General features: G+C 41.0%; 1 protein-coding gene across 2 annotated transcripts; it reads right to left on the bottom strand.

Annotated features, from left to right (window-relative positions):
* Positions 1–60,910: 60,910 nt before the first annotated feature.
* LOC136867391 (uncharacterized) lies at positions 60,911–136,631 on the bottom strand. Of its 2 annotated transcripts, XM_067144576.2 has the most exons (8): positions 136,496–136,631; positions 108,194–108,401; positions 90,760–91,063; positions 84,250–84,418; positions 79,111–79,380; positions 72,992–73,219; positions 67,541–67,706; positions 60,911–64,429 (listed from the first exon to the last, which is right to left on the bottom strand). In XM_067144576.2, exons 1-8 carry the CDS (start codon positions 136,610–136,612, stop codon positions 64,287–64,289), a joined length of 1,605 nt encoding a protein of 534 aa, XP_067000677.2. In that variant the 5' UTR covers positions 136,613–136,631; the 3' UTR covers positions 60,911–64,286. The 2 variants fall into 2 exon arrangements, with proteins under 2 accessions (XP_067000677.2, XP_067000678.2); XM_067144577.2 differs by lacking the exon at positions 72,992–73,219.
* Positions 136,632–144,179: the final 7,548 nt, after the last annotated feature.

Here is a 144,179-nt window from a genome sequence, read left to right as displayed (position 1 = left end):
GTACTATTCAGGATAAATTTCTGTCCAACAAGTTTCAACAAATTAATAACCGGATCATCAACCGAATGGACTTCTCTAGCACAAGGAGAATGTGGTCCCACAGACACTCAAACTTTAGTCATGGATGCATAGAAATACAGATGAACAACACAGTTAGTTTTCCAACATATTATCTATTTTCAGCTTCTGAGTAATTGTATTTGTTTCACTTAGCTCAACATATAAAACAGTTTTTTCCAAGGTAAGTACAAACAACAAAGCAGCTGCAGCTGAGAATTCTGCTTCTTCTCCAAACAGTTCTTCCAATGGAGCTGGCTAATTTGCTTATTGCTACTGAAAGGTAAGTTCTGGAATCAACAATGACAATCAGTTCTAGAAAATTGTCTCTGGTACTATAAGTAATTTATTCAGCATTAAGGAGTTGTAAGCTTTCTTGTATGGCAGGCCACCTTCAGTTTATGGGATAAAGTAGAACTGAATATATTATATGTCATATTAGACATGGATTGAGAAATTTATGATGTAAGGAAGCTATCAAATCTTATGAAAGCAGATTATAATAATAATAATGAGATGAGGAATAAGAACAACATAGAAGATATAAGCAAATCATAATCCAAAAAATTGTTGGATTGTTTGTAGCTCTTATAATTGATTTAATCCACCGTTGGTCGACGAATAATGGAGTCGCGCTATCAATCAACATGTGAGCACAGTACTTGCCCTCAAATTTATTAAATTTTTCAGCCTGATATTTTTATAATTTTATTTCAGCACACTTTGGCAACAATATGCCAGCCTATGGTATAGGAGTAGCATGCGTGCTTTGTGCCCAGAGGCCTCAGGTTCAATTCTCGACCAGGTCAGGGATTTTTACCTGGATCTGAGGGATGGTTCGAGGTTCACTCAGCCTACGTGATTACAATTGAGGAGCTGTCTGATGGTGAGATGGTGGCCCCGGTCTAGGAAGCCAAGAATGACAGCTGAGAGGATTCGTCTTGCTGACCACGACACTTCATAATCTGCAGGCATTCGGGCTGAGCAGCGGTTGCTTGGAACGCCATGGCCCTTCAGGGTTGGTGCACCATGGGGTTTAGTTGGTTTTTTGGGCAACAATACATAGCGATTTCATCTCCTCTGCCATATCACCTCCTTTTGTGATGTAGAATGTGTTAACACAAAATTTTGTCAAGTCACCTGAACTTTCGTCAATTTTATTTGGGTCATGCATGCGGAAGGTGATCAGGACATTTCTTGCCTTTTTGGGCACGTAGGATACTAACATGCAGTCTTCACTGAATGCAAATAAATTAGAGTGAAGTGGTCTTTGTTTTGTGTCACACGATTCAGGTGGTATCTCACATTTTTTTCGCTCAGGATGGCAAAAACGGTTAGATTGTGATCTCTAACAAGTTAATTAACTAGGTCTACTGATGAAAAACAATGATCCATTGTCACATCTTTCCCAAATTCTTGACGGGTTGTACTAGTCTTTTCCCGAAAATACTGCCCGTCTCTTTATTAACCTACATAAACCTCCATTGGTATATTCTTGCATCAACCATACATATCCTGGTATCTTCAACTGGACTTTCGGGCATGAATTGATTGAATAAACAATTGCTGTGAAAGAATTGTAGCATTTTGTTTATATAGTCCCATACTTCCATACACTATAGTATTTTTAACACGACATACAACAAATCCCTCAACAAAAAAAAAAAGAACTTCTAATAGGTGAAAGTTTATCCAGAGCTTTTTGTATTTCTCTGGTTGTCACATCACTGAACCTATGGGCTTTCATCATGATCTTTAGTAGAAACCCACATCCATTGCATGTGATGATCACTAGTGAGCCAGTACAACAGCTAGCACAGTTCAAATACTTTGGCCAGATCATAACAGAAAAGGGGAAAGTTGGAAATATAATACGTAATTTTGGTCTTGGCACAAGAAATGCATGGGATCAACGCCTTCTTGATATGTGCAAATAACCAATACTTGGTTTACAGCACCAGCAAGGCATAGATATACATGGAAGATGCCAGGGGACATCCATCGCTACTAAATAGATGACATTCTAGTTAAGCAACGATATAGAAATCAAGTCTTTGACATTTCCTGAAGCAGATGTAGCATCAGATCACTCTCTGGTAGTAAAGTGAGCCCAGTTGAAATTTAAAAGACCTTTTAGGGAAAAAATGAGGATGAAATGGAATATAGATGTATTTCGTGATGAAGGGATGAAAAAGGATTATAAAATGGCCACTGATAACGAAATATTAAGCGCAAACTTTCACCCAAGTGATGTTTTCAGAATCAACATCCTCATACTGTTCATTTCCCTGGCTTGGGGACTTGTTTTTAAAATGTCTTCACCATTCATTTTATCCTCATTAGATCACCCCCAAGCCTATACAGATGCCAGGCACCATTATTATTATTATTATTGTTATTATTATTATTATTATTATTATTATTATTATTATTATTATTATTATTATTATTATTATTATTATTATTATGTGCGTATGGACCCAATGGATCATCCAAAGCTCTAACGATTCTGTTTTCTGAGTTGCCAAACGGCTCTCACCCTTTCTCCGTGGATCCTTTTTCGTTCTTCTGTCCACTTTGCTCCAGTTTTCTTTTTCACTTCGTTCTCTGGTTGCACTTTCCATCCATTAATTTTTTTCCTGTAGAGGTTTCTGTCCGCTGTGTCAGTTGAGTTCATCTGGGCTTTTTCCAGATCCTTCTTCACTTCCAGTGCCCATGGAATATTTTTTTAGATGTTCTATGTAGGTGAGAATCTTTTGTGTGTCAGTCTACTTGCCGGCAGTCTGCGAACGTGCCCATAAAATTTCAGACGTCTTTTGCGGATGTCTGCTGCAATGTTGGAAAGCTCTTCTATCACTTTGCGTGACCTCAGTCTATATCTATCTTCTGTTTTTTGGGGGCCGAGATTTTTCCTCAGGATTTTTCTTTCTTCTTTTAAAATGTTTTCTAGGTCACCTTTCCCATTTAGTGTAAGGGTCTCGCTGGCATATAAGACTTCGGGCTTGATTACTGTATTATAGTGTCTGATCTTTGCATGGCGGGACAAGCACTTCTTATTGTGTATGTTGTGAACCCTACCATAGGCTTTCCGAAATTTTTGTAAGAGAATTTTCTGGGCAGCCTTCTCGCCTCCCGTTGGTTCAAGTATTTCTCCCAAGTACTTGAAGTGTGGTACTCGGTTGATTTGCCCATATGTCGTGTTCTAATTTTCGATGTCAAGTTTTGAACAGAAGAACTTGTTCTTTTCAAAGGAAATTTGTAGGCCAACCTCTCCAGCACATTCACTAAGGGTTTCAATTTGTTTAACGGCTGTGACTACATCGTCTGTCAGTATTGCAAGGTCATCTGCAAAAGCGAGGCATTATATCTCAATACCGTCTTTGGGTCGTCCTAGTCGTATGAGGTGCCAGTATTCCATGTCTTTCAATGCCTTCTCCCACTCGCGGATGACTTTGTCTAGGACGAGGTTGAAAAGAAGCGGAGATAAGCCGTCACCTTGTCGGAAGCCAGTTTTAATCGGGAATGGTTCAGAGATCTCCCCCATGAATTTAACTTTGGAGATAATGTCAGTGAGTGTTGCCTTGATGAGGTTGAGGGTCTTGGAATCAAGGCCCAGTTCCTCAAGAATAACAAAGAGAGACTGTCGATCAACCGAGTCGTACGCTTTCCTGAAGTCAACAAAAATGCAGATGACCGATTTGTTCCTCAATGCTTTGTATTTAAGTGTTGCCTTCACGTTGAATATTTGTTCTGCACATGAGCGACCAGGGCGGAAGCCTGCTTGACATTCGCCAATACTTTGTTCAAGTTGTTCTTGCGTTCTCTTCAAAAGGCAAGCTGAAGCAAGCTGAAAGAATTTTGTATGTCACTTGGAGAAGAGGAATGCCCCTGTAATTGTTCACGTCAGTCTTATCTCCCTTTTTGTGTAATGGGTGGATGAGGGCACACTTCCAGTCCTGAGGTAATTCTTCCGATTGCCAGATATCTGTAATGATTTGAGTGAGTTCCTTGAGGGAGTTAGGTCCAAGATTTTTCAGAAGTTCCGCAATGATGCCATCTTCTCCGGAGGTCCTACTGTTTTTAAGTCTGAGGATGTGACCACGGATTTCTTCCTCTGTCGGTGGTGGAGATTCTGGGAGAGTGTGCCTTGGGGGTCCTTGAGGGAATCTTGTGAGGGGCTCTGGACAGTTGAGGAGATCAGCGGAGTAAAGTGCTAGTTCTTCTTCTTCTTCTTCTTCTTCTTCTTCTTCTTATTATTATTATTACTACCACCGGTATATTAAATAAACATGTTGAATTTTACAGCGGTCGTACCCATCGTTCACTGGTTAATTAGCTTCCTGGAGGTCAGTGGTGGTGTTCGACCTATGATAACGGGTTCGATTGCAACCAACAAAAGAGAACACTAAACCTGAAATAATGCATTTCATTTTAGGAGATCTACCTATAAAAAGAAAACAATATTACTCCTGTAACAGCAGCCCTGCAGTGTTTTCCTACAAGGATGTAGAAGTAAAGGGGAGTGAAATACCAGCGCTCTGTTATGTACACTGACTGACAGAGCAAATGCAACACCAAGAAGGAGTGGTTCGAAAGGGATGAAAGTTGGGGAAAAAACAGAGACGGCACGGACGAATAATTGATGTTTATTTCAAACCGATATGCAGGTTACACAATGCGCACGGCATCGACTCAGTAGGATGTAGGACCACCGCGAGCGGCGATGCACGCAGAAACACGTCGAGGTACAGAGTCAATAAGAGTGCGGATGGTGTCCTGAGGGATGGTTCTCCATTCTCTGTCAACCGTTTGCCACAGTTGGTCGTCCGTACGAGGCTGGGGCAGAGTTTGCAAACGGCGTCCAATGAGATCCCACACGTGTTCGATTGGTGAGAGATCCGGAGAGTACGCTGGCCACGGAAGCATCTGTACACCTCGTAGAGCCTGTTGGGAGATGCGAGCAGTGTGTGGGCGGGCATTATCCTGCTGAAACAGAGCATTGGGCAGCCCCTGAAGGTACGGGAGTGCCACCGGCCGCAGCACATGCTGCACGTAGCGGTGGGCATTTAACGTGCCTTGAATACGCACTAGAGATGACGTGGAATCATACGCAATAGCGCCCCAAACCATGATGCCGCGTTGTCTAGCGGTAGGGCGCTCCACAGTTACTGCCGGATTTGACCTTTCTCCACGCCGACGCCACACTCGTCTGCGGTGACTATCACTGACAGAACAGAAGCGTGACTCATCGGAGAACACGACGTTCCGCCATTCCCTCATCCAAGTCGCTCTAGCCCGGCACCATGCCAGGCGTGCACGTCTATGCTGTGGAGTCAATGGTAGTCTTCTGAGCGGACGCCGGGAGTGCAGGCCTCCTTCAACCAATCGACGGGAAATTGTTCTGGTCGATGTTGGAACAGCCAGGGTGTCTTGCACATGCTGAAGAATGGCGGTTGACGTGGCGTGCGGGGCTGCCACCGCTTGGCGGCGGATGCGCCGATCCTCGCGTGCTGACGTCACTCGGGCTGCGCCTGGACCCCTCGCACGTGCCACATGTCCCTGCGCCAACCATCTTCGCCACAGGCGCTGCACCGTGGACACATCCCTATGGGTATCGGCTGCGATTTGACGAAGCGACCAACCTGCCCTTCTCAGCCCGATCACCATACCCCTCGTAAAGTCGTCTGTCTGCTGGAAATGCCTCCGTTGACGGCGGCCTGGCATTCTTAGCTATACACGTGTCCTGTGGCACACGACAACACGTTCTACAATGACTGTCGGCTGAGAAATCACGGTACGAAGTGGGCCATTCGCCAGCGCCGTGTCCCATTTACCGTTCGCTACGTGCGCAGCACAGCGGCGCATTTCACATCATGAGCATACCTCAGTGACGTCAGTCTACCCTGCAATTGGCATAAAGTTCTGACCACTCCTTCTTGGTGTTGCATTTGCTCTGTCAGTCAGTGTATATAATTACCGGTAAGGTGAGGAAGTATATACGATGAGTAACGCATGCTTGATAGCAGTGGCGATCTGACGGAATGAAACCTAGCGCAGCTATCACCCTGGTCCCAGCACCTATCGGACATGGGACGAGGGGAGAGGGACGAGAGTCTGGGCTGCAATATCAGTCTCCGATGCCTTGCTCTCAGAAATACGTGCGACGTTTTTCTCAGTGCTTTCAAGTTTTGTAAATGGAACAATATGTCAGATGCTTACATTATAATGTGCTTTACAATTCCATCCTCCTCAATTGATGTTTGGTCTTCACCGATAGCCTTGGTAGCCCTCAGTATACGCCACTGAGTAATATCATCAACTAGTGGCGGCGATAAGGACCCCGCTGACCCCGCGGGGCGGGGGGGGGGGGGGTGGCATGGCTTGTGAGGGGGCCATGACTGTTTCTTAATTCAGTAGCTTAAGATTGATTTTTATATATTGATAAAGCTACAGCACACGACACAGTATTATTTGTATTACAGGCGGTTATTCCAAATTTAAGCCGTCATAGTGCAGAGCTTCTCTCGTCAATAGGAGTACGGTAATTATTTTTGAAAAAAGGTAGGTTTCCCAATCTGTTCCAATAATAACCATCCCTTGCTGCCGCTCACAATAATCAACACGGCGTTTGAAGTAATTAGCCAGTTCTGAGAGCCCAGTAGTCAGTGAAGATGAGATAACAAAGACATACTCCTTATCTAAACTTTAAATACTGAAGTCAAATACACTGTAGACAATACTGGGCACTTCCGTATTCTCCCATACTAAACTGAGAGACATGTTGATAGTAGCGCGCCTGAAGCCTGACCTTAAACATCAGGCGTCAAATTTGAAACTACACGATTTGCATGTTAAAATTGATAGAAATAATGAAAGTAAATAATGAGTTTTGCTTTGTTCTACTACGAGAGTTGAATGTTAGTACTGATAAATAATGAAACTCAACAATGATTTCGTTTTGTCCGAATCCTTGGCTGAATGGTCAGCGTTGAGGCCTTCGGTTCAGAAGATTCCGGATTCGATTCACGGCTGGATCGGGGATTTTAATCTATCTAATTAATTCTCTGCTGTTGCCTGTAATGTTAGGGTTGTGAATCAGGGTTCGGCGTGAGCTTTTCGAAGTTCAGTCCTTCTTTGATGATGATGATGATGATGATGATGCTTGTTGTTTAAAGGGGCCTAACATCGAGGTCATCTGCCCCAGGCCTTCTTTTGGAGGATCACAGTTGAGGAAGTCTCGGAAGTAGTCAGCCAGAATTGTGCAGTTCTCTTTGGTGTTCGTTTCTAATATTCCATTTGCTCGACGGAAACATAAATATGGTGGTTGATAACTGCGTAAATTCTCATGGAAGGTCATGTAAACATTCCTAGTGTTGTTTTTGAGGAATTCTTGCTCGATTTCTATTAGTCTGTTTTTGTCATGCGCTCGTTTCTCCCAGCAGCTTATTTTTGAGGCAGTTTTCGGCACCTTTTAGAAAGCCTCCTATTTTTTAAGTTGTTTAATGTCCATTCCACTGATTCCACGATTTCATCCGGTCATCAATGGTTTTATCACAGGTCGTGTTTCACCATGCGTTTTCGTTTCCTAGGAGGCTGTCCTAACTTCAGGGCTGATGTTTGAAGTGTTTTACGTAGGTCTGGCCAGCCCTTGGGATCCTGCTCTCATATGTCTTGTAAAAAGGTGTTGATGTTCTGTTTAAGGCATTAAGGTGCCCGTACACTTGAGAGTAAATACTGGCGAGAACCTCTCGATAGCAGTTACTCGCCAATGGACACAGTGCCGAGAGCACCTAACGGAAATTCGCTCGCAACTCTCAGAGAGCTAACTTGTCTCAACGTGCTCGCTAGTCGACACGTACTCCCCGGCTCTCTCCCAGATTAGCTCTCCAGATACGAACTGTGTTCGAATTGTGGCGAAGCTATCGAGAGCTTGGTTCTATTTTCAATTTCAAGATGACTAAAAATTGGTCACTGGAGGAAACAAAACTGTTGATTGAAATGTATGAAAGTCGAGAAAATTTGTTCCGTGGCTTAGGCGGCAGCGCGCCGGCATCTCACCGCTTAGTTCCGTGGTTCAAATCCTGGTCATTCCATGTGAGATTTGTGCTGGACAAAGCGGAGGCGGGGCAGGTTTTACTCCGGGTACTCCGGTTTTCCCTGTCATATTTCATTCCAGCAACACTCTCCAATATCATTTCATCTGTCATTCATTAATCATTGCCCCAGAGGAGTGCGACAGGCTTCGGCAGCCGGCACAATTCCTATCCTTGCCGATAGATGGGGCTTCATTCATTATATCCCGACCGGTCAAATGACTTGAAACAGGCTGTGGATTTTCATTGTGAAATGTACCGATTACCGTGACTGAAGAAACATAAAAGCTTCAGAGGAAATAGGAGTGAAGTTTTCGTGTTCGGGAGCTGAAGTTCAAAGGAAACTTCAGAACTTAAGGAATCAAGTAACTTAAGTCTGTTTAATAAAGGTGAATTAAGGGTAAATTGTTAGTTTATATTTTATTATAATCACATCAATTTGCATGGAAATAAATATATTTTAATGAATGTAGCTTGGTTATTATTATAATAACAAGTATATAATATATATACAATATTTAACCTCTAATGTGGTGCTCTCTATTGTTCAAGGTATCTCAAGAATTGAACAAAAAAATGAAAAACAGAAAAAGCGGTAGCGGGACAGATGACAATTACCGAAGTAGATTTTTCTTTTTTTTACATAGAATAATCACAGCTGCTGCAACTTGTCAGTAGTAGTATACATTTCGACTACTCTCCACTCTCTACAGGTGCACAAGTGGACAGGGTGTGACGAGAACTCGTGAAAGCTATCTTGATTCCTTAAGTTCTGAACTTTCCTTTGAACTTCAGCTCCGGAACACGAAAACTTCACTCCTATTTCCTCTGAAGCTTTTATGTTTCTTCACTCAGTCACGGTAATCGGTACATTTCACAATGAAAATCCACAGCCTGTTTCAAGTCATTTGACCGGTCGGGATGGAATGAATGAAGCCCCATCTAGCGGCGAGGATAGGAATTGTGCCGGCTGATAGTTATTCGGGCCGAAATTAACTTTCAAATGGACAACAACCTGAGAGCGGATATCGAAAGTTACTCTCCAAGTTAATCTTAAATGGAAACCCACCCTTATGGGCCAACTCTCAGAGATCTATTGTGTTTAGGTCTTGGTCGGTTGGATTGGAATCTCCTTTTGATTTGTGATACATAGCTGTCCGAGTCGACAACTCCCGTACGTACTCTGACATTTTGGATCTCGCCCATATTCTTTCTGGAGATTGCAACGTGATCAATCTGGAATTCCTCTAATAATGCGTTCGGTGATTTCCACGTTCTCGTTTTGTGTGGAGGTCTCACAAAATACGTAGACACGAGTTTCAGAGCGAAAGTTCTACAAAAGTCTATGAGGCGTTCTCCGTTCTTATTCGTCCTCCGATCTTCCGAATAATGGCATACAATCAATTTGTGTTTCCTCTCTTCTGCTAACCAGTACGTTAAAATCACCTACTCAAATTTTCACGTATTTTTGGAATATTGCTAGTGGTTTCTTCCGAGAGTTCCCAGAAGGCTTCAACTTTCTGTGAGTTTTTCTTATTGTCAGTGTTTGTGGGAGCGTGGGCGTTGAACAAGGAGTAAGTTTTGTTGCTCGATTTCATGGCAAGTACTGAGATTCTTTCAGATCAGTAGCGGCGATTGGGTATTAATTGTGTGTGTGTGTGTGTGTGTGTGTGAGGGGGGAATATACAGACAACAAAAAGTTCATGGGTTAGTGGGATATAGCGGGCGTGGGGGGGGGGTGGAGGAAAACGGCGTGGTGTATGCATGTAAACTGAAAAAACCCTCAAGTGGAAATTATTTATGCTCTCTGAGCTAATTTCCACAGAGAGGTAAATGTTTTACCAACTTAAGTGTGGCAATAATTTGAGATTCTGATTCAGTAATAGACTATACAATAAAAATTTCACCAAAGGAACAATATATACATCTATTACAATTAAATAGAAGTACGGCGTGATTATGCAATTAAAATAATTTAGTATTTGACTAGGCCTATACACTAAGAAACTAATAGACAGTAAAGAGACTTCTAGACGGACGAATGTGCGCGGCAAGTCTTTGAATCATACCTCAGTGTCCATGTACTTGGCAAAAAATTTACACCCCTGGTACCCTTTCTCACAGCATATGTAAAGTCCCCACTACTTGCTGTGGCGCTATGCAAGTCAGTTAGCCGCGACGAGCAACATTTTGTGCGTATTTCCGCTAATAATTAACGAAAAGTAAAGAATTTCACCTGAAATTTTTTATTGTATAGTCTATTATTGAATCAGAATCTCAAATTATTGCCACACTTAAGTTGGTAAAACATTTACCTCTCTGTGGAAATTAGCTCAGAAAACAGGGCTTGTACAACGTGCTTTTATTAAAAAAAAAAACTCCTATATTCCTAGTTTCAGACGGCTAAAATGGAATAATTTTTTCTCCACAAAGTGTGTGTGTGTGTGTGTGGGGGGGGGGAACTGCACCCCCCCCCCTCGCCCTCCTTTGTTGCCGCTACTGTTTCAGATAGGGATATAATGTCAAGTACTGAATTGATGACTGTTTTTCGTACCGGTACCGCGGAGGCTATCCCTAGTTATGATAGGTTCCCGTGGATTCTTATGGCAGGTATACCTTTAAATATCCTGTACTATTCAGTCGAAATTATTATTATTATTAATAATAATCTATATATTAAGAAATTGATGAAAACTGAAGTCAGTCAGTACGGCCATTCTATCCGGTCGATTTCCTTCATTTTTTAAAACTGAAAGGTATTCATGCACAGATTTGTCATCAGGCACTATAAATCACTTAACTTTCGCCTTCCTCAAATTATTTGATTTTTTCAATTTTTTGTCTCTTTGAAGCTATTATATCTTTGGCTCTAATTGAGGTACGGAGTTCGTTTTGACCTAAGAACACTCAGTGGATCAAGATCTTTCATTTCAGCTCTTAACTATTCAAATTAGTTGATTCTGAGGAAAGTAATGAGTGCACATTAAATTTGACGTCCCATTTCTTCAACATTTTTTTTTTTTTATCATTGAAGCAATTAAATCTTTCGTTCTAATTGAGGTGCGCAGTTCGTTTTGGTCTAAAAACACTCAGTGGATCAAGTGCCTTCTTTTGAGGTAATAACTACTTAAATTGGTATATTCTGAGAAAAGTTATGAGTACATTTGTCTGCATGACGAAGATCATTCAAGGACTTTTCAACAATTCAGCGACCGGGCGAGTTGGCCGTGCGCGTAGAGGCGCGCGGCTGTGAGCTTGCATCCGGGAGATAGTAGGTTCGAATCCCACTATCGGCAGCCCTGAAAATGGTTTTCCGTGGTTTCCCATTTTCACACCAGGCAAATGCTGGGGCTGTACCTTAATTAAGGCCACGGCCGCTTCCTTCCAACTCCTAGGCCTTTCCTATCCCATCGTCGCCATAAGACCTATCTGTGTCGGTGCGACGTAAAGCCCCTAGCAAAAAAAAAAAAAAAAAAAAAACCAATTCAGCGCGTAGTGTTGTTCCAAGGAGCGTTTAATTCAATTTCTTTGTGTGATGTATTTTCAAGTGTTTTGTTGACATAATATTACATTCTATTACCGCAGCAGATCATGTGCTTTATTTCATTAAGTCGGAACTTTGCAAATACATCCGTGAGGATAGTAACGAACAACACCATACATTGTACATTGCGGACGGAGCCAGCGCGAAACTGCTAATAATAATAATAATAATAATAATAATAATAATAATAATAATAATAATAATAATATTTGCTTTACGTCTCACTAACTACTTTTACGTCATCGGAGACGCCATGTTGCCGGGATTTAGTCCCACCGCAGTTCTTTTACGTGCCGGTAAATGTACCGACACGAGGCTGACGTACACGAGCACCTTCAAATACCACCGGACTGAGCCAGGATCGACCCTGCCAAGTCGGGGTCAGAAGGCCAGCGCCTCAACCGTCTGAACCACTCGGCCCAGCGAAAGGAAAATAAAAAATATGAATGATATGAAAAAAAAAGTGTAAAACCTATACTTTAATTCCATTGAGGGTTTACAGTGTAACTAAATTTCAACATTTACTTTTTACTTGTCTTCCTTAGTTACTGACTCATTTAGTTAGGAGCTTGTACATGGCTCACTTTCAAAATAGATCACGGCGGGGGGGGGGAGGGGAAGAATATGTTTGCACATGCTTGGGCCAGATATCTTCCTACGTTGAGGCATCGCCCTCTACTATGACTGGGCTAATACGCCTTCTCATTCCCCCAGTCACACATGTAAACGAGCGAACACTGCGTAGTTACAAGTTCAGGCGCTTGGAGCGCTGAGAAGCTGACCTTAGTCTGCTTGACGAGACACGCTCAGTGATCATTGCTAATAGTGCTGGTGTAGTTTGAGCCAGTGTTTACCTTATTTGGCTTGTTTCGTTGGTCGTGAACCGTTTTAATGTTTATGTACATAATATTATTTACAAGTGTGTGCCTTGATGTGAGATGGAAAGCAGATCGGCAAGTGGGATTTGATTTCATGAATTTACTTTCAATGAATAACGTCATAAATGGTTAAATGTTACTTCAGAACAGAATTTCTCGTCGAATTTCAATTCAAGATCATCGAAACGATACGTTTGCCACACTGAATAAATCTACACTTTCAGGCTATGGAGGAGATATAAACTGCGGGACTGGAATACCACTCTTAGTAAAGGAGCGCCTCTTAGCAGAAAGTCAGTGCCTAAATGAAGAAGAGAGATTGTGCTTATTGGTAGTCCATAAAACAGCAGTTGTTAGACTATATGACAAGAAACTCGACACCTTATTTCAACAGTAAGACGCTTCATTCCATGTTGAGCGAATAAATAATACTCAAGATGATTGTCGTGCAAGCGAAAGTAGAAATCGAATTGCCCTTGTCAATAACATTTTCTGTTTTATAATTTCTGCTGTGACTACAAAATAAAGGTTACAGCAGCATTTTTCTTGTTTAAGAGGCTTTTAGGTATAGATCTACATACTTTAACGCTCAAAACAATACAGGAATTCGAAGCTTGCGGTTTTTTCGTGTTGCGCATTGTGAGTGACAATCATAAGACACTTAAACAGAAAAGTGTGTGAATATACAGTATTTACTACCTACCGTTAACATTATTTTGCACAGCTTTTCCGCTGCGGAGGGGTACGTTCTTCACTGAATTTCTTTATTAAGGTGTAAGGTGTGATTCAAATATGTGATTGGCTGTATATATTTGAACAGAAATATACTAAACACTTAACGTGTGCTTTAATGAACAATCGTGTTTCAATGCCAGCGAAGCAGTGCTCGGTGGTAGAAATGGGAACTAGGCCCATATCGCTCATATTGCTCTACTGGGAAGGTGTATTAGCGTAGTCATAGTAGAGGGCGATGTTTGAGGCCACTGTATACCGATGCTTACAGCCACAAATTTGCGCTCCTGTAAAGTTCTTTCGGGCAGGTTTTAATGTTTTTCTGGATTTCCGAAAAGTTTTAGCACATTAAACGGATAAATGTAAGTCATTTCGATAGATTTAACCTTCCTCTGTCTAAATATGATGCACATTTTATTATGTTACCATTCCTCGCCGAGTGATTCCCCCCTCCCCCGATTTTGACCCAATTTACCGAATGACTTGGGGTAACTTTGGGACAAATCATTTTCCAGGCTAAAACAATGGAGGAAAAAGAATTGCCCCAATGTTTCATTAGTAACACAACCTGTGTTGGCTCAACTACAATGATATGCAGTAATAGTAAAACAGACATTATGGAAAAATTAAAAGATTAAACGCATTAAAGAAATTTACAAACGCATGAATAACCTCAACACTGGTTTCATATAAAACAAATAAATAGACATACAATCACGAAAAAATGCAAAATAAGTAAAAATAAATGCATGTGATAAAATTCAGTCCCGTGCATATAGTCTGAACTTCTTAACATACAAAAAGCGCCTCCATGACCAATTTGCTCGGGTAGACAGACAGACTGATGATGTGTATGACACTACAGCAAATTTAGCACATCTTCCTCGGGCCACTTCCACTTGTTTCCGGATTTTGCCAAGGAAGAGACCATGGCGCCCTTCACTGTTGTTTTTGTGATCCATCCCGGATACAGTTCATCTTCGTATGTAACAAGTACATACCTCTAGTGATGGGAAACGCTCTCGCTCGAGACTCTCGCGAGAATCTCGAGGCCAATTCTCCTGTGCTGCGACCTGTGCGACGTTGCAGTAACTACGAGTGTAAGCTTGATAGTATATCAGCAGTTATTGCGTGAAATAACATTATCATAATATGAAAACGCGTGTGCCAATAAATTTTGTCAAAAGCCTGGAAAATTACAGCATATTCAACTATGAACCCCACGAACCTACTACGCAGGCGTAGTAGGGGGGAGGTGATATTCCCACGTGGCGGATACCAGGTGGCGGATAGGGGGTCCTAACCGGCTTGCCGGTGGACTTGAGCGAAATAAAATAACTCTCGAGGACCAAACACAAAACCCTCTGTGGGGGGGGGGCAGACGAAGAATACACCCACGGTATCCCCTGCCTGTCGTAAGAGGCGACTAAAAGGGGCGACCAAGGGACGATTGAACTAGAACCATGAAACTACTTGTGATTAGTACCATCACGCGGGGAACACCATGGATCGGCTCTACTTGCGAGTAGAACCACTATGTTACATACACAATAGATTTGTGTTTAGTAGCAGCAGAGAGCGGTTCACTGTGGGTTTACAGTACCTGTGATTAGTACCACTATATGCGGAACACCATGAGCTTACGTTGCCTGTGATTAGTACCATTATGTGAGAACTACCACCAGTCTGGGCGTTGCCTGTGTTTAGTACCGCTATATGAGTGACGCTGTGGGTCTGCGTTGGTGATTAGAACACATTATATAAAATACCCCACGGGAATACTGGCGCTTGTGATTATTACACCTATGTGGGGAACATCATGGGTTTGCGTTGCCTATGAGTGGTGCCATTATGTGATAAACACCATAGGCCTACGTTACCTGTGTGACTTAAAATACTTGTGAGTAGTACCATAATGTGTGGAACACCGTGAGTCTACGTTACTTGTGATTAGTACCGCAACATGTGAAATACTATGGTTCTACTTTACTAGCGATAAGTACCATTATGAGAGGCCGTTGACCTGAATTTTGGCCCCCTGTAGACAACAAGCATCATTGATTCAGGATTGTGCTTTGGGAGCAGTCCCTTGGTAAGTAATATTATTGCTCTAAAATAGTTTCTGGGAAGGTGGGGTTTTGCGGGTCGGACCCATTGATTGTTTTAAGTTGACTGAATTCTAGTCAGCGGATAGATTTTGGAATTATTTTTAACTTTCAGTATTGTGAGTTGGATCCGATGATTATTTTAAATTCATATTCATCCGTTCATTTTTCATCTTCATGTTTTGAATTCTGATCAGTGGATGAATTTTAGTTTTTTAAATTTTCATTTCATTTCGTCTCATTTCTTACCATTAGGGGCCGACGAACTTTATGTTAGACCCCTTTACACAACAAGCATTATCATCGTCATTATCATCATCATCATCATCACCAACTAATAACCCCTTAATACCATTAACGAAAGTGAAAACACAATGTCAGTATCTTAAACTGTTCACGACTTATTTGAGGTGGACATCTTATGCGAATTACCCTGCATAATTTGTAACTGTAGATAGGATGTACACCTACCTGGATACCTCGCAATTGTTTTCGATAGTATACCTTCTTGTGATGCAGGCCTGGCTGAAGGTGTTCTCTGTGACGATTCCCCTTCAGCGATATTATGTGCTTATAAGTGCTGGATCATCCCGAAGTATTTCTGCTGACGTATTTTACTTTTTTGAATAAAGAACACAGTGGACTGTGCTATGTGGCATCTCTTCAAAATAACCTACACCCACGATTTATGTTGCATTTCAGACATCGTCTTAAAGTTGTTGTGTACAATTAGACAGAATTACACATTGCACCATCATATACCGGAATACCTTATTATGACGCGAGTACCCTATAACATTGTAAGGAGCCATTTCCTTCGTCACTAAATATCGGTAAACACAACCAGTGGTCATATGATATTGAATATGGGGTCTGATAACAATGTACACCTACCTGTCGAAAGAACTAGAAAAAAAACCTCGGGCATTTTAGATTACACGTTTCATTCATGCGCAGTAGTGGTTGTGTATACAGCAAGGCGCATCTTGCCCCGTCTCGAGTTTGAATAATGCACGCCTCTAGTATTCAGGTAGATATACCTACAGTAGCAGTCAGTTTCTGTACTTAATCTACTCATTCGTGTACTTACAACTGCACACAATGCCAGAATTCATATCCTTTATAATTATGTTATACTGCGTCAAAATAGATCTATCTATGTAGAATTCTTTTGGCGTGTGGCCTCCGGAGAGGCCTGATGCAGGTCTTTTGAGTTGACGCTGTATAGGCGAACTGCGTGTCTGTGAGGATGGGCCTTACCTATAATGAATTTTAATGATGAAGACACACACAGCCCCCGAGCGATTGGAGTTAACCAATGAAGGTTAAAATTCTCGACCCGGCCGGAAATCGAACCCGAGACCTTCTGGACCAAAGGCCAGCACGCTAACCATTTAGCCATAGAGCCGGACTATGTAGAAATGAAAGAAATGAACGCCCTGGTCGCTTGTTGACACGTATTTACGGAGTGGAGGAGGCCCATGAATGGCTATTCGCATACACTGCACAAACAACATTCAGTTCCGTCTACCTGTAGGCCTACGACACATTTGCACCACACAATGCGGGGACAACGCTCTCGAGATCCCGTGTATCTGATAGTAATATACCGAGAAATAGAACTTATGATTAGAGAAACCTACATTTGGTTTAATCTTTCACAAGCAAGAACAGAACAAGAAAATTTATGAGACAGTTAATTGTGGAGTGAAGCCTCTGCGCATACTACAAACTAGTGCAAAAGTCATGAAGGAATGATCTTAGACCACCGGAAAGAGTTAAAATTACACTTTTCATAAGATCACTATTACACTGCTGAATGTTGTATTCCATGTACTGTGATAAATGAAATAGAATTTATCTTATACTAGCTGATGTACACGTGCTTCGCAATGGAATTCTACATTGCATACATATTTCTAAATAAAGTAGTGTACAGGTTGTGAATAAGATATGATTAAATTACATAACTCTTAGCGTTACTAGAGAAACATGACAGCAATGTCATCATACGTCGTTTCTCATTTGAAGACCGTTTTATGGAGTTTACGTTGTTTTGGCAGGCCCACTTGCCTATTGCTAGTCACAATGAAGTTGGGGAGTTTTCACTATGATGGCAGGTCCCCTTCCCTACTGCCATTCACAATTGAGTTGGGCATTTTTTATTATAATGGCATACAGATAATTATTAGAGAGTCGACGAAATCGAAGGAGAAAACGAAATAAGACAATGCACCAAGACAAATTCCAACTAAAATAAAATAATGACGTCAGTATTCTTGTTAAAATACAGTATTAACAGATTGGAATGTCGTGGTTAAAAGCAATGCTTTCGTACGAAATGCTCGATCAAATTCAAAACAGCACAGTTTCTCATTTTTCACCAAGTACTGTGCTAGGCTGCCGTTCAAACCATGCCAAGTTCCACAGCTGGAATGACCCAGCCACAAATAGCGCTTAACACTGCTCTGCGGCTGTCCGTTAAGTGAGCAACCTCCCCATTCCTATAACAATAACATTATAAAATGTCAGGGACAGAATAGCTGGAAACTGTGATGAGCCAGTGTGTCGCATACCAGTAGTTATCAGACCATGTATGAACCAGAGAAATGGCATGCTAAAAAAGAAAAAAAAGAAAATGACTTACCTCCCCCGTTACTTCCCACCAATATTTACGCAGGCTATTCTATTAGAGTAGTTAACTCCCTTAGCTCACGCGGCACTCAACAATAATGCATCTGTCCGATGTGAGCGGCAGCAGGAGAGACAAAGCACATCACAACAAACAATAGCCAATGCAGTGTTATCGTTGATTAGTTTTATGGGCTTCCAATATTGTAGGCCTTCACATTTAGTATTCTTCCGACTCTCTGAAATTAGAGCACCCAATATAAAAAAGAGTCTTTCTCCTTATTTTTCAAGTGATCATTCCTTCATGATTTTTTCATTTTAATAGAGTCATCTTCATAATTATTCTTGTCGATGTGGGCTTATGATCACGCGTTTTTTAACCTAAAGAAACTACCACCATCGCCAGTTAACACGACTGAACAACATCTCTATGTTAACTGTGTTCAGTGTTGATATGGACTAAGCAACAAAAATCTAAGTTAAGCTGAGAATTGGAGGACAGGCCTTCACCTGAACTACCATTTCACCCTATAGTGCCTTATTTCCGAGTTTACATACCGATTTTCATTAAATTTTCTCGTAGCTCTGGGTTGGTGTAGACAACGTAACAAAAGTGTAAATCATGAATATCTCGGTTACTATAGCCGGTACGGCAAAAATGTATAGGATGTAAATGATCTAAAATTGTATTTTATATAACTTTGGTTACAGGTATGCAATATTTATCGATAGAACCACTATTTCCAGCCTAGTTAAAACCTTTTTTCCCTACCTTTCCAACTGCCATCTTTGTTCTTGCTTCTCGTCACTCTCTCGTTCTCTCCTTCTACCTCCCTTGCATCATTCTTTGACGTTTTATTGTCATCCTTCCTTACCTTATCTTCTAAACCTTTATTTATTTTTCCCCACAGGTCCTTCAGGCTTTTGCTTCTCTCCTTGATCATAGAGTCTCTCTCTTTCTATTCCTCCTCAGGTCAACAATCACTGTATCCGTTTTTTCTTTAAGAACACTATCTGCTAGCACTTCCTGAACCTCCGAACCTGATTTTTCACTCATACTACACTACACTGCACTGATTTCTTGCCTCGACGCCTCAGCCAGCGTAACCACGTTTCCTCCCTCATCTTGAGCGTTCTCCTGTCTGTCTCTTGGCCGCTTCGTCCGTTCCTCCTTCTGTTTGAGCTCTTCCTCCATACCTTTTAGTTTTGTCACAGACCAAACTCTCCACCAGACACCATTTGATACCACCAGCCTTTGATCCTTAATAAATGTTCTAAGACCTTGATGTCTAGCTCTACCTAGATTAAAAAAGAAAATGATTTTTCATGTTCTCGATCCCTTTCCTTTCTAAGTCTTTGTTTACCCAAATCATTTCACCTTGTAAGTTCTTTGGGTTTTTAGCACTATTTCTACCATTCTGGTTGAGATTAACTTCACTTTAATTGGTCTCCTACCCTTCACTTTCCCTACTCCTTCAACATCGTCTATATCAACTTCACTGAAGTTTATTTTCAGTTTATCTTGGACAAGGTCCACCACTTTATATATAAGGTTCACTTTAGTTTCAATCCGTTCTTCCTGTAACCCATAAATATATACAGGGTGAACCGAAATTCGCGCACTTGGGCGTCGCAGCGCGACTCCTCACATGCAAGCAATAAAAAAATGTCTCTCACTAAAGTTCGTCCTGCGAGTATATCCGGCAGAAAAGAGGACGTTGAAGAGTGGCAATCTGGGAACACTGTAATCACATGTAGGGTAACTACCTCTGTCAGCCCGAGCGCGCCAATTTCGGTTCATCCTGTATATATTTCTTCATCCTTTCTTGGTTAACGTTACTTAACTTCTTCTTTAGAGAAACCACTTCCTTTTCCAGATTTTTCACCTGCTCCCTAAGCACTCCAGTTGCACTCTCATTATTTTCTATTTTTTCCATGACTCCGTACTGTTCCTTGAACCATGCCTTCATATCTTCAAATCCCTTTGCTTGTTCCTTTCTCATTTCCTTTACCAGTTCATCTCCAGCATTTGTTTTAACAGCGTTCCCTATCAGCTCCTTAATTCTCTCCCAGTCCTCCCAGCTCATGTCAGGGCCCGGATTCATCTCCACGCCTCCTATGATTAGTAGCATGGTTATCACCGCCATCTTCCCCAGCTCTCCCTTGTTCGCCGCATATCCTGCCGTCTTCTTCTGCCTTCGCTGCCAGCTCCCGATCGCCCGCCGATATTGCTCAATGCCTATCAAGTGACACAGCACTCACCATTCGACACGTCCAGCATGGTTGCTTGCTCAAGTTGTACTGGATAGGGCCACTAATAACATAGATATTCGAGAATTACATGTTAGGTTTCCTCTAAACTACCATTTCACCCAGAGTGATTAAAATTATTTATAGCCTAGATTGTAGTGCCTTATTCTCGGAGTTTCCATACCGATTTTCATTAAATTCTGTCCAGCTATTTTCTCGTAATGCGCGTAGATACATACATACATACATACATACATACAGAAATGTCAGAAAATTAAAAATTGCTTTTCCTTCTTACTGTGGACACGACCGATACAGAAATACCATTCTTGTTTAATTCTGAGCAATGTACAGGCAAAACTCTACGTTAAGTGAAGTTCAACACGCTGTTAAGGTGTTTGAATGAGAACTAAGTGACCTCACCAAACTCTTGGAAATTCTCACAAACCTCTTAATAACAGAATATTGTTCCTATCTGTAAGAAATTATATTTTGTCTGATGACATAGAAAAACACCCTGATCCTTCACAATACCTCGCATACTCATTCGAAAAAGGATTATTTGAATCATCTCTTACATTAAAAGACCACCAATGCTTGAAGGTGAGGTGTGAATATTTGTACGGAATTATGACAAAGAATTCCGTACAATTTTAAAGTAATTGAAAAAATGCGTGTGATGAGTGTACGAGAAATACTTCATGAACGTAAATCCACGGAAATTGCTGAAACAGCAGAGGGGTTGTTGGGCTTTGAAAAAACAGAGATCGATCAAGTTGTTCACCAATGGCGCAACACAACCAAATAAAATGGGATAATACGGAAGAAACAGTAGGCATTTGGTGAAGTCAGACAATATCCCGGTGCCGCATATAGAAATAAATCTGGGCCGATGACCTTCGATGTTAGGCCCCTTAAAACAACAAGCATCATCATCAGCAGCATATAAATAAATTTAGCAGTCTGTGTGATTTTCGGTCACGTTGCTATACCTACCGCATTCCAATGTCGAAGTGGTGCGACTTTTCTAGTTACATGAACATTGTTAAAACAAAGTTACGCAATCATCTCAATCTAGATACTTCAAATACGATTTTGACACTTCGAAGTGTTCGAAGATTGTTTGGTAAATGTTGCCATTCCTATGAACTCTCAAAAGAGGTACCAATATTATTTGGAAATATGGCAACTTTTTCGGCTGCGTCCTCCTCCCCACAACCATATGTTTCAACCTGTGCATAATTTTCAGACGCAGAATTTGTAAGTTCAATTCGGGATTTATTATATAGTGTAAAAACCAATATAGGATATTTAAATTTAGCGGCATTTCTAGCGACTTTTAACGTTTTGCTTAGTGACTGTCTAGCGACTTTTTTCATTAAGTTAGCCACTGAATCTAGTTATGAGTAGGTACAACTGATAAGCTTGGATACTGGGTTTCTATGCCAACAAAGGTAAATTTGGAATACTATGAAGGATTCGGTGTTTGGCCGTTGTGAAGTGCACACGCATCTACCCGGTCACTGGTGAAGGGGAATTGGTTTTTCGTCTGTAGATATTTAGAGTGTTTTGTCTGTGTGTGTAGTTTTGTAGTTATTCCCTTGTACTTGTATAGCATAATAGTGTAATCATATCTCTAGATAATGGAGAAGGTAATTTAGGGATATCTCCCGATACGGTATTAGGAAATTATACAAATAATGAGGACTTTTTAATGGACGATCATACTAAGTAAGTTATGACAACATATTTAAATATTTTAAGTAATCCAAAGATAGCTAAAGAAAATTCTAGTACTTCAGTAGTAAGATTGATCAATGAGGTTGCATTTACGTCCCAAAGACCCAACCTACAGGGACACAATTATGATCAGGGTGTATATACTTCCGTACCTATCTTCTCTGCGGAGGTGATAAAGTTTAGTAAAAATGTTAATTCAAATGAAAAATGTAAAACCATCTCTAATAAATTTGAGTTACTAACGGGGCAAATGGGGCAGAATATTCAATGGAAATACTTCTTAAAGTCCCTACATGACGAGGTTTTTCTTTTATTGGGAAATCACACCATCTCAAATTTTAAAATTGCAGTTATTGCAATGGAACTGTCGAAGAATTCTGAAAAAGAAACACGAATTAGTGAGTCTGTTAAAATATTTCGATCTACAACTGCTCTTATTGAGGGAAACTTGATTGAAACACCATTTTCATATGGAAAGTTTTTCTTCGATACGGCATGATGCAAAAATATCCGGAGGAACTTTCATTTTAATTAAGCAAGATATATATTTTCAAGAAATTCCATTATATTATACCGGGAATTCAAGCCATCGCTATTCATATTAAATACTTGTACATTGTGTCTATATACTGCCCACCGTGGATAAAGGGAAATAATACTCAATGGGACATATTTCCTTTCGCAGTTTTCAAAAGCAGCCATTATAAGTGCAGATTTTAATGCCCACAACCCATTTGGGGGAGCATATCCAGTTGCCCAAAAGGGAAGGACGTAGAAAAATTATTATAAAAACGAACTGGTCATCTTAAATGATGGCTCTCCTACCAGCTAACAGCACCAAACATTAATAAAAGCGCTGTAGATTTAGCGATTTGCACAATTGATCTACCACATAAAATAAATTGGAGTTTTTTACAAGACACACACCAAAGCGACCATTTCCAATACTACGAGTAATAGATCTAGGAATACAAGTTTATAGGAATATCTCCTGTTTTAACACCTGCCTACTATGGTGTTTAAAATGTTATTTTATACTTACAAACTCTCAATTTGGTTTTATAAAAGACAGAAGTACGGCGGGCGCCCTCATCATATCATTCACCGACTTACTACTTGTTAGGAGTCCCGACGACTGTTTAACAGCTCTGTTTCTCGATATCAAAGGTGCATATGATAATGTAGACATCGGTGTACTCCTCACCAATTTATATACTTGGCATTTTCCTATACAGTTTGTTAATATAATAAGACACCTTTTAACATAACAAGGCATTTTCTGAAAGAACAATGGCCGAATACTTGATACTAGAGACACTTTCAAAGGTCTGCCACAAGGCGATATTTTAAGACCGATTTTGTATCTTTTATTTACATTACAATTAGAACAGGTGTTCACTTAACAAGCGAGGATAATTCAATACGCCAACGACATAGTAATCTATTGTTGGTAGCGTGTGATTATCTATAGTTGATCAACAGTAGTAATGCACGTCAGTAATGGTAATGTACATACGATAGTGATATAATATAGTATAGAATTAGTAAATATGTATAGCTTAAGTAAAAAGGTCGTAGAAAAAGAGGCACAGATAATAATAATAATAATTGAACGATGGAAACGCGCAGTAAGAAGGAGCTAGGCCAAGAAATGAAAGAATATAGGAACAAAGGAAAACCAAAGATTAACAATATAAATAAGATATATTTAACAATAAACAAGTAAATAATGAAACATTTTGCAACAGAATAATAAATCGAAGATAAAGTTTGATAGATAGTGAATTATATAGAGGAAACCTGAGAAGATAAGAAAAATGTGCCACATTTACAATATAGATTATAAGAAACGTATCCAAAAACCGTACGAACAATATAAAGCGTACAATGACGAATATGAAAGCGGAATTAAAAAAGGAAACAAACCTGAAAGAAAAGAAATGCGAAAGGAAGGGAAAGGGGAGGTGGGGTAAGGATCGAACTGGAGAAAGGATTTTCTTCGCCGGGTGTGTCTATGCTGCGGGATCTGTTATTATGATATTTATAATACAAATAAGCATACGTCCTAGGAGGCGGATGATGAGATTACAATTCTTACATTGTCCGTAGCACAGTTCGGGATGAAAGGTTTTGCAGAAATAGTCTTGCTTATGGGACTTGAAGATACAATTTTAAGTCGGCGGAAGAAAAGTTCAGCTGTGGCAGATGGCCCAATAGAAAATTTAATGTCCAAATAACATAATGATAAGTCTTGCTCACCAAATTACTTGAAGAAATAACAGTCTAGATGGAAGTGACATTATACAACGTAGCACAGTTATTTTGGTGCTCCACCACTCCGAGACGAAGGCAGACTCCATTTTTGGAGCAGCGGAGTGGGAATATATAGCAGTACAGAAAGATCGAGAAAATTAAAGAGGCTGAAAGCCAGCATGTTCCAGAAGCGTCATAATCACGTGTCCAATAGGTAAGCACCAGCACACACACGACGGAGAAGGCGAAGCGTGGAGAGGATGACGTCAGAGTCACGTGATGAATGGAGTAGCCAGACCACAGGTGAGCGGAGTAGTAGAATGCGTGAAGCAGCGACGACATGATCGGAGAAAAAGCAGCATGCAAGGTAGGGAATATACGTAGTATAAGCGGAGATCGTAACACTATTCAATTAAAGAATCAGTGGTAGAACCACGAACTACTATTGAAAATACATTAGAGATTCTACATAGATGGCTCAGAAATCATTGTTTAAAACAGAATATAAAATATACACATCAATGATATTTACGAGATAACGCAACTATGATCTTACGTCAATAAAATAAGTCAGTCATGGGATAAATGTAAAAAAATTCCACAAACTATTTAGGAATTTAAATTGACAATACATTACTATGGAAGGAGCATATAAATGATATCATCTCCACATTAGAAATTAAATCTAATATTAGTACATCTCTCACAAAAAGAACATGGGGATATGATCTGCACCGGTAATTGCCGGTGGTAACCAAAGAAGGTGCGAGCCAAAGGATCAGAGCATTTTACCAGTAGGGTAACGAACATAATAGGAAAATTAGCGCAGACCAGGGGTAATTGCTATGCCAAATATTTATTAATTCGAACAAACCAAACATATTGCAGCGATAAGTAAAATACACTCGGTTACAATAGCCAGAGATACTGACTCCATTTAGGTACATAGTCTCTCAAAGGGGGACCAGCCCCATATCCAAGCAACAGGTTTTCCAAAATTCGCTTAACTCATTAGTAAAGTTGAGTAAGAACATGAATGACAATAAGTATTACATAAACATTCTCCCTCTGAAGGAAGGCACGCTAAAACGCATAACTCTGAAGGTCGAACCCAGGAAGCAGAAGGCTTCCTGTCAAGGAAAGTTAACAGACTTCAACCACGACATTCTATAAATTCCCAGTCCTTTACAACCTTCGTGTATACCAAGCACTTAAAATATTTAGGTAGATTACTTCACTTCGAAGAGGGTGAAATCACATACTATGCCCAATCTCTGTACAAACTTAAGTTCGAACATACCAAACGGGGGCTCAGCCACCCAGCAAACCTTATAAAATTACTAGAACAAACTAGAAATGACCCAGTTAAAGCTGACACACACAATGATAGTTTTCAACCGAGTGCTTAATTTGAAAGAGTTTTGCCCATAGGCAACCCAAGATATCATTTCAATGTGACATTACAACTTATAAATGCCAGATTCCTGGAATTCGTCATGCTTATAAGCTGTAAGCTAACATGTACTCAGTGTAAAAAAGCTTACGTGGGACAATCGGGAAGGAACTTCTTAGTTAGATATCAAGAACACGTCAATGCAGAAAAATACAGAAGATTCTCTGCCATGGGAACTCATATGAAAGAGACTAACCATAAATTCACTAATATCAGACAGGACCTTCAAATCATCTGTATGGTCAATACAGGAAGTCTAATGAACAACCTGGAAAACATCCACATCGTTCTTGATAAATTAGAAAACGGTGAACAGAATCTTAACGAAAACAACGAGCAAGAAAACATCTTATACGAGCATATTAGTAAATACTTGGAATGGGTAGACAGGAAACAGACAAGACGGACAAGAGATATAATCAAACACGACATCGCAGAAGCACAGCCTAATCTTCCTCCTCCCTCACTTGATATATTAGATGACGGCAGAACTCTACTTCCCTTCTCTCCAGAGTATTGCACGAACTGTCAGACTGTGTCATATCGCTACTACACAAGGTCGCGCTCAAAGACAGACCATCTGGACAGCGCAGAATAAACATATTTTCCAAATAAGAACGAGAGACAAGATGTCCTAATCAGATGACCGCCATTTTATAACTAAGGAGTCACCAAATAACTTTTACCAAACAGTCAACACAGCAATTTTTTTCATTATAACCTAAGAGTATCACTTGTGCTTATTATCCTTATGCTTATTTTTTCATCTTAGTTTTTTCTTTATACAGCTGAAGATGACCACTTAGTGGTCGAAACATGTTCTGTAAGTGTTAATATATATTCAATTTTGCCTGAGGCAAAAAAATAAAGTATCGATTAGGTAGTTCTTTATATTAACTTCTTGATTATACTCATCGATACGGTCATGGAATGGACGACTTGTAACACATTGTTCCATTACAAAACTTGAAAGCTGTGAGAAAAAACGTCGCACGTATTTATGAGAGCAAGGCATCGGAGACTAATATTGCAGCCCAGACTCTCGTCCCTCTCCCCACGACCCACGTCCGATAGGTGCTGGGACCGTGGTGATAACTGTGCTAGGCTTCATTCCACCAGATCGCCACTGCTAACTATCAACCATGCGTTACTCATCGTGTACACTTCCTCACATCATACTTCTGAGTTACAAGGGGGCATTCTCTACTCATCACCACCGATTTAGCTCAAATTTATGGAACATGCAGGGCTTGGCTAGAAATGAAAGTACCTGAAGTGGGAACTCCAGATGGCCAATCGTATAAACAATAAATCAAAATTTTGACGCGGCTCCCGCACCGTATAAGCCACTTACGTTAGCGCACACACTGAGCAGTAGTTGGCGTAGCGGTAAGAGCTCGGACAGGTAATTCGATGGTCGTGGGTTCGACTCGCCGTGTGGAGACTGTTTTTTCTGTCAACTTTCATATTATTCATGTTCCAATTAAGCAAAGAGGTGAATAATTCATTTTATCTATTTATACACAAAAGGCATAGAAAAGGTAAAAAAATTGGGATTTCACTGTCAGACTTTTTTCTTCCTGCGCCAAGCATCTATTGTTTGTGTACAGCCGCCAGGAGCAACCTTCACTTGTCAGGTGAAAACGAATCTTACAGCGAAACGACTATTCACGTTTGTGGCACATTCCCCAAAGAGGGGAGATAGCCAATAAAGAAGAAAAAAGAATTTCTGTTTAAACACTTCGGGGAAGTTCGCAACTCCAAATTTTCTACAATTGTGCGCTCATTAAAAAAATGACGCGTTAACGTAAGTGGCTTATACGGTGCAAGAGCCTCGTCAACATTTTTTTTGCTAGTTGCTTTACGTCGCACCGACACAGATAGGTCTGATGGCGACGATGGGACATGAAAGGGCTAGGAGTGGGAAGGAAGCGGCCGCGGCCTTAATTAAGGTACAGCCCCAGCATTTGCCTGGTATGAAAATGTGAAACCCACGGAAAACCATTTTCAGGGCTGCCGACAGTGGGGTTCGAACCTACTATCTCCTGAAAACTGGATACTGGCCGCACTTAAGCGACTGCAGCTATCGAGCTCCATGATTTTTTTTTCTATGCGCTTGGCTATCTGGAGTTTCCACTTTGGGTACTTTCATTTCTAGCCAAGCCCTGCATGTTCTATAAATTTGAGCGAAATCGGTGGTGACGAGTAGGGAATGCCCCCTTCATAGTAATATATATATATATATTCAACCCTCTATCCTTCCTGCCTTTGAAATGTGGCACCGGCTTGAGTCATCACAGGGTCGCTGACTGGGTACTACCCACAGAAACCTCTTTGAATATTATAAAACTAATCTTAAATTAATTACACAGGAAGGATAAAAAGAGAAGAAAAAAGAAATGATTAAATAAAATCTGAATGAGAACCTTTACGAACACAAAATTTATTAAACTAGACTTTGGCAAAGCAAAATATTTCTGTACAAATCAATAAACTCTTCGGACCAAATATTGTTTATAACCTTTTGTCAACTCCGACAATAAATTTTAACATCATGACTCATAAATTTTCAATCCTCTTCCAAATGACATTATTCAAATTTGATTACTATTTCCTTTTATCTTATTTACCAACTCTACTCTAAGGCCTCAAAATTTAACTCAATTCCATTCTGCTCACATTTGGTTATCACCATATTTCAAATTTTCAATAATAAAACAAATAATCATTATAATAATTTACCATCGTATTTTCGTGAATTCGTCAGAGTGACCTTTGAAATATTACTATACAACCAGACTTCTTCATTTACTCTCTGAGTAAACAAATTCAATTACTCTCTCTCTCGACCTTCAAATTACAACATCACTACTATAAACCTTGTAATTGCAATTACTAATTACCAAATTATCTACTTGATTATAGCCTTCCATTTAAAAATGCATGAGGTTATGTAAATTCATTAAGCACAACATCCGCCGTGTAATCCATGAACTTGTCATTTGAATTAATTAAATTCATTAAATTCATTTTTATTCACTAAATTCGTGACCATCACGTCAGTAGAATTTATTACCTCTAAAATCAAAATTTTATCCAGTTACGTTTGTAAGATTTGTTAAATTAATCAATATTTTGATATATCATAAAATTATTCATCACAAAAATTTATATAAAACAATCCCTATTATTATTTGAGTCCGAAACTATTTACTTATTCTTTCTCAATACCATCCTCCACTCATATGAATGCCGATAATATGGAACGTACGCACGAAATCGATAGTAACCCTGACATAACTAAATTAAGTTAATTCACCGATTCATCTAAAATTAAAAATATCTCGCATATGCTTAATTAGCTGTTTATTAACACAAAAACATATCCTACCCTGTAGCAAGACCTACACTACAATGATAATGCACCTTAACCTACACTGAATTTACAGACAAGGGTTAGAACCTCACTGTCACAAGTGCATACAACCTCATGAACTGAATTCAACATCAAAAAAAATATATTGCAACTGCAAAACAGAATTTACATTGCTCATACACTGAAGAACATATAACATAACAAGCACAACATAATTCAATCATATAGTCACAGGGGAAATCCTTATCCACTGACTCGGCCGGGCAACGAACTCCGACCCTCAACATGGCATCATTACAGTGACCTATCACTACACTCGCCGCAATGATCTGTCACGAAGTCTAGCTATCATTATTTAATCTAATTGTGCTGTCCTGAGTTCCACAAACAGAATTTTTCTTACGGATGAATGCGATATTTTGTTACTTATAAGACCCTACCAACGTTACAAGGCTCCCTCTAATACACAACGCGCCGACCCGGTCTGTAGCCTTATCTCACGCCCCGGCTCATTTCGTTAACACGGCATTTAACTTGTCCGCACCCACTTAAATTCTCTCTCTCTCTACTCTAAATGAAGCCATATGTTCCTCCACAATATCATGCGTCTGTGCGAACAGTTACTAATTATATATAACACTCTCAATATGTTTTATTCATTTCATATTTCACGTATTATTCTACATTTTTCACTCCATTATCAAGAACACGTATATCATTATGCCGGTATTTACACATATATGGCGCTACACAATCATTGGTTCGACTCTTGCGGTTGGCATTTTGTGTCTTAGAGGCCCCTACTTCAACACTAGCTAACTACCTCTCGGATAAATTTTAGGATGACATTTATTCCCTACAGCACAAATTTTACTCATTGATTAACGGTACACGTTACTTACTGATGACATATATTTTCCAAAATCCCACTGTAATGTGCCATAAATCCCGGGTTCGAATCTTGGGTCAGTGAAAATTTTCTTGACGAACATCATGCGACATGCCAATTAAACTATCTACTCCCTCTGACTAATATCTTACTGATGCCTCCTAACTTACGTTAAATATTTACACACACACACGCACGTTAATATTTATTAGAAGATCGCGCACTAAGGAAACTCATTATTTCACACACGTAACAGAAGATCATTATTTACACACATTATTTCCTCACTCGCGAAGACCATTTCAACACACGCTGTAATATCACAAGATTTATTCCCCCCTAGGCATCAGTATAAATTTACCTAAAATCTAACTATCCTTGCTACAGTACTAAAAAGGAAATAAACGAATAATCATGCATTAATATATTTACACATTAACAGCTAATCATGCACATGCCAGATATAATGAATCAGGGTACTTATCGACTCGGCGACGCTCCATACTCAGCTCCACGGCCTCATGGTTTCAGGTCGGCCCCATGATGTGCTTAAGCCATCATTCTAACGGCCTGAATACCTGAACTAATACCATTCTTCATCACCATGGTCTTCATTTGTAACTTAAATGACTTTACACAACTTCACTTCTGAATACACTAAAACACATATGAAAAAAAACACAGATATAATTAAATTATTCTAACACACAAACACTTATTCACAATTGTAGTAAACACTTTATCTCTGCTCTGTTCCGCGAGTTTCACGTGGCACTGAAAAGCGTCCTCGCATCGACCTCGCTCCGATCCTATTTTCGGTTAATATCGTAAAAATCACTTTCTTGAGTTTTACCAGATTTTGGTCGTTATTGAATTAACAACGTAGTCTATTTTACCCGTAGTATGCTATCGACTACCAATTAGCGGCCTAAAGAATGCTCCAGATTAGGGTTCCTCATGAACCACATATACGATGCGTCCGACCCGTTCAAATTTCCGTAGCAGAGTGACTCTTCTTAGCGGCACGCGTCCTCTTCAGGCACGCCGGATCCTAGATAGGGAGCTCGGGGAACCCCATCAACAATGATGTAACGTCCCGTCACATATGCCTGCAATTATTTATTCCAATAAGTTGTTACAAATATGCCGTCTTTAATTATTATTCTCAAAATAGTTCAATATTGTTTTCACCTTATCCCCTGGTGGATTTAATTATTTTTAAAGTTCATTTAGACAGCATCCATCTTTAATTTACCCCCATCATTCCAAAACTTGCTATGCTGCTATTCGCTGCCTGAAAGTGTTGCCAACTTAAAATTTGTGACCTTGGTCACACGTCTCATGGAATATTCCAGTACTTCCCATTTCATTATCAACTGACCCTGACACGTGGAACTTGTCTTTAAACTTGTGTAAGCGAAATGGCGCCACACATCCGGCCTATAATGTAACTGTGTTTCATTTCCTTGTATGCCATATAAAATTATAATATTCTAAAGACAATGCTATGAGCCAATTGGGCTCAATATATATAACAGAGCGCTGGTATTTTACTCCCGTTTACTTCTGCATCCTTGTAGGAAGACACTGCAGGGCTGCGTTTTATAGGAGTAATATAGTTTTCTTTTTATAGGTAGATCTGCTAAAATGAAATTAATTCTTTCAGGTTTAGTGTTCTCTTTTGTTGGTTGGAATCGAACCCGTGATCATGGGCCGAACACCACCACTGATCTCTCGAGGAAGCCAATTAACCAGTGAACGATGGGTACGACCGCTATAAAATTCAACATGTTTATTTAATATAATAATAATAATAATAATAATAATAATAATAATAATAATAATAATAATAATAATAATAATAATAATAATAGTGCATGGCATCTGTATAGGCTAATAGGGACAAAATGAATGGTGAAGACATTAACCCCCAGTCCCCAAGCCAGGGGAATTAACAGTGTGTGTAGGTTGATTTTGAAAATTGAACCGGGGCTGTCGGACCAAAGGCAAGCATTCTATCCATTTAGTCACAAAGCCGGACTTTTATTTGCTAAACCTTAGGCTACCATCTTCACTGATGAGATGTTGAGTATTGGCAGTGGCAGAGGTCAGGGCAGTAGCTTGTGAAGCAGCCTTGACAACACAGCAGACTTCTCCATTGGCTATTGGCTGCAACTCAAAACGCTGAGGGATTCACGTTCACTAAACCAACTATCGAAAAGAGGTAACCTAAGTCTAGTGGTAGACCACGTCTTGATCCTAGCATAAGCCACTGATATATAAAAATGAATGTTTGTTCGTCTCGAATGGACTCAAAAACTACTGGACCGATTTCGCTGAAAATATTACAGTTAGTTCTTATTACTCCTGAAAGGGTATAGAAAATGGTTTGAACGAAATCCATTGGGCGGATTTTTTATGTTGAGTAATTTTATGTGCCGTAATTGACTTAATTACACAGCCATACCAAGATTGAATCGATTTGATGGACAGACTGTCACTAGGTGTCAGTGACTTACTCTGCGTCATAATAGTCCGGTAAGAAATGCTGTATATGGGAGGATGGGGGACAAGCCATGATGTTTTATGAAGTACCTTCCTACATTTCCTCCTAAACCACTGGAACTATTTCAACCAAACTTAGTCCACTTATGACTTACTATCTAAATACATACATAAAAGCATAGGTGCAAGATGGCGGATCCAAATTCAGTCGTGTGTGTGTGGCTTATGCAACACAAACATAAAATCAGAAGATGATTACATAATATGTGACGGAAAATGTCGTAGAAGGCATCATAGAGTGTGAGTAAAATCAATAAGAAAGATTTCAAGAAATTGATGATCAGGCGAAAAAAAAAAATGGTAATGTGGTAGGTGTGATGGATGATACGGCATGCCTTAGAAATGAGACTGAGGATGTGCCTAACTTTAGTGATAGGCTATAGATCACGTGCTTAGAGATATTCATATGAGACTTTCAAAACTTGAGGCAGTATAATCGGAGCAGGGCGAGATTCAAAAGGCAGTGTCACTTTGTGCGGACTCGTTCGATGAGGTAAAAGATTCTCTTCGTAAAATTAGAGAAGACTTCAAGATGGCGCTGTCCGAAATTGCAATGTTAAAATGCAAAGTGAATGATCTTGAGAAAGAACATGAAATAATACAAGAAGAGGTGGTAAAATTAAAGACAGAAATCAGGAATTGCAACAAATGTTCGAAGAAATGATTTGGAAATCCACGGTCTGCTTCGAATTCAGAATGAAAATCCACTTTCATTAGTGACGTGCCTTGGTAAATCACTCGGTGTCGAAGTGGCCGATTGTGATATTACGACCGACTGGATCCCTCGCTGCGCTCCTTATACCGGCCTTGACAATCGCTTGTGAAGCCCAGCATTAAGCTGTAATCACCGCCGTCTCGATCCTCCTATACTGCCTGCTCTATGCGAGCCTTTTTGCGACTACGCTGCGACAACATTTCTCCGCTAGATGGCAGACATAGACGCACAATGTTCTAAACTTATTCTAATGACGACAGCCTACAAAACACTATGCAGTATGGTAATATGTTCACCGAAGCTCGTAAATTACATCAATAATATTAAATATCGGCAATATTACATGTATGAAGTCGCAGTTGGCCTCTTCATGCACAATTTAAAGATTTGCCTGGACGAAGGCTTGGCGTGGTACCGAACTTTTTGTGTTCTTGCCAACGCAATATCAAATAACAGAGGTCTTACGAACTTGGTTAGGATAATATCACTAACAGTTTGCTGATGTTATTTGACTTCACACTGTAACAAAACACATTCTGAAAGTTTTTTTTTGTTGCTATTTGTTTTACGTCGCACCGACACGGACAGGTATTACGGCGATGATGGGATAGAAAAAGCCTAGGAATTGGAAGGAAGCGGCCGTGGCCTTAATTAAGGTACAGCCCGAGCATTTGCCTGGTGTGAAAATGGGGTACCACGGAAAACCATCATCAGGGCTGCTGACAGTGGGGTTCGAACGCACTATCTCCCGGATGAAAACCCACAGCTGCGCGCTCCTAACCGCACGGCCAATTCACCCGGTATTCTGAAAGGGAAGACGTTGCAAGTCCTCGTATTACGCTCGTACGTTTGAAGGACTTCGACAATAGAGCACAGCAGCTTAAACGAACTCCTGCAGATGCTTCACCAGAGCAACAAAATAAGGTTTCGGGTATCGAATTCCTCCTCTGTCCTGATGCATAATCAGTTCCATTTAGCGGTGTCGAAGCTCTAGGCAGTGAGATGTTGCTGACACAAATGTCACAATTCATCCTCTCTTCAACAACACGAACCTAGTACCGGCAAATTAGGATTCGATTTCCTGTTTTTAGTTTGATTGGAATATTATCGTTTGGATATCTGAGGTTGCCCAAAATGTCTAAACATGAATACGTTTGTTTTGTGATTGTCCGTCACAATTCTTATCACAAGGAATCCACTATCCTCCACGGCTTTAATCACTTTCTGAAAAAAATCCGCAGCCTGTTCTGTCATTCGACCGGGTCAGGAATGGAATGAATGAAGCCCCCATCTAGCAGCGAGGATAGGAATTGTGCCGGCTACCGAATCCTGTCGCACTCCTCCGGGGAAATGATTAATGAATGACGGATGAAATGAAATGATATTCGAGAGTGTTCCTGGAATGAAATATGACAGGAAAAACCGGAGTATCCGGAGAAAAGCCTGTCCCGCCTTCGCTTTGTCCAGCACAAATCTCACATGGAGTGATCGGGTTTGAACCACAGAACCCATCTGTGAGAGGCCGGCGCGCTGCCGCCTGAGCCGCTGAGGCTCCATCACCTTCCGAAATAAGGTGTAAAGGCACAGATACGAGCGTAATCTGAAGATATCCAATTACTTCCTTTATTAGGTCCTTGCCTGGATAAAGCCAACAGCCGCTTTTCTCTTAATTCCCTTCTAGACGGTATTTCATTGAGTCTTATCTTTTCTGGCTGCGAACCACCTTGCCGAGATTGGTAAAATGGTACTCAACAATTGAATATTTCGGGGAAAGAATCTGAAGTTTTAGTTCTGCGAAAAACATACCTTGCACAAACGGAAAGAAACAAGTACCAACACCTTAAAATCACTTTTGAAATATCTGTAAGCATAACATGATTAATTCATTTCACAGTTCTATAAAAAATAGCTCTTGTACGAACGGAAGTGACCAGACACGTTTACTTATTGTACGAAATAACCAGGTTTTCATACACATTCATGCACCAATAACACAGTACTACACCCACACTGATAGCGAAGATTGTGCGTCTACTGCTGCAGTCTTACGGCGACTTGGAGAAATATTGGTAGTCGCGCCTTCCTGTGTTAAACTAGTGGCATAGAACAGGCAGTATAGGAGGATCGAGACGGCGGTGGCTGTAATAGGAAAGTTGCACCATGATGCCGCTGAAGCGCTGGTCTCCTAGTCACTGACAGGAAGCTGTATGCCGTAATTTGCCGCATTTCCAGTTTGATTAATATCGTTTTGCTGTCGTGTTCGCAATTAGGTGCTTGTTGGCTTGGTATTGGGAACCGATAGTTATGCGATAATGAGTTAATTATTATATTGTGTAGTGTGGTGATTATATTTTTTTAATTGTGTTTACAAATCTTGGAATTTGTGGCATTATTGTGCTCCTTTTTGTACTTCGAACAGAAATTTTCTGCAAACAAGAACAAATGTAATGAGTGGCTCAAAGTGATTTCTCGCTGTAACTTCGTCCTAAACAAGAATTTTAATTTACGCGCTAATTCGTTTTTTTAATGGTGTAGTGATTTGCTTTTCTTTAACTGGATTTCGAAATATTCGAATATGTATTGCTGTGTTCCTGTTTGTATTTCGAACAGGAAAAAGAACAAGAGCAAAGGGACACTATCACTTAACGAATTCTCTGTAGACCAGAACAAAACTACGGAGTGGCTCAAAGCAGTTAGAACTTTCATATTAGTTTTCCGTTTCTATTTCAGGTATTTATCATCTTTATTCCTTTCTTTCTTTCTTTCTTTTTTTTCTTTCTTTCTTTCTTTCTTTCTTTCTTTCTTTCTTTCTTAACGTGTTTACCCCTCCAGGGTTGGCTTTTCCCTCGGACTCAGCGGGGATGGATCCTCAAGGGTAGTGTCCTGGGACGTGAGACTTTGGGTCAGGGGATACAACTGGGAAGGATGACCAGTACCTCGCCCAGGCGGCCGCAACTGCTATGCTGAACAGGGGCCTTGTATTGGGGATGGGAAGATTGGAAGGGATAGACAAGGGAGAGGGAAGGAAACGGCCGTGACCTTAAAATAGGTACCATCCCCGCATTTGCCTGGAGGAGAAGTGGGAAAGTGTGAGGTTGGCTGAGGTGGGAATCGATCCCCCCTCTACTCAGTTGACTTCCCAAGGCTGAGTGGACCTCGTTCCAGCCCTTGTACCACTTTTGAAGTTTCGTGGCACGGCCAGGAATTGAACCCGGACCTCCGGGAGTGGCAGCTAATCACGCTAAATGGGTATTTTTTACGCCTAAATTTTCTTTCATTGAATAATCCTTTAGGCGGAGTCGTATTTGCCATATGACAGCAACACAACACATTTTTATCCCAGATAATCTGAACTTTAACGTTTAAACACTGACAAGTAAGAACCATTACTGTTATGACAATAAGCCCAATGTATGAAGTGTTGTTACCTGAGCAATGAACAGTTTACAATGTACAGGGTTATTCAAAAAGAAGGAACAGATTTCAAACATTTATTTCTTCCAAACTACAAAATATAGAAACATGATTCTAACGTTCCCGGAAAGAGAAAGAGTTCAATTTTCACTTTTGTAAGGATTCCATATGAACACAATGTGTTGCACGACAAATATCAAAACGGTGGCTCATTTCTTGCCACACACAAATAAGGTGGTGTCTGGTTATCGAATTCACAGCTTCAACAATTTCATGTCACAAACTTTCAAGAGTGTCAGGCACACGGGGTGGGTGGTGGGGGTGGGGGGGTAAACACACGGTCTTTTATGTAACCCCACAAATAAAAATCACAAGGAGTGAGGTCTGGAGACCTGAGAGGCCACAGGCGATGAAGGTTATCTTCTCATCCTCCTCTTCCAATCCAACATCCTGGAATGGTGTCATTTAGGTAACGTCATACGTGCTAAGAGAAATGAGACAGGCTACCATCTTGCATGAAGATGAAGTCATCTGAATCATCTTCCATTTGAGGAAACAACCAGTTCTTAAACATGTCTGGATAGGTTAGTCCTGTCACAGTTTTGTCCATGAAGAAGAAATGAGGACACATTAAATTTTCCTTTGTAAAGTGAAAAACCGTCAATAACGAATGATTTTAATATCTTATAATGATAAGCACCAATGTGCCGCGCGCAATTCGGCCAGGCACGACAAGCAGCAGAGCCAATGCGGCCGGGATTGGAACATGCAACAGCGGCGCTTCTACAGGGATTGTTCAAATTTTAAACCTTTGTCTGTCCAGGAACGTTGGAATTGTGGTTCTACGTTTTGTAATTTGGAAGAAATAAATGTTTAAAATCTGTTCCTTCTTTTTGAATAACCCTGTATTTACTCAAAATACTTTTCTCTCACTGAATTTTTATTTAAAATTCTTCTTCGTTTTTGCGATTTGTTTTACGTTGTACCGACACAGATAGGTCTTACGGCGATGGTGGGAAGGAAAGGGCTAGGAGTGGGAAGGAATCGGTCGTGGCCTTAATCGAGGTACAGCCTGATGTGAAAATGGGAAACCATGGAAAACCATCTTCAGGGCTGCCGACAGTGGGGTTCGAACCCACTATATCCCTGATGCAAGCTCACAGCTGCGTGCCCCTAACCGTACGGCCAACTCGCCCGGTATTTAAAAGTCTAGTGCAAGGTATGAATGAAATGTAATCTGAAACCAGGGCGAACAGAAATGCAACTATATATATTGAAACTATATATATATATATATATTGAAATTAAAATTTGAACATGTTTGAGTCAAAATATTTATGTTATCCACACAACGAACGTAGAAAAAAGTAAGACTTTTATGTTTTGTCCAGCCCCCTTCCTGAGAGCAGCACTTGAAGAATTTTAAAACTCTTTTATGTATGCATGCATGCCTTTGCTGGCGAGATGTAGTGTTTACAGTGCACTATGTCTTCTAGTATGGGCTATATCAAATTTGTTACTTTCATTGACCTGTCACAGTCTCATCCTTGGCTTTGACAATATGAAAGTGACTGAGGTATGAGTGATGCTAGTAATACCATTCCTTACGCAGCCAGTCCCTGTTATGAATGGTGTGAAAATATTGCTCATAGGGTCAGTTGGTGCATACATTTCAGTGGGCTTGGCAGACTGATATGTAAGAGCAACTGCTGGCTCAGTGAGGAAAGCAACGGGAAACTACCTCACTCCTCGTTTCCCTAGTACGCCTCTTCAGTGACGCCTAGGCTATTTATGACAGCTGTTGGCGAAGCTGCAGAGGATCAAACCAGCCTTCGGGCTGATTACCCAACATACATACATGTATGCATGCAAAAATGGGTTAATCATCATTTTCTTAAATTGGAGGAAGTTTCTCACTGATGGAAAAAATACATTTTTGGAGGATAAAATTAACATATTTTTTGTTTTCATCTGAAAGAAGACTGTATTTTAACATTGCCAAACAAAATGTACATTAATATTATCCCCCAAAAATGTATTTTTTCCATCAGTGAGGAACATCCTCCAATTTAGGAAAATGATAGTTAGCCCGTTTTTGCGTGCATTCATTGTATGACTCATAATCTCAAGATTAACATCAGAAGTAAGTTCTGCTATGTATCTAAATGCCAAGATAATATAAGCAATTACTATTATTCCTCACAGTCAAGGAATGTCAGTTAGACTACTCCATCTCTCCGCAGTTTCATTTCACGATGTTATTTTGGCACACGGGCCCTATCAATGAAAGTAGCCTTTAGAATTAATCGTTTTAACAGTAGGCGTATTAGCCAATGTAACATATTCATTTATTCCCTAAATTAAGATAAATCGGCAATATCAGAACATCAGCTGGACTACTCCGTCTCTTTGCAATTTCATTTCACAACATTATTTTGGCAAATAATCAACAAAAGTAACCTTTAGGATTAATCATTTTCACAGCATTGACCTATGTAACATTCTCCATAACTCTGAATTACGATAAATCGGCAATCAAAGTCAATATATTTTCCATAAAGAAGTATGCATTTCTACCGCAAATAGTTAGGCCGCCAGCGCCACGTGTCAAGCTGTGTAACTACTTCGATTACAGTGCATGGACCTGATTGTCAGGGCCGGTAAGGAGCTAGGTTGAGCTTCGCATCAAGTCAGCTGTGGTGATATCGATGGATGTCATAGACTGCCCTCCAGAACAAAGAGGACCAGTCAGAAAGCCTAAATTCCCACTTCCTCTCTTTGTGAAATTTTGTAGCCGCCTCAAGAAAGAAGAATTTCTTTCAGCCAAGAAGATGAAAAACATCAAGTCGAGTGATGTAGGCATTCAAGCTGCCCCTAGAACTATCTACATAAACGAACACCTGACACCTACCAATAAATACCTATATAAACTGGCGAGAGACCTGATGGGACATGGTTATAAGTTTGTATGGACTAAAGACTGCAAAATATACTTATGAAAATTGGAGAATCACCGATCAATCCACATTCATAACACCAAGGGTATTAAACGCCTTCAAGGGGAAGATATTACCAAGTCTATGCCACCCAGGCACATTGTTCAACTTCGAAATGCTTAGTGATAGGACTACTTTAAATAAAATCTTATAACAGGATAACAGAAATTTCCTCTAGGTTGCTATGAAGCTAAATTTGACTGTTTGGATGATTTTATTCAGCAGAAATCCTTGGATATTACAGTAAACTCATGTCATAGTTCAAGTTCAGTTAAATTACTTGGTGACGTTAGTATTTTGTACCTTAACACCGGAAGTCTCAGAAATAAGCTTGACGATATTGAGTTGAACCCACTCTATCCTTGGGCAATGGAGCAAAAGCTGGTGCTGTAGGACCTGCCTTGTACCTTTTACATTTGACACATCTTGCAATAACTCGTTTTGCCAATTTCCTAACCCCAAGAATCCAGAATTTTTCCCTGAGTCTAGCTAACAGCGTCAGTAGCCCTGCATGCTGTGAATGATGATGTTCATCCCAAATTAATCTGGTCACAACGGTGTGGTTTAATGGCAACAAGATGGGTTTCGTGAATGCTTCACTTTCTTCCCCTAAGGTAAGTTTTGTTTCAACCCTCAGAACTCCCTTTTCGTCCTCGAATACCCTGACTTTCTTCTCAAGTTCCGGCTTGTGATCTCGAAAGCATTCCTGCTGTACAACTCTCAACAAGGTGTTCTCAGCCTGTTGCATTTTTTCACCAATGAGTTCACCTCACCTCTTCTTGCTTGTTTTGCCTTAGTAAGGTTTCAAAAAATCTAATGATCCAACCAACCATTCTGATTATCTTGACATAATTTGAGAAATACAAGGGGCTCAAACAAAAGTCAGGAGTACTACACGCCACACTTAATATAACTGTCTTCCATTTCTCAATGTTGACTTCTTCTTCAGGTGCGGCAACTTCATAAAATGGCCACTGCTCTGGATTATCTCTTAGCCACCGCGGTCCCTCCCACCACTTGTTCTCAAAGAGTGCCTTTGGACTGCAGCCCCTAGATGGAAGATCTGCTGCACTCAGAGTCCCCTATAGGTGGTGCCAATCATCAGTATTAGTGTACTCTCGTATTTCTTGACAACGGTTACTCACGAATGTACTCCAGTTGTCTGCCCGCTTTATCCGAGTGAAGGCTACTGACGAGCCGCTCCAAAAGAATGTTCCTCACTGTTGTAGTCCCAATGCCTCTTTCACTTGTGTAGGAAATTCTGGTTCCAATGACTATTGCCCATGGTTCCAAACGTGGTAGAGTGACATGTTTTACAGGAGCAATCCCTGCCTTAGCCTGGTCCAACTGGACCGATACCTCTGCGCCTTTCCTTGCCCTCAAGAATACACAAGCTGCATAAGCAAGTTTACTCGCATCACAAAATACATTAAGACTGATATCTTCTGCTCCCCAGTCCACTTTTACCATTCTCCCTGGAAGGCGACATCATGCTAACCACTGCATCTGCTCCATCCAGGTCTTGAATTTACTTGTAATGCTATCCAGAAGCTCTTCATCCCATCGAAATTTGTGTTTCCATGTTTCTTGCAGCATTAGCTTTAGTAGTAAGGTAGACGGACTTGTGAAGCCAATTGGGTCGAAAACACACTGAGCCACAGACAGCAGATTCCTCTTGGTAACTGGACAAGTGGTCATCGCAATGGTTTTTACATCACATGTCTGTAATGACATCCCATAAAAGACCCAGGACCGGAACAACTCCATGTTGCATTACAGCTCTGTCTTCTTGATGAATAGGGCTGCTGATCCATCTGCAAAGTTTGAATTGCGCTATCCCCCGTGGGTGGGGGACACAGACGAAGAACACTCACAGCATCCCCTACCTGTTGTAAAAGGCAACTAAAAGGGATGACCAAAAGCTGATTGAATTAGAACCATGAGACTACTTGTAATTAGTACCACCACGTGGGGGACACCATGGGTTGCTTTTACTTGCGCATAGTACCATTATGTTAGGTAAGAAATAAGTTTGTGATTAGTAGCAACAGAGTGCGTGGTCAGCTTTTACAGTACGGTACCTATGATTAGTACCACTATATGAGCCATGGGTCTGGCTTGCCTATGATTAGTACCCACTATATGAGGAACACTGCAGGATTAGTATGAGTCCCTGTGGTTAGTACACTTATGTGAGGAACATCATAGCTTTGCGTTACCTGTAAATGGTGCCGCAATGTGCCAAATATCATAGGTCTGTGTTACATGTGTGAATTTCATTACCTGTGAGTAGTACATTAATGTGTGGAATACCATGAGTGTACGCTACTTTTGATTAGTACCACAACATGACAAATACCATGGTTCTACTTTCCTAGTGATAAGTACCATTATGAGGGGCTGATGACTTGACTTTTGGACTTCTTTAGACTATAAGTATCATCGATTCAGTATTGTGCTACAGAAGCAGTCACTTGTTCAGTAACACTATTGTTTATGTCAGTTTCTGTGAATGTGAGGCATTGCGGGTTGGATCCACTGATTGTTTTAAATTCATATCCATCCATTCATCCCTTGTCCTCGTGTTTTGAATACTGGACAGTGGAGGATTTTGGACTTATAATTTGTCATTACATTTCGTCTCATTTTGTACCATTAGGGGCCGATGACCTAGATGTTAGGCCCCTTTAAACGTCAAGCATCATCATCATCATCATCAAATTGTGCTCTAGACATCAGTGCGATAGCTTCTCTCACAAATTTCTGTCCTATCACCAAATAAATCTTAAAAATCCTTGTCACCTTGGGCTAGCTTGATTTGTAGAAATGCCTTTCTGATGTCGGCTATCACTCCAATGATATAGATGTTGATTCCCATAGGGAATCTGAAATATTTGTTCCGAATGAGTAAATTTATAATACCAATATAAATGGTCCGTTATTGGACATTATAAATTTTCCAGCTAACTCATTCCTGGTTGTCAGTGTTTCGCCCCCGTGTGCTAGGCTGGGCTCATCAGTTGGTACCTAGCACACCTACCAAGATGCATACCCTGGAGGCCACTGCGTAGGCTAATTGTAGCCACCGGCAGTGCCAATGCACTATGAGAGACTTTGTCTCATTACCAAAAATTGATGCCTGCTTGGCTATCAGATGATATAGATGTTGATTCCCATAGGGAATCTGAAATATTTGTTCCGAATGAGTAAATTTATAATACCAATATAAATGGTCCGTTATTGGACATTATAAAATTTCCAGCTAACTCATTCCTGGTTGTCAGCGTTTCGCCCCCGTGTGCTAGGCTGGGCTCATCAGTTGGTACCTAGCACACCTACCAAGACGCTGACTAGTGCATACCCTGGAGGCCACTGCGTAGGTTAATTGTAGCCACCGGCAGTGCCAATGCACTATGAGAGACTTTGTCTCATTACCAAAAATTGATGCCTGCTTGGCTATCAGATGATACAGATGTTGATTCCCATAGGGAATCTGAAATATTTGTTCCGAATGAGTAAATTTATAATACCAATATAAATGGTCCGTTATTGGACATTATAAATTTTCCAGCTAACTCATTCCTGGTTGTCAGCGTTTCGCCCCCGTGTGCTAGGCTGCGCTAATCAGTTGGTACCTAGCACACCTACCAAGACGCTGACTAGTGCATACCCTGGAGGCCACTGCGTAGGCTAATTGTAGCCACCGGCAGTGCCAATGCACTATGAGAGACTTTGTCTCATTACCAAAAATTGATACCTGCTTGGCTATCAGATGATATAGATGTTGATTCCCATAGGGAATCTGAAATATTTGTTCCGAATGAGTAAATTTATAATACCAATATAAATGGTCCATTATTGGACATTATAAATTAGAAAATTAGAAAAAATACTTGGTCAAATTAGAAAATTTATAATGTCCAATAATGGACCATTTATATTGGTATTATAAATTTACTCATTCGGAACAAATATTTCAGATTCCCTATGGGAATCAACATCTATATCATCTGATAGCCAAGCAGGTATCAATTTTTGGTAATGAGACAAAGTCTCTCATAGTGCATTGGCACTGCCGGTGGCTACAATTAGCCTACGCAGTGGCCTCCAGGGTATGCACTAGTCAGCGTCTTGGTAGGTGTGCTAGGTACCAACTGATGAGCCCAGCCTAGCACACGGGGGTGAAACGCTGACAACCAGGAATGAGTTAGCTGGAAAATTTATAATGTCCAATAACGGACCATTTATATTGGTATTATCACTCCAATAGCATGTTTTATGAACTGTATCGACAGCTTGGGTATTAATTCCACCAAATTGGGCCCTTTTTCCAGACAGTTGTTAACTGAGTTGCCTCTTTTATCTTGGGCCAAGGCATCGAATATAGGCCTAATTTTGGTGGTCATACTAGATTCCTTTAATACTAGCTAGTGAGGGAGGTAGTGACCATCATTCTTGCTAGCAGAGGGTATCATTTCCACTATGCCCTCCTGCAGTCATTCACAAAAGATTTCATCATACTCCTCCAACTTGCCAATGGTTTCTAGTCTTTTGCTAACACTCAACAATCTCTTTTCCACAAGGTCATAGTTGTCCCTCAGCTGCGGGTGCCCCTCCTTCCTACTTGGTCAACTTTCGATTGTCTTCTCAAGGAATTCAAGTGTCTCTGCTTTCAGAACTTCTTTGGTTTTGACATCTGCTGGGTTGCTAATGCCTATGGCTTCCAGATGCCACAAATCAGCTACATTAAAATCTGCCATACAAAAGAGGTCAGTTACTGTATTGCAATTGCTGAGTATTCTACCCTGCCCCATCACTGTCTTAGTTTCGATAGCAATCATTGTGTCATCTAAAACTAATCTGCAGCCTGTTAGCAGTTGCCCAATTACGTCTGCCCCAAGTAATATCCTTACCTCAGGAACATCATAGCCTACATCTGATAATTTAAATCTAAGAATTTCATTTTTGTCCGTATTGAACTGAGAATGGAAGATAGGAAACTTAAAAGGGTCCACCTTTGTATTGAAAAGGTGGACCTTTTTAAGTTTACATCTGATAAGGTTATGTTGTGGTTTCAAAGCACTGGGTAATACTGCTGGGTCTCAAGCCAGCGTACAAAATCACAAATTTTCTGTTGATCCAACATAGGAATGGTGCACTCAAATTTTTCATCTAAACTTCTAAGAGTAACCTCATAAATACCATGCACTTCTTGCCCTGTCTCTCCTCCACCAGACAGATTATGTATTAATGCCTCTTCCCCTATCTTCTTCAGCCCAAGCTTGTGATTACTGTCCTTCATGATGTATGATCTTTGAGATCCCAAGTCTAGTAATATTCTTGCCAACTTAACAACCTTGTTTACTGACACTTTAACTACCAAAGTTTGCAAATATGTCTGACCCGTTTGATGAGACAGTAAGTTTTCTGTTCTACCTGGAATATATTATTCATTGTACATTTCCTCTGTATGAGCCTTTGGCTTGTTGGAATAAATTATTGCAATAAATATCTATATATCTATCTAATTGTGGGGGTAAGTCATCCCTAGCACACCTAGGGGTGGGAGTGGGAGGGGGTGGCATATAATCATAACTAATGTCAATTCCATAGTTTTGAGGTCACTGAGGTGAACAGTGACACTCTAGATGCTGTTTAAGTTGAAGTTCAACCCCCATCGGATTAGGGGTTGAGAAGCAAATGTCCAAAAATGACAGAGTTTATGGATGTATTTGTGTATGTTCCAGCATAGCTCTCAACTCAGATTGGTACAAAAATTACTTACTATCTGGGGAAAAAAAGAAATACTGTGGGGGCAAGACACCCCTAGCACACTAAGGGGAGGGGTAAAATGTAAAAGAATCAAAAATGACCGATATTTGCATCGAATCCATAGTTTTCAGGGTTGGTAAGATGAAATGTGACATTCTGGATGCCGTGCAAGTCAAAGAGGAAGGGAGTTAGAAGGGATGAAAAAGAAAATGTCCAAAATTTCTGAGTACATATATTATGACTTACTATCTGAAAAATTTACTGTGGGGGTAAGACACTCCTGGCACCCCTAATGGAGGGGGTGAAATATAAAAACAATCAAATACGACCGATATCAGGGTCGAATCCACAGTTTTTGAGGCTGTTGAGATGAACTGTGATACTCTGGATGCCTTTTAAGTCATAGTTCAGCTCCCGTCGAAATGGAGGTTGAGAAGAGTTGAAAGAGAATGTCCAAAATGACCGAGATTATGGATGTTTGTACGTGTGTATGTTCCAATATGCCTTTTAACTGAACTTGGTACACGTATGATATACAATCTGGAAAACAATAATGTGGAGTCACACACCCCTAGCATCCCGCGGGTTGGGTGTGGAGCAGGGATGATGTGTAAAATCAATCTGCAATGACCAATGTTAAAGTCGAATCCACAGTTTTCTGGGTTGCTGAGATGATTAGCTACACTCTGGATGCCGTTTGAGTTTGAGTTTAGTCCCGATCGGCATGAGGGTTGGAAAGAGATGAAACGTATATCCAAAATGGCTGAGATTATAGATATATGTATGTTTGTTCCAGTATAGCTCTTAACCAAATTTAGTACACAGATGACTCACTAACTGGGGAAAAATACTGTAGGGGTAAGACACCACTAGCAGCCCTAGGTGGTCAGGGTTGAAATATAAAATGAATAGAAAACTAGCAATATAAATATGTAGTCCATAGTTTTTGGGGTCGCTGAGATGAATAGTGATACTCTGGATGCTGTTTAAGTCCAAGTTCACCCACCGTCGGCGTGAGGGGTTGAGAAGGGGTGGAAGAGAAAATATCCAAAATGATTGATATCTGTGTTGAGTCTGCAGTTTTTGTCATCTCTAACCTGATTGGTGCCAGTCTCAGTGACCATTGGAATCATGTAGATCATATCTATTGCGCGAGGTATAAGTACATACAGTTATAACTTACTCTTATTATTTGTTTGAAAGGATCAGTTACTTCCCTGACAATCTGGGCTGCCACAAGGAAATAGTTTAACGTGAAATTATAATCTCAACAAAAGCTTAAAATTAAACACATAACAATAACTCTAAATTTACAAAAGGTATCATAAAATATCAGTTAACATCACAATGAAGAAAACCCACTTCAAACAGTTAATAAAAATCTTAAAATTAAACATTCAAAAAATTGCCCGAGCATAGCCAAGTACTACAGCTAGTTGTATATAAAATACTCCAGAATCCTAAAAGCCTTAATATGTATAGATTCTGTAAGCACAATTATGGCCTTAGAAAACCCTGAAAATACAAACAAGTGGTATATTCGGAATCTACGAAAGTTAAGCTATGATTTATTCCTCGGAAATTTTAAGCTGATATGCACGTGGGTATCAGGGCATTCTGGCATCCTGGCAGGGACGGCTGTACCTTATGAGCTGAAGTGCTGCAGCACCTTGTCTTTTTGAAAAATGAACTACTTTAATATTATTATTTACAATCAAATACAGTGCAATGAAAAAGACGTCAGCCAAAGAATAGGAAATCGTTCAACTCCCCTCACAACCAGGTAACTAGTCATGCGCTCCACGCCGGGTGCTCTGCAGATCACAGCTCAACGAGAATTTCTAAGCTTTTTGCCAGAGAGCAGGAACTCTGCCTTTTGCGCACATGTACCAACTTTTCTGATGTGCTGTGGAAACAACAGCCAAGCCATCACTTCACAGCGATTCATTCGAGCACAGAGAGGTAACACTGTCACACTTATATTTCGACCGAAATGAAAACGTGGCAGGTGGCATCCTCTTGACTCAGCGGTAATATTAAGTGGGGATCGCTCAAAGCAAACAGGAAAATAAAATACTGTAGAGAAAGCTATCAAGCTGTTTCCACCAGTTCTTTAATACTCCAAATTTGCCTATTCCATAGCCACATTTGTAAATCAATGAACTATACAAATTGTACTTTTTATGTTGTCAAAATAATGCCACAATATTGTGATTTCCTTTAATTACAAAATGTTTAGTTTATAAATTTCACCTTAACACCACTTTGCATTACGATATTGCTGGTTCTATTTCAATGATTTTGTTAACATTGAGAACTATTATTTGCGTGCTCACACCAAGTGTTTCTGAGCTTGTCAATGTTTTGTCACAGCAGGTGTTATTTTGTTTTTAATTTGTTTTGTATGTGGAATGTGTGTGTACCATATGTGTTGGGGTTCTTTGGATATTTGTTCAGTATGGACAACTTAGTGGAGAGCCTCTTGAAAACCATGTATGTTTCTCAAAATTTTTTTGGTTTGGGGTGGATGGGTTACAGCACACAAATGATTTTCTGCACCAGCCGCCACTGCACCCTGGGCAACGTAAAAGTCAATACACTTGCAAACGAGGCTGCAATGGGTGACGAATTGGACTATTATATAGCAGTTCCACACATAGACTTACGGGAACTCGGTCGAAGATTCATCAAAGACCGGTGGAACAAGGAATGGCATTGATCATCACACAAGAAAGGTAAACATCGATTTAATATTTTGAATGACATCCCTAACAAACCATGGTTTGCTTTCAGAAAATATACACGCTCTCATATTTCTACAATTATATGGATCCATTTAAACCATGAGTGCACACCGGAACATCTTTAGTATTCTCGAAAGTAATGTATGTCCATGTGGAAAGGTACTTGGTAGTACAAATGACATGAATCACATCTTCCTTCAATGCACAACATATGAACATCAACGGTGTGAGTTCATAACCAAATATCTAAACTCAGGCTACCAACTTCCTTTAAATGTTTCATGTTTAGTGTACCATCCGACATTTCCAATTACAGAATTAATAACCAACATTTTAAATGCCTGTAATATCCAATTGTAAAATTATCCTTTCAAACAAGATATGTACAGTAAATTTCTATTCCCTTTTTGTGATCCAATCGAATTTGTTCGTAGTAAGCCATCGTGACGGATCACATAGACATGAAGATTTAGAAAGAACCTTGTAGCCCAGTATTATGTGTAAACTCCAAATAACAGAAATCTATCAAAATGGTAATTAACTAATTTAGTCAATTCCAAATATGAATAGTCTCAATAGAAAGGCATCCCTTCCTTTATACTATGCACCTGTCTTTTTATTTCTAGTTAGCACCTACAGTAGTATGTAAGTAACCCACAAACCAGTGATTGGACGCAGCATTTTACTAAAATGTCCAAAAATTAAACAAGAAGAAAAAGAAGAAGGAATACTATTAAGAAAAACAATGAAATCCATACATTTAGATGGACATGGAATCTCAGGATGTAGCTTATGTTGAATGATGATCAAGCTTATTAAATAAAAATTGGGCTGGCAATGGCAACACAGAGGTAAGCATTGAGATAGGGAAGGTAGTTCATACAGTTTGCATATTTGCTGGGAGATCTTTAGAAGAGAGGTCCAGCAGCAAATGTCGTTGCTTCCTTAGCACCACCCAGGGATCACATGTAGGGCTTTTTAAGGTTTAACCTACGGATGTGAAACAAGAAAAAAACAGTGTGTTGATGGGGTGAAAGTTCCTTTTGGGGATCATTGTAAGTATCTAGGGGTTAATATAAGGAAAGATCTTCATTGGGGTATTCACATAAATGGGATTGTAAATAAAGGGTACAGATCTCTGCACATGGTTATGAGGGTGTTTAGGGGTTGTAGTAAGGATGTAAAGGAGAGGGCATATAAGTCTCTGGTAAGACCCAACTAGAGTATGGTTCCAGTGTATGGGACCCTCACCAGGATTACCTGATTCAAGAACCGGAAAAAATCCAAAGAAAAGCAGCTCGATTTGTTCTGGGTGATTTCCAACAAAAGAGTAGCGTTACAAAAATGTTGCAAAGTTTGGGCTGGGAAGAATTGAGAGAAAAAAGGAGAGCTGCTCGACTAAGTGGTATGTATTGCAAGTTGTCCACTTCATGACCGTATCGATGAGTATAATCAACAAGTATAATTAAAGAACCACCTAATCGATACTTTATTTTTTGCGTTGGGCAAAATTAAATATACATTATCACTCACAGAACATGTTTCGACCACTTAGTGGTCATCATCAGCTGTATAAGGAAAACTTAGATGAAAACTGTCCTATTGGCCAATATTTTTCATCTAAGTTTTCCTTATACAGCTGATGATGACCACCAAGTGGTCGAAACATGTTCTGTGAGTGATAATGTATATTTAATTTTGCCCAACGCAAAAAATATAGTATCGATTAGGTGGTTCTGTAATTATACTTGTTGATTAAGTGGTATGTTCCGAGCTGTCAGCGGAGAGATGGCGTGGAATGTCATTAGTAGACGAATAAGTTTGAGCGGCATTTATAAAAGTAGGAAAGATCACAATATGAAGATAAAGATGGAATTCAAGAGAACAAACTGGGGCAAATATTCATTTATAGGATGGGGAATTAGAGATTGGAATAACTTACCAAGGGAGATGTTCAATAAATTTCCAATTTCTTTGAAATCATTTAGGAAAAGGCTAGGAAAACAACAGATAGGGAATCTGCCACCTGGGCGACTGAACTAAATGCAGTATATAAAAAGTCAAGGTAAAATATAAAGTAGAAATCGAGAGAGATATGTGCAATACAGAAAAATATAAAGAAAAATACAAAAAGACTAAAACACAGAAATGATGTAAAATAAAGTCTAACAGATTTTCTCCCTCCTGGTTTCTGCAACCTGATTGACTTCTGTACACAGAATAACCTGAACATACAAAACTCTTCATTTCAGAAGAAAGACAGCCATAAAATCACATGCTACAGTTGGTATGGGAAGCAGAGGACAGTGATAGACTATATAATAACTGATAGATGTGCTGGCCAGTTCATCACTGATGTTAAGGTTATTCCAAGTGAAAGTCTTGATGGTGACCAGCAGCTTTAGGTTGCACACATTGGGAACGTCCAGCTCCAGAATGTCAGTGCAAGAAAATGCCAAAGATAAAGACCTGGTTGCTAGGAGAAGATGGGAAGAAAGAAGAATACCAAAGAAAGATCTCATCCATATTACCAAAAAATGGAAAAAGAGGCATAGAAGAAGAGTGGCTGTCATTCAAGAACACCCTGGTTTTAGAAGCTGAATCACTATGTGGAAAGACAAGTGCAATATGCAGGGAGAAAGAAACACCATGGTGGAATGAGAGGGTGAAAACTGCTGTGAAAGAAAGAAATGCAGCAAAGAAGAGGCTAGATAATGAAAAACAGAAATTGGTCTACCAAGAAGATGAACTTTAGTGCATGGCACAGGAGTACTGGAATAAGAAACAGAAGACTGTGAATGTAATAGGAAGTTGCTTTATAAAGTACTCGAGAACAGAAGAAGTGAGCATGGCAATATCCTTGCACTGGGAACAGATGATGTGAATCTGGTGAAGACAGAGCAAAGCACCAGAGAACAAGAAAAGCAACGAATTACTTTGACAGAGAAGTGAAAGGGGAGAAGCCATTTGGGAGGCCATGGAATAGATGGATAAATACAGTGAAATCAGAGGTCAGCAAGAGTAATGCCAAGTGGGAGGACATAGAGGAACAGAAACTATACTTTGACAGGAAGAAGTAGTGAGAGCGCTTGTACACCACACCTGAGAAACTGGAGCTGAAAATGATGATGATGATGATGATGATGATGATGATGATGAATTTTCGTTGTCTGAAACTGTAGGCTACTCCGCATCTTACCTTGAGCGCTGAAGACAATGAAGTTACCCTCTGAGGTCACCGCCAGCCATAGTTTAGTCTTACCTTGAGCAAAACTGCATTCCAATCCCCATGCCTGGAGTTATACCTTGGCCTGCACTTTGTGATAAGTAGTTGTGTTTTTAGAGTAAAGTAAGCTTGTGAAAGGCTAGCATCATTTCATTTTCATTCCCCCCCCCCCTCACCCCCTGCGGGGACACAATTTGTATTAATTGTTACAAATTGGCAATGCAGACCAAATGCCATTTTTTTTTGAAATGCCAAGAAATAGAGCATTGCAGGAGAAAGGAACTTTAAGTGTGTTAATAAAGAAATCAGGCACAGAAAAACAACAATGCTCACAATTTACTTAATTATAAAGATGGGAACCTTCCACCTAATCAATTATTTATTTTTTCTTATTAATATACAGGACCGGTTTCGACCTCCTTTGAGATCATCCTCAGCTGGTCATATAATCTAATGTTAACGTAGCATATAATTATAAAACATCACTAAATCTAATAAAGAATGTCATATGATATGAATAATGGTGTTGTAGTATTAATGTAGTGTTTTTCTCATGGTTTTGAAACAATCGTCGAAGTTGACATGACCTGCATTTGAGACTTAAAACTTCACTATTCTACTCATAAATAACATATAATTTGTTAAAATACAATTTTCTTAAACCTGGAATGTTCATAGCGTTCTTGCGGTCCAGATTAAAACTTTTGATCTGAGTTGATAAAACATCATGTAAATGCACAGGTGAGTTTATGCAAATGTTCTAGTATTTTCATCAGTGTGGATTGTTGGTCTTGAGACGTGCGCTCCTCAGTTCTTATGCTACTTAATTGCACTTATATATCATACCATATTATCTATTATGTGTCCGACTCGTTGGCTGAACAGTTAGCATACTGGCCTTCGGTACAGAGGGTCCCAGGTTCGATTCCTTGCCGGGTCGGGGATTTTAACCTTAATTGATTAATTCCAATGGCACGGGGGCTGGGTGTGTTGTATGTCCGGCGCTCCCTTCTCGCTCCGCCAGCCAGCTACACGCGCGCCAAGTGTCATTCTTCTAGCCTCGACGCGCAGCCCTCAGTGCGCGTGCCTGAACCATCGTGTGTGTACTATAAAGAGGAACTCCCAGCCTGTCCAGATGCCCACTTGCCCCGGTGTCCAGCTCCAGAATACACCCTACGTCGAGCACGGAGGCTACTCCTCTTGAAAATGTGCTTCGACCAGGTGGACTGAATTTCTGGCAGTACGAGGTCTCACCTCTGGTCACCGCTCCTCTTATTCCGCTGCCCATATCCAGTCATACTATTACATACTGTTATATTTCCCTAATTAATGCAAGCTCCCTTGGTTTCGCCAAGTAAGAATTCTTCCCACATTGAACTTGCTTTTATGAACTCAGCAAGGAAGGACTTTCCAAAACATTTATGTCAGTACTTCGGATAGTTTTCGACTATCGACTTTTCATATCAAGGACTATCTTTTCGAGATAGAAGTGAATGTAAATACTGTAAACTTGTATATAGTGTACAGAAGATAGACTCTTTCTCAAGATTCCTAATTCATTTTGCTTCAAGTTAAATTTCATTTTTATTTGTGTAAATAGTGTATTTTGCATTTGAAGCGAATAATAAAGTTGTGTTTTGTAAATCTCAACCTTGGTTACAACACAACTCTATGGCGACGAGGTAAAAAAAAAAAAGAACGCAACGGACACTCCAATTCATCGGCCCCAGTCACCAACTCTGTGGCGACAGGATAATAACTTGCAATTCATCCACTCCTTCACAACGAGGTACAGCAAACTCAGTGCCCTCATACACTTAGACATTGGCGACGAAGTCAATCAGTGCTCAGTGTGTCGCCCACTCAACAGACATTCCACAGCTCTCTGACGTGCGCTCCACCTGTGTGGCACGCTCCAGCGTGTTTGCTTGCTCTCTCTCTCACTCCCAGCATATACCGGTCAAGGTCGCGCCTACAACCAGTTCTGACACACAGCTCTCCTTGCTCTTTATTGCACGCATCTCGCAATGGCTACAGCTGAGCAACTCGCTACGGTATTCCAAGCCTTACAGCAGCAACAACAACAGTTTATGCAACAACAACAGGCAGCATTAATTCAGGCTATTCAAGCTATTTCTGTCTCTACACAGCCATCAGCTATTCCTCCGTTCTCTGCTTTTGATCCGGCTAAGGAAGAATGGTCAGTTTATTTAGCACGCTTACAACAGCATTTCATCTGCCATTCTGTCACAGATGATCAACGCCGCCGAGCACTATTTCTTAGTTCAGTTGGCAATGCTACGTGTGAATTACTACGTAAATTAGGTCCAGAAGAAAACCTTTCTGAGGTACCATTCGCACAGCTCCTGGCCCATCTCACTGAACATTATGCCCAAGCTCCTCACATAGTGGCTGCTCTCTATAAATTTTTTCAGAGCAGAAAGCAACCCCATCAGACACATACTGAATGGATAACTGAATTGCGTGGTCTAGCTAAACCCTGCCAGTTCATATGCTCCAAGGACGGTTGTGGTTCACCCTACACTGATTCTCTCATTCGGGACATGGTAATTTTACATACTCCTGAGGACAAGATACGTTTTGACGCTGTCAAGCAGAGTAACCCTTCTTTAGAAGACGTCCAGCGTATTGCTACGGTTTATGAGCTTACTACTAAGACTGCCGCAGCCATAGCTTCTCCACACGAGGTTGCTCAAGTCTCGACTCAGGCCCGCAAGTCCTCTGCTACAGTGAACCGTCCAGATAAGGCGCTCTCTACCAAGCATTCTCGCCAGGTTCCCTCTCGTAATGCTACAAGGAAGCCCAATTCTAAAAGCACCTCGAAACTCCTGCCTTCCTGCCGAGGCTGTTTCAAGCATCATGAACGTCGTGACTGTCGTTTTTTCAAAGCCACTTGTGAACGATGTAATAAACTTGGACACATTAAGACTGTCTGTCGGAGTTCGCTCCGCCCTGCTAAGACTCCTGCAGCACGCCCGAAGCATATACAGCCCCGCCAAGACATGGAAGTGGATCAGATCAATCTTATTCTTCCCACAAGGAATTCTCACAAGATCATCGTTCCTCTCTCATTCTCTACTCGATCTGTCGATTTTCAATTAGACACTGGATCACCTGTCTCTATTATTAATCTAGCTACCTACCATGACTTAGGTTCCCCTTCATGCTCTCCAGCTGACATCCAGCTTGTGACGTTTAACAAAAAGAAAATTGACATTAAAGGTCAAATCCAGCTTCAGGCTAGTTATAAAGGAATTCAGAAGGCCATTCCTCTTCTCGTAGTTAACAACTACACTGCATCCAACATTATGGGCATGGATCTATTTAACTTATTTGGTTTCCAGATACATGACAACATTAACGTTGTATCTACATTGCATCCTACTTCTGACGTTACCGATCTCCTAAAGCAGTTTCCTGAAGTCTTCGACTCTCAGCTCGGAACAGCAAAAGACTATACAGCTCACATACAGCTGAAATCCGGAGCTAAGCCTCGCTTCCTCAAAGCACGTCCAGTACCCCTAGCACTTCAAGACCCGGTCACGAAAGAATTAGAAAGATGGATACAAACTGGAATTGTGGTACCAGTTACTTCTAGTCAATGGGCTACTCCACTAGTGGTAATCAAGAAACCTGATGGTAATGTTCGACTTTGTGGTGATTTTCGATCTACAGTCAACGCACAACTCGACACAGATATCTTTCCTATTCCACGTCCAGAAGACTTATTCCGTCGTCTCGCTGGTGGACAATTCTTCTCTCGAGTTGATCTTAAAGAAGCATATCTCCAGCTACTTTTAGACGAAGACTCTAAGAAATTTCTAACACTCAACACTCCTCTCGGACTGCTCCAGCTCCAGCGGCTCCCATTCGGTGTTTCATCCTCAGCGGCTTTTTTTCAGCGCTATTTAGCTCAACTCACTGCCTCCATTCCCGGTTGTGCTAACTACCTGGATGATATTATTGTTACTGGAAAAGATCATCAGGAACATCTAAACAATCTACGCCTCCTTCTCCAGACATTGAAAGACAATGGCCTACGAGCGAATCTCGCTAAATGTACATTCTTTCAGCCTCAAGTTCACTACCTAGGACATATACTTGATAAGACTGGAATTCGCCCTAGTGCACAGAATGTCTCAGCTATCGTCAACATGCCAGCACCTCAGAACCTCAAGCAGCTCCAGTCCTTCATAGGCAAAGCGAACTACTATAATAAGTTCATTCCCCGCTTCGCTACAGTGGCAGCTCCATTAAACGCTCTACGTAAAAAAGGTGTTAAATTTCAATGGACTCTGCAATGCCAACAGGCATGGAAAACCATCAACAACGCCTTAATTCAAGCTATACAACTCACTCATTTTCAGCCCGACAAGCTCATCACGCTAGCTACTGACGCTTCAGACTACGGTGTCGGTGCCGTTCTCTCCCAGAAAGATCGTCATGGACGGGAACGCCCCATCGCTTTCGCTTCGAAAACACTTAATGACCATCAACGTCGATACTCACAGATAGAGAAAGAAGCTTTAGCCATCATCTTTGGTATTCGCCGTTTCAATGAATATCTCTATGGCAACCATTTCCTGATCATTACTGATCATAAGCCTCTCGTACACTTATTCCATCCTGGTAATAAGATCCCTGAGAATTCCCTCAGAAAGCTTCAAAGATGGTCCATGTTCCTTTCTGATTATTCCTATCAGATTGTCTATCGAGCCACATCCCAGCATTGTAATGCTGATGCCCTCTCACGCTTACCAGTTGGTCCTGATACTGCCTTCGATTCTCAAGAATCTGAATGTCTTCAGTTGGACATAGAACTTGAAGATACTGTCTCCAGTTTTCCTATTGATGCTACCTGCCTAGCTAAAGCTACGGATAAGGACAGTACACTTGCTACTGTGCGTACTTACATCCGCAACGGTTGGCCTCTTCAGAGCAATCTTCCCGCCCACCTTGCACCTTATCATCGTATGCAGCATCGTCTCACGACTCGTGCTGGAGTCGTACTCCTAGAAGCAGGCACCATCTTCCGAGTGGTTATCCCACTTAGCCTACAGAAACAAGTTCTCGAATTATTACACCAAAGCCATTGGGGTATATCCCGTACGAAGCAACTAGCACGTCAACACTGCTACTGGCCCGGTATTGATGCCGCCATCGAAAAGCTCATCCGTCATTGTGAACAATGTCAACTGAATCAGAACGCCCCGTCTTCTGATCTAGCTTCATGGCCTCCTGCTACTACTCCATGGGAACGAGTTCACATCGATTTCGCAGGTCCTTTCCTCAATTCCATGTGGTTAATAGTCATCGATTCACTATCGCACTTTCCATATGTAGTGGATATGCATTCGACTACTACGACCGAAGCTACCATTCGTGCTCTACAGAAAATATTTACTACAGAAGGCTTACCTCAAGTACTCATTTCGGACAACGGACCTCAATTTACAGCTACTGCTTTTAAGAAATTTTGCACATATAATGGCATTCGTCATATCCTAGCACCGCCTTTTCACCCTCAATCTAATGGTGAAGCTGAACGCTTTGTACAAACATTTAAGAGAAGTATGAAAAAAGCTGTCTCTTCAGGCTTAACTAAAGACCAAGCATTGCTCCAACTCTTAAGCAACTACAGAACTCTGCCCGGCGCTGATAATATCACTCCTGCACAGAAGCTCCATGGACGACCTCACAGAACTTTACTTTCTCTGTTGCAGCCTCTTCCGGCCCAGTCTCAGACCTCACCAACAAAGTTCTCAGTCAACGACAAGGTCTACACCCGGACATTCAGGTCAAACCCACTCTGGATACCTGGAGTCATCTGCAGATCTTTGGGTCATCGTCTCTACGAAATACAGACTACGGAGAAACGTATCTGCCGCCATCAAGACCAGATACGTCTGCGCTACCGCCCATGTCCAGCTATTGATTCTATTGCTCAGCCAGATAAATCTATTGCTGAACGAGCTTTAGACCATTTAATAACCATGGGTTCCTTTCAGGACGAGACAGCGCCACTCCGCCCGGTCCCAGCTCCGGACAATCCAACAGAGACATCAGCAGCTCCGGCCCAGCATCGCAGCCGCCGCCAGCGCCGCCGCCATTTCACGCCGTACCGGCGTATTTAGGAGGGGAGGGTGTTGTATGTCCGGCGCTCCCTTCTCGCTCCGCCAGCCAGCTACACGCGCGCCAAGTGTCATTCTTCTAGCCTCGACGCGCAGCCCTCAGTGCGCGTGCCTGAACCATCGTGTGTGTACTATAAAGAGGAACTCCCAGCCTGTCCAGATGCCCACTTGCCCCGGTGTCCAGCTCCAGAATACACCCTACGTCGAGCACGGAGGCTACTCCTCTTGAAAATGTGCTTCGACCAGGTGGACTGAATTTCTGGCAGTACGAGGTCTCACCTCTGGTCACCGCTCCTCTTATTCCGCTGCCCATATCCAGTCATACTATTACATACCGTTATATTTCCCTAATTAATGCAAGCTCCCTTGGTTTCGCCAAGTAAGAATTCTTCCCACATTGAACTTGCTTTTATGAACTCAGCAAGGAAGGACTTTCCAAAACATTTATGTCAGTACTTCGGATAGTTTTCGACTATCGACTTTTCATATCAAGGACTATCTTTTCGAGATAGAAGTGGATGTAAATACTGTAAACTTGTATATAGTGTACAGAAGATAGACTCTTTCTCAAGATTCCTAATTCATTTTGCTTCAAGTTAAATTTCATTTTTATTTGTGTAAATAGTGTATTTTGCATTTGAAGCGAATAATAAAGTTGTGTTTTGTAAATCTCAACCTTGGTTACAACAGGGTGTATGTGTTGTCTTCATCATCATCACGACGTGCAGATCGCCCACGGGCGTCAAATAGAAAGACCTGCACCTGGCGAGCCGAACCCATCCTGGGATATTCCGGCACTAAAAGCCATACGACATTTCATTTCATCTATTATGTATTTATAATTATAATCAAACCAAACCAAACCCCATGGCACTACAGCCCTCAAAGGGCCTTGGCCTACCAAGCGACCGCTGCTCAGCACGAAGGCCTGCAGATTACGAGGTGTCGTGTAATCAGCACGACGAATCCTCTCGGCTGTTATTCTTGGCTTTCTAGACCGGGACCGCTATCTCACCATCAGATAGCTCCTCAATTCTAATCACATAGGCTGAGTGGACCTTGAACCAGCCCTCAGGTCCAGGTAAAAATCCCTGACCTTGCCGAGAATTGAACCCGGGGGCTCTGGGTAAGAGGCAGGCATGCTACCCCTACACCACAGGGCCACCGTTTATAATTATAATATCTATTATAATTACATTGTATTGTAATTATAATTATTGTAATTATTACTAATTATTATTATTAATTATAGTAATTATAATATCTATTATGTATTTATAATTATATGTTAGGTTAACATTAGATTATATGACCAGCTGAGGATGACCTCAAAGGAGGTCGAAACTGGTCCTGTATATTAATAAGACAAAATAAAGTATTGATTAGGTGGAAGGTTCGTATCTTTATAATTGTTTATATTAAACATCAATATGGACATGAAATTAATATATTATAATATGCTTGCAATTTACCACAGATGGAAGAAAACTTCCACCGTATGTTATCTTCAAGAGAAAGACAATGTCAAACTGTAATTTTCCACATGGGATACATGTTCGCGTGCAAGAAAAGGACTGGATGGACAGTGATCTAATGAAAAACTGGGTAACAACTGTCTGGGAAAGCTGACTTGGTGCTCTATTTTGCCTACCATTCGTGTTAGTTCTTGAGACATCTCGGGCAAGGAGTCAAGGACTTTCTTCTCAAAGGTAGAACAGACATGGTAGTAATTCTGGGTGGACTAACATCTGTTCTACAACCTGTAGATGTGTCAATTAACAAACCTTTTAAAGATCCGATCATATCCAGCATTTTTATACGGAATGGATGGCAGCACACATTCACTCCAGATGGCAAGATTCAACGTCCTTCTTTAGATTGAATTTGCCAGTGGATAATAAGAAGCTGAAATTTAATTCCATGTGAAATGGTTACAAAGAGCTTCAGGAACATGAGAATATCCAACTCGCTGGATGGTCTCGAAGATGATGACTTATGGAATCACTCTCCTCTGAATGTGACAACTCTTCATCAGCCGAGAGCAATGATGAAATGTGAAAGTGTATCGGTAAGTTTGATCAGCACTCTTTTTGTTACTGGCATGCGACTTGCATTTTGTTACAGTGTTCATAACGTTCATGCTAATGCATGTACTGTCATATTATCTACTTTATCATTACAGATTTGTAGGCCATTCTGTAGCAGCGCACAACAGCGCAAAGCAAACCACGCTAATTTTTTTGCCTGGTCACCTACTTGAAGCTAGTATTTAAAAGCTGTAGACTTGCTGGTAAACTAAAGTCATACAAATTTGAGAACCTGCTTGTTAATATTTCCTTTGTATATGGTATAATACTGCAGTGATGGAAAACGGACAGCCTACCATAAATATGTACAAACGGCATGCAATGTTGTGATAAAAAATATTTCTTAATGTTTGTCTAATCTGTAAATAAATGTTCAGTGTTCATACAAAATGGTTTTTTCACAGCTATCTTGGTGATTTCATTGATTTTATTTGACATTTCAGCGTAAGTTCATCCCTTAAAGAAAAAGTTCACGTAATTTACGCAGTGAGATTTTAGAACAAAAATTTGGTCAAAAATGCAAAAATTACACGGGTATATATGGTAGTCATAAGGCTCTTATATAAAACAGTAGCAACAACCCAGAATTACCATAAATTTATTTCTTTATCTCTACTTCTTTGATGCTTGTTTTATTTTCATTATTGCCTATAATCAATACCACATCTCCCTTTCTTTTCTTTTTTTAGGGCTGATAACCCCATGATTTCCTTTATCTAATCCTCATTGTATGTGTATCTACCTGTTAATCCATTTCTTGATACAGGTCGTGGATGAGGTGAGATGAAATTATACGGCTCGATTTTTATGGTTGGATGCCCTTCCTGACACCAGCATCAGTTGATGGGCTAACAAAAATGAAATAGATGGTGATGAATGAAAATGAGTGAGGAGGTGAAAGGAATCAGCTGTGGCCTATGAATAGGAACTGTCCTGGAATTTGCCTGGAAATGATAACAAGAAAGTACAGAAACAATTCCTAGGATAGCCGACAGTGGGGTTCAAGCCCATTCATCTCCTGAATGCAGAACATAGCTCCATAGCCATAGTGCATTAACATGCTCTGCCAATTTGCTCGGTTATCTATTCCTCATTACTTTCAAAATATGTACCACATGAGGAAGGGAAAAACGGAAAGGGAAGAAAGTACGAGAATTTGAAGGTAAAGATTTGAGTGACAAGGGAGACAAATATTCCCACGGGAATTGCAACCATCAATGAACATAATGTTTTTCTCCTTTAATCCTTTTATTGATTGCAGGACATCTTTTACATGGTTATAAATAATTATGAGATTATAAGAGTGGTGTCATGATCGTCACTGTTAATTTTAATACAAAATGGTAGATTAAAGCTTGGAAATGATGCACCATATTGACTTTGTTTACCCTGACATGAGGGTAGATATTAAGATATTAATTCCTTCTATTATATTATTAATATTAGCACTTTACAGTTATGAATGATATTCCGGTTTAACTACACATTTTTTTCAGTAGCTGTACACTTTTCTGTGTATCACATTGACAGGTATGTATCTTACACAGTTCAAAGTCTAAGATCAGGAGTGGTTTCTTTGTAAAGGTCATCAGGGCCTGATCCGATCAGATATTACTACCAATATTTATCTCTGTGTTGTGATTGTGTGGTATCTTAGTACTTAGTAGGATCACTTTCTAGATTCCAACATGTGTTATTTTTATGGTGTGTTTTTGTTAGATAGTGTACTCTGGAGCTAGCTGAAAGAGTCTGTTGTCTGCTAAATTTGAGCAGAAATTTCTCTGTTCTGTTGATGTGCTATAGCCTATGTTCCATGCATGCTGATTATGGGGCCCAGAAAGCCTGACTCAGTAGTGAGTGAGGCACATAGCTCTACCAAATACAGGATAGATTTGAAACATTTGGAATATTCCATTCATTCACAATAGTTGATCCAATCATGTTAGCAATTCACAAGCTACTTAATACAAAACCATTGCACCTATGCATTCCATAATTCATGAAGAAAGGTCGAGAAGTGAAAAGTCAGTTGTTGTACATCTAAACAACACTTTCACCAACAGTCTAAGCATCAGAAAGTTGGCTACTGCTGAAGCAGGACGATGTTTTGACATCCTGAATTGAATTCCAATCTTCAAGCGAGCTTCATCACACTGACTTTGTATTATGTAGGCCTATATGTGTTATACAGGAATACCAGGTTTCAATCAGAAGATGATGGAGAAATTTGTCCACCAGGAGATTAGGAGAACAAGTTATCTATACAAAGGAACATTGACATACGAGTGTCCAATAAAACCAAGACCCATGGCACAGCAGCTCCAAAGGGCCATGGCCTACCAAGCGACCGCTGCTTAGCACGAAGGCCCACAGATTATGAGGTGTCATGTGGTTGGCACGACAAATCCTCTCATCTGTTATTCTTGACTATCTAGACCAGGGCCGCTTTCTCACCCTCAGATAGCTCCTCAATTGTAATCACCGCAGGACCAGCATCCGAGTGACAATAATAATTATAATATTTCATGGATGTTCTCTGATCCCTCCTGTTTGAAAGTTCACCAGCTGCCAGTGTATAAAGACATTTTAAATATTGTGTGTGTGTGTGTGTGTGTGTGTGTGTGTGCATCCTGTATATTTGATATACTAGTAACTACTGTATATGAAATAGTTCTGGTGTTAAAAAGTATATTACTATTAACCCTGACAGTAACACCATACGTTTTTCTGACGTGTTGTGCAAATGAATGCCATCTATTCCTCTTAAGGAGGGGAGAGTTATCCCCTCCACCACCTCTATTCCTTGTTCATTCCATCTGGTAACTTTAATGTAACTTTAAATAATAGGCTTTGAGTGACACGTCTTCGAAACGTGTGGTGTAACTAAAGCGATATTTATAGACGTGTTACTGTCAGGGTTAATGTAGTATATGGTGTATGCCACATTTATTTTTTATTTTTTGATGATGTCTATGTAGGGTAAGTATTTTTTGGAATATGGAATTACTTAATCTGTCAGGTTTGAATATCATGATGATCCTTTTTTAACAAGTTAACAGCTAGCTTATGCTTGCACAGAATTTTTTGTGTAGAATCAAGTGTTATTTTGGCAAGCCAGGCTGGTTAGCTCAGGCGGTAGAGCAATGGCTTGCTGATTGTGAGTCCAACTTGGCAGGTTCAGTTCAGGCTCAGTCCGGTGATATTTGAAGGTGCTCAGATATGTCAGCCTTGTGTTGGTAGAAATACTGGCACATAAAAGAACTCTTACAGGGCAAAATTCTGCCACTTTGGCATCTCCTAAAACCATTAAGATATTGTATAGGCAGTGGGATGTAAAACTAACAACATAATTTATTATGTGGGCAAAATGTAGAACATTAATAAATGTATGTTCTTGGCTACTAAGATAGGCAAGTCAGACTTGTACTTATTTTGATACTCCATTTGTGCTGTCATTTAACAGCGAAATGGATATCTACTGGACTGTTTTTAAGGCTCAGTTAATTTTATGAGGTGCACTTCAACATCCCATCATTTATGAAATGGATTGGCAAGGTTTATTTACCCTTTGTTCAAAAAGTGACTACTCGGGTCTGCATTGAATCTGATAACTTGGGATCCACTTAGGCAACTATGTAGAATGCTGTTGACTTTATTTATTATATTATTGGGGGTGGGGATCACACTGTGTCCTAATTATAGCCAGTATTCAGGGACCAATGTGGATACTATATTTCTGTCTATAGGATATACCTAATAAATATCACCTTGATGTCCTTCACATTCTTCACACTGTAGAAAGGTTATTCTTAACTTTTTATAAACATCAGTGGGCCAATGGTGTAGCCCTGTTTGAACACCGTATCCTGTGAGATTTCCTGTGAGATTTCCTAAGTTAAGCAGCATTGGGCATGGTCACCACTCGGATGGGTAGCCCACATACTGTTGGCCCGAGGAGTGGAAAGGACCTGGCCATTCTACTGCAAGTAAACTCTGGTTCAGGATGTCTGATTAAGTGGCCCCTGGCCTAGCTGAGAGCAGCGACTAGGTCACCAACATGTAAATTTGGCTACTACTGCAGTGGGGTTATTTGAGTTTGGTGCTGACTGAGCAACAGCCCAGAACTCTTGATAATCTCGCTGTATTATAAAGATTAATTTGAAAATTCATAGTTGCAGCTTTCTTGTGTACATAACTGATTGATTAGTAGTATGTTAGCATATAAATACAAAGATAAATAATTAAATAAATAAAACTAAATAAATAAAGTAAAATAAAATAATAAATAAATAAAGTAAAATAAATAAATAAATAAATAAATAAATAAATAAATAAATAAATAAATAAATAAATAAATAAATAAATAAATAAATATTCCTTTAAAATAAAATTTGTATACATATTGTTTCTTAAACTGGAAGGTTGAATGAAGAATTTCTTTTCTTCATTATTTGAGAAGTGTCTACTTAATATACAATGGAATGAAAAACAAAGTAGGCATCACTTCCAAGAACAAATGATTTGATAATAATGAAACTTATGCTAGTGATTCTGATGATAAATGAATGAGTGAAATAATTATCATTAAATTTGCTTATAATTTGCTGCAACTTTTCAAGAAATAATATTGCTGGTGTCAGAAGTTGTTTGAACAAGGGCTCTGAGCTCTCTTCTTCTTACTTTTCCAGAAGCAGTTCTTGGGATGGAGTCAATGAACTTCACTCCGCCATGAAGCCATTTATTGTGGGAGAGATTTTCTGAAAAAGAAAGAATGCATTGTCAAAATAATACTCCTTCCAGTAACAGTCTGCAATCCTGTTTCTTTGTATTCAGCTTTGATTAATAGATGGTTAAAACAATAATTACTGGTACTCTGTTTTCATAGCCAAATTTGTTTTGTTTGAGCAGTCATGGATTTCAGACTATATTAACCTCTTTCCAATAGTTCATTCTCTTTATCTAAAGTAAGTTATCATAAGTATCCTGAAGTGATAGTACCAATCATCAATGGAGAGTATTTTTAATTGTAACAACATTGTTGACTTTAATTTCAAATAAATAATATTCATATAGATGTAACAGATACATTAACACCATGTATTATTTAAATCTAGTATGTATGTATGTATGTATGTAGTCCCATTTTCTGATACGGGGTCGTGGATGAGGTGAGATTATATTTTATCATATGTTATAAGTTTCATTTTTGATCCGTACTGACATCAAATATTACGAATGATTTGGTTTTAAGTGGTCCATCTATTCAATACAAACACATGCAAATACAACTATATCTTAGTATCAATTATATCCTCATATTTTTATTTTGGTACTAGTTTCAACCTTTTCGGTCATCATCAGCCGTCATAATCATTGGTATATAGAAACATTAAACACCTGAATCTGTCTAAAAACATGAACCCTAGATAAAATAAACACACATAAAATACTTTAAAAAACACTCCAAATAAGTCTGTGTAGTGTTCTTGACAGTGATGATCAGATTGACAGTCATAATTGCAAACTTTAACAGGTTAATTTTTTTTTTTTTTGCTATTTGCTTTACGTCGCACCAACACAGATATGTCTTATGGCAATGTATAACAGTTTTGATTTAACATTGGAGTATATAACACCTGTCCTTGATTGAAACTTGCAATTTATGGTAGTCACCAAAACTCAGATGTATGACCATGAATGAGGGGAACATCCGTAAAATAGATCCGTACAGACCTCTAAAACTGTGGAAGCAGTTATCAATGGATCATGTATTTGAAATCAGAAACGATTTCCCCCTTGCTGGTAGCTTCAATGGAACTTTCACCACACAGCGGATTTCAAATACACGTTCCATTGACAACTGCCTCAACAGTTTTATTGGTCTGTAAGGGTCTATTTTATGGATGTTCCCCTCATTCATGGTCATAAATCTCAGTTTTGGCGACTATCACAAGTTACAAGTTTCAATTAAGGACAGGTGTTATACGCACCAGTATTAAGTCCAGACCGTTATAGTTTGCAATTATGACTGTCGATCTGATTGTCACTGCCAAAATCACTACACAGACTTATCTGGAGTGTTTTTTAGTGTTTTCATGTGTGTTAATTTTTTCTAGCGTTCATGTTTTTACACGGATTCAGATGTTTAATGTTTTTCTGTACCAATGATTATGACCGCTGATGATGACCAAAAAGGTCGAAACTAGTACCAAAATAAAAAATGAGTATATAACTGATACTAAGATATAGTTATATTCACATGTGTTTGATCATATGTATATGATATGTATATGATATGAATATGATATAGGATGTTTTTACGGTCGCATTCCCTTCCTGACGCTAACCTCGGTTGAGGAAGATGAAATGAATGATGGTGAATGAAACTAGATTAGTAGGTGGAAGGAATATGCTGTGGCCTTTGAGTAGGAACTCTCCTGGCTTTGGCCTGGAAATAAAAATGGGAAACCCAGTAAACCATTCTCAGGGCAGCTGATGGTGGAGTTTGAACCCACTTGCCTCTTGAATGTAGAACTTTGCTTCGTAGACATAGCGCATTCACGTGCTCGGTTATTTACTTCTAGTATGTATATAAGATTTATAACGACAACATTTACTCACAATATATTACATTATCTATTACTTTAGAGGAGTGGATTGTCAAAACATTCCAAAATTTCCAAATAAATACCATTATAATCTTTGGTTCCTCCTGGGGATTTTCATATATGTAAGAGGGCAGATTCAGAAGTCATGGCATTTTTTTTCTCTCGAAAAAGTTTGAACATAAGAAATGTACTAAGTACATATGAAATTGTATGACAAAACCTTTTTAGAGGTGATATCACACAAGGAATGCAGGAATCTCTGGTAAGGTAAAAGGACAAACATGCATTTTGATATTGTTGTTTTACTTGTATTCTCGTACAACCTGTGTACAATCATTTGTACATATCTTATAAGCCATTTAACACCCTTAAAGCAGTCTCCTATGTTGTCTATAGTTCGTTGCCAATGATGAGGAACATGAAAAATACCATCGGTTGCACGAGATTCAAAATGCTTGTACGATTTCTTGTATGTAGGCAGTACATTTCCCGCATGATGGCTACTTCACTTTGGGAATAAAATCGAAGCCTCATGGACTAAGATGTATGAACGCTGCTCGGCTTTGTTTACCTCCATTATGTACTGCTCTCATCAGACAACTGACATAAGGAGCATGCTCACAGCTGGAGTGATGCACCTGTACCTCATCTGCCAGCAACTTTATAAAGTTCATGTAACATGCTTTCAAATGTATAACCGGGCGAGTTGGCCGTGCGCGTAGAGGCGCGCGGCTGTGAGCTTGCATCCGGGAGATAGTAGGTTCGAATCCCACTATCGGCAGCCCTGAAAATGGTTTTCCGTGGTTTCCCATTTTCACACCACGCAAATGCTGGGGCTGTACCTTAATTAAGGCCACGGCCGATTCCTTCCAACTCCTAGGCCTTTCCTATCCCATCGTCGCCATAAGACCTATCTGTGTCGGTGCGACGTAAAGCCCCTAGCAAAAAAAAACCAATTCAAATGTACATACTGTATTATATTACACGTTTGGCATTGGCACATTTTCAGGAAATAAAAGATCATTGCCATGACTTCTGAATCAGCCTTCATAGTTCATGTATGTTTGGGAATTCATATAACTGTCTTGATTTTTATGAAAGGTTACACCTTACATTTAAAAGCTCTGAAATATAGATAGGCTACATTCTGTTTTTTCTCATCTACTTGAGTTTTGTGAAAACACAAATTCTGATAACTGATTGAGTGAAATAATTCTCAATAGATTTGCTCATAATTTGCAGCTATTATTATTATTGTACCTTTGATGAGGTTAATTAGTTCCTCTTCTGTCACTGTCGTTCCTGGCTGTCGGACCACACATGCCATGGCGTGCTCCTGATCTAGGTCATGATGAACACTTATCACTGTTGCCTCATTCACATCTGGATGAGACAGAAGAACATCTTCAATCTCAACAGGTGCAATCTGGAAAGGACAAACAGATGCATTTTAAGCTTTTTCTTCATCAGTAGAGACTGTCTGGAACCTCAGAGAGCACCACTGAAGACTGTCTGTCTATCTATCTATCTATCTATCTATCTATCTATCTATCTATCTATCTATCTATCTGTCCACAGGCATATCTGTCCATCAAATCTACTTGACATAAAATAAATGTCCAATATAAAAAAATAAAAGTGAAAAAGCATAAGATACAAAAGTGCTACTGGTATATATGATTTTTTATCCAGTTACATGGATTTATTACAATTAACCATAAGCTAAATCTAGGGGCTGCCTGGCCGAGGCGATAAAGGTGTGCTCGGTTCACCCAGAAGGACTGGGTTCGATTCCACATCAGGAAGTCGAAAAATTTAAGAAATTACATTTCCACTTCTGAAGGTGCACATGGCCCTGAGGTTCACTCGGCCTACTCCAAAAATGAGTACCAGGTTAATTCCTGGGAGCAAAGGCGGCCGGGTGTAGAGCTAACCACTCTACCCCATCAAGTGCCAAGGTTACGGATAGTGGAAGCCTTTACCTTTCAACCCTCTAAGGGCCTTCATGGCCTGTACAGAGATGACTGATGAGCTAAATCTGAAATTTAAAAAAGCAAGAAATGGAGTAAAGGATACTAATAGGTGAACTTAAATTAATTTTCAAATATTCAGCAATATGGAATCTTTATCAAGTGTAAAAAGTGTAAAATCTATGTTAACGCTGACTGAACTGAACATGGATCATTTAGTATTATAGGGAAACTGTTAACATTGATAGAGGTACCATATTGTGATATATTAGGGGAAACGAGGAGAGAAGTAATTTGCAGTTGTTTTCCTCATTTAGCCAGAAAGTCCTCTTGCATCAGTATTGGGCCGTTGAATAATGCCTTTCACAGCATTTATACACATTAGTTGTGCTCAGAACATCAATACTTGAACACTACCCATATATCAAGCATATTCATAAAAGAAATTTCAATGTCAGTGGAAACTATTTTATTCTGATGTGTGCCAAGAGAAATGCAAATGCAAACATACTGCATCAATCAAGAAACACAAATTTGTATAATATTACCAGGCTTTATTGGTAGATGAAACATTAGTTATATTGTTTCAGTGTAGGTACTTCCTGCCACACTGAGTGGTTCAGACAGAAGATGGTGGCTTTCTGAGTCCAAATTGGCAGGTTCAAACCCAGCTCTGTCTGATAATACTAGAATGTGCTCAAATAAGCCATCCTCTTGTCAGTAGGTGAACCAGCACATAAGGGAACTTCTGCAGGATTAAATTCTGACACCTCAGTGTTACTGGCAATATTTTCCCTGTGGGTGGGGTGGTAGGAAACACCTAAGATATTCTCTGCCTGTCATGAAAGTTGACTTGGACTAGGGTCTCATCTTGAGAGCTGACATTGTATCCACTTGTGTCAGTCTCCTCCCTTCCATCTTCCCTGTCCAACCTCCTTTGATCAACTCTTGTTTCCTTTGGTCCCCACCATTAGGTTTGTGAGACCTAAGAGGTCTTTCATTTTCAGTAATAATAATAATAATAATAACGTTACTTGCTTTATGTTTCATTAACTACTTTTACGGTGTTTGGAGCTTCCGAGGTGCTGGAATTTAGTCCCACAGGAGTTCTTTTATGTGCCAGTAAATCTACCAACACAAGGCTGACGTATTTGAGCACCTTCAAAAACCACCGGACTGAGCCAGGATCGAACCTGCCAAGTTGGGGTCAGAGGGCCAGCGCCTCATCCATCTGAGCCACTCAGCCCGGCTTTCCTTTCATTTTCACACCCTTCATGGCCCTTCTCTTTATTTTGCCAATACATTCAATTTTTGAAGGATTGGACCTCTTCATTTTTTCCTCAGATTAATAGAGGATGGTTTCCCAGTTGTACTTCCTCCGAAAATAATAATCACCACCACCACTACCAGCACCACCACCACGAGTCTCTGAAAATTGTAAATTTACTCTTCTGACACACTTGTGGAAGGTGTAACCGTTAGTGCATCCATCTCTAGTGATGTTCCGCAGTGACTGCTGTATGGCATAATGAATACTTTCTGTGAAAGATACAGGGTGACCGACGGGAATCTGACGTTTTTGGCATGGCTAGTATTCTCTCGGTAATAGGAATGGGGAGTGGAATTGTCAAGCAGGACACTCGCCATGCGTTGCCGTTTCAGTAGCTATGGAGCAGTGGTCGGTTGAACATTGTATGTTTGCAGAATGGCGGGTCTGTTATAACAGTGCAGCAACTTTTTCGTGTGCGTCTTGGTGTCGTTCCCAGCCGCAACGCGATTCTCAGTTGGGTTAATAATGTACGAACAACAGGATCTATTGTTAAAAAGACGCCACCAGGTCCGACTAAGACAGCAAGAACACCAGAAAACATTGAGCGTGTGAGAGCTGTGGTGACGCCATTCTGCACAAGTGCGTCGTACGCAAACATACGATGTTCAACCGACCACTGCTCCATAGCTACTGAAACAGCAACGCATGGCGAGTGTCCTGCTTGACAATTCCGCTCCCCACTTCTCCTACCGAGAGAGTACTAGCCATGCCAAAAACGTCAGATTTCCGTCGGTCACCCTGTAGTTTGTTTCATTTTTGCAGAGAAATCATGATTTCACGGTTTTAAATTGGGTGAATGTGGCAAAAGTTCTAGTACTTCCCATTGTCAGTCATGCAGGTGATCTTTTACGGCATTGACAGTGTGCATTGTAGAACTTGGGTGATTCTTATGAAAATAAAAGAATAAAGAAATGCAAGCTGCAGTTTACTTGAGTCCTGGTTGCACACATTTGCTGAATTTGTTCTTCAAAAATGTCTTCCATTTCAGGTATTTATAATTCAGAACCACACTTTCTCAAACCCTCTAAACTCATTCCTCTACTCATAGTATACCCCATGGAGAAGTAAACCTGGGATGATGATGATGATGATAAAATAACCCTCGTGGACCAAAACTTGGATCTCAGCTAATCCACTACTAGGTGAATACCAACTGGACCATGTGGTGATCGCCTCACCATATAAACACAGTAGAAATCATGAACCTTAAAGGAACAGACCTACATTCTGATTATTACCCCACAAAATTCTTCCTAAACATCTTTCCAGAAAAGAGAAAATTAATTCAGAAAGCCCCACACCATAAATATAAGGTACACAATATAAAAAGGTAATGACTAATTTACTCAAGAAACACAAAAGTTAAATTCACAAAATTGGCAACAACTCCAAGTAGGACTGATAAAAGCAACAGAATATATAGCACCTCAAACCAGAATATAGAAACATCTGTGGTGGACAGAAGAATGTAATCAACTTGTAAAAGTCAGTCAACAGGCATGGCAAAATTGGTCATGCAACAAAGACCATGCAAAATCTCCAGGACATCAGAAAAACAGTCACAAAATTAATAAGAATGATTTGTAGACAACACAAAGATAAAAAACTGAAAGGAATAGAAGATGTCTTCAAGAAGCACAATTCTCAAAACTATTAGGCTACAGAAAATTCAAACAAAAACTAAGTACTCTCCCCCATTACTCCAGTTGAAAAATGAACATGGGGAAATTGATGAGACAATTATTTTAAAGAACTGAGTCCCATCAACGTTATATGTCAATACAGAAACCATAATGAAATTTATAAGCTGTAATGGGGAAATTGCCCGTGCTAACGCTGAAAATTGTAAAATTCTTGCAAAATACCGTACTTATCTAAATTACTCAATTGTGAGAAGCCACAAGAAAAATTCCAATTCTACCATACGCAGAAAAATTGAAACTCAAAACCACAGGGTGTACAAGAAATTAAGGGGATAATTCAATAATTGAAAAACAACAAAGCATCAGGATAAGACCAAATTACCACAGAACTTTGTAAAAATGCAGGAGAAAATCTTATCACTAAACTGAAAGACATTATAGGTGAAATCTGGCAAACTTAAAAAATATCAGCTTGTTTGTAGATAGCCATCATACATCCATTAAGCAAGAAGGGAAGCAAAACATATCCAAAACAATTATTTATTACTTTCAATAACCAACAAAATTGTATCTGTATCCCTCTTGAACCATGCAGGACTTCAACTGGATCCATAAATTGGAGACTACAAAGGTAGATTCAAAAAAGGCCAATCCCCGAGCTAGTTGGCCGTGTAAGCTGTGAGCTTGCATTTGGGAGATAGTGGGTTCGAACCCCATTGTCGGCAGCCCTGAAGATGGCTTTCTGTGATTTCTGTGATTTCCCATTTTCATAACAGGCAAATGCTGGCGCTGTACTTTAATTAAGGCCACGGCCATTTCCTTCTCACTCCTAGCCCTTTCCTATCCCATCATCGCCATAAGACCTATCTGTGTCGGTGTGCCTAAACCCAACTGTAAAAAAAAAAAAAAAAAAAAAAAAAAATTCATCATGCATAGCACAAATGATTGATCCAAAATCCTCTATGAAATATTTTTGCAATTCAGAAATATGTAAATTAAAAGTCCACCTTAGTCAATATGCAAACGTTAATTAGAAAACACATTTAACAATACATGTTTCGACCCTTTTGGGCCTTTTTCAGTCTTGAAAGAAGTTTGTAGAAAAGGATCTGGAGAAAACACTGTAAAGTCAATACGGATCAATTATGAGATGACAGAGTAAACTGAAACTCTATTGGGCATCTATGTCTGAGTTTTTGTGAATTTTAGTTGGTCAACACCAAATGTATCAGTGATCGTACATCGTACGACATGGAGTGCTGAATGGACTTTTCTCCACCTTTCAAAAATATGATTACCGTACCTCTGCCGGATCTGAACCCACTTTTTTGAAATCTGGAGGCTGATATTCTACCACTGACCAACAGAGGTGACTTCTTATAATGATAATAATAATAATAAGAAGAATAATAATAATAATAAGAATATGTAGGTAAGGGTTATTCTGCCCGAAGGCAGGTCCGAACCTCCGCAGAGGTATTCCTGAACCGGAGTTTACGTATGGTAGGGTGGCCAGTTCCTTTCCGTTCCTCTATTCTCTTACCCCCCACCAACAGCGCGTGGCAACCCATCCAACTCCTGACTATGCCCAATGTTGCTTAACTTCAGAGATCTCACGGGATCTGGTGTTTCAACACGGCTACGGCCGTTGGCTTAAGAATATGTGGTATATTATTATTTATATTATAAAGTATTAATAATATTATAATAATATCAAATCTAAGACAGTCATGGATGGTCATGGGATTAGTGTTATAATCATACATACCATATGCCCCTTATATTTGATGAGTTCTTTGATTCTGTCATAGATGTAAAAGTAGTGATCTTCATCATAATGCCCTACATCTCCAGTGTGAAGCCATCCTTCACTGTCGATGGTGCTAGCTGTGGCTTGAGGATTTTTGTAGTAGCCTGACATGAGTGTAGGCCCTTTGAAACATAGCTCACCTTCTTGGCCTGGACCTAGTGGTTTGCCAGTTTCCAAGTCTATTACCTGAAAAGTCAAGACACAGTTTTTTCTTAGTTTTTCAATTATTGACTTTGTGTACGTATATATGTTCCATGCAACAGCAAACAATGGCTGAAATTTGAATGTGTGTTACCATTTAAGATTATTACGGTATTTTAAGAGAATGATAATATTACAGAGTGGCATGGCTGTATGTGTTAACATGCTACAGTTATAGAGTCAAGCTGTGCATTTGGGAGACAGCTACATGACCTAAACTGTGCAGGCTCCCCCTGAGTGGTTTTCCCCTTATGTTTCACTGAATCCTACACTTATTGACTCCAGACTCCACACAGACATCTATCGAAAGTGATTCATTAGCTGCAAATAAATTAATAGTTACCAGTTTGAGTTTCATGTTCTGTTTCTTTCCCAGCCTTTTCCTCAATTATCTGTGGTAGCTATTTGTGTAGATTAAGCCCGGTTTTACTACCGGATGCCCTTCCTGACGCCAACCCTATGTGGAGGAGTGTTTTCACTGGCGTGTATATGTGGTGGTTAGTGGTGTGATAAGCCCTCCTGGTAGCTTTGATCAATAAGGTGGGCCAATGACCTTAGATGTTAGGCTCCTTTCAACAACAAGCATCATTATCATCATGATCATTAAGGTGTCAAGTGTAGGGCTATATGGTTTGACAACACGATTAGTTGGATTGAGTCCCGTTGGTCGAAAAAATTTCCATCAAGAATGTTGGAGGGCATCACCAGACTGTATGCCAAAAACATGGATTCATTTCCAAACCTCTCCGCATATGACGCTGTTGATGGTGAACCGTCAGATGGGGATGTTCTTGAGCAGACACCCTGGCGTTATTCGACAGGGGTAGGCTATGTGCTGACAAAGAGTTTCACCCTCTCCCTACCTCATCATCTTCCATATCCAAACATGCAGGTCCTGCATTGGTGTCAGATGGAAAAACCTGTGCTAGACGAGCCGAACAGGTCCTTGGACACTCTCGGCACTAAATGCCATACGATAAATAAATAAATAAATAAATAAATAAATAAATAAATAAATAAATAAATAAATAAATAAATCTATATAAATAAAGTTGTAGGGGTTCCGCTGTCTGTAATTTTGTTTGTTTTGCCAATTTTTCAGATATTTATCCATTTTAGGTCAACTCAAGACCGTATCTGTTTTTTTAAATTTTTTTGTGTCTGTTTGTTTGTTTGTTCCACCATCACGGCGAAATGGCTAGATAGATCTCAAGCAAACATCATATTTAGAGTATGGTCATCCTGAGGAAGGTTTTAATATGCATATAATTTTAAAAGTTTTGAATAAACGGGGGGTTTATAGGAAAACCAAAACAGTTTTCCTCCATTTTCTCTTACCCTATTGATTTTCTATAAAATCTGTGGACTGTATGTGAAACGTCTCTTCATTATAAACAACTTTCGTTATGTTCATAATTTAGCTTACTCTTCAAATGACGGAGAAAATTACTATTTTGTGCGGTTATCATGCTCCGCATTGAGTGACCGACAGACTGACAACGAACCTACAGGTTATCACGGTGACATCCCTGACTGCTTGCCAGCAGGGAAGTACCGTATTGCCATTTTCGTCATCATTCCTGTAAACTCGTCATTGTTCCTTGGGTAGAAAGCAAGAGAGACGTCAATCGGCCATTCTGTGGGATATTGGCGGAATATCGTTTGAGGTTATAACCGTCCTCGAATAGCTTAATTAATAACACCATAAGTTATCTTCTTATCTGTTTACCTAAGAATCCCTGCGTCTAAATTTCTCCTCTGTTACTGCCTTCTTATATCCGTAACTCATACCATCACAGTTTGAGTGACATTTTATTTTCCAACACATCCACTTGGTATTTAAATATTTGTCCTATCCAGTTGTCCTCAGTTATAATCCTATTTTCTTTTAGTTTCAACTTTCTTAACTGTATCACATTCTTCCTTAATTTCTCTGCATGTATGCGAGTGCTGATCCCGATATCTGGACACACTTTTCTTTGAGGAAAAATTCCAAGCTGTTCAAATATATAACTTTTGGCCCCGGGAAATATCGAAATATGGATGCATTTTAATGACGATGCAGATCTTCGTTTCGGGATAATTAGTGGCTAAACGGTATTACAAAACAGATAGCACAATCACCGTTCTATTTGGAGAGATCTGCAACTTTGGTCCTATGACTTATTGTCATGTCTCGATTGTTGATACGCTAGAGGGCGCTGCATTTCTCGATTATAATTAAATCTTTCAAACTCGATAGTTACACGCATGAGGAAAAAGTGCCTGTCTTTATAATGAAAACTCTCCATCTATATTGTGAATGGCAGTTGCCAAGTGAGATTGCCGTTATAGTAGAAACTCCCAAACTCGATTGTGATTGACAGTAGGAAATGTGGCCTGCCATTACCCTCAAAACTTCTCCAATGCCTAACCTTACATCGGAAACAACGTATGGCACCCTCCCTGTTTTGTTTCTATGATAGCGCGATGAGGTATGCAATTTAATATAATGTTACTCACTGCCTTTGCACTAATTTACGGAGAAATCTGTACCGTATACAATGTAGAATACCGTAGCGGATACGGGTACATTTGCTAGTAAATAAAATAAAATAAGTAGTGTGATATGTAAATATATCTACCCCCTTAGTTCCGTTTCCTGATACAGTGTCGGAGATGTGGTGAGATGAAATTAAATGGCATATTTTTACGGCTAATGAAGATGAAATAAATGATGGTGACTGAAGTTGGTCTGCCACTGTGGTGTAGTGGTTAGTGTGATTAGCTGCCACCCCCTGAGGAGCGGGTTCGATTCCCGAGGGCTTGAACGGGGTCCACTCAGCCTCGGGAGCTCAACTGAGTAGAGGTGGGTTCGATTCCCACCTCAGCCATCCTGGAAGTGGTTTTCTGTGGTCCCACTTCTCCTCCAGGCAAATGCCGGGATGGTACCCAACGTAAGGCCACGGCAACTTCCTTCCCTCTTCCTTGTCTATCCCTTCCAATCTTCCCATCCCCCCGCAAGGCCCCTGTTCTGTATAGCAGGTGAGGCCGCCTAGGCGAGGTACTGGTCATTTTCCCCAGTTATATCCCCCGACCCAATTTCTCACGTTCCAGGACACTGCCCTTGAGGCGGTAGAGGTGGGATCCCTCGCTGAGTCCGAGGGAAAAACCAACCCTGAAGGATAAGCAGATTAAGAAAGAAAGAAAGAAAGAAAGAAAGAAAGAAAGAAAGAAAGAAAGAAAGAAAGGAGGACTGAAATGGGATAGGGAGGTGGAAGGAAGGTGGAAGGTGGAGGAACTTTGGCCTATGAATAGGAACTGTCCCAGCATTCACCTGAAAGTGAAAGTGGGAAACCACAGAAAACCATTCTCAGCACAGTTGACGGTGGAATTTGAACCCACTCGTCTCCCGAATGCAGAACTTGGCTGTAAGTAAGTAGTGTGCTATGTTTTATTACAAGTATTCAGTCCCTGAACTAGTTGAATTAACCAAATGCGGTTAAAATTCTCAGCCCGGCCAATAATCCAATTGAAGGCCACTACGTTCCCCATTTTAATTGTCCTGATTCCCTGTATTATGGCTAGCGATTATTGAACGGGATTTTTCTTGCGTCTTGTATTGTGTCATGTAACTTTTTATATTCTCTTATTTTTTCTTTCTTAATCTGCTTACCCTCCAGGGTTGGTTTTTCCCTCGAACTCAGCGAGGGATCCCACCTCTACCGCCTCAAGGGCAGTGTCCTGGAGCGTGAGACATTGGGTCGGGGTTACAACTGGGGAGAATGACCAGTACCTTGCCCAGGCGGCCTCACCTGCTATGCTGAACAGAGACCTTGGTGGGGGATGGGAAGATTGGAAAGGAAGAGGGAAGGAAACAGCCGTGGCCTTAAGTTAGGTACCACCCCGGCATTTGCCTGAAGGAGAAGTGGGAAACTACGGAAAACCACTTCCAGGATAGCTGAGGTGGTAATCCAACCCACCTCTACTCAGTTGACCTCCCGAGGCTGAGTGGACCCCGTTCAAATTTCTTGGCAGAGCTGGGAATTGAACCCGGGCCTCCGGGGGGGGGGGGCTTGGCAGCTAATTACACTAACCACTACACCACAGAGGCGGATACATTTTCAAATTACTAATTCAGTCCATCACTCTATCAGTCATTATTGATCTGCATTTAGGGCTGTCACCCATGTGGCAGATTACCTATCAGTTGTTTACAGAGTCTTAAAGGATTTCAAAGAATTGGAAATTTATCAAACATTTCCCTTGATAAATTATTCTTATAAAAATATATGCCTCAATTAATCCTTTTTGAATTTCAGTTTTATCTCCATATTATGATCTTTCCTATTAAAAGCTTCGTCTACCGATGACATTCCACACCATCCCTCCACTGACAGATCAGAACATACCACTTAATTGAGTTCTCCCCCTTTACATCCTTACTAACTAACCCCAAGTCTGGCCCCGCGGTGTAGGGGGCAACGCGTCCGCCTGTCACCCGGCATCTCTGGGTTTGATTGCCGGCCGGGTTAGGTTTTTTAAAATTGTAATGATTAATATCCCTGGCCTGGGGACTGGGTGTTTGTGACGTCCTTAATCTTCCTTTCCTCACACACAACATTCCACACTATCACTATTCCAATTACACGCAGGTTGATACAATGTGGTGCCAGTAGGGGCTTAAGATCCACATGGGTCGACGCCGCAAACAAATAGCATTAAAAAAAAAACTAACCCCAATGCACTACCTTACTCCGAAGTTTTCCAAGCCCATATTTTGTAGCATATTCGTAACAGTACTCTTTTGTTGGAAACCACCAAGAACAAATCGTGCTGCTATCCTCTGGGTGTTTTCCAGTTCTCATATCAAGTATTCAAGGTTTGGGTCCCATATACTGGAATCATACTCTAATTGGGTTCTTAGTAGAGATACGCTATCCGCTTTACACCCTTACTAACTAACCCCATGGAATCACAGCCCTGAAAGGCCTAGGCCTACCAAGCGACCGCTGCTCAGCCCGAAGCCTGCAGATTACGAGGGGTCGTGTGGCCAGGACGACGAATCCTCTCGGCCGTTATTCTTGGCTTTCTAGACCGGGGCCGCTATCTCAGCTCCAGATAGCTCCATTCTAATCGTGCAGGGTGAGTGGACCTCGAACCAGTCCTCAGATCCAGGTAAAATCCCTGACCTGGGAGGGAATCAAACCCGGGACCTCCGGGTAAGAGGCAGGCACGCTACCCCTACACCACGGGGCTGGCTTTACATCCTTACTAGAACCCCTAAATACCCTCATAACATATGAGGAGATTTGTAACCTTTATTTACAGCCTCGTTTATGTGGTTACTGCAATGTTTATCTTTCCTTATATTAACATCTATGTACTTAAAGTGATATACTATGATATACTATCACCCCATCAACACGGTAACAAAAACTGAGAGGACACTTTCTCTTGGTGAAACTTACAACCTGACACTTCATCCTGTTTACCATCATACTATTGTCTTCTGTCCATCTCACGACATCGTTGAAGTCTTTCTGTAGTCGCCCACAATCCTGTAACTTATTTGTTACTCAATACAGTATAACATCATCCGCAGAAAGCCTTATCTGTGGTTCCGATTCTTTACTCGTGTCATTTATACATATAAAACATAATGGCCCAACAGTACTGCCTTGGGGGATACCCCTCTTTGTCATTACCATATCAGATAATGCTTCACCTATTCTAATTCTAGCAGTTTAGCCGCCCATTCAACCACTCTTTTGTCTAGTCCAATAAAATGTAATCTCTCGTGATCTGACTCCACATCACAACAGGAAAATATCAGGTTTTACATACATGTGAAAAACTTGCTCTGCAAAGCACATGTGAAAGAATCTGAATCATACCTTGGCCCACGCGTTACGTGCTAGAGTGCCACAGGAAGAAGGCTTCTCCAAAATCTTTGGTCCCGGCAGGATGCCGAACATCATCTCAGTCATCCCATAGATCGATATTACTTTCAGTTTAAGTTTCTTCTCTGCGAGCTGCTGCATAGCCTTACTAAGTGGTGCTCCTCCATAGCATAGGAACCGTATGCTTGATGTGTTATACTCTTCAGCCGTAGGGCATTTTGCAATGGCTACAATCTGAGAAGGCCCCAAGGACAGAACGTTAACCTGAAATAGTTTATTGACAGTTATATGTTAAACACAATGAATTCTCAATCAATCAATCAATCAATCAATCAATCAATCAATCAATCAATCAATCAATCAATCAATCAATCAATCAATCAATCAATCAATCAATCAATCAATCAATCAATCAATCAATCAATCAATCAATCAATCAATCAATCAATCAATCAATCAATCAATCGTCTGCACTTAGGGCAATCACCCAGGTGGGAGATTACCTATTAATTGTTTACCTCGTTTCTTCTTAAACATTTTCAAAAAACTTGGAAATTTATTGATCATTTTCCTTGATAATATATTCTAGTTCCTTACTCGTCATCTTATAAATGAATATTTGCCCCAATTTGCCCTCTTGAAATCCAACTTTATCTTCATATTATGATCTTTCCTACGTTTAAAAGCTCCACTCAAGCTTATACGTCTACTAATGTCATTCCATGTCATCTCCCCGCTGACAGCTCGAAACATGCCACATAGTCGAGCATCTCCTTACTTCTAAGTTTTCCCCGTCCAAAGTTTGCAACATTTTAGTAACACTATTTCTAATTGGAAATCACGCAGAAACAAATTGTGCTGCTTTCCTTTGAATCTTTTCCACTACTCATATCAAGTAGCCCTGGTGTGGGTCCCATACCCTGGAATCCTACTCTTGTAGGGGTCTTACCAGAGACTTATATGCTCTCTCCTTCACATCCTTACTACCATCCCTAAATTTCCAGTTCTTTACTCATATCATTTATATATGTAAGCAAACATAAAGGTCCAATAATACTGCCCTGTGGGACCCTCCTTTCAATCATTTACAGGCTTAAATAACACTTCACCTACTGTATTTCTCTGAATTCTGTTCCTAGAAGTTTAGGCACCTATCCAACCAGTCTTTTGTCAAGTCCAATAGCCCTCATTTTTGTAAGTAATCTCCCCTGATCTACCCTATCAAAAGCCTTGGATAGGTCAACAGCAATATAGTCCATTTGACCTGAATCTAAAATATCTGCTATATCCATGGGCGCCCATGCCCGGGGGCAAGGTGGGGACGCGCCTCCCTCCCTAGTTCTCGGAGAAAGGAAAAATCTAATTTAGTCAGGGGTTTTTCTTTCAAGAAAATGACTTAACAATCGGTATTACGTGGAAGCGGTAGGGGATACCGTGTGTGGTACTCTACCGTGGAATGTAAGTCACCATTCATCTTCCAAAATATTAAAAATACTACATACTCTCAGGTCTAGCCCCCCTACAAACTATCCTATGGGCGCCCTTGGCTATATCTTGCCGGAATCCTATAAGTTGAGCTTCACTTGAATACCTTTTTTAAACCTAAGCTGTCTTCTATCAAACCAGTTAGTAATTTTGCAAAACATGTCTAATATAATCAGAAAGAATGCTTTCCCAGAGCTTACAAACAACACATGTCAAGCTGACTGGTCTATAATTATCTGCTTTATGTTTGTCACACTTTTCCTTGTACACTGGGGCTACTATTGGAACTCCATTCATTTGGTATTGCTCCTTCATGCAAACATCAATCAAATAAGTATTTTAGATATGGCGCTATATCCCAACCCATAACCTTTAATATAATCCCAGAAATCTTATCAATCCCAGCTGTTTTTCTAGCTTTCAACTTTTGTATCTTTTTCTAAATGTCTATTATCATAGCTAAATGGCTGTACTTCATCAGGATTAGTCATCCCCTCTATCTGGACATTGTCTGTATATCCAAATGTCTTTACATACTGCTGACTGAATACTTCTGCCTTCCGTAAGCCCTCCCATATATATTCCCCTTATTCATTAATGATCCCTGGAATGTCCTTCCTGGAACCTGTTCCTGCCTTGAAGTGTGTATAAATATTTGTCCATTGCTCCCTGAAATTCATGCCTGCTAATTATGTTGCCATTATGTTATTAGGTGATTTTCTTGCTAAATTGAATTTTTCAGTAAACTCCTTCAGTCTCTCCTTACTCCTGCAACCTTTCCTAACTGTGTTTCTTTCTAATCTGCACCTCCTTCTAAAACTTTTTATTTTCCTGTTTTAATGTAATGAGTCCTTACCATTCCTTACCACATTTAAAGGTACATATTTGTTTTCACAATCCTCAACAACTGCTTTAAACCCATCCCCCCCCCCTACTGTCGGCAGCCCTGAAAATGGTTGTCCGTGGTTTCCCATTTTCACACCAGGCAAATGCTGGGGCTGTACCTTAATTAAGGCCACGGCCGCTTCCTTCCCACTCCTTGCCCTTTCCTGTCCCATCGTCGCCATAAGACCTATCTGTGTCGGTGCGACGTAAAGCAACTAGCAAAAAAAAAACATCCCCTAGGCTGTTTACATTTTTATTTGCCATTTTCCATTGACTATAATTGCTTTTACAAATTTTCCCATGCCTCTCTTATCAACCATATGGTACTGCCTAATAGTCCGACTTTTAAAACATTCCTTTCTATAATATTTCATTTAAACTATGACAAAAACAGCTTTATGATCATTTATACCATCTAACACTTCAGTTTCACTATAGAGCTCATCTGGTTTTATCAGCACCACGTCTAGAATATTTTTCACTGTAGTTGGTTCCCTCACTTTCTGATTCAGCTGTCCTTCCCATATTAACTTATTCACCATTTTTTGGTCGTGCTTTCTGTCGTTCAGATTCCTTTCCCAGTTTACATTTGGTAAATTCAGATTATCTGCTACAATAATGTTCCTTTCTGTCATCCAAATAATTCCGCATCAGCATCAGCATCAGCGCCAGCCTTGCCAGATCTGTTCACCTCCAAAACATTAAGTTGCCTATTATCTTCACAAATGAGTCTTACACCTAGAATTTCATGTTCCTCATCCTTAACTTTTCTTGTAGCTAACAAATTCTTCTTTCACCAGTATGAATACTCCTGACCAACCACCCCAACCAATTGTTTGTAACCTGTCTCTATGATAAATACTCCAGTTCCATGATAAAATTTCCGCATTCAACATCTGCCATAACTAATTCCTGGATAATGCTCTACTCTGGTTCCCTTTCCTCCACACACTTTTCCCACATGCCTGATAATTGGGTCACCTATGATCAGAGCCTCAACCCCACCCTCTTTTTTTGATCCCCTCCTCTCCTATGGTCTCCCTTAACTTCCCTGATTCCTGCAGAACCCACTTCCTTCTCACTTTTGTCCCTCTCACTACTCTGTTCCACCACCTTCTTCCTATCCTCTACTCTATATTTCCCTTTCACCGGGTGAGTTGGCCATGTGGTTAGGGGCACGCAACTGTGAGCTTGCATCCAGGATATGGGTTCGAACCCCACTCTCGACAGCCCTGAAGATGGTTTTCCATGATTTCCCATTTTCATATCAGGCAAATGCTGGGGCTGTACCATATTTAAGGCCATGGCCACTTCCTGCCCCCACGAACCTGCTACGCAGGCGTAGCAGGGGGAGAGGTGATACTCCTACGTGGCGCGTCCCAGGTGGCGGATAGGGGGGTCCTAACCGGCTTGCCGGCGGACTTGAGGGGAATAAAATACCTCTCGCGGACCAAACACACACCCCCTGTGGGTGGGGGAGGCTGACGAATAATACACCCACGGTATCCCCTGCCTGTCGTGAGAGGCGACTAAAAGGGGCGACCAAGGGATGATTGAATTAGAACCATGAAACTACTTTTGATTCGTACCATCACGCGGGGAACACCATGGGTTGCCTGTACTTGCGAGTTGTACCACTATGTTCGGTACGAAATTTGTTTGTGTTTAGTAGTAGTCATGAGCGTGGCCTGGGGGTTTCCAGTACCCGTGCGTCGTACCCATGTGAGCACCACCGCGGGTCTGGGCGTAGCCTGTGAGTTGTACCACTATATGAGCGACACCGTGGGTCTGCGTTGCCTTTGATTAGTATCCACTCTGTGAGGAACACCACGGGGCCCGTGGGACCGGCATCCGTGCCTAGTACACCTAGGTGATGAAACTCATTGGTTTGCGTTGGCTATGAGTGGCGCCCTTGTGTGAGAAACACCATAGGTCTGCGTTACCTGTACGAAGTACAATACTTGTGAGTAGTACCGTCTTGTGTGGAACACCGTGAGTTTCGCTACTTTTGATTAGTACCCCACCATGCCAATACCATGGTTCTACTTTACTCGCGACATGTACCATTCTGTGGGGCCTTAGACATGGATTTTGCACCCCTTTCGACATCAAGCATCATCGTGCTTTATGAGTGGTCCCTTGGTCAGTAATCAATTATGTATGATCTTTATTTGAGTCTGATCCGCTGTATTTTGGTAGTTTGTTTCCTTTTTTTTTTGTTTTTTTGCTCGGTTCATGTCCATCCATTCATTCTTCATGACGACATTATTATTTTTTTGGTCGGTGGATGAATTTGACATTTTTGTTCTTTCATTTCCTACCATTAGGGGCCGATGACCTCGATGTTAGGCCCCTTTAAACAACAAGCATCATCATCTCACTTCCTGCCCTTCTTAGGCCTTTCCTATCCCTTCGTTGCCATAAGACCTATCTGTCAGTGTGACGTAAAGCAAATTGTAAAAAAAATAAAAAAATAAAAAATAAAATTCCTTTCCTGCTGATCTACTTGCAGTAACTCAGAGAGAATAAGATGGAGATCAGTGGTGTGTTACGGAGGAGGGACAGGGCAAGAGGAAAGGGACCGATAGTGAAGGGAAATATAGAGTAGGGGATAGGAAGAGAGTAGTGAGAGTGAGAAAAGGAAGGAGGAGGTAGGTTCAACAGAGAAAGGAATTGGAGGATAGCATTTAACAAATGGCCCATTTAATTGGAAAGTAAATGCCATTCTAACAACACAGTATCACTCTGATTAGTATTACCAACCTTATACTTCTCAATGGTGCTCAGAACGTATTCCGCCTCGAAGTTGAGGAGGACGACGAGGGTGTTACCAGTGTCGAGCCCGATGATGATAGAGCTGATCCCCGATACCCAAAACATGGGGGAGACAGTCATTGTGATTTCGGTGCTGGCCACAGGCTCCTCGTATCTTCTGTTGGTAAAGAGTCAATTGGTATATTTCTATTAAGCAAATCAGTCATTTGCAATGTGTTGTAGTTAAGATGAATAGGGTGATGACTAGGCAACATGATTTACTTTTATTCCCTTTTATTATTATTATATTATATTATTATTATTATTATTATTATTATTATTATTATTATTATTATTATTATTATTATTATTATTATTATTTATTGAGTTATTTCTAAGAGGCAATATTTAATTCAGAACAATTTATGTTAATACAACGTTTTATAGCCGCCTCTGTGGTGTAGTGGTTAGCGTGATTAGCTGCCACCCCCGGAGGTCCGGGTTCGATTCCCGGCTCTGCCACGAAATTTGAAAAGTGGTACGAGGGCTGGAACGGGGTCCACTCAGCCTCGGGAGGTCAACTGAGTAGAGGTGGGTTCGATTCCCACCTCAGCCATCCTGGAAGTGGTTTTCCGTGGTTTCCCACTTCTCCTCCAGGCGAATGCCGGGATGGTACCTAACTTAAGGCCACGGCCGCTTCCTTCCCTCTTCCTTGCCTATCCCTTCCAATCTTCCCATCCCTCCACAAGGCCCCTGTTCAGCATAGCAGGTGAGGCCGCCTGGGCGAGGTACTGGTCATACTCCCCAGTTGTATCCCCCGACCAAGAGTCTGAAGCTCCAGGACACTGCCCTTGAGGCGGTAGAGGTGGGATCCCTCGCTCAGTCCGAGGGAAAAACCGAACCTGGAGGGTAAACAGATGATGATGATGATGATGATGATGACAACGTTTTATAGAGTCATTCTGACTATGATAGCGGCGAACAACCGTCTGGCCCAGAATGGAGGAAAATTCCTACAATATACATTCATATTAACTCTATGACAGGGTTGTTCGGAACCGTGGCTGAGTTTTCTGTGACATATATCTACAGTGTGGTTAGCGTGATTAGCTGCCACCCCCGGAGGCCCGGGTTCGATTCCCGGCTCTGCCACGAAATTTGAAAAGTGGTACGAGGGCTGGAACGGGGTCCACTCAGCCTCGGGAGGTCAACTGAGTAGAGGTGGGTTCGATTCCCACCTCAGCCATCCTGGAAGTGGTTTTCCGTGGTTTCCCACTTCTCCTCCAGGCGAATGCCGGGATGGTACCTAACTTAAGGCCACGGCCGCTTCCTTCCCTCTTCCTTGCCTATCCCTTCCAATCTTCCCATCCCTCCACAAGGCCCCTGTTCAGCATAGCAGGTGAGGCCGCCTGGGCGAGGTACTGGTCATACTCCCCAGTTGTATCCCCCGACCAAGAGTCTGAAGCTCCAGGACACTGCCCTTGAGGTGGTAGAGGTGGGATCCCTCGCTAAGTCCGAGGGAAAAACCGAACCTGGAGGGTAAACAGATGATGATGATGATGATGATGATATATCTACAGTGAGGACTGATACTATTTAAATGCAAATGTGCTAGTCTGTTTCATGCGAGAGTGTGTGAAATGTTGGTCGTCGCTTTCATTTTGAGCGCTTATTATCAAGCATTGTTTGATTATTACAGTATTCCTTCTTTCAGGCACTGCCATTTGTATAGCGAGCTTTTTCGTCTTACTGATGTTGCCGTTATTCTGACCTTGACTAGGGTTTCCAAATGTCCTATTTTCGTCAGGGCAGTCCGAATTTCAAATCAAAGAGCCAGAATTGTTCTGTTTTCTCAGCTTTTATCAAATAAAAAAATGCATACATTTACCAAATATTTATGTTTTTATTTGTAGTGTAATGTAAAGGAATAAAACCGCTAGTATTTTTCTCTACAGTAGGTCATACTGTTCAGTTATTTTAGCCCTACGTACGGTTGTATACACGACCGGAGGAGCTTACACGGAAGAGCGCTGGCATGGGTCATTTCCGGCTAGTCCGGTGTTAACATATTTGAAAGTAGCCTACTCAAATAGGCCTACCCTACTCGTGTCGTTAGATTTACAGGCTTGTAAATAACTATAGTTTGGCCCACGAGAGTTGAAGTCTGACATTGGAGCCGCGAAAGCAGTAACTACGAAGTACGCTGCGTTGTCATGGTTACCTCAATCTGCGGCATATCACTCTTTCATACAGGCTGAATATTATTATTCAACTATGTTGATCTAATGCAATTCAATAATATTTGATCCGTTCCTAAGCTCGTGCTCACCGAGCTCGATAGCTGCAGTCGCTTAAGTGCGGCCAGTATCCAGTAATCGGGAGATAGTTGGTTCGAGCACCACTGTCGGCAGCCCTGAAGGTGGTTTTCCGTGGTTTCCCATTTTCACACCAGGTAAATGCCGGGGCTGTACCTTAATTAAGGCCACGGCCGCTTCCTTCCACTTCCTAGGCCTTTCCTATCCCATCGTCGCCATAAGACCTATCTGTGTCGGTGCGACGTAAAACAAATAGCAAAAAAAAAAAAAAAAAAAGCTCGTGCTAATAATTGCAGCATTTAAGACAGACACGTCATTGCCGATAAATATGAGATTTCATAATCACTAAACTGATAATAACCACAAATAATGCACATGATAATAGAGAATATAACTGTGGAAATAGCCACTGATTAATTAAAAAAATAAAACTAACCACGAAAATGATATTCAGGAAACAATCACATAAATAATTGCATAAACCAGCAACAGCTAACACAGCTAACACAGTACCACTCCGAATAATATCACAAAAGCGACTGAGAGCAAGCCAACCCACGTGACGATAGCATTCTTAAATGTGGCAGCTCTGTTATCGTTGCCATAGCAAAAGACCATTTTCGAGCAGCTTTAGTCAACTTTCTCTCGCCGAAGGCCTAGGTTGAGTATGTTTCACTCATTATCCCGAGCTATGGGTGAGTTCTGCTTTTGACTTACTTCTTGTCATGTAGATTTATGGCAGTGAGTTTGATTGTCGATAAAGTACAATGGTAAAAGTAACATAGATGATCCGTAACCAAGTGAGCCTGTATTTGTGTTATTTCTTGGGTTAGGTAATATTGAGAACGTGCAATAAAGGCGGAATCAAGTTGAAAATACAGAACACCGGACGAGTTGGCCGTGCGGTTAGCAGCGCGCAGCTGTGAGCTTGCATCCAGGAGATAGTGGGTTCGAACCCCACTGTCGGCAGCCCTGAAGGTGGTTTTCCGTGGTTTGTGAGACAAAGTTTCGGCACATTGACACATTTCCGAAAACCGGAAAAGTAATTAGTCGGATGTGAAACCAATATCATTATTATAAGATTTTTTTTTTTTTTTTTTTTTGGCATGTGGCCTCCGAAGAGGCCTGGTGTAGGTCTTTCGGGTTGACGCTTATCGGCGACTTGCGCGTCTGTGTGGATGGGTCGCTACAATGATGACTTCTGATGCTGAAGACAGCCCATGCACCTACTCCCCGATCCATCGTAATTAGCCAATGAAAGTTGAAATTTCCGACCCAGTCGGGAACGGGCTCTTGGCCCAAAGACCAGCATTCTAAACATTTAGCCATGGAGTGTATAAGTCTGAAGGTAACGTTATTGTCGTCACTGCCTTCGTCTGAAGGTAACATTATTATTTATGGCAGTGAGTTTGATTGTCGATAAAGTACAATGGTAAAAGTAACATAGACGATCATTAATCAAGTGAGCCTGCATTTGTGTTATTTCTTGGGTTAGGTAATATTGAGAACGTGCAATAAAGGCGGAATCAAGTTGAAAATACAGAACACCGGGCGAGTTGGCCGTGCGGTTAGCAGCGCGCAGCTGCGAGCTTGCATCCAGGAGATAGTGGGTTCGAGCCCCACTGTCGGCAGCCCTGAAGGTGGTTCTCCGTGGTTTCCCATTTTCACACCAGGCAAATGCTGGGGCTCTACCTTAATTAAGGCCACGGTCGCTTCCTTCCAACTCCTATCCCATCATCGCCCAACCTCATATTAATTTATTTTGGAATTGTTATACATACACTTTAAACAATTTAAATTAAACTATTGCTAGTAGAGAATATTTTGGTATTACAAGCACTAACTTAATTTCTTGTAGGATAGTGTCAAGAGTTCCAATAAAAGGAACCCGCGAAAGCTGCACTGTATTTATCATCTAGAGGTATAGTGGCACAGCCATATTTTTATTGTTTGTGTACGTTCGTTGTGTCCATATTTTTATTAATGCACACTAATTATGATCTGTTGGGTACATAGACGAGTAGGCGTACATCAATCGTTATGTGCATTTACTGTAGTCAGTACCCCTTTTCGAACACACATTTCAATCAGGGTGAGGATATTTGAATTACACTTAAGCTCTTTAGCCTTAAGTTTATGTCAGCTCCACTTTCGAATCCTTGGGAGTGGATTTACTCTGCTCAACGACACGACGGGTAGAAGTGCCTCCCACAAGAGTTGGCCAAGGAGGTCAGATAGACGACAGTTTAGCACACATCATATCTAGACTCAGCTAAGAACCTCCAGTTCGCTAACCTATGCTCTCTCAAGTCAGGTATCACATTTAGTAGCCTTGCATGGTAGCCCTTGCCTCAGTTCTCGAATGTCAGACTGATCAACAAATAGGTCATAAATTACAAGTTATGAGCCCCTGAGGCAGTCCTCTAGTTAAGTCTAAACGAATATGGTATAGCAGCCATCTTGCATAGAAGCCCTTGCATTAGTTCTCGAATACCAGGCTGGTCAAACTAATAGGTCATAAGTTATAAGTTGTGAGCCCCTGAGGAAGCCCTCTACTTAAGTTCTATACGATTAGGGTATAGCAGTTATCTTGCATAGTAGCCCTTGCCTCAGTTCTCGAATTTCAGGCTGATAAAACTAATAGGTCATAAGTTACAAGTTATGAGCCCCTGAGGCCATCCTCTGTTTAAGGTCTATACGAATAGAGTATAGCAGTCATCTTGCATAGCAGCCCTTACCTCAGTCCCCGAAAGTTAAGTTGATAAAACTAATAGGTCATAAGTTACAAGTTGTGAGGCCCTGAGGCAGCTATCTAGTTAAGGTCTATACGAATAGAGTATAGCAGTAATTTGCATGGTAGCCCTTGCCTCAGTTCTCGAATGCCAGGCTGATCAATATATAGGTCATAAGTTACAAATTGTGAGCCTCTGAGGCAGCTCTGTAGAGTTAGGTCTATAAGAACAATGTATCGCCATCAGCTCCAGATCCATCCCCTTAAATTTAGTCTCATATAACCAATGTATAGCAACCATCTTGCCTCTGGGTTCCTAGCACTAAGAAGTTTTACGCGGCCGCCATCTTGCGCAATTGCCCCTAGGCCGTCTCACTAATTCGCATGTCTCCACTGGGCCAGCTTTCTCCATAAGAACCCGTGCATAGCCGCCATCTTGCGCAATCGCCCCTAGGCCTTCTCTTTAAGTCCTATGTCTCCCTTGGGTCAGATTTCATCATAAGTGCCTAAGTATACCCGCCATCTTGTGCAGTAGTCCCTGGGCCAGCTTTCTCCGTAAGACCCGTGTATAGCCACCATCTTGCTCAATTGCCCCTATGCCGTCTCTTTAATCCTACGTCTCCCCTGGGCCAGCTTTCACCAGAAGACCCCATGTATAGCCGCTATCTTGCGCAGTAGCCCCTGGGCCAGCTTTCTCCATAAGAGCCCTTATATAGCCGCCATCTTGCGCAATTGCCCCTAGGCCGTCTCCCTACCCTAGGCCAGCTTTCTTTATAAGAGTCTATATGATAAAACGAATAGGTCATAAGCCTGTAGGCTGTGTAAGACCTATAGTCCATACATACGCAAGAGCCCCTGTGGCCGCCATCTTTCGCACTACTCCCTAGGCCGTCTCCTTCTGTCCTATATCTCCCCTGCACCAGCTTTCTCCATAAGAGCCTATGTATAGACGCCATCTGAGCCAGTTCCCGGGAGTTAGTCCCGTAAGAGCCCGTGTATAGCCGCCATCTTTGACATTAGTCCCTGCGCCAGAGTTCTCTTTTTCTACCTACTGTCACTGTTTCAAGGCTTTGGTGTTTCGAAGCATCGATGTAGCTGACTTGTACGGAATGGCTGGAGTTTCTGTTCACGCGACACGACACACGAAGCAATCTCACTGCTTCGAAACAGTGAAGCGTTGTTGTGTCAAGGTATCGAGACACCTGATTGCACCGGCTCAATGTTTCGAAGTATACACACACTAGCTAACTCTAGATGATAGAACTGAAGGTAGAATACACAAAGTTCGTAGGAAGATACCGTAACAGGAGAACTGGAAGGATCATGTCTATAGATAGGGAAGGGAAACATTCCCAAAACAGATCTTACGATAGCAGCCCAAAGCAAGTGATGGATCGGGACCATAGCAGACCTCTTCTCATAATACCTGTTTGGTTAATGGTGAATGACGATGAGGTAAACAGAATGGTGTACCTGAGTAGTAGTAACATGGAATGCAGATTGGCATGCGTTAGTTGAACACCCTTGGGCAGTCCCGTGGTGCCACTTGAGCACATGATGAAAGCAGTGTGCTCTTCCAGCTTGAAGCTGTCCTCAGCTCTGAAGTCTCCGTGGTTGTTGTTGCTATGGATAAGAAAACTCTGCCAGCTGGGCGAGTCCTCCGCAAGAATCACGATCTCTACGTTGTTGTCAGCTAACCCTGCTACAGAGGCCTCCAGGTTTGGGTTGGCGAAGATCATTCGAGGACTGAGGATTCCCAACAATAACTTCAAGTCCCCTGGAAAAAATCAAAACATCTTATAACTGTCCGGCTTCTTGGCTGAATGGTCCGCGTCTTGGCCTTCGGTTCAGAGGACTCCGTGTTAGATTCTCCGATGGGTCAGGGATTTTAATATTAAATAGTTACTTCCCTTGGCCCTGGACTGGGTTTTTGTGCTTTTCTCAACATCTCTGCAACTCATACACCACACACAACACTATTCTCAACTACAGTAACTCGCGGTTTCTTATACACAGCAGATGCCGCCCACAATTGTCGGAGGGTCTGCCTTAAAAGGTCTGCACCAGGCTAGCAATAGCCACTCAAAAATTATTATTTTTATCATCATCATCATCATCATCATCATAGAACTGTGGTTCTCTCACACATCAAAACTATTTCAAGTTGTAAAGAGTGAGTTTACAGATTAAACTATCTATTTTGAGAGCCACCCGATCTCACAGTTCCCCTTACATAAATTTCCAAACTATGTTACTTTAAAAAGAAACACACCCTTTATCTTTTTAATATCATGAGAAATTTGATGTATCTGACAATTTTCCCTATTTTGAAACTGAAGGTTTATTACGCAAAGAAGTTAATTTTCAACATTTTATGAGGGACAATTCTACATTTTTTATTGTACACATTTTCCAGGTTATTTTTAGTTGCTGTGCCTTACTAGCACAAGAATACATTATGAATATTTTCATCAGATTTAGTCAAATAACTCGGTATTCCATGCTCACATTGCTTGTCCGTGGACGCTATTGCTTCTTGATATTCAGTACCTGTGGGTGGGGGCGGTAGAATAACACCCACGGCATCCCCTGTCTGTCGTAAGAGGCGACTAAGAGGGGTCCCAGGGGATCCGAACTTGGGAGCGTGGGTTGGTGGTCACGGGCTCCTTACCTGAGTCCTGGCATTGCTTCCAGTTACTTGTGCTAGGCTTTTCACTTTCACCTATCATCTCCGACCTCCCTTGGTCAACTCTTGTTCTTTTCCGACTCCGACGGTATTAGGTTTCCGAGGCCTAGGGAGTTTTTTTATTTTCACGCCCTTCGTGGCCCTTGTCTTCCTTTGACTGATACCTTCATTTTTCGAGGTGTCGGATCCCTTCCATTTTCCCTCTGATTAGAGTTATATAAATGAAATGTCGTATGGCTTTAGTGCCGGGATATCCCAGGACGGCTTCGGCTCGCCAGATACAGGTCTTTTTATTTGACTACCGTAGGCGACCTGCGCGTCGTGATGAGGATGAAATGATGATGAAGGCAACACATACACCCAGTCCCCCGTGCCAAGGAAATTAACCAATGATGGTTAAAATTCCCGACCCTGCCGGGAATCGAACCTGAGACCCCTGTGACCAAAGGCCAGCACGCTAACCATTTAGCCATGGAGCCGGACGGAGTTATATAGAGGATGGTTGCCCAGTTGTACTTCCTCTTAAAACAATAATCACTACACTACTTTATATTCAGTATGGGCAGTGCACAAGAGAATATTCATTCGCCTCAACCCATGGTCAACAAATCAACCCACTCGGTCAAGAAAAGGTGCTTGATAATAGTTTTATTGTGCACAATGTGCACAGGGTATAACTTGCGTCAATCACCAGTACGACATTTTGAAAGCGATTCCAGACGCTGGCTGCAACTTTAAATATGGTACGTATCGCATTGTTTGTCTCAAACAGACTCACGTGAAACGCGGTCTTTATGTTACACATATTGTGGTGGAACCCGTGAACGGAGAGCCCAGTCATGAAATGATGTACCGGTAGAATTTATATTCAGCTTATGATCATGCATCATCGCTTCTTGCTAGGAGGTTCATGACCGTAACTGTATATAGGAGGATGGGAATACACAGCCTCTCTTGCTAGGAGGTTCATGTAATTAGGCAACTCAATGCCTGTTATTTGGAAACAGCAATCCAACATGCCGTGATCGAGATTTTCATGAAAGTACATCTCAGTATCACTTATTTTTATTATTTATGTGAAATAATCAACTACTTCCTAGGCAGTATGATCTACCACAAGCGTTTACGTAACGCAATCATATCTACGAAATGTCACTGTAATATTTGTCCCAAATAGAACATAACAATTGCTTTTACTCAAATAAAGAAATCTACATTAAATTAAGAAATAGTACGAAACATTTTACTTGCAGATAATAATTATTATATTATTATATTATTATATTTGACTTTATTTGTAGTGGCGAAGTTAGGACTCATGGTCCTCTCTTACACTTAACCACACTTCATTAACATTGTACATCTGAGAGCAATATTCATAATCTTATCTTAAAACTACCATTACAAACTATGAAACAAAATAACATAAACTCTATAAATATTCTTAGTCATGTCATAAAACTATCGTTACAAATTAAAAGTTGAATGACACAAAATACCATAAGCACAGTAAACGTACATTCATACACACATTCACTCTACCAGATTCATTCTTCCTGGCGGCACACATCGAGGAAATGCTCACGGCAAGACAACTTGAAGGAATTTAAGGATTTTATGGCTCTAATGTTGTGGGGGAGAGAATTCCATATTCTAGCTCCATTTGCAACAAAGGAACGGCTAAATGCTGCTGACCTGCTGAGAGGGATAGCAAGTGTACTGCCGGAGCGTGTGTTATGCTGGTGGAAAGAGGATATATATAATTTCCATTTATTTTGGAAAGACCTCCTGTATTTACAGGCTGCCGCTAAGAACAAGGTAAAACATATCAATTTTATGTACTTATGTATTAATAAAAGAAAATTCAAAATTAACAGTAGAGGTGGTGCCTTATGATCTTGATGGAGGCTCGGAGGACGAGGGTCGCGATTTCCGGGATGAGCTTCATTGGGAGTTGGAAGCGCTTCCATGTGGCGACGAAGTGACGAGGTATGGTACCGCGAGCTCCGACCATTATCCCTATTATTTCAAATTCCTGAAGGTGGTATTTAGATTTGTAGTAAGGGATAGTGGGTTTGTATTTGTTAATCTTTTCTAGATTAACCTCCTCTGGCTGACCGCTATGGTGCTCGAACCTGACCGTCGGATCTAATATGAATCCTTGAGGGCTGTTGTCTTTAAAGGCTATGATGTCAATTCTTTGCGAACTACCATTTATGGCCAGTCCGTGTACCTCCTCATGTACACTGAATCCCTTCTTTCTCAGTTCTGCGGCAATGAAGGATCTGGTCTGGTGGTGCCGCGTGTTTCTAAGGAGCTCCCTGCGTGTGCAGAATCACAGGACATGAGCAAGAGTTTCTTTCTCTCCGTTGCAATGAAGACAGAGGTTGTTGTCCAGGGATCTGCCTGGCACCGAGCGCACCGCAGAAATATTAGCAGTCATCTTTATAGCCTCTCTCCACTCATTACAAGACAGTCCGGTATGATCTCGCACCCACGAGTTTGCTGGTGTATAGTCTTTGTAAAGTTGTACTCCGAGTCCCTTTTGCGGCAGTGAACACCAGGAGGTGAATTCACGTTCTCGTAGCTCTTGACGGATCTTCTTAGTATCGTACAGGCCGTTCTTGGCGGTTATTTTCTGGGTATCAGCGTTTGTTAGTTTTAGGCGTTCTATACAATCCCGACTCTCCGCGTGACAATCCCTCGAAGCGACACCAAGTGGATGTTTAGTCTTCAGCAAGATATTGCAGGCATTAATGCATTGTAGGTAAACTTCCCACGAGGTTTTAAACAGAGCGAGTCCTTTGTATTTCTTTTCGGTGTACATCATGCCATCTGGGGTGTGTTTGAGTCATCAGTCCATAGACTGGTATGATGCAGCTATCCATGCCACCCTATCCTGTGCTAACCTTTTCATTTCTACATAACTATTGCATCCTACATCTGCTCTAATCTGCTTGTCATATTCATACCTTGGTCTACCCCTACCGTTCTTACCCCCTACACTTCCTTCAAAAACCAACTGAACAAGTCCTGGGTGTCTTAAGATGTGTCCTATCATTCTATCTCTTCTTCTCGTCAAATTTAGCCAAATTGATCTCCTCTCACCAATTCGATTCAGTATCTCTTCATTCGTGATTCGATCTATCCATCTCACCTTCAGCATTCTTCTGTAACACCACATTTCAAAAGCTTCTATTCTCTTTCTTTCTGAGCCAGTTATCGTCCATGTTTCACTTCCATACAATGCCACGCTCCACACGAAAGTCTTCAAAAACATCTTTCTAATTCCGATATCAATGTTTCAAGTGAGCAAATTTCTTTTCTTAAGAAAGCACTTCCTTGCTTGTGCTAGTCTGCATTTTATGTCCTCCTTACTTCTGCCATCGTTAGTTATTTTACTACCCAAGTAACAATATTCATCTACTTCCTTTAAGACTTCATTTCCTAATCTAATATTTCCTGCAGCACCTGCCTTCGTTCGACTGCACTCCATTACTTTTGTTTTGGACTTATTTATTTTCATCTGGTACTCCTTACCCAAGACTTCATCCATACCATTCAGCAACTTCTCGAGATCTTCTGCAGTCTCAGATAAAATAACAATATCATCGGCAAATCTCAAGGTTTTGATTTCTTCTCCTTGGACTGTGATTCCCTTTTCAAATTTCTCTTTGATTTCCTTTACTGCCTGTTCTATGTAAACATTGAAAAGGAGAGGGGACAAACTGCAGCCTTGTCTCACTCCTTTCTGCATTGCTGCTTCTTTTTCAAAGCCCTCGATTCTTATCACTGCAGACTGATTTTTATACAGATTGTAGATAATTCTTCGTTCTCGGTATCTGATCCCTATCATCTTCAGAATCATAAATAGCTTGGTCCAATCAACATTATCGAATGCCTTTTCTAGATCTACGAATGCCATGTACGTGGGCTTGTCCTTCTTGATTCGATCCTCTAAGATCAAACGTAAAGTCAGGATAGCTTCACGTGTTCCTACATTTCTTCTGAAACCAAATTGATCTTCTCCCAACTCAGCTTCAACTTGTTTTTCCATTCTTCTGTAAATAATACGTGTTAAAATTTTGCAGGCATGAGATACTAAACTAATGGTGCGGTAGTTTTCACACCTGTCAGCACCGGCTTTCTTGGGAATAGGTATAGCAACATTCTTCCGAAAATCGGATGGGACTTCTCCTGTCTCATACATCTTGCACACTAAATGAAATAACCTTGCCATGCTGGTTTCTCCTAAGGCAGTCAGTAATTCAGAGGGAATGTCATCAATTCCAGGTGCCTTGTTCCTATTGAGGTCACTCACAGCTCTGTCAAACTCTGACCTCAAAATTGGGTCTCCCATTTCATCAGCATCAACAGCCTCTTCATGTTCCAGAACCAAATTATCTACATCTTTACCTTGATACAACTGTTGGATATGCTCCTGCCATCTTTCTGCCTTGTCTTCTTTCCCTAGAAGTGGTTTTCCATCTGAGCTCTTAATATTCATACACCTAGATTTCCTTTCTCCAAAGGTTTCCTTGATTTTCCTGTATGCAGCATCTACCTTTCCCAGGACCATACAGCCTTCGACATCCTTGCATTTCTCCTTCAGCCATTCCTCCTTAGCTACCTTGCACTTTCTATCCACTAGATTCTTTAATCGCCTGTATTCTTTTCTGCCCTCTTCATTTCTAGCATTCTTGTATTTTCGTCGTTCATCAATCAGGTGTAGTATCTCCTGAGTTATCCACTGATTCTTAGTTGATCTTTTCTTCCTTCCTAACATTTCTTCAGCAGCCGTACTGACTTCATTTTTCATGACTCTCCACTCTTCCTCTATAGTGTTTCCTTCAGCCTTTTCATTTAGTCCTTGTGCAACATGTTCCTTGAAACAATCCCTCACATTCTTTTCTTTCAACTTGTCTAGATCCCATCTTTTTGCATTCTTTCCTTTCTTCAATTTCTTCAACTTCAGATGGCATTTCATGACTAACAAGTTGTGGTCAGAGTCCACGTCTGCTCCTGGGAAAGTTTTGCAATCCAACACCTGGTTTCTGAATCTCTGCCTAATCATAATGAAGTCTATTTGATACCTTCCAGTGTCTCCAGGTCTCGTCCACGTATACAGCCGTCGTTTGTGGTGTTTGAACCAAGTATTGGCAAGGACTAAATTATGATCAGTGCAGAATTCAACCAGACGACTTCCTCTTTCGTTCCTTTCTCCCAATCCAAATTCTCTTACTGTACTACCTTCTCCTCCTTGGCCTACCACTGCATTCCAGTCTCCCGTCACAATTAGATTCTCGTCACCTTTTACATATTGTATTAAATCTTCTATCTCCTCATATATTCTTTCGATTTCTTCATCATCCGCTGAACTAGTAGGCATATAGACCTGCACTATTGTGGTGGGCATTGGTTTGGTGTCTATCTTGACGACAATAATTCTTTCACTATGCTGGTCGTAGTAGCTTACCCGCTGCCCTATTTTCTTATTCATTATTAAACCAACTCCTGCATTTCCTCTGTTTGATTTTGTGTTGATAATTCGGTAGTCGCCTGACCAAAAATATTGTTCTTCCTGCCAACGTACTTCACTTATGCCAGCTACATCTAACTTTAGCCTATCCATCTCCCTTTTCAGATTCTCTAACTTACCACAACGATTCAAACTTCTAACATTCCACGCTCCGACTCGTAGAATGTCAGTATCCATCTTCCTGATGATCGCCCCTTCTCGTGTAGTCCCCACCCGGAGATCCGAATGGGGGACTAGTTTACCTCCGGAATATTTTACCCGGGAGGAAGCCATCATCAGTACATCATTCATACAGAGAGAGCTGCATGTCCTCGGGAGTTAGTTACAGTTGTAGTTTCCCGTTGCTTTCAGCCGTGTAGCAGTATCAACACAGCTAAGCCATGTTGAGTATTATTACAAGGCCGTATCAGTCAATCATCCAGACTGCCGCCCTTGCAACTACCGAAAGGCTGCTACCGCCCTTTCGATGAACCATTCGTTAGTCTGGTCTCTCAACAGATACCCATCCGATATGGTTGCACCTGCGGCTCGGCTATCTGCATCATTGGGACACGCAAGCCTCTCCACCGCGGCAAGGTCACATGGTTCGCAGAGGAGTATCCGTCGGCAACTGCAATATCTCCTTTGTTGCACTTTTAATCATTTTATCGCTATCGGATAAAAATTTCTGTGCAATTTTCTTGAAACTGCATGTCAGGAAAGGGTATATCAGGGTGGGACAGATTGAGGAATTTAGTACTATGAGCTTTTGGTCTTCCTTAAGCAGTGGCGACGATGTTAGACGTTGGAGCTTATTGTGAAGGTCTTTCATTACTGCAGTCTCGTCGAACACTAGAGTATCCCTGAAGGTAGTTCCAAGGTAACGAATTTGTTCGCCGTCTCCGATTAAGTAAATGCTACAGTCTTCCTCCACGGATAGTGACCCTTGCTTCAACTCACCTCGGATTACACACATCCCTGTACACTTCTGTGGATTGATAAGTAGTATGGGATATTCTCTTTTAATACTCGAAAGATTAATACTGCCACGTGGAGGTTTCTATATTGTTCAAATTTTAGAACGGAAAGTTGTCGATAATAAGGGGTAACATGAACATCATAGCGTAAGGAAAAGATAAATCTAATACATGAGTTCATAGCACGTTGTAATCGGTTTAGTTGTTCTCTCGTGGCATCAATTAGTACTACGTCACAGTAGGAAAATATAGGGAGGATAAGAGTATTTATAAGCCTAATTCTCATGTTTAGTGGCAGTATATTTTGATGATATTTTAGTGGGTGAAGGGACGCATACACTTTTCTACAGATATTTGTAATGTGCTCTCCCCAGTTAAGATTCTCGTTTATAATTACACCAAGATTTCTTACCGAGTTTTCGTACGGAATAATTTTACCAGATAAAGTAAGTGGAGGAATGTTTTTTGCCGCACTGATTTGTTTCGTCTGCCCAACAATAATAGCTTTAGATTTTGATGGATTAAGTAAAATACAGTTTTCACGAGCGTATGCACAGATATTATTTAAGTCAGAGTTCATATAACCTATTGCTTGATTGATGTTTGAAATTTTGGAATGATAATAGATCTGTAGATCGTCAGCATACAAGTGGTATTTACAGTGTCTTAGCCGTGTCGATATACCGTTAATATAGATAACAAAGAGAAGTGGTCCAAGTACAGATCCTTGTGGTACTCCTGAATATTTCATTACCCATTCGGATGACCTATTCTGAAGAATTGCGCGTTGTTTTCGTTCCGTGAGATATGAGAGAAAGAATTCTAGAGCTGTCCGTCCAAGGTGAAGCGATTTTAATTTAGCAACCAGTACGTCTATATTTACTGTGTCAAAAGCGCTGCTAAAATCAAGAAGTGTAAGTAACGTCGCCTGCCTTTCGTCCATAGCACGTCACATGTCGTCTGTAACTTTCAGCAGGGCAGTGGCCGTACTGTGTCCCTTTTTGAAATCCGATTGTAAAGGGTCAAGTAGTTTATATTTATTTAAATAGTCGGTTAATTGCACGTGTACTATGAGTTCAAGAGGCTTGGAGAGAGATGAAATTATGCAAACGGGCCGATAATCTGTTATACGTACAGGTGAGGAAGTTTTGGGAACAAGATTTATAATGGCATTTTTCCACATTTTTGGAAAGAGGCCACTTGTGAGGCACGTGTTGTATATATGAGTAATGGCGGGAAGAATAATGTCAATGATGTGTTGTATTATGAGTATGGGTATTTCATCAGGTCCTAAATACCTCGCGTTTCACGTCAATCTCTGTGACTTCGCGAAATTTAAAGAATGGCCTATTTGGTGGTGGCTGGTTCAGAAGAGATTTTATAGTCTGTGATATTGTTTGTATTTCCGGTTTAATTTTTATTTCAGAAAAATGAGCATTCAATCTCTCCAGAGAGATGTCTGGATTACGTGGCTAGGGCAAAGCTTTCCCAATTCCAATGGAACGAAGTTGTTTCCAATTGTTTGACACATTTAAATTTCCAGCCAGGTGATTGTAAAAAGAAAATTTCTTATTTCGAATTATTACTTTAATTCTATTCCGAAGTGTCCGATACTGTTCAAGCGCACTGGACGAGTGTGTGCGCCTGTAGAGCTGGTGTAACGCGTCATGGTGAGACATCATTTGTTTAATGTCATCGGTCAGCCATGGAGAAGGAGGTCGGGAGACTTTGGCCGTACGCTTAGGTGCCTGTTTATCAAGGAGACCAAGTATAAGTGAACTTAAAGTTTCAACTTTCTTATCGATACCGTTTATATTTTTTACGTCATCCCAAGGACTATTCAAGGCGTCAACTCTCAGATGATCTAAGTTTATATGTTTAATATCCCTGAGTGTGATGCATCTGGACTTATACTTCGGTACTTTGAGTGAGTAAGACAAGTATATTAAGTCATGTGTCGATATGCTAGGGGTAGGAATTTGTCCATGTGGGTTGTTAGTGACCATTAAGTCAATTAGTGTATGTGAAGATGAGGTATGATTTGTCGGTTGTAGTGGAAGTATTGTCATGTCACACGTCTGGAAAATACTTAAGAGTTGCTTTGTATCTCCAGCCTGTTCCAGTAAATTAGCGTTGAAGTCTCCAAATATTAAAATATGTTCATAAGCAGGCCTCTGCAGGATGTCTTCAATGTCTGAGAGGTGACCTACCCGTGGTGGCCGATAAACAACTCCTATTAGGGCTTTAACTGTTGTCACAGTGATCTCGGCAAAAATGAACTCAGGTCTCGGGTCAGCACAGTGGGCAGATGTGCATACGATTTTACATTTAATATCATCTCTACAGTACAAGGCTACTCCTCCACCTCTTTTATCTATTCGGTCATGCCTGTAAATATTATAGCCCGTTATGTGTACCATACTACTAGGGATAATTGCGCGTAACAAGCTCTCACTGATACAAGCTACGTGTACATTGCTGTTTTCAGGGAGAGCTGTTAGCTCCTCATGGTGAGCAGGTAGGGATTGAGAATTTAAATGAATGCAGTTCATTTTTTTTCGGCCCCCCCCCCCGAAGCCCGCTCCCCATGCGTGACCATCGACTCAATCTACATGGCCTTCGACATGCTATTAGTTCTAAGAAGAGAAAGATTACAGGGAGGAGTGGGTGTGTGATACTACAGGAGTATCTGCCTGTCCCCATGCTCAGCATGCTACCAGGCCAGATATGGCGGTGGGTATCAATAGTGGTGTAATCGGGTAATAAAGGTCAGGACAAAACCACATAGGCAGAAATAGAAAGATGCCTACATGTAAAAGCTGACATTTTGTAGATAGCACATGCAAGGATGTGGTTCTGGACAGGTCCAGGTAATTGTGTTAGTTGGGAATAGGTATCATGCACTAGTCATAAGCCTATTCCTCGCTATTCCAGTTATTCAGGGGATCAGTCCTTCTGGGCACTGCTGTGACTAGCGCGGGCCGTGCCGGTTGCCGAGCCATATAGCAATAGCCACTAGTGCCTGCCGCACCGCCCGACCCTCTTGAGGTCCCTCGTACCCAGTCTCCAGTCCCGGAGAATGAGGCCAAGCTCGCCGAGGCGGGGACCTGCTGGATGGTTGTGGGACATGGCGCCGGGCCTCCTTCCTCTGCCCGCGCCATGGCCCGATATACAGGGCAACTGCGATGGGAGGCCGGGTGGCCCCCCACGCAGTTGGCGCAAACCGGCACCTCCCTAAGTGTAGCGCAGGCCGCGTAATGATGATCGCCACCACAACGGTTGCACCTTACTTGGAGCCCACAGCTGACCTGACGGTGGCCCCACCTCAGACAGCGGAAACACTGCAAGAGCTGCTGAGGGGGACGATTCACTCTCACCTGACGGCCGCTACCCGCTGAGGTCCACTCCTCTCCTGATTGGCTCCTCGGTAGACTGCTGTCCTGGGAGCAGTCCTGGGTTGCGGCTGGGCGGCCCTCTCCTGATGGGCCGGCGTCGCGTTCTGCTTCTTGATCTGGCGTCGTCTTCTTCTTCTTACCGGGGGTTGCTTCTCGGCAGGGGAAGAGGCCTCCTCCTGGTGGCTCTCCTCCCGACCTGGTGACCCCGGGGTAGCTGGTGGCTCCGCTGCGTCGCCGTCTTCTTCCTTCTCCTGGTTGGCGGCGGCGGCGTCGGTCGGTGCTAACACTCGACTGCGTTCCCTGTCCTGAGGGGCACACATCGAGGTCTGCAGCTCGACAGACATGCAGGCAGGCAGGGCCTGGGCAGCAGCCTCAGAACGCCAGTGGGCGTTCTCCACTGCTGTGATGCTCTCCACCATCACGGGCGCGATCCTGGTTTACGCCCGGGTAACAGGCCCTTCCTGGTAGGCCTGCGTCTGCGTCCACTTCGCCCTGGCAGGTGGTCGACGATCCTGGTTGGCGGTCTTGTTGGTCTGCGTGTACTTTGTAAAGTACAGCTTTCCAACAGGGAGCGCCGCCGTCGTCCTCGGTCCAAGGCTCCGTCTGCGTGGCTGCCTCCTGGTAGCCCGAGCCGTCCAGCTGCTCCCTGTTACGATCTCCGCTACCGCTACGTATACATCCTACCTTCGCATGCTGGTTTTCGCCGATCACGCCGCCACTGCTTCATTCACTCTTCTGCTATGCTCACCTGTCGCCTGCCTACTCTGTTCATCACGTGATCCTGACGTCATCTTCTTCTCCACGCACCGCCTCCTCTACCTGTGTGTGTGCTTGCGCTAACCTCTATTGGACACGTGATTATGACGTTTCTGGAATATGCTGGTTTTCAACTCTATTCTTCTCGATGTTTCTGTACGATTATATAATCTTGCTCCACCGCTCAAAATATTGAGTCTGGCTTCGTTACGGAGTGGTGGAAGCAGCCATACTACTACTACGTTCGATATTGTCATTTACCATCTGGACTGTTATTTTCTTCAGGTTATCCGGTGAGCAAGTTTTATCATAATGTTATTTGGACATTAAATTCTTCATTGGGCCATCTGCCCCACTTGAACTTTACTTTGGCCAGCTTATTTCGGCATCAAATATATATGGAAGACATTATTTCGACTAAAACCTTTCAAACACGAACTGTACTACGGACAATGGAATTTTGAAATCACAATATCTATTTCCTTGGACCATCGTTACCTTTTGGTATAATGTTTATTTAACACATTCTGCAGTGTAACTTCACCCGGCGAAGAGAATCCCTTTCCCCATTCAATCCCTACTTCATTTTTATCCTTTTTCCTTCTTTTCACTTTTTCTTTCAGGTTGCTTCTTCTATATCGACTTATATTATTCTTCATTGTACCCTTTATACTTATTCATACGGTTTTGATGTTTTATATTGTAAATGTGGCACATTTTCCTTGTCTTTCAAGGTTTCCTCTATATATTTCAGTCTAGCAAACTCTTGTCTGCGATTTACTAAACTTGTTGAAAAATGTTTACTATTTTTATTATCTGTTAAATACATATCCTGTTTGCTTTGTTAAATTCGAGATTTTCTTGTTCCTGTCACCTTCTTTTGGTCCTATTCCTTCTCACTGCGCAAATTCTGCTGCAAATTATTATTCTTATTATTATGATTATTATATCGTGCTGCTTCTTCTACCACGTATATGTTTGAGCTATCAACTAATATTGTATACTATTTTATCTCTGCTTCGTATGTACCTACGACGATAGCTGAGGGCATCTGTATTATTCCTGAACAACCTCACTACCACTATATTGATAATCGGGCCCCTCAGAACAGTAAGATAACAGAGCAATCTCACCTCATCCCTGACTCCTGTCATACGGACCACCTGGTGCTGCTGGGACGCAAGCTCCTCGTAGGCCTTGAAGCTAGCTGCGTTACTGGGGCGAATGATGACCGCCCAGCTGGGGATGATCTCACCGATGTCCTGGATGAGTGACTCACCGATAGACTCTGCGATCGCATTGAGGAGGTCGTATGTGTGGAGCGTCCCCCGGTAGCTTTCCTCCGCCCAGCGGTTATACACCGCCAGCGTCGGGAGTCTAACATCGGGGGCCTCCGTCCCGAAGAGCGCGTCCACGATTCTCGTAACTGCTCCATTGCAGTCGTAGTCGGCCAGTCTAACCGGAACGTTGAGCTTCTCCATTCTGGTCCTCCTGAAAGAAATCCTGAAACAGAAGAAAGAGCGAGCACTGAAAAGTGCTACAGCTCGGACCAGACAATGCTCCTTCGAAGATGTACTAATAAGTACAAGTGCCTGGCTGATATTTGAAAAGTACAGAGCGCCTGGCAAGGAGAGAAAAAGCACAGCGAGAGGCACGTACGTCCTTTCGCTACGACAGTCAGCTCGTCCTTGTTGCAGTTCAATGAACGTGCGTTGGCCTTAAATACTTTCACTAATGAGCTCTGGCAGCGGGGTGTCTCCGTTCTCGGATAGGAGAGGTTAGGGGTAGGGGGACAGTCAGGTCCACAGCTGGCAGTGGTTATAACAGTACTCATCACACAAAGCAGAATACCAAGAAGAATACATGCTTCTTACCTGCGTATTTCCTCTGATATCGCACCGGCTTTTCATGCACTCAATCACATTCACACTCAATAATAAAACACTATAATACAAACTTAAACTAATCCACATGGATACATACTTTACTACCTTACAACTATTTTTTCTGCTACGTCGCAGCGCTTCCGTATGTAATGTCGTGTGTGATGTCTTTGCTCACTGAAGTTGTTTGAATTAATTAGGTGTCGTTTTCTTCATGTTGCTCATTCGTTTTATGCCCTAACTCATTCATTAAATGATATATTTATTGGTCCAGGGTTCATGCTATTTGCTGTTTAAATTGCCCGCGCTAGTCATATAGACAAAGATAATGATAATTCACAGACATAGCACTCTCATTCGTCGGTGCTAGTCCTGGACTTCAGGAAATAAACAAAAGACTGCACAAGAAGCGGAATACAACATAAAGGAGTCCTGTCTACGGCCCGTAAGTACGTATACATATTTCTCTAGATATATCCCTAGTAACGACGGTGTTTCTTAATTTTCCGCAGATTTTTACTTCATGTGTATAAAAGCAATTATTATGTTCCATTTGGGACAAACATTACAGCGACATTTCATAGATACGTTTGCGCTACATAACCACCACAAGCATTTTAACGCGGAAAAAATAATTTTAAATTTAAAATGAAACAAATAACAATTACTCTGAAAGTACATAAAAATTCGTACATTATCAATCAACGTGACAATTAAGTTATCAACGAAAATTCACTTCATACTGCACCCATGTGGGTCTCCGGCGATATATCTTGAGGGTCATCAATTGGGTTTTAAATCAAGTCAGTGTAATAAATATATATCTTAGCGGCTTAAAGGGTAGGAGAATATGGGTGTCATCTAACTAAAATGAGTGAAAACATTATATATAATTGGAAAAATAATAGGATTTATTATACACCTGATGATTATGGAACCTGATGCAAAATAACCAGGTTGAATACACATGAATAATTAAAATATTCGCGGCTAACATGGTGAGTATTGTTTCAGTATATGTTGAGGACGAAACTAAGCACAACCGTTATATAGTATCTTTATCATGATCTCGCGCATAAGGAATAATAAACAAATAAACTCACTCAAACTATCCCCACTGACAATGGTGTACCATTACGCAACTTACAAACAAGTCTGAGTAAATCTTTACATAGATCTGACCCGTTACTCTACGAAATATCATATGTTTGTCCAACCCTTGTCCCGTTTCTCTACGGGGTCGGGTATACGAAATATCATATATAAACAAACATTATCATAAAAAATGTCACGTGTCAAAAATAAATCCTGAATCTGGACACATAACATAAATTGACCATTATGTCAGAACCAACGCCATTCCAGAACACAATCAACACATAAAACAAAGAACACAAACCAATACACAAAGAAAAAGTAATACACTGAATACATCTGGTTGCCGTGGAAAACCCACCCACTCTTGGCGGACGCCAACGAGATCCGAACTTATTTCCTGCGGCGATTGAAGATGGGTCTGAAAAAATTCTTAACCACACCTAATAATAATACTAATGCATTTCTCAAAGGGTTTACTGGCCTATGTCGGTAATTAAATTCAGCTGAGATAGATGGGTGGTTTATATTCCATAGTGAAGCCATTCTAAAAAGTCGCCGGGTTACTCAATAAAAGCCATATGGCTAACACGAAAACAACAACCTCCATTCCTCCTACAGAAGCAAAAGAAAATACGCGTGGGCCTCTCTTTGGTTTGCAGGGGGCATTCCCAGCCATATAATTCACAGTTTTTGCGGAGTCTCTCCGCTCCTTCCTTAAAACGTCGTCTCTTTAAATATCAAATGACACTTTGTAGACTTCATTCACATAACTTAATTCACTCAGTCATTTCAATGTGACAACACATAATTCATCAATCACTTCATCTCACTAATAGGGCCCTGGATATCTCGACCCACCACATGGATATTTTTTCAACCAGGAGTCCCGCCTTCAATACTTTCTGTCATCGCGGACTAACTGAGTTTACAGCTGACGAGATGGTTTTTTTCTCTTCATCTCTCACATAACGCAGCAACTGGGTTACCCAAAAATGCAAAGCAAAGCAAAGTCATCTCCTTACAGACCATGAAGGCTCTTGGAGGGGTGGAAAGTAAAAGCTTCCACTATCCGTAACTTCGGCACTTGATGAGGTAAATTGGTTAGGATGATTCCACTTCTCAAATGTTCCATCCGCTCTATTCACAGGGTATTAGAGGCGCAATAGTGCGATAATCAGGCGACCAGTGATCTTTTGCGATGGTTAAGAGTCGCCCGGACGAACTCTGATCGCAAAATCTAGAGTAATAAATAAAAATCTGACCTCAATTTCACCTCACTCAAGGGACTTTCTCCTGTCAAGTGGCTGTCGAGAAAATAAACACATAGCCTCTGTAAGTTTCCACTCTTATAGAACCTTCTTTAGCAGGAAATTATCGCCATAAAGGACATCACAAATCCTAATAAATTCACTGATGACGAACAACTCTTTTGGACCCGTGTATAATGCAATATTGTTAACATCGTTAATTTCCCTGATAACAAAAACGAGATTGGCCATGCTGTTTTAAAGATGGTTTAGAGATTACGATGGTGAAATGTTGTAGCTCTCCCCCTCACAAACGACTTGTGGTCGGGATAACCCCTCCCCTCTTTTCAACCTGGGGTTCGCTGGCTCAGCTTGCTGGAGACACACCCTAGCTTCACGCGTGGCATTCGACGCTTCGAGTTCCTATGTACGTGCTTCCAGACAAATAAATTCTCGTTCTCTTGATCCCTAGTCCTTGCTTCATATCCCTGTCGGGTACAACACATAATTAATAGATAACTAGAGGACTCGCGCTGCTCCGCAATATTCATTATAAATAGGTCAGATAACTCATATTTATATGCTTATCGTAGTCATATTGTTTTTCCTGCCTTTTCAATGGTTTTGTGAATTTTTAATAAAAGCGCGGTATGGTGTGCCGCAATTCGTAGTCGGAATTCATCCATTCTGACGTCATCATGTCGTCTATTTGGTAAAAATCTATCCATTTATATTCGCTTCTTTATGCTGCATTTCCTGATCTAAAGGTTGGTATTGTGTCGTAGTTCTGTCGCAGTTCTATATAGAACGGTTGTCTTGTGAGCTCATAGGTTAGGCTCGAAGGAGTATTTTTGACAGGCGGAGAGCATTTTAAAGATACATGGCCTTCACTCTTTCTAGTGTAGCTAGGTTATCCTTCGATAGGTGTTCTCATACAATGTCTAAGACGTACAGTATGTCATGATAGGGTCTGTTTGTACGTAGACTTTTTCTCTTAGCAGCATGTAAGTTATTAGGAACGCTCTTCCATCTGTTGATTATATTTTTGGAAGATGGGAAAGGTTAGTAAATCAAAGAGTATCTAACAGGATAGTATTCTTCCGTGAGCAGAAGAAGTTTATACTCACTGGCTTGACAGGTAGTAATCAATCATGGCTGCATATAATGGTTTATGGTAACTATGACTACGGCTGAATACACGGATGCGCTACACGGCTCTTCATAACGTCACTTTTGACCAAGTAGGTCTTCCCAAAAGAACATGGTATTTTATGCTAAAACGCAGTGTTGCTCATGAGCCATTACAACTAGCCTACTCAATTTAGTTATGCACCTGGTACAGCTTACCGTTATCCAGTGTCGTATTAATCGGAGCCAGAACAGCGCCAATAAGTAGAGAGCCAAGAAGGACGTACGTAAACTCCGGGCAGTTCTCACAGAGGGTAAGAATAACATCGCCGCTCCTGATTCCACGAGCTCTGAGCTCTATCGCAACACTCACGCTATGGTCGCGAATTTCTGCGAAGGTAAGAGATCTTCCAAGCTGAGGGAATTCCTGAAACCAAACGGACAAAACAAGTTCAGTTTTAGAACTTTTATCTATTTGTGATGATTTATTTACTTACTTGTTGGCAGATTTGGGAAGTGAGTAAAATTAATCGAATTGTAACGAATACATCTTTTTTAGCGATTTTTACTTGTACTCGTTAATTTTTTGAAATGTAATTTTTACTCTTACTTCTTCAAATAAAATTGTAGTAATCGAAATAGATCGCATGGGAGTAGAAGCGGGAAAAAAGTAACTGACGATGAAAATAACTTTCCGGTTCTACTATAGCAGAACCGGTAGTTTCACCAGTGCTGGATGTAGTACTTTCTTACCTCCCCAGTACTTCCATAGAATCAAATATCAAACTTATCCTATAATATCTATCACTACTGGGTATCTTCTTAAAATTAAACACATGTATTCCTTCGAGTCCCCTGTAGACCGTCTTTTCAAATGGAAAGATTTAGGCAACTTCGCCCCAGGAAGTTGAGGCTTAGCGATGAGAATTTTTTAGAACCAGTCATTTTGTAAGGGGCATAACAAATTACTTGAAATGTTTAAAGTTACTAATCAAAATAAAAATTACGGAAAATCGTTTTGAAAATTCCAAGGTATCATGTTTAGTCTCGCTTATTGATTAAAATGACTTAGTATTTATGCTAGAAAAGGGCAGAATGAAGTCATATCTTTTTCTTTGTAAACTTTGACAGGCTATCATTCCAGTCCCATACGAAAGAGAAAATGTAAATGAGTTCCCTTAAAAAGGCATTCGATGAAGTAATTTTAAATTTACCGATTCATCGTTGAAAAAGTAATTTATAATTTAGTGAAATATTTCTCAGATAATAGTAATTGAGCCCAATCGATTTTTCCTAGTAATTCTTACATCACTGCTTAATTATGCTTCAAACGTAGGTATATTGTTCAGGCAAGGCATGGCAATTTTCGAACAAATTTTGTTATGTAAAGTTGATTTGGTGGAAACGAAGTAAGAATAAGGCGAGAATGCAGTTTTCATGCGTATGTATGTGGAAACTCGCTTTTGCTCATTGGGGGCTCCGCCCCCAAACCCTTCAGTTGCTCTTCATTAGAGGTGGTTATTTGGAAAATTACTGTGGCGAAATGGTACACCGTATCGACAAACGGATTACACCAACAGACGGCCCTTTTAGTGGCCTATATGTGTGATACTATGACATTTCCTCGCATATTGACGTTTCGATCGTGGCAAATTTCGTACGTTTTTCACAAGTTGAGAAATTATTTTCCTCACCAAATGGACAGCTACAGTCTTGAAACTTGGGAGGCGTATCGAGTATGGAAAGATTTACAATTTTGATTCTTTGACGTTTTGTCGTATCTCCATCGGATACACCTTGGATCGGTTTAGAATCTTACATTAGGCTGAAATTTGAGTGCAGTTTCCACATATTCATTTCGTTTTTCCATACGTACACGCCAGCTAGAAACATGCAATTTGGCTTGAATATGGCCCACGGACGTGCCAATGAGGCTGCCGAATTTTATGATTCTATCAGTCATGTACGTGTGTCACACAATAAAATGAATCATGGAAAATGTACAAAATTGACCTAAAATCGGAAAATGCAACACTATCTAAGGCATAATGGATCGTGATGGGACAAAAGTTGTAGATCTCTTCGTGATGGGTGGCGAATTGTTATCTGTTTTGCGATACGACTTACCGTTTAGCCACAAAATGATGATAGTGCTAGTTGTTTAAAGGGCCTAACATCTAAGGTCATCGGCCCAGGGTCACAAAATACCTCGGACCGACGATCTGCACCGCCATGAAAATTGCCTAAACATTTCGATATTTTTCGGAGGTAAATAGTTAAACAAAGTTACGATTTTTGTAATTTCTCTGTCGGTTAAGGGCTAAAAGCTATGATTTTGCCAAATTTAAACTTTCTAGCGCACCTGAAAATTTGCGTTCGCCTTTATGTTTGGGGGAGTTAAACATTAAAAGAAAAAAAACTTTTTAGAACTTTTCCTTAGGTTACACTCTAATAGCTATCAGTTTGCTGAATTTCAAATTTCTAGCTCATCTGGAAGTGGGTAAACATTAGCATTATTGCCAGTGAGTGAGTCAGTCAGGCAGCCTTCAGGCTTTGTATAGTAGGGATATGGAAATATGGAAATATACACATCTGGGTAAATGCGAGATGCGGAACTAATTTCGATGAAACGTATTTTATACTATCGTGGTGCGCAACATTCTGCAACATTCATGTTCACCGAGCGAGTTGCTACGCGGTTTGTGTCACGTAGCTGTCAACTTGGATTCTGGAGATAGTGAGTTCGAACCCCACTGCCGGCAGTCCTGAAGATGAATTTCCGTGGTTTTCCGTTTTCACACTAGGTAAATGTTGGGGCTCTCTACGAGTGGCTGCCGAGGATAAAGAGCACATCTCAGTTAACAGCAGTCAGCACTTATCGTATGGCTTCTAGTGCCAGGAGTGTCCGAGGACATGCTCAGCTCGCCTGGTGCAGATCTTTCTATTTGACGCCCGTTGCTCCTGTCGAATGACACCAAGCGGTCTGCTCAAAGCTTTACGTCCCCATCCGACGGACGAATCACCATCAACAGCGTCATATGCCCTCGCTCCATATGAACACTGTGGAAAGGATTGAATCCAGGCTTTTGGCACGCAATCTAGTTATTAGAAATTGTTTACCATCATTTCTCCTACCCTGCGGGCCGACATTCTGATGGTGACATATTTTCGACCAACGGGACTTGAACCGCCTAACCACGGTGTCGGACCATATAGACTTGACGCCTTCACGATCATGTTCACCCGGCGGTCATAACAGCAGTCAGTGTAATTTTATCGTTGATCACTTTTATGGACCTAATAATAATAATAATAATAATAATAATAATAATAATAATAATAATAATAATAATAATAATAATAATAATAATAATAATAATAATAATAATAATGTTATTTGATTTACGTCCCACTATCTACTTTTACGGTCTTCGGAGACGCCGAGGTGCCGGAATTTAGTCCCGCAGGAGTTCTTTTACGTGCCAGTAAATCTACCGACACGAGGCTGTCGTATTTGAGCACCTTCAAATACCACCGGACTGAGCCAGGATCTTTTATGGACCTAGGGCATTGTAGGCCACCGTATTTAGTTTTTCTTCCGGCTCGGCGATATTAGGACATCCGAGGTCAAGGGAGTATTTCATTTTTACATCCCTTCACAACTCCCTTGTCTCGTATCATTTTTCTCGTGTTTTGATGGTTATCTTAATTATCTTCCTAGTCAATATGGGCTGATGATCACTCTGTTTTACACAACATAAAATTCACAACAAAGACCGACATCGCCATTTACGTGGTTACTATGACGATTGAACAACATTTTTCTATGTCAGCGACGTTCGGTGTTGATGGTGGTGGTAGTGGTATTACTGTTTTAAGAGGAAGTACAACTGGGCAACTTCGCACAGAAATCCTACATTCGTGAATATCTGTTATTGTAGCCCTTGCGGTAAAAATGCATGAGATATATATGACCGTAACTTTTATTATTGAAGGTTTAGATAAAACAGATATTTCCGAAGAAGTTTGATAAAAATATTATAATCGCAGATATCGTTGGTGATGGTGGTGGTTTGTGATTATGAATGTTTTTTGAACCCCAATTTCGCAGGTTCGATCCTGGCTCAGTCCGATGGTATTTGAAGGTGCTCAAATATGTCAGTCTCGTCTTGGTAGATTTACTGGCACATAAAATAACTCCTGCGGAACAAGCTCCGGCAACTCGGCATCTCCGAAAAACCGCCAAAATAATTAGTTGGACGTAAAAATAATTACATTATTGATAATAATTTTAGGGGAAGTACAACTGGGCAACTATTCTTGGTCGCGGATATCTCCGTTATTATTATTATTATTATTATTATTATTATTATTATTATTATTATTATTATTATTATTATTATCATACGTACTATAAAGATAGATAAAATGTGAAGGACAGGAAATTCTATTTTACACAACTAAATTCAATATTTATTAAAATATTTGACATTTCATAATATTTCTCTTAATAAGAAAAAATCATTAATAAATAGCTTTAAATAATAACAATTAAGCAAGATTTTACATTTATTCAAAGTTAGATAATAGAAAACAAAGGTAAATACATATTCCTATATGAACCAAGTAAACATGAACAAATAAATATGCATTTTTATCTCACTCATTTCTGTTTCGACTGTTTTGATTCAAAGATTATTTGAATTGTGCAGAAAGTTATAATTAAAACGTGAAGGTGTATAGTAAGGTGTCCCTTATTTTACGCCTTCAACATTTTTGAACTCTTACCCACCAATTTTGTTCGACTGACTCTAAAACATGCCTATAATTATTTTTTGTTGAGATCGGAGCATTCTAACCCGCACCGACTTGAGCGCGAAGTCGCATGAAGAACAAATCCGGACTTGTTACCCAGCGCTGAGTCAGGCCTGAGCCTATCAGTATGTGCATTGTTATTAATCGTGTCACACGGGTTTCCCGGTCGCTATTCCAACATAATGTCACATCGATTATGCAGTGCCAGGGAACGCGTGGATTTTAAATAGGAGATATAAAACACCAAATAACTGGACACAAATTACCATCAGACAGACATGTGCTTGAAGTTTTATTTTATAATAACATACGGGAGATAACATTAACTGGTAGTGTGATAATCTTGTGATTCGTGAGTGCATGATATTTTGGGAGAAAGTAAGAATTCCGACAAGAGCTAATCAGCATAGTTGACTAAAACTTATTAACTTGTATTCGGAGTGGACACAATTGTTTAAAAAAAAAAAAAAAAAAAACCGCAAACAAGTGTGAAGATATTTTTAAGCATCGTGAAGAGGAGTTTAGAAATAATTTCGACAATTATTTAATACTGCACCCGCGAATGCTCTACAAATGATGAAGTTGGAAGGAGAGAGGACGTTTTTACTTCGGCAGAGAGCCAGGACGTAAAGACTACCTCGCAGGAGTAGACCAAATCTCGCGGATAAAGAAGAAAGAATGAGGCAAAGAAAATTACAAAATTACATCTCCTTATTCAATCTTATCTTGAGTTCAGTGAAAACAATAGACAACTGTGTGACAATCTAAAGCAGAGATCTGTTCTCTTGCCTGAAGATGGACACTAGTTTTATTCAAGAATGTCCTTCGACATGGACGAGTAATACTTCATATTTAGAAGCTCAAAGGATAGTTGTGGAGTTGAAAGCTGTGAATGACTGTGCTGAAAGGAGTGTTAAATTAATGCAAGATTTTCACGAACTACTGACTGTAGATAGCAAAAGCAATTTGTGTTCTGTTCAAGAACATGGTACACTGTACCCAGATTGCAAGAAAGAAACACTGAACAGAAAGTATCCACAAGAATACTAAACACCATAATACAGTCTAAAGAGTGAAAATGTATTAAATTGCACCTTAAGATTAGATATTAAACATGTATCAATACTTTTCCACTGATATAAAACTACAAAACCTATAATTCCTAACATTCAAAATTCGCGCTCAAGTCGGCACTGGTTAATATCGGCCTGTTGAGACGAAATTTTGTTTTTGAGTAAATCCTTTTATTTTTGCAAAATAAGGGACACCGTAATGTATAGGAAATGTACATCTATCAACGTCCTGCTATTGTCCAGAAGGACAAAAATCAATGTTTTCCGTTTTGTTTTACGTCGCACGCATGGCGAGTGTTTATGAACACATCCATACTCAATGTACACGGGTGACCTTCAGACAAATAACCGTGGCACTTATGTCTGTATCTATGACACACAGCGAGTGTTTGTAAACATCAAGTTACATAACCAGTTCTTGTGCTTGTGGTGATTCATTATAACACTCTTTCCTTCACCCACGTGTGTTGTGTTTGTCACAGTAAGTCGCTTGCCCTTTTAACTTGAGAGACTCATGTCATACAGAAGTAAGCCACTGACCGCGCGAGTGGCTAGATGGTCTGAGTCATGTAGCTGTCAACTTGGATTCGGAGGATAGTGAGTTTGAACCCCGGTGTTGACAGTCCTGAAGATGAATTTTCGTGGTTTCCATTGTTCACACTAGGCAAATGCTAAGGCTGACATTAATTAAGGGTACGGTTGCATAAAAAAAGGTCAGATGTTTAATGATCACTGTGAAGGACACGGAGATGCCGCGTACTGTTGTGAGACAACGTTAACAACACCTGAGTCCGGCTCCATGGCTAAATGGTTAGCGTGCCGGCCTTTGGTCACAGTGGTCCCGAGTTCGATTCCCGGCAGGTCGGGAATTTTAACCTTAATTGGTTAATTCGCTGGCACTGGGGCTGGGTGTATGTGTCTTCTTCATCATTTCATCCTCATCACGACGCGCAGGTCGCCTACGGGAGTCAAATCAAAAGACCTGCACCTGGCGAGCCGAACTTGTCCTCGGACACTCCCGGCACTAAAAGCCATACGCCATTTCAACAGCACCTGACAGGGTATGAAAGGGGCTTGATTGTTAGCCTCCATTTGGCCGGCTGTTTGAATGGTTCAATATCCATATTTGTAGGGCATTGGGATGTGACTTGTGGCCCGATGTTGGACTGCATGGTAACGTGAGGACAGGCATACTTGTCGTTAAGGTTCTGGTCGATCAGGTCTGGCCACCATAAGGGAGGATCGCCGTATTGTGCACCAACCACATCGTAACTCCTTCATCTGCGCCTACCATCCGAGAACAAGACGTAATGGACTGCCTGCAATATTCTGTGTCATCCCTCACCATTGGTCGGAGACTAGCAGCAGCCGGACTGTGCGTAGGCTGCGTTAACACCACAACTCAAACGGCTGCGTTTGGAGCGGTGCCGTGACCCGGAAGCGTGGACTGCTGATGAATGGCATTGTATACTGTTCAGCGATGAATCGCGGTTCTGCGCTACCCTGGGTGACCATCGTCCGTGAGTATGGCGGTGACCTGGGGAGAGGTTCCATTCTTCCACTGTTGTGGAGAGGTACAGCGGCGTTACTCTTGGCATCATTTTGTAGGGAGCCATCGGGTACGGCTGGTAGTGATTGAGGGAGCTCTGACGGCACAACGGTACGTTACGGACATAGTGTTACCTCTCATGCGACAGCATCATGGTGCCATTTCTCAACAGGACAATGCTCGTCCACATACGGCACATGTCTCTATGAACACTCTGCATGACATTGAGACACTCCCGTGGCCGTCCGACTCGTTGGCTAAATGGTCAGCGTACTGGCCTTCGGTTCAGAGGGTTCCGGGTTCGATTCCCGGGGATTTTAATCTTCATGGGTTAATTCAAATGGCCCGGGGGCTGGGTGTTTGTGCTGTCCCCAACATCCCTGCAACTAACACACCACATATAAAACTACCCTCCACCACAATAACACGCAGTTACTTACACGTGGCAGATGCCGCCCACCCTCATCGGAGGGTCTGCCTTACAAGGGCTGCACTCGGCTAGAAATAGCCACATGAAATTATTATTATTACTCCCGTGGCCAGCAAGAACCCGATAGAACATGTGTGGGACCAGCTCAGACGTCAATTCCGTCCCAGTACCGGCATCCAGGATATGAAGGACCAGATACAATAATTGTGGACCAACATGCCTCAGGAGAGGATACAACGGCTTTATGATAATCTTTCCAACCAAATCAGTGCATGCATACAGGGCAGAGTGAGTGCAACGTCATACTGATGAATGGGCTCGTACTGCCATGTTCTTTGTAAATTTGACTCAGTTTTGTAACCAATGAAATAGCATCACGTATCCTCTTAACACGTGAAGTTTCATTTCGTTTCCTCCTCCCCTTCTTGGTGCTTCAATTTTTTGTCAGGCAGTATATTTAGACAAGCACATTAGGGGATATTGCTGAAACAAATCATTGTCGTAAAACCGACTCTGGTACGTTTGGCCTGTAATCCTACGGTTGCTGAGAAATAGACGATTGCGCAGCAATTTAAAATTATTGTAACAGTGATGCTAATTGTTGTTTTAAAGGAAAAAACAACGTGATTATGTAACAAGGAATACCGGAGATTCCAGATTAAACTGCCTCGCCTGTTCCTTGATCATGACAAATATTACATCTCCAGACATTTGAATCACGAACACACCGTACTGAATGACCATTGTCAACCTTTCGTAAACTCTCATTGTGATGTAATGTAGACTGAATTTGGAGGCACGTGATCTGCCTACTAGTGTGTTGGTAATCAGCATTTTACCCCTGGACTTGATGTATGCAAGAGTAAAAATCATTTTACAAGAGATAAATCTTCATCCCATTCGTTATAAGTAATTGTACTCTTGCTTATCTTATCTAAATTTTATCGAGAATTGTTCTTCATTTAACTTGAAGGAGGTCAAGCGGCCTTGAAAAACGTCTGATATGATGGTATCATCAGGTTGTAGGAGACATAAGTAAGATACGCTGTGTTCAAAGCTCTTCGACCCAGTTAATAAATCGTTCGTTATCATTACAAGGCTAATGCCATTGTATTGCAAAATACTACTTAAAGTGCAAGCAGTTTGCTATCATAGGGGAATTCCTGAATATGGTGAAAGTATAGCATCTAACTGAATTCTGAACATGAAAGATTGATTATGGTACATCCCTTATAGTGGGACAGAATTAAACTGTCCTCTCAAGTCCTAATTTGACTGATTTTTTTATGACTTCATTTTTCTTACAACAAACCTATAGTCCTAATATTGTCCGGCTCCATGGCTAAATGGTTAGCGTGCTGGCCTTTGGTCACATGGGTCCCGGGTTCGTTTCCCGGCACGGTCGGGGATTTTAACCATCATCAGTTAATTTCGCTGGCACGGGGGCTGGGTGTATGTGTCGTCTCCATCATCATTTCATCTTCATCACGATGCGCAAGCCGCCTACGGGATTCAAATCACAGGACCTGCACCTGGTGAGGACTCCCAGCTCTAAAAGCCATACGCCATTTCATTTCATTTCCGTCTTGATATTAAAATAAGCGTTTTTTCGAACCCCACTGTCGGCAACCCTGAAGACGGCTTTCCGCGGATTCTTATTTTTCACACCTGGACCTTAATTAAGACCACGGCTGCTTCCTTCCCACTCCTAGCCCTTTTCTATCTCATCGTTGCCCTAAAACTTATCTGTGTCGGTGCGATCTAAAGTTAATTGAAAAAAAAAGCGTTCTGACAGCTAGCGCAGTGAGCGCCCGTTGTAGAGGTATAGTTGCCATGGAGACGAGCCTGCTGTCCACTTGGAGTTGCCAAGACCTCTTACTTCTCAACAATGGCTCTACAGTAGCCCCTCCCTCCTGCGCTTTTAAAAAAAATAATTGGGTCTGTAGTAAAGAGGGAAAGTTTCAATTACCTTGGAGTTCATCTTTCAGCAAAGATAAATAGTATAACCTGGATATAGTCCTCTCTGAAAGTTGTACACAAGTCTCGAAACTTCTGTAAATATGAGTGTGTCTATACTAGATGAAAATTATTTTCGATAAGGGGAAGAAATGTTTTATTTTGTACCTTTTTAACTGTTTACAAGTCCGTCGTTAGGCAACCAAACGTCACTCGAAATCAGGAAGTCACAAATAGAGATCTTTTATCTGCACTTTGTCTGTAAATTTGCTGGAAGTTCAAAGCTGATGGGACGTGGAGAGAGAGGGACAGACTAGGCTTTTCCGCGGGATTGGAGGACGGATGCACACGAGCTCAGTTGGCACTTCCCGTACCCAATACGAATTTAGATTTGTCCTTTACACTTACTGCAATGGTCTGAGCGTCACAGCGCACAATCACCAATTATTTTAGCACGAGTTACCACCGTTCGTAAGTGACGCATCATACCAATAAAACTAAAATCTACTCATAGAAAATAATTGGCACGTTACATCTAATATTTTCAGAGGAATATTTTACACAAAATAAAACACAACCATTTCAGCCATTATTCTACAGGATGTGGCGTCATCGACACATTTTTAAATAGTAACCTACTCTTTTCTTTTTTCCTGACAGGTACTTATTTTCTTTAGTTGCATGCAAAGTCCCATTTGTTTCATACGGAAGATTTGTTTGCCATGGGAATAGTTTAATTCTTGACTTGCCTACCAGATTTTGTGCAAAGATAACTCCTTTTATTCGTGTTATCAGTCTAAAATAAAAAGCTTTTAACAGAAACGGAAATGATTTAAATCTTGATGATGATAAGAGTTGGTGACAGAAGATGTAAACAAGAAGTACAGTCGTATGCATACTTGTCAATAAAGCTCATCCATATCGGCAACCTATTTCACAGGCAATAGTGAGTAGAATAGAAACGACATTCAAATAACGTGGGCATGTCGAAGATATAAACAGATCTGGAACACCGTCCGCAAACCAAGGTGTGAAACTTCATGTTTTACTAACACTTCAAGAGAAACCACATTCTTGCTTCAAAGAATTAGAAACCGCATTTGATATCTCGAAATCAATTGCCTGGAGAATACTGTATCGATATAAACACCTCCCTTATAAAGTCCGGCCCTTGCAAGAGTTGATGAAAGATTGCATTGATAGAATGCTACAGTTCTGAGAGACATTGACTGACCTCTGATGCCCAGTTTGATCAAAGTGGGTTAAATACGTACCGTAGTCGAATTACATCATTATGACCACCTGCTGGAAGTTCAAGCTGCAGCGCGTAGCCCATGAGATACGCCCTGCGATGAGGTTTGGTGAAGCGGATATATAATGCGGCCGACAGGCTAGCTAACTAAACATGTGCACTTTCTGTTGTCATGGGTAAGGAAAGCTATTTAATCGAATTGCAAGGAGAAATGATAATCGGCTTTCGGGCCAAGAGGTTGGAGGTGGTGACGTTTGTGAACTTTTCACATACCTTTGTGGTAAAGGACGAATGGAACCATTGCGAATAACCGTCGTGGAAACTGAGGAGCTACACGCGCCATTGATGTCCTAGGTGAACGTCGAATACGACGATGCATGAAGGCCAACCGACAGACTACAGTGGAACAGCTCACCTTGAAAATGAACTAGGAGGCATCGAGGCACATTTATACCGCAAATGTCCAGCAAACTCTTCTGCTAATGGGGCTCTGGAGTAGACGGAGGGTGACTGCACCCATGCTCACACAGGAGCATTGACGAAAATAACTGGAATTTGCTCGACAGTATAGCGAATGGACCACTGATGATCGGCGACGTGTAGCCTTCTCCTACGAGTTACGTTTTCAGCTGCATAGAACGCATGTATGTCAGCGTGTCCGGCGAGAAACGTCGGATATTCAAATCCCTGAAATTATTGCTGGACGAAATGAGGGCGTTGTGGGCAGTGTTAAGATCTAGGGAATGTTCTCGTGGTATTCTCTGGGTCCTGTGTGAGATACATTCTTGATCGATTCTGTTATGAATCCATCCTCGGGGATCACGTCCACCCTACATAATGATTGTCTTTCCTTAGGAGGATGGGATCTTTAAGCATGATAATGCACCTTGCCACACGGTAAGAAGTGTTCGCACGTGGCTGGAAGAGCACGACCAAGACATCAAAGTTTTCCCTTGCCCCCAAACAGTCCCTATATCATTCCAGGCATCTACGGGACCACCTCTGTCTGTCTCCTCTGCCACGCACCCTTCAACAGCTGCGGGACGCACTGTGGAACATCCGCCCAGACAGATGGTCTGTAATAGCCAGAGGCACTGTATCCAAGTATACATGGAGTCTCATGAAGGGGTCGGGTATTCATTATTTTTATTATCCACTAGCAAATGTACCCGTGCTTCGCTACGGTATTCTACAATGTATACGGATCGAAGTAAATTGCTGTCCATGAAGTGAATAAAAAAATTTAATTGCATGTCTCTTGGCGTTATCCGAGAAAAAGCATAGGGAGGTCCGCAGACGTTGTTTCCAATGTAAAGTGCGAGTTGCAGAGTTGTGATGATAACGACAGGTCCACTTGTCTGCCGCAATTCACTATGCGTAACGTCAGTCACATTTTGATGGGTAAATTTGTTTATAATCGGGTGCACCTATACCTAATGATAAAGAGAATCAGGTAAAAGAGTTTTAAAAAATGCACGCTCCCTTGCCTTCTGCTAGTCAAATCAAGAAGGGAATTATACATTACAACGGTACACAGGCGTTGGAGAACTACCCCATTCCTATTGCTAGTTAAGGTCGATGTGGGGAGTACTGATTACAACGGCAGACGCCCTCCTGCTGAGAGTCACTTTTGATTTGTAAAGTATTAATTACAATGTAAGACGCACCCCTTTCTAGATCGCTAAAAATCGACTTAAATTAATAAATGTAGATTGACATATGGAAGTATATGCATGTTCACCTTTGTTTACAGAATAACTGCTGCTAAACGGTGCATTCATATTGAAAAACAGATTGTACTAAAAGACGACTCTGGCCTCATTTAGCTATCTAAATGGCTGGCCCTATGGTATTTCCTCGTATCTCATCTATTTAAAGGCAAGATTATTTTAGAACCGTTGAATAAGGTGAAATTTGTGTAAGGTTTTCACACAGTGAATTACTTTTCAGATACTTATGCGACAGCTCCAAACATAGAATTTGGCTGGGTGGGCCAATATTCGTGTAGAATTTGATGATCCCATCTCTCCTATAAGTGAATCAAACCATCAATTTACGTGTACAAAGTGCAAAATTTAGGTAATTCCAGAAATAGAGCCAAATTTAACATAAGGGATAGAGATACAACAAAAAGTTATAGGATCAAAGTTGTAGATCACTCTAAATTGAACGGAGATTGTGCCATCCGTTTTGTGATACGACTTACCATCTAGCCACCAAACACCTAAACACCTCGAAAGGAAAGTCTGCACCGTCATTAAAATTGCCTCCATATTTCGATATTTTTGGGGGGTAAAAAATTATTTTTTAAACATCTCGTAAATCTTCCATCGATTACAGGCAAAAAGTTTTAATTTTGCCAAATTTCTATTTTCTAACTCGACTGGGAGATTGTGCTGCCATCTTGATATGGGGGAGGGGGTTAAAAATTAGGACTTTCAGGAAACTTTTAAGCCCATGAAACGTATAGGTCATCCTTCAGGATAAATATCACCGACTGTGTTCTTATGCAGATTTGAAAACTCCCAATGTGTCCCTCTTAGAGAATTTTGAGAATTTCAGATTTTTCTAGGGATCCTGAAGTCATCAGATTGTCTGGTACCAAGTTTTTTCTAGGATGCCTAGAATAGTCTCATTAATTCACGTCTGTTTTCATTTTTATGCCTTTATTTATATATGTATAGTACAGTATATATAGATCGCGCCAAACTGACTTCTATTTATTAATATGGATTTTATATTTCAACCGCTTCCGAAGTGGTTCTAGGGGCGTCTTACTCCCACAGTGTGTTTTCCAGGTAGTAAGTCATACTTGAAAGTCATACTACATACACACGTCTATTACCTTGGGCATATTTGACTATTTTTTCACCCTTTCTCACCCTCTATACCGAAGGGGGGCATTTTTGACAATTTATTATTTCACCCTTTCTCACCCTCTATACCAAAGGGGGGTGAGGCTGGACTTTAAAAATCCGGAATGTTACTATTCATCTCAGCGACCCGGAAAACTATGGATTAGGCAGTATATTCGATGATTATTATATCTCATTACCCTCCCCCCTAAAGGGGGTCAAACTTTGAGTTTTAAAAAACCGGGAGTGTTACTATTCATCTCAGCGACCACGAAAACTATGGCTTCGACACTATTTTCCATTATTTTAAAATCTGAATCCCCCTCAACCCCACCAGAAAGGGGGATGAACTTGGACTTGTAAAATATCCGGGGTCTCACCATTCATCTCAGCGACCCCGACAACTATGGATTCAACATTATTTTCATTTATTTTTATATATCACTCTCCAATTGCCACCCACCACGAAGGGGGCTGAACTAAAAAAATCCGGAGTGCCATTATTCAGCTCAGCGACCCCGAAAAGTATGGATTCTACACTACTTTCGATGATTTTTATATCTCAGCCCCCTCGCTCATCGGTGCATAAGGGTTCCTGGGGTGTCCTACCCCCACGTGGTTTGTCTCCTGATACTAAAATTTCGAAGTGTACAATTCACCTCGGCGAAATCGAAAACTATGTATTCGACACTATTTTCGATTAATTTTTATATATCAATCCGCCCTCGCCCCCTATCCCAAAGGGGGATAAACTTGGACTTATAAAATAAACGGATTCTCACTATTCATCTCAGCGACCCCGACAACTATGCAATCGACACTATTTTCCATTAATTTTATATAACATTCTCCCATCTCCCCCACCACGATGGGGGCTAAAATTGGATTTTAAAAAATTCCGGAGTGTCACTATTCATTTCAGCGACCCCCAAAAATATGGAATCGACACTACATTCGATGATTTGTTTATCTCAGCCACTCGCCCTCACCCCTAATGTTTCCTGGGGTGTATTACCCCCACGTGGTTTGTTTCCTGATACTAAAATTCCGGAGTGTCACTATTCATCTCAGCGAACCCGAAGCCTACGTATTTGACAGTATTTTCTATTATTTCTATATATCAATCCCCCATCCCCCCCAACGAAGAGGGCTGAACTTGTACATAAAAAAATTCCGGAGTGTTGCTATTCATTTCAGGGAGTCCGAAAAGTATTGATTCGACACTACTTTCGATGATATATATGTCTCACCCCCTCGCCCCCCCGCCCCTAAGCGTTCCTGGGGTGTCCTACCCCCACGTATTTTTGTCTCCTGATACTAAAAATGCGAAGCGTACCATTACCTCGGCGACCCCGAAAACTATGTATTCGACACTATTTTCGAATAATTTTATATATCACTCCTCCCTCGCCCCCACACCAAAGGGGGATAAACTTAGACTTATAAAATATCCGGAGTCTCACTATTCATCTCAGCGACCCCGACAACTATGGATTCGACACTCTTTTCGATTATTTTTATATATCACTCTCCCATCGCCTCAAACCACGAAGGGGGCTGAACTTGGACTTAAAAAAATTCCGGAGTGTGACTATTCATCTCAGCGACCACGTAAAGTATGGATTCAACATTACTTTTGATGATTTTTCTATATGAGCCCTTTTGCCCCCCTGCCCCTAAGGTTTCTTGTGGTGTATTACCCCCAACTGGTTTGTCTTCTGATACAAAAAATCCGGGGTGTCATTATTCATCCCAGCAACCCCGAAAACTGTGGATTCGACACTATTTTCTGTTATTTTTATATATTACTCCCCCATCGCCCCCCACCCCGAAAGGGGCTGAACTTGGACATTTGAAAATTCCGGAGTGTCACTATTCGTTTCAGCGAGCTCGAAAAGTATGTATTCGATACTACTTCCGATTATTTTAATATCTCACCGCCCTCGCCCCCCCCCCCGCCCCTAAGGTTTCCTGGGCTGTCTAACCCTCACGTGGTTTGTCTCCTGATACTAAAAATCCGGACTGTACAATTCCCATCGGCGACCCCGAAAACTATATTTTCGGCACTATTTTCGTTTAATTTTATATATTACGCCCCCCTTGCCCCCACCCGAAAGGGGACTGAACTTGGACTTTTAAAAAATCCAGAGTGTCACTATTCATCCCAGCGACCCCGAAAAGGATGGATTCGACACTATTTTCGTTAATTTGTGTATCTGACCCCCCCCCCCTAAGGTTTCCTGTGCTGTCTTACCCCCACGTGGTTTATCTCCTGATACTAAAAATCCGAAGTGTACAATTCCCCTCGGCGACCCCGAAAACTATGTATTCGACACCATTTTCGTTTATTTTTATATATCACTCCCCCCTCACCCCCACCCCAAAGGGGGCTCAACTCGGACTTTAAAAAATCCGGAGTGTCACTATTCATCTCAGCGACCCTGAAAAGTATGGATTCGACACTATTTTCGTTAATTTTTATATCTGAACCCCTTTCCCCTCCCGCCCCTAAGCTTTCCTTGGCTGTCTTAACCCCACGTGGTTTGTCTCCTGATACTAAAAATCCGGAGTGTACAATTCACCTCGACAACCCCGAAAACTATGTATTCGTCACTATTTTCCTTTAATTTTATATATCAGTCCCCCTCGCCCCCCACCCAAATGGGAGCAGAATTTTGACTTTTCAAAAATCGGGAGTGTCACCATTCACCTCAGCGACCCTAAAAACTATGGATTCGAGACTATTTTATATTTTGTTTTTACCTGAACCCCTAACCCCCGACCCCTAAGGGGGGTAGTGGTTGCTCACCCCCACAGTGCTCGTCTCCAGATAGCAAATAATATGTGTTCAAAATTTGATTGAAATTTCTCCAGTGGTTTAGGAGGACATGTGTCATTTACACACATACATTCATCATCAGTCCCCCCCTCACCCCCCACCCAAATGGGAGCAGAATTTTGACTTTAAAAAAATCGGGAGTGCCACTATTCACCTCAGCGACCCCAAAAACTATGGATTCGACACCATTTTCGATTATTTTTTACCTGACCCCCTAACCCCCCCACTCCTAATGGGGGCTAGAGGTGGCTAACCCCCCACAGTGCTCGTCTCCGGATAGCAAATAATAAGTGTTCAAAATTTGATTGAAATTGCTCCAGTGGTTTAGGAGGAGATGTGTCATTTACATACAAATATACAAACATACAAACATTCATTTATATATATATATAGATTACATTTAGATACATAGAACAGGCAGTAAAGGAAATCGAAGGGAAATTTGGAAAGGGATCGCAATCCAAAGAGAGGAAATCAAGACGCTGAGACTTGCCGATGATATTGTTATTTTTTCGGGGACTGCAGAAGAACTGGTGAAATATCTGAATGGTGTGGACGGAGTCTTGGTTAAAAAATACAAGATGAAAATAAATAAGTCCAAAACAAAAGTAATGGAGTGCAGTCGTACGAAGTCAGGTGATGCAGGTAATATTAGATTACGAAATGAAGTCTTAAAGGACGTAGATGAATATTGTTACTTGGGTAGTAAAATAACTAACAATGGCAGAAGTAAGGAGGACATAAAATCCAGGCTAGCACAAGCAAGGAAGGTCTTTCTTAAGGAAAGAAATGTACTCACTGCGAACATTGATATAGGAATTAGAGGGATGTTTTGAATACTTTCGTCTGGAGCAGAAAATACGATAATTACGGTACACAGCTTCCTGTCAGTGTCATAGGTCGCCATCGTCCCAGCAGCATTATGGGGGAACTTTCAAATTACAGCTTTAGGCGGCTTTCACACTGCAGGCGGAGCGGAGTGTGTCCGAACTGGGCGAGACCGAGCGATACCGAGTCTAGCGAGTGAGTATTCAGTATTCACACAAGCCGCTCCGATCGGTCGCACAGTGGGACCGAAAGGAGGGAAAGTTGGCACAAATTATGTAGATGGTAGTTTGGTAACTTAATTGACAGAAACACATGTTTACAACGAAATAATAGCTTATATTTTACATACCTAATTAACACTATATATGCTCGTAGATATTTTTAATCAGAATCTGAACTATTACTATGTGTCTGATTTTCACAACCAGAGTTGTTTTTGTTTGGTGGCAGCAACATATATAAAACTTCTTTATCAAAATATGTCTGTCTTTTAGTGTGTAATTCTTCCATGCTTGAAGTATATGGTTCAGATGCAATCAAGAGCCTGTTAAACACATTCTGATTAGTCTTCTCTCGGCACATTTTTCTTGTGAAACATTCTCTATACCGTTTGAACACGTTATTCCTGGCATCTTGTGCTTCTTGTCTTAACTGTCCAGTAGGAATCAAAGCACTGGAAATTACTTCAGGACCGTGAATCAAGATTTTGTGAACGGTTGGTGGCATTGGGTACCAAGGGTACTCCTCGATAAATAATTTAGTAGTATCGAAAGCATATGATCTAAATCTGCCAGTTGATATTATATGTCCATTGGATATCGTTTGAAGTATAACTTTAAATCTCTTATTCAAATCCGAAGTAAAATTTTCCATGCATTTAGCGGGATTTTTCACAAATTCCTTCAATACTCACAATTTATCTTTACTTTTTTCTTTCCTGAATGTCTTGTTACATAATACAGAGTCCACCTTGTTAAGGAAATAGCAGAACAGCCAGATCCTGAAGAAAAATAGAGAACATAATACAGTTATATAAATATTAAAAAATAATTGGCCGCGACAGGCTTTAAAGAACGTATTCTACAGAAAAATTACGCAAATATTAGCAAAATTTTATTAATGTTCTCACAATATTACGAACTTGAGCATCAGAACAACTTAAAATTGTAACCCCGGACGTACCCGGAAGCTAACTGAAATCACAGGAATGTAACTATGTACTAGATTTTAATCCTAACGAAATACATAGTTAATCTATTTAATATTTTCGACTTTTACGTAAATAGACAATTTAAAGTGTAATATTAAACTGCATACCTCTAGGTGAATATTCCATTGTGGTTACTATTTTGTACGTGAACACAGAACGAATGTTAACGACTTGGAAACACAGCACACTCTCCGCTTATCATCTACTCAATGAGTCGTGTGAGAGTGTCTCGTGCCATTTTGGACCTACGCAACGAGGAGTACAGAACTTGTTGCAACATTTCCTTATCGAGATATGTTGCATGTGATCTTCAACTTATTGAAAAAGGAAAGTTTTACAAGGAATTCCGGGATTTGATTTTTGGACTTTTTGCCAGATTTTTCTTTCAATGGCCCTCATTGTAGGTCGGTCAAAACAGTTTGCGTCCAATAATTGGGACATCGGTATGTATCTACCACCAGCCGCTGCTTTATTGCTCCTGGATAGTCCACGGCGGGAAATTGGCAGAAAAAGGAGACTTTATTGGGTTCATGACTTGAATGCTGATCGTGAGAAGTACGGATATGAGGATATTCAGAATGAAGAATAACATTCCTGGAGATACTTCCGAATGAGTACCAAGACGTTTGACAACATACTGCAGGCTATACGTGCTACCATGTTCAAGATGTGCAATCGACCCTCGCGCATGGAAAGGGAATCGGCCCTCAAATCAAACAAGTTCACTTTGAATAGCCCCCGCGCTGCTACATGTGTTTGTTTCAGTGGCGGAATCGGTTCGGCTCGGACACGCTCCGCTCCGCCTGCAGTGTGAAAGCCGCCTTATGCTGGGGTTCACAAGCGACTGTCAAGGTATAAAGAGCGCAGGGAGTGATCTAGTCAGCCGTGCATAGGGTCAGCTGTATTTGAGTAGCTCTTTCTGTACCAATGACGAAAGCTAAAGCAAACTACTCCTGTCCTCATAAAGCCTTCTACGCCTCATTAAGGCACCGCTAAGGGACAAGGCGGTTAATTTATTATCTAAAGTTTTAACAAAAAGTGCATCCTATATCCTAAAAGTAATTGGATATTTATTCAGCATTATGACCTTTCGTTTATTTTCATTAAAACATTGTAAGTAGGATGATGTGAGGAATCGAAGCTTACCTGAACTAATAGTGAACTTTGATGTTTCTCTCAAATAATTTCTTGAAAGTGTAAATAAAAATTAACAATTTTCAGCAAAACACAATTAAAAGGTTATAGATCAGTTATACGAAATTGCATCGTTTCTGCCTTGAAGGTTATAGAGAAAACGTTAGATTGCGTCATAATGGAATACGTTTTCGTAAGCCATTGTCAATGCGGATGTGTTATGACACCTGGAACTTTTACTAACGTAAATATCATCGATGGCATTCTCCGTACTGCAGCACGAAAGTTCTCCGCATTCATAGTGTTTTTCGATGTCAGTAAAGTCTTTGACAGCGTTGGGCATGACCATCTAACTGCGACCATTGAGCATTTTCAGTTGCCTGAATTCCTCAAACTTCTATTAATAATACTACTTACAGAAAAAAAAAAATATGAAGGCCGTATTGAGGAAATAAATATCAAATTTGGAATGATGCAAGGAGCTCCAATATTACCTTTTTTTTACATACCGGTACCTTTATTCATTCATTCATTCATTCATTCATTCATTCATTCATTGATTAATTAATTAATTAATTAATTCATTCATTCATTCATTCATACATACATACGTACATACATACATACATACATACATACATACATACATACATACATACATACATACATACATACATACATACATACATACAATTCAAGATTCTGAAGATGATCGAGATCAGATACTGAGAAAGAAAAATTATCTACAATCTGTACAAAAATCAGTCTGCAGTGATAAGAATTGAGGGCTTTGAAAAAGGAGTGACGCAAGGCTGCAGTTTGTTCCCCCTCCTTTCCAATGTTTATGTAGAAAAGACGGGAAAGGAAATCAAAGAGGAATTTGGATAGAGAATCACAACTTAAGGAGGAAATCAAAACTCTGAGATTTGCCGATGATATTGTTATTTTATCTGAGTCTGCAGACGATCTGGAGAAATTGCTGAATGATACGAACAAAGTGGGGAAGGAGTACAAGATGAAAATTGGTAAGTCCAGAACAAAAGTAATGGAGTGTAGTCGAACAAAGTCAGGCGATGCAGGAAATATTACTGTAGATTAGGAATGAAGTCTGAAAGGAAGTAGTTGGATATTGTTACTTGGGTAGTAAATTAACTAACGATTGCAGATAAGGAGTACATAAAATGCAGACTAGCACAAGCAAAGGAGGCCTTTCTTAAGCAAAGAAATTTTATCACTTCGAACATTGATATAGGAATCAGAAAGATGTGACTTGTTGTTTAAAATGGCCTAACATCTAGGTCATCGATTCGAATCAGAAAGAGGTTGTTCAAGACTTTTGTCTGGAGCGTGGCATTGTATGGAAGTGAAGCATGGACGATAACTACCTCAGAAAGAAAGCTTTTGAAATGTGATGTTACAGAGGAATGCTGAAGGTGAGATGGATAGATCGAATCACGAACGAAGATAAACTGAATCGAATTTGTGAGAGATCGATTTGGATAAATTTGACAAGAAATAGAATGATAGGACACATCTTAAGACACCCAGGACTTGTGCAGTTGGTTTTTGAGGGAAGTGTAGGTGGTAAAAACGGTAAGGATAGACCGAGGTATGAAAATGACAAGCAGATTAGAGCAGATATAAGGTATGCCCAGGATAGGGTGGTGTGGAGGGCTTCATCAAACCAGTCTATGGACTGATGACTCAAACATTCAACTGGGATATTAACCAAATACTTAATGCCATCACTGAAGAAAAAGTTGCTGAATCGTATGGTTTCAAATGAACCTCTGATACGGACCAAATAATTGCATTATGTTTCGCTGTTGATGTAGCAATTGTCGGAAATGGAAAAGAAGCAACCTCACAAGCACCATCAATATGTGGCAAGTGGTAGTCCTAGGAATCAATGCTAAGAAATCTAGAGCTATTATTATCCAAAATGGAAAATTAGTCTGTAATAAAATTCCAGCAGCGGCTCGTGACAAAATGTTCAAGGGGAGAGGGGAGGTGGGATACAAATGTACCAAAGTAAAACTCAGATCAGTACAAAATAAAATACATACATACATACATACATACATACATACATACATACATACATACATACATACATACATACATACATACATACATACATACATACATACATACATACATACATACATACATACATACATACATACATACATACATAGTGCACCCTTTTCAGGTCCATAAAGGACGCCTATCTTCCTTACCTATTAGCAATCAGCTTGAGATATGTCTATTGGATCGTTTACGGCTTATTCGTCACTTGCTTAGGTAATGTGAACTTTAAACAAGATATTATAACTCGAACTCTACTTGTTCGATCAACACAATCAACACTGAAAATTACAATGCAGAGGAGAGATGGTTTTAGAAGTTTTAACTCAACTGCCTGATGGACATCCTTACTAGAAACCACTGTCACAAGTTAAGAGCGAAGAAAAGAAAGTCTGGAAATCCTTAAATTCGGCTTCCATGTGAGACTACATGTACCATCATAATGATTCGTGATGATCTAGCCCTCGTAAAACGAACTCTGGACTCTTGGTATAATTAAGGCAATCCAATTGGTATGTGCCACACAGTGCTTGTACGGCATGGCCCTTAATGGAATCGATGTGACCTGCGACTATGTCATGGACCGACATCTAATTTTGCAATTTTACGTTAAAGTTATTGTGTATGATGACCGCAAGGAAAATGATGCAATAATGGCATATAGCCTTAAATCTAAGTCATTGAGGTTGATGAACCCATGACCATCCAAGTTTCTAAGCTGAAGGCTAAACACAATTAAGCTACAGTAGTTGATGACCAAGGTTTCCACTTTAATAATCCCAGCACATTTAACGCTCAATCAGTCAAAGTCAAATACAACAACAACAACAACAACAACAACAACAACAACAACAACAACAACAACAACAATGACAATGCTCACCACCTTTTGTGGCAGAAAAATCATTTACATTCGGGCACGTCCCCTTAATCGTTACGTTAACAATTGAACTTTCCCAGCAAAATAAACTAAGTTTTCCAGAGTACATTTTCAAGTTACACACTTGGTTTAAGTTATTTCTCAAATACCGTTTCCACTGAGTTTAATAAATTAAAATGATTTCTATAAATCCTAATTAACAACAAATTCTATCTCCGCGGACGAATGGTTTCTCAAATGTATTGACGTAATTTTATTATAACATTTATTGTCACTTCGTGGAGGCTGGAAAATACATTTTATTTCCAGTATTATTTATTCCATGACGTCACACCACAAGTTTAATTTAACACTAACAATTATTATCACTCGATTGGATAACCTAAATATTTACTCAAATCTGCACAAGTGAACTCCACGTAAAATAAGCCAACACTATGTCCATACCAATATGATATTTAAAAATAAGGCTTTTTGCATCCCTCAAAATAAAATCAATAACATCCCTGGAAATGGTTAAATCCGCTCATTATTGTCTCATTTCCGTCGCTTCAAATATACGCCCAAATCTCGGTTAAACAAGTTAATATTAAGGAATGCGATCTAATAACATACACATTACACAATGATAAGAATTTCAATTAGTTTCATTCACAATTACGAGCTCCATTCTAAAGAATACAATCTGATTTTCAATACGTTGACTATAAAAACCTCAAATTACTGTTATATTCCAAGCAGCGATCTACCTGATCAGCTGTCCAGCGGAGCGAGCCACCCCACCTGTCTTCGCTTTGATAGGAAACGTATGTTCTATTCAAGTTTTAACTGGTCTTTAAAGAATGAAATATACGATCTCGCGGATAAAATTACAAATACGTCATTCCTGGCCCAAACATATTATACGCAGAAATTTACTTTAAGACGTCACTCAATATTCATACATATTAAGAACCTATACTTTTACGTGGAATCCATCTCAATTTCCATCTCAAAACATTAGACAAATAAATCCCTCGAGTTCACACAGAATCTCCCGGCATCATTTACAGGCTTCCAATCACCTGATTCACAAAATCTAACCTCAACTCACATTTAGCAAGATTTGACCACTTGCTTTAACACGACAAAAATCTCGACGACATTAAAATGGAATATATCTCTTAGGATCCACAACGTTGTACACACACAAATACTCTGATAATGAAACATCTCCGCATAACGTGACCTCGTATTCTGAACTAAATTTTTCAAAAATGACTGACAAAATTTACTGTTATTTTCATCGTCAGTTATACACAGTTTAAAACGGACATAGAAATAGCAATCCCTTCGTAACAGATATTTACCGATCTCGCCTCGTAACTTCCCTTAATAGCATTCCATGCTCCACACGACATCATACTTTCATTCGGCTGAAAATGAGTAACCACGGATTTCTTAAACAACTTTCGTCATAATTTAAAACAGAAAAATTTCACATCTGATTTAAGATCTTAACTTGACACCACAAAATACAGAAAATAAGCGCACCAAAATGACAATCTACTTCAGACATTATATCGTTTCATAACAATCACTTGACTATTTTACAACACTTCACACGGTAATTCGCAAACATTCCTAATTTAATCCAAGCATTAAAAATGACATTTCGTCTTATTTCTGGCATTTCACGAAAATAAATGGGTGACAAAACTGCGTCACAAAATACACATACAAAATAATCGGTGACATCATGAAACAAATACACAGGTGGTCACGGTGATCATTCACCTATTTTGGACTTTCGCCAGCTTCCATCATGTGAGTTCACCAGTAACTCTCTGGAATTTATTTAGCCATTTTAACACTTTTGGCTTCACAGGTCATTTCATTTATCTTGATTCACCTAAAATAAAGGCACATAAAGAAAATACCCTTCACTCGATATTTTTGTGGACCGAACATGACTGTTGTAATATCGATAGCACACTCAATACTTTCAACACGATATTATTAAAATTTCACTTATAAGACTGCGATCTATAATGACCGTCCTTTTACATGTTTATTAAATACATGTTACACCAAAAACTATCTCCATTTGTAGACGATACTCCAGCCACATCGGCTAAAATCTAAGTTCTCAGTTTGCACTTAGTCTAATAATCGCCGATAAATTATACAACAGTACAATGTTCCTCCTCGAGCTCAAATGACACAATGCGGGTAATTTCAAAATGGCGCTCCTATTTTATAGTCTTTACCTCCTCTCTTATGTATTTTTCTTTTGCCGCCAAGAATATTACATATATTTTTCGACCTTGTGGAAATGTTTTGAAGGCAGGTTTTACAGTAACCCAGTACTTGCTAATTTAGTAGTGACGTTGTTTATGAACATTTACGATTACCTCGTAACAAATTGACTGGTTAAATGACCTCGTTTGATAGGCACTATATTTTTATGGCATGACGTAGGTTGAACAGACACACGCGTCTTTTGCCGATTTCCCTTGGAAACTGCTTAGCAATCTAAAATCTGTATTACTAAAGACCAATTGTCTTACATATAATTTCAGGACATTTATTGTATTAGTTTCGCTGCTAATTGTTTTTAAATAATATATTTATCAAATCAACACTTTCGTTGTATCAATGCTCCATTTACACGTGCGAGTGACGGCATTTTTCTTAGCGTGAGAAAGAGAGCCATTCTCTCCCATGCCACGTGTCGTTCTGGTGAGAAAAGAAATGCATCTGTGCTCCTAATTTAGATTAATATGGGGCCTCATGTGGTAACTTTAGGACTCTGATATCTTATGACACCAATGCCATAGGTTCAATACATACAAACATAAAATTTCACTAAAAGTTCCTTGTACGGTTCCTTGAAAAATCCTCTGCCTGTTTCCAGTCATTCGGCCAGGTGAGGAATTGAATGAATGAAGCCCCATCTAGCGGCGAGAATAGGAATTGTGCCGACAGCCGAAGCCTGTCGCACTCCTCTGGGGTAATGATTAATGATTGACAGATGAAATGAAATGAAATGATGCTAAAGAGTGTTGTTGGAATGAAGGATGACAGGGAAAAACGGAGTACACGGAGAAAAACCTGTCCCACCTCCGCTTTGTCTGGCGCAAATCTCACATGGAGTACTGGGATGTGAACCACGTAACCCAGCGGTGAGAGGTCGGCGCACTACCGCCTGAGCCACGGAGGCACCTATACGGTGCAGATCTGAAAAGCCACTGTTAGCCGAAGCTACTCAGCTCGGTGAAAGTACAATTCACAGCAACTTTGCTAAAATGCTGTAATGTACTTTGATTGTACATAGCACTAAGTTCACCTAGGTATGACATCAAGCATAAAAATAATGCGTACCGGTACTCAGTTAGCCTCACTTGAAACGATTCTCCATCCACAATAGAGATGGGGATATTCTGAACGAGTGATTCATAATGAACGAATCATTGCACTGAACGATTGGATCATGATTCAGTGAATGAAATGAATCGACTCGTTTTGAATCGAAAACTGAATCGAGATATGGCAGCCGCAACTCGTTCCTTGGTTCCTCATTCCTCGTTCGTTCCGATTCATATTGCCAAATCGGGTATCCACCATTTTTTAATCAATAACAACTTGTGAAGAAAGACTCTTATTTTTTATTAAACCTGAATTAAAATTTCGGTTCGCAAGTCAAATACTCCTAACCTAACCTTACAGAATTTTTTCTTAAAATAAGAATTTTTCACGTCGTTTCAAATAACACACTTCATGAAACTGTTATATACACTCAACTTCCAGCTCGTTGCGAAATGTTAGGTTAAGTTTACTTCAAGGTTCCCGTTCCCGTTCTCGTTCTCGTGAACTACTATGAACTAACGTGTGGAACATGGCCATAAAAATGTCCATATCTACTATAAATATGAAATTCGATTGTCGTATAGTTTTGAGTGGTAGCTACTTAACTTTGGAAAGGATTAGTCGGACAGTTGTGTAGCATTTTTTGACTGTAACCTCTAAAAAGGATACCGTATTACTCTTGTTAAAATGCTATCAGTTACCTTGAACACTTCACTTCTTGTAACTTGTAAACTTGTAAAGCAGTAGCAGTTATACAGAACATAACGGAATGGTTCATCTGAGTCGATGGTTTCGCTTTCGGCTCTCCGTCAGGTGATAATCGAATGAACGAATCAAATGAACGAATCATTTTGGTTGAATCGTTTCAAATGAATCGGTTCTTCTGAGTGAATCAGATTCCCCTTCTCTAATCCACAACGTAAAGCAAACTCTTTCCTGCCATTACGAATACTGTTCAGAATTACCTACTAGCGAAATCTTCCTGCAGTGAAATGCAATATAACTTCTAGGGAGCTGCAGCCAACGTTAACAAGGGAGACGGCAGACCCTTGTGGAACTGTGATACTGTCTCTGGTTTGACGGTGGTTGTAGACGGAAAGGCACATGTCTTACCATGTTCCTCACTTATGGGGAAATCTGTGCATATACCACGGCGTTATCTGTGTACTCTAATTGAACAATGACGCTTAATCTCAAGATTAACATCACAAGGCAAAAGTATTAAACAATATCCTTGTGGTAAGTTCTTCTATGTACCTAAGTAAATGTAATGGATAATAAAAGTGATTGCTATTATTATTCACAGTTAAGGGATGTCAACTGGACTACTATATCTTTTAGAAGTTTCATTTCAAGACATTATTTTGACAAATACAGCAAACTCTCGATTATCCGGATTAATGTGGACCAGAGACTACACGGGTAACCGAAAAACACCAAAAATCCAAAATACACGTGTTCTTCCCGGAAACTGCGCCATTGCTGCATTTACAAAACATGCTACATACCACATTTGAAAGCCCATTGTATTACTTACCGGTATGTGTAGCTAGCTGGAAACTGACAAATTATTTACAAAATTACATTTTAAAAAGCACACTGTATTTCACTTTCGGGAAATAATAAATCGATTCTTTTCACTTTCTGGTTTTCATCCACATCGTTCCAAACGGCAGTCCTAATTTTTAGAAGACTTAAAACATCGGTATAGTCAAACGAATTTTGTCCTGCGGACTCTAGTAACGGATCAACGAATTTCAGTGCCTCGGTGTACGTGATATAACGGGTTCTTCGCTCTCCTCCTATACCAAACACACTTTGTTCGCTATATCCGCGTCCGAGGAAAATGGTTTGGCAAAGATATAGAAAGGAAATCGGCCGCGGACATGTTACGAGGTTAGAATCACCGGATTCATCTGAAGATAAAATGGGAAACAAGGAAACATATCTCAAGGACGACCGACGGTGCAAATGGTACCCGTAGCATCTCCTGGATGTGAAACGTGAGTCACATGCGCAATAGTGCATTCTAAACGGAAACACTCGTTCTAATTATGGCGCATTATAGTACTTCAGGCTTCGTTTCTTATTTTACAAAAAACACCGAACTATGTACGGATAATCCGCAAACCGGACAATCGGGAGTTTGCTACATAAACGATAGTAGCCTTCAGGATTCACAATTTTACCAGTATTAATCTACTGTATGTAAGAATCTTAATCAGAATTAAGAATGGATCACTACCCTCACAATAACTACTTACTTGAGCTATCTTATCTCCATAGTGCCGGATCTTGTCGAGGAAGTATTGTCCCAATGGAGCGTCGGGGATCGACTGCTGAAGAACAGGGCCGCGCAGAATGAATTGCTGGTCTATCATCCTGAACTGTACAAAATAAGCAAACCAGAGAAACTGAGCCCTATGATCAATTGTATCTATGTTTTTATAATCAAATGTCATCTTCATTCAGCATTTCTTATCAGACCACTGCATCTTTTTATCAGTAAGCCTTGTTAACTTTGGACCAGCAGGACAAACGTTATCACCGTAATATTGTTCCCCACAATCTCTCGTAAGTCCAAGAAATACCAAAATGAAGTTGACCGATTAGGAAGGGAGTGCAGACAGGTGCCTTTAATAGGTATAGAGTAAACGTGAAACAGGTTCGGAACTTCCTGGAGGGAATTGAAGGTATCGTCCTATTTATAAAGTATACCGACATTTCCGCGTTATATTGGGGAAATAGTTTTCCATTAGTGATCTTTCACTTAAACCTTCAGTCAGTGATGATGTTCATTTTTTATACAAATAAAGAGGATATAGAAAGGTAATAAAGTAATTTTCCTTCTTTCTTAATCCGTTTAACGTTCAGGCTTGACTTTTCCCTCGGACTCAGCGAGGGATCCTACCTCTACCGCCTCAAGGGCTGTGTTCTGGAGCGCGAGACTTTGCGTTGGGGATACAACTGGGGAGGATGAACAGCACCTCGCCCAGGCGGTCTCACCTGCTGTGCTGAAATGAAATGGCGTGTGGCTTTTAGTGCCCGGAGTGTCCGAGCACATGTTTGGCTCGCCAGGTGCAGGTCTTTCGATTTGACGCGCGTAAGTGATCTGCGCGTCGTGATGAGGATGAAATGATGAAGACAACACATACACCCAGCCCCAGTGCCATCGAAATTAACCAATGATGATTAAAATTCCCGACCCTGCCGGGAATCGAACCCGGGACATCTGTGACCAAAGGTCAGCACGCTAACCATTTAGCTATGGAGCCGCACACCTGCTATGCTGAACAGGGGCCTTGTTGGGGGATGGGAAGATCGGAAGAGATGGACAAAGAAGAGGGAAGTAAGCGGCCGTGGCCTTAACTTAGGTACCATCCCGGCATTTGCCTGTAAGATAAGCGGGAAACCACGGAAAACCACTCCGAGGATGGCTGAGGAGGGAATCTATCTCCCCTCCTCCTCTACCCAATTGACTTCCCGAGGCTGTGTGGAACCCGGTCCAGCCCTCGTACCACTTTTCAAATTTCGTGGCATAGCGGGGAATCCAACGCGGGCCTCCGGGGGTGGCAGCTAATCACACTAACCACTACTCCACAGAGGCGGACTAATACAGTATTATCCTACAATATAAGTTTTTAAGAAATGAGGCGAGGAATGTTGAGAAGTACTGTATAGGCCCCTACCTGTAAATATTTCCATAATACAGCATTCGTATGATAGTGTACGACTCACTGACTGTTGATACCGGTCCCGTGAAGCTGATGTGTTGAGGGAAGCGAGACGCAAGCCTCAGTCTTCTTCTTCTGGCAGGGAGATAAATGAACAGTTTTCTCTCTCTGCAGTATACACCTCCTTTCTCCTACTTCCTAGTCAAAAAGAACCGAACGAAGTACACCGCGTTCACGTCGATTATCAAGACACGTATACAATGCTTAGTACCGGTAATGAAATATTTATTGGCTATTATGACGGTATAAACAGTGACGTAAAAAGAAAAATATCCAACTTTGAAATGAATGAGAGAAAGAGAGAAGGGCAGGGGGGGGGGGTGGATATGCGTCAAAGTTGACAGGAATGCATGCCGTAATTCCCTCTTTTTCTTACCGAGCTCGATAGCTGCAGTTGCTTAAGTGCGGCCAGTATCCAGTATTCGGGAGATAGTAGGTTCGAACCTCACTGTCGGCAGCCCTGAAAATGGTTTTCCGTGGTTTCCCATTTTCACACCAGGCAAATGCTGGGGCTGTACCTTACTTAAGGCCACGGCCGCTTCCTTCCCACTCCTAGCCCTTCCCTGTCCCATCGTCGCCATAAGACCTATCTGTGTCGGTGCGACGTAAAACAACTAGCAAACCTCTTTTTCTTCCTCCCCCTTGCTTTATTCCGTTTAAATGGGGTCAGCTTTCTTAATCACGAAGCGCCACACAGTTTCCTGTACAATACTCTTTCCTCTTCCAGTCTCAGTGTCTTCGTGACTTTCTGGACAATTGTCAGTCAGGAAGCTAGGAGACTATCCCATCCTCTTTTGCTAATAGGAATGGATAGGGCTTTCTTGATTACATCGTCTTCTAGCCCTACCACGTTAAAAAAGTGACCTTTGTTGCAACAACATTTGGTCATCCTCCATGTACAAGGAACACTCGTCATCATCATCATCATCATCATCATCATCATCATCATCATCATCATCATCATCATCAAATGCTTTCATTTGCCAAGAGATGCGGGCGGGTTGGGGAGGTGTGATGGAGGATGTGAAGAAGAAGGAGATAGGAGGGGGTTTGGTCTCTTCGCTAACGACTAACTTTATTTGATTTCATTAACATTCTGGCTGAACGGTCAGCGTACTGGCCTTCGGTTCAGAGGGTCCCGGGTTCGATTCCCGGCCAGGTCGGGGATTTTAACCATAATTGGTTAATTCCAGTGGCACGGGGTCTGGATGTATGTGTTGTCTTCATCATCATTTCATCCTCATCACGACGCGCAGGTCGCCTACGGGAGTCAAATAGAAAGACCTGCAGCTGGCGAGCCGAACCCGTCTTGGGATATCCCGGCACTAAAAGCCATACGACATTTCATTTCATTTACAGGAGTTCTTGGGTACTTTTTTTTTTTTGAGAATGAGCGTTATTACAGAAAAAGGTTTATATTCTCTTCTGGAAAAAAGTAAAAATAAAGAAAACTCGACCGATGATCCTTCTGGAACTGGAAGAGCGATGGGAGTTTGTCGCTGATGTGGTGCTGGAGCTTTCTTCCCCCATAATTGTTCTATTTGCTGAATGGATGCTGCTGTGTTAAGAGAAGAGTTAGAGGTGGGGGCGGAATGAGGGACAGGGTTCAGACAAGTGTTTCCAATGGGGTGAAGTGGAATTGAGTATTTAGGCCGGAATATGAAGTTTGAAAGTGGACATTGAAGGTTTGGTTTGCGGCAGCTTGTAGGTGTGTTAGGACGAGAGGACGGTGGTACGGGTGAATATTGTAGAGGGCTATGGTGACGAATCGAATTAAATCCTCAACGGTAGCAGATGGGTAAAGAGAGCGGCTGGGACTGGTAGGTGAATCGACTGTGCGGATAGGTGCAACGAGATCGGGGTTATCAGGAGTAGGAGCGGGACGAGCTTTACATCTGCGGGCGTAGGTCGGATGTGCTTCTCCACAGGAATTGCAGACAGTAGGTTGCACAGTGTTAGGGCACTTGTACGTTGGATGTGCTTGTGAACAATGCCCGCACTTAGGGTTCGGAGCTGAGTTGTATATCAAACATCTTTCGCATCGAATAGATTGCGGTGGTGGTGCACGTGAAGATTCAACTTTGTAGTGACGTCGGTAGATGGACACACCCGAAGCCAGCACCCTGTCGAGATCTGCGGTGGTAAGAAGTAGAATTCTCACCATGTACGTTGGGCCTGTTGCATTCCGGATTCTGTAGGCTTTACGAGCTGGAATACCTTCGGAGTTCAATTCGGTGACGATTTTCTCCTCGTTGATAGTTGGATCTATACCACGAACCACGCAGCTGAAGAGGTTATGTCTGGGAGGCGGAAGTGGTGACTTGAGCTCTGGTTGTGACAGAAGCTTGAAGGGAGCGGTGGAACCATGTTGACTTGCTCCAATAGACAGAGTGAGTTTTTGGGCGGCAAGGTCTACATTCAATTTGATGATAACATCGTTGGTGGTTGGCCATGAGTCTGCAATCTCTTCACGGCGCATATTAAACTCAAGGAGGGTGAAAAGGATGTTGCGTGGGGATCGGAATTGCTGAGTTGTATTTTCAAGGAGATAGACGTGGGTACCAGTAGGTGGGGTCTGAAGAGAGCGTGAATTGTGGAGAGAATGGTGGGCTCCTGAGACTGGAAGTGAGTCGCTGGTGGGATACATTTTCCGTTGGAATACGTGGAGATTAACCTAGATTGTCCTGACGAGTATCTGGCATGTTGACCGCCAAGCGTCGGGTTTGTTGTGCATCTTCTGGAGGAGTGGTTGGGACGTACCTTTTATACTGAGGGCTGTTGGTGTCCCACGTTGGAGATGGAACTTGTGGTAGAAATCTCGCCTGGTAGTTAGGAGCAGCGAAGGAGGACATGATGGAAGCATGAGAAGCTACGGTAGCGGAGTCGAGGGCGGCTGACGCAACAGAAGTCGTCGATGTAGTGATAGTACACGTCTCGCTGGTAGTGGTGACGGTTTAATTATGCATAACGATCCAGTTCGCTGTTCTGCAATATTCGGTGGAGAAGGCAGAAACGTAGACTGTCCTCTTGGTGAGCGGGGAGCAGGAAATTAGTCTCCCTGAAGGAAGAATACCAGTCCTGAGGTGAAACCTCAATTCGAGCACCACTCACTCCACCTGTCTATACACTTTTTAAGCGACTATAAATCGCCGTGTTAGAGTTTGGTGCGGATGTCGACGGCCGTGAAGACGTATGCAGTGGTATAAACTGTCACTGCAGTCGACAAAGGATGTAGGGAACCAGGGGCGTAGCCAGGGGGGGGGGGTTACTGGGGGTTAGAACCCCCCCCCCCATTGAACTTTCACAAAAAGAAAATAAATAGAAACTGACAGTAAACAATAAACTTCTTTTATGTGATCAAGATAAACTCCCTGCAATCTACTGCTTGTTGAGAGTGTTTGCCACCCTACCTGTCACCACTGCAGCCAGTGAGAGATCATTTTCAACATTAAGACGCCTTAAAACCTACCTCAGAAATACCACAAGTGAAAGTCGACTCAACGGGTTGGCTCCATTGAACATTCACAGAGACATAGTTGTAAAACCAACAGATGTGTTAAATTTATTTTCTAGGAAGCCTCGAAAATTAGATTTTAGATTGTAAACTGAACATACCGTTTGAGATAAAACTGCTGACCTCGATCATATTGTTCTTGTTCTGTATTTTAAAGTAAGAATTTTGTAGTGTATTGCAACCTGAATATCACATACAGTAATTCACTCTTGTATCAGTATCCTTATGACAGTCATGCATGCGCGTACCAGACACGCACAAGCACAAGCACTTTCATTATGTTATATCTTAATTTTGTAACTGTAACCCCCCCCCCCCATTGGCCGATCCTGGCTACGCTACTGGAGGGAACACTCACAGCACACATACAAAAGTATAAATTGTCAGTGCAAAGTACATATAAGAAATTAAATCCAAATCGTCCACATTCTTCAAGTACATAACACCACACTGAATCTTTCTTCCGGGAGGAGAGGGGAAGAACAAACAAACCACTGGCAACAATGCGATGAGCACAAAGTCAAGTTCTTATATCGCTGCCGTACCTTATGTGCTGAAGTGCTGCAGCACATTGCCTATTTGAAAAATGAATTACTTTCATAATATTATCTGTAATCAAATACAGTGCCTTGAAAAAGACGTCAGCTAAAGAATAGGAAATTATTCAACTCCCCTCACTACCAGGTAACTAGTCGTGTGCTCAACGCCGGGTGGCTGTGCTGGGCTGTGCGATCACAGCTCAGCGAGAATTTCTAAGCTCGTTGCCAGTAAGCACGAACTCTGCCTTTTGCGGATGCGTGCCCAACTTTTCCGATAGGCTGTGGAAACAACAGCCAAGACCGCCAAGATATCACTTCACAGCGATTCTTCGTTCGACCACAGAGAGGCAGCACTAGTCACACTTGCATTACGACCGAAATGAGAACGTGGCAGATGGCACCCTCTTGACTCAGCGATAGTATTTAAGAGAGGATCACTCAAAACAAACGGGAAAACAAAATACTGTAGAGCTGTTCCCGCCAGGTCTTTTAATACCACAAAGAATAGAATACTACCAACTTGCCTATTCCATAGCCACCTTTGTAAATCGATGAACTATAAAAATTGTACTTTTTATGTTGTCAAAATAAGGACATGATATTATGTTATTTGAGAGCCTTCGTAGCTCAGGCGGCAGCGCGTCGGCTTCTCACCGCTGGGTTCCGTGGTTCAAATGTGAGGTTTGTGCTGGGATTTTCTTTAATAAAAATGTCTAGTTTATAAATGTCACTCTAAAAACGTAACATGTAATTTTGGATTACGACGTTGCTGGTTTTATTTCAATGATTTTGGTAACATTGGAAAGTTATGTTTATGCGCGCTCACACCAAGTGTTTAAGTTCGCGAATATTTTGCCATTGCAGGTGTTATTGTGTGTTTAATTACATAGTTTTAGAATATTTTTATGAGGAATGTGTATATGTGTTGGGGTTGTTTGCGTGTTTGTTCAGTGTGGAAAACTCAGTGGAGAGCCTCTTGAAAACCGCATACCGGTATGTTTCTCAATATTTTTATTTTTTGGAGGGAGGATGGGTTACACCACACAACTGATTTTCTGCACCAGCCGCCACTGTCAAAAAGTCCATCACAGCATTGAGAACTGAATTGTTTTCACCTTGCAACACCAATGCAGCGCTGGTCGGAAACGGCACTTGAAGATAACATATTTAAGCTAGAAAACGGCTTCGAGAAGCATCATAAAGGCCACACTTAAACAATATATGGTTGAGATCTCCAAGCCCTACCATATTAAGCGTCTCTCTTAACTTTCCAATGATGGACGTGACCTTGAAACATTCCCGCACATACAGTACACGTTTCCTACTTAGTCTTTCAGTGAGATTCCTCCTGATCAACGCAGCATATGCATCTCGGGGCAGTGGCGTATGCTGGGATCAAGGCGTGGGCTACCACTGGACTTAGGTTACCCCTTTTCGATGGTGGTTTAGTGGACGTCAAGCCTCAAGTGTTTGGTGCTGCAGTCAATAGCCAACGGAGTACGTTGTCAAGGCTGCTTCACAAGCTACTGCCTTGGCCTCTGCTACTGTGAATACTCAACACCTGATCAGTGGAGATGATAGCCTGAGGTTTACCAAACTGAAGTTCTTAGCAAATTTAAGTCCAGCTTTATGGCTAAATGGATAGACTGCTTGCATTTTGTCTGATTGCCCCGGTTCAATTCTCAGAATTAACCCCTCGTACTCTCAATTCCTCTGGCCTGGGCACTGGGGGTTTATGACGTCTTCGCCATTAATTTCCTACTTATTAGGTCACCACCAAGCCTGTACAGATGCTATGCACTATTATTATTATTATTATTATTATTATTATTATTATTATTATTATTAAATTAAAATTTGAATTTTACAACATTACCAGCCATCGTACCCATCGTTCACTGGTTTATTAGCTTCCTCGGGAGATCAGTGGTGCCGACCTATGATCATGGGTTCGAACCCAACCAATGAAAGGGAACACTAAACCTGAAAGACCAGACGAGTTGGCCATGCGGTTAGGGATGCGCAGATGTGAGCTTGCATCCGGGAGATAGTGAGCTCGAACCCCACTGTCGGCACCCCTGAAGATGGTTTTCAGTGGTTTCCCATTTTCACACCAGGCAAATGCTGGGGCTGTACCTTAATTAAGGCGACGGCCGCTTCC

This window comes from Anabrus simplex, chromosome 3 (assembly GCF_040414725.1).
Source record: "Anabrus simplex isolate iqAnaSimp1 chromosome 3, ASM4041472v1, whole genome shotgun sequence".
Lineage (NCBI taxonomy): Eukaryota > Metazoa > Arthropoda > Insecta > Orthoptera > Tettigoniidae > Anabrus > Anabrus simplex.
Note: the sequence above shows the minus strand (reverse complement) of the source record. Positions and strands in the feature narration are given on the sequence as shown.

Coding starts and splice junctions, on each gene's coding strand:
- LOC136867391 (XM_067144576.2), bottom strand. CDS start 136,612: ATGATAGACCAGCAATTCATTCTGCGCGGCCCTGTTCTTCAGCAGTCG. Junction 108,402..136,495: donor ATGGAGATAAGATAGCTCAA/GTAAGTAGTTAT, acceptor GTTTGGTTTCAG/GAATTCCCTCAGCTTGGAAG. Junction 73,220..79,110: donor CACGTAACGCGTGGGCCAAG/GTATGATTCAGA, acceptor TTGACTTTTCAG/GTAATAGACTTGGAAACTGG.